We start from the raw sequence: 143,175 nt of genomic DNA, 5'->3' as shown, positions 1-143,175 counted from the left end.
GGGGACAGTGCTCTTTGGTTTTTGTCATTTTGTTTTGTTTGTCATGCTGGAAATTGAATCTTGGGTCTTTACCAAATTTTATTATCAGCCTCTTTTTTTTCCCAAGGGAAATGAAGTCTTTCTAAATTGCTAAGAAGCCCCAGCTGGGCTTAAACTTACAGTCTTCCTGCTTCAGCCTCTCAGGGTGCTGGGTCTTTGCTCATTTCCAATTGAGTTATTACTGAGCTATGAGAATCCTTTATGTTCTACACTGAAATAAGATTTTCAGAATATTTCCTCCCAAGTTTCAGTTTATCTTTTCACTTTCTTGATGGTGTCCTTTGAAGCATAAGAGGTTTTTTCCTGTTTTGTTTTTAAATGAATTTCGACTCAATTCATCTATTTTTAAACGTAACTCTTGAGTCTGTGTATGGCGTATTTATCTTCTTGTCCCAAGCACATTGATGAGGAGGATTCACGAGCTAACGTTCTTCATATTAAAAGACAAAATCAAAAGAAAGCCAATGACCTAATGAAATGAGAATTAAAGAAGGCAGCATTGCCTGCAGAGAATAGGAAGGCAGATCTGGGTTCGGGTCCCCACTTTCCTGCTCACTACCAAATGTGTGACTTCAGGCGAGTTACTTATCTTCTCTAAACGTCAATATTATAACAGATAAATAGTAAAATGGGTGTAATGGGTGGATGGTAATATAATAATACCTCCTTTAAACTATTGTTTGGGTGAGAATAAAGCAGGTTATGCAGAGAGGCTTAGCACTTAGCAATAATTAAAATGATCAGAGTTGGTAGTTTTTGGGTTTTTTGTTATTGTTGTTGTTTTGATTTGTTTTTGGTTTTTGTTTGTTTGTTTGTTTGTTGGAGTTTTTTTGGCCTTAACTGGACACCAAATATCTCATGACTTATGGCCAAGAGAGTTTCTCATTTTAAAGATTTGTAATATAGAGCACAACCCTTCCAGATTCTAACTGCAAATATCCCACAACATAGATTCCACTTAATATATCATTAGCTCATTGGTCACGAAACAGAGGAAACTAACTGACCTTCGATTACTCCCCCTCTTCACTTTTTCAAAGTGGAAGGAGGAGAAACAACTGCCAAAGTCCCCAAAGACTGGTAAGGGGGCATCCAGGGTAGAGTGACTGAGATAGGCATTTTGTCTGATACATTTTAATGGCGCAAGAATATTGCCCTGAATCGATTACAAATCTGACCAAATTTGGAAATCCACAAGTCGTTTGGGCTTGAGAGGGATGTTTTTCTTTCTAATTTGATATTAAGTGAAACAGCCAGGTAATACAGCGTCCGGTCTGCCCTGCCCCACCTCCCTCCTCCATCACAGTCAGAAGGCGTTTATTAACAGGCAAGTACACCTGACTCCGCTCTGGGTTCTGCACCGAGACGCCTCGCCTCGAGCCCGGGGACGACGGGCTGGGGCGAAGTCTGGTTGAGTGACCTCTAGGCAGCCAGGAGGACGCGGCGCCAGAAGGGGAAAGAGGGGCGAGGGCGAGGGCTGGGCAGCGTGGGCTACCTGGGAAAGGTGGGTCCCCCAGACCGCACAGAGCTGGAGACAAGGCTGTAACTCAGCAAGGCCCATGGCGGGTTGCCATCTCTTTTAATGCTAATCATTTGTTGATTTAAATGCAGCTTGGCATCTACATCAAAAGTGTTCCAAGCTGAGTTCCGGTGAAGCCGGACTTCCTGGGGAGAAAACCTAAAATTTTCCAATCTCTCCATTGATTCTTAGGCCCAGTAAGGCCGAACTTTGTGAGTGCATTAGCTTTCCCTGGAGTTGCTTAAAAGAAAGGACACCCCGTCGTTCCCATCCACCCCAGCCCCGGATCTGCAAACTGTACTTGTCTGCTATGGACAGCATCACTGAGAGGCCCAGGGTGGATCCACTGCGAGCTGAGAACAAATACAAATTCAGGTCCCTGTCAGGAGCGCCGGGAGGCCTTCCTGTAGGAGGCGTCAGTTTGCCAGGCGTCCTTTCTCAGCAGGGAAAACAGCCTCCCCGGGGTCCTACGATGATTAGGGCTGCGAATCCTCTTTCCTCGTCTGTTTTTCTCTTCTATCCCTCACACGGTTCCTAGATTTATAGTTCTTCTCTGGCCAGGGTGACTCGGCTCCCATTCCCGCTGCCCCGGCCTTCCTAGGAGCAGCCCTGCAGAACGCGAGCGCACCCAGACCCCAGGCAGCCCCCCTCCCCGCCCCCCGGGGAGGCGCCTCTCCCGGCGGCCCCCAGCCGCGCTGGCCACTGCCCGGGCGCTAGAACAAACAGCTGTCCAAACAGTCCCCACCTGTGCTGGGCGGCCTCCCTGCCCACCCTGGCTGCCCCGCTTCCCTCGCTCCTTTCTTTCCTGTCCTCTTTGTTGCTCATTTTCAAAAGGGCGCAGTGGACAGCTCTGGCCTTGAGCAGAGCCGAGCCGGGAGCCGCGTGCTGCTGACCAGGAGTGCCTGCGTCCCTCCCGCCCTGACCGGCTCCGGACCCGGCTGCACGTGCTGGGTCTGGCCCGGGGGACAAGGAGAGAGGAGGGCACGGGGAGCCACCCGCCGGCCCCCCCGGGCTGCGCCCCGGCAGCCCGCTGCCCCGCAGGGACGTGTGAGGGGAAGGGCAGGCCAGGGGGAGCCGAGCCGCACAGAGGAGGCGCCCCCCGCCCCTGGGGCCCCACAAACTAACGCGAGGCGCAAAAATAACTTCTTGGCATTGGAGGAAACAATCCTCTGCCCATATGCAAAACCGAGGCAAAACAATGTCTCCAATGTGGGCAGGTTAAGCTAGAGACCTTCCCCCTGCACTACTTGAGGTCTTTTACACCGCCCTCACCGCGCAAAACCGGCTCGCCCAGTCCTTTGCTGGCGTGCAGAGTCAGCAGCCTGGGTTTGTTGTTTGTTGTTGCTTTTTTTTTTTTTTTAATTACAGTTTCTATTTTGAGAAAATTGTAGATTTACATGCAATTGTTTAAAAAACAAAATAATAATAAGCAGAGATTGCCTATTGCCCATATCCTAGTTTCTCCCTTGGTGACAGCCTGATACCATCAGGTAGCCACACTGATGTCCCTCCCACCTTACCTTTCTTAGACTCTCACACCCACTAATCTGTCTCTATTTCTATAATTTTGTTATTTCAAGAATGTTGTATAGGTTGGGCATGGTAGTGCATGCCTGTGATCCCAGCAAGCCTGCAAAATGAGGGAAGAGAATCAAAATCTCAAGTCACACCCGGGGGAACTTAACAAGGCCTTGTCTCAAAATAAAAATAGATAAATAAAAATATAACGGGCTGGGGATGCAGCTGAGTGTGAAGGCCCTGGGTTTAATTCCCAGTACTGCCCCCTCCCATCCCATTGGCACCACTACCAAAAAAATATTCTGTAAGTGGAATCATGCGGTATGAAACCTTTGAAGATGGTCACTTTTCATTCAGCATAATCCTCTAGAGATTGGTCCAAATAACTGCACATTATCAATAGCTTATTCCTTTTGGTGACTAAGTGATAGTTCATCCCACATATGAATAGACCAGAGTCTGGGGGCAGCCCAACAGCTAAAGGACATCTGGGTTGTCTTGAAGACCTCTGCACACTGAACTGGACTGTTAATAATACAAATACATCCCATGGAGAACATGGAGCAGAAGCAAACCAAGTGTGGTATGCAACATAATAACACACACACACACACACACACACACACACACACACACATTCACAGAGGTGGCTACAGTGTGTCAGTTACATAGCACGGAGGAATGAAGGTAGCACATGGAATTAATGTGGCTAATCAGCCAGCCTTGGGTTGGGAGCTTTCCTGGATTATCCCACGAGGTGAGCTGTACTCATAGCCTCCTTATAAGCAGGAAAAACCAGCTATGGTAATGCATGCCTGGAATCCCAGCACTCATGAAGCTGAGACAGGATTGCCGTGAGTTTGAGGCCAGCCTAAGCTACAAAGCAAGTTCAAGACCAGCCTGGACTGCACAGCAAAACTACGTCTCCAAAAAAAAAAAAAAAAAAAAAAAAAGTAGGAGACATAAGAGTCAGAAAACCATGTAACTTTAGATGGGCTGGGGATTTAGCTCAGCGGCATAAGTGCCTGCCATGCAAGCACGTGGTCGTGAGTTTGATCCCTGGTTAAAAAAAAAAAAAAAAAAAAAAAAATGTGATGTTAGAAGAAAGTTCCCAAAACATTTAGTGTCGATGGAATGCAGGCTTCTTGAAGCTGAAGAAAACAGGTTCTCCCCGGGCACCTGCAGGCAGGAGTCTAGTGTGCTATACACAGCTGTACTTGTGTCAGAAAATAAATTCATGCTTTGGTCCACTAACTTTGTCATGTTTTATGATAGCTGCAAATGGAAAACTAATACACCCAGTGGCCTTTCTGTGGGTTCCAGCCTCCCAGATGACTGCCCCTGTTCTGACAGAGCAGATTCTAAGAGCTCACCACTGTGAACCAGGGAACAGAGCACCGGGCTTTGCTAGCACACCCAGTTAGGACCCTCAGTCCTGTTGGATCAGCCACTGCTGCCATGTCCTGGGCTTCTTTGGGCCTTGCCCCAGCCCTCCCCCAGGCAGTATCCTCAGCACTGAGGACTCTAGGAGCCTCAATCCAGGAAATCCAGACCTCAGCCAGCCTCCCCATTCAAAAGCCTGACATGAAGTGTGGAGATTCAGAACGTGGCTCTCCACCTGGATTCAGTCCCTCGTTCTGAGATGGCTAAGCTTTTAGACTTTCGATGGTAACAAATAGCCCACTGTGGCATGTATGTCATAGGTTTGCTACCACCGCCCTAGTTCGTAGAAATAGATGTGCCCTCCTCTTACAGCTGGCCACTGCTCTGTAAACTGGTAGCTCTTTAGCATATCAATAAGTTAAGCTTTTTCTCCCCTCTGAAAATGACCCTAGGGAGTGGGGAGCTTCTGTGTGGGTGAAGGAGACCCAGAGAAGTAATCAACATGATGCTGTCACAAGGAAGCAAAAGTGAGATACCAATTCTGTGAATGAGGAATCTCCATGAAGAATGAATCATAACCCACTAAGAAATTCTTTCAGCACGACACTCAGCGACCACATTCTGTTCCCCCCAAGCATCCTAATTCTACGAGAACCCCCTCCTGGAGAGTTTATCTCATCCTGAGAAAAGCAATGTACTACCAAGCAATATGCCATACCCCTGAAACACTCCTGCCTAACACACATACACACTTGCAATTTGAAGCATTGTTTTACCACAAGTTAGGCTTTGGTGGACAGCTAAGACTAAGCAACTGGTCTCAGCTTCAAGACTTCAAATCAGTGGCTTCTCCCTGGTTGAACCCCTCCTATCACCTGAATGTGGCATTCCTCACCCTGATCTATTTTCTCATTTTATACATACAGCTGGGAAAGAAGAATGGATGGATTGTCACATGCCCAAGGATTTCCAGAGATACAACCAAAAAAAATTCCAGTGACCATGAGACCGCTGATACACACGAATACCTCACGTACTCATTTAACAAATATTTGTTCTGCAGAAATAGAAGAGACGTCACCCAAAGTCAGACCAAAGGTGAGTGCAATCCAGGACTCTGCTTTTCCTGCACAGGTGTTGGAGTCAGTCATCAGCCGCCCTAACAGATGACCTGCATCCCTGACCTTCGCTGGCCAGCCACCAAGCTTGAGTGCGGACTCTTTATTTTTGCACACCAGGTAGAGGCAACTCTGTCAGGTACCTTGGCGGAAAGTAAGGTCTTCCTGGGGACACAGTAAATCCAAAGACAAAAACATACTTGGCGGATCATTCCACTCACTGGAATTCAAAGAAATAAAGAGCTCTGATCATAAAATAAATTATCAAATAATAAAGAACTCTGAGCCTGATGATTGAAATTCCAACAAATCATGTGATAACGGGATGCTTTCATAGATACAAAAAGACATAAGTGACTATGTTATAGTATCCACCAATGCATTAAGCACTATATTAAGCTCCTTAATCATGTCCTGCTTCATGTCTCCAGTATGATGCCACCAGTATGGAAAGGTTGGAAACCATTAGCTTAACCATGTACCCCAACCCCACTATCTTCTCTTAAAGTTTTTCGTAACCTACCTGTACAACTTTTGGGAGGCAATACACTCTACATCTCATATAAGTGGTAAAGTGTATCTCCTTTGAAATTCTGCCCTAAAATTATCTGCTTTATGCTTCGAAGGATATTCTTTTCCTGCAGGGAAAGACTTGAAAATCACATCCAAGTTTACCCTGTTTCAACCCTCTGCAGCCTCATAAATGTGTTTCACATCATTCCTTACCCTGCCTACTCACAGGATGAGGAGTTCTCTGTAAAAGCAGAGGGTAGGTTCTCCATGAACTGGACCTTGGAGCAAACCTCTCTCTTATTTTTAGTTGAGATCCAGAACGTGTTTGCACCACGGTTGGAGGAGGAACGAAAAGGTGACTTCTGGTTTCAATATCCCTCTTGCCAAACTCACTGGCACACTGGCTGTGTCTCTGCCACAGCTGATGGCCCTATCGTCAGGGAACAGTCTGCAAAGACTCTTAGTTTCTGTTTTTAGGGCTGCAAAATTCCAATAAAACTAAAGAAATTTTGTCTGATCCTAAAAGGTCAGGGTGAAGAATTTCCCACCTCTCAAATATGTATAATGAATTTAACATATTTTTTTAATTATAAAAGCAATGCAAGTTCACTGTAGACATTTGGAAAAGAGAGATAAAGCACAAAGAAAAACAAAATATATATATATATATATATATATATATATATATATATATATATAATTCATACTATATATAATCTAACTACATCATCTAACTACATCATATATATGATATATATATGATGTAGTTAGATATAGTATAGATATATTTTATATATTTATATAAATATATTTTATATATATTTATATATTATATATATATTATATATATTTTTTATATATTTATATAAATACATTTTATATATTTATATATATAATAAAACATGAACATTTTGACAAATACATTCTCCTTTACCAATCTTTAGCCAGCACCCTCTAAGCCCTCAAGGTCTCAACCTTGACATTTATCCTTTCAGGCTTGTATCACCAGTTGCATCAAGAATCTTGCAAAATAGGGTTAGAAAGAAACTTCACTGTTGATGTCTTTATCGTGCCCTGTCTTGATACCTGCATGTGGGCCTGCCATCAACAAGAATCTAAGCAAGCCTCTGCAATTGGGTTGCAGAGAATCCCCCTTCCTCAGCTATTTACCCTGGTAATTTTCCATCCTCTGACCCCCATCCTATTCCTGAACCTTAAATCCCCACCATCAATGTTGAAGAACAGAACCATTGCTATACTCCTCTCATTTCCCCTGTTGCTATCAATTTGAATAAAATCTGTTTTTACCCTGTCACTCCTGTCCAGATCTGGATACCTCTTACAACTGTCTCTTGTCTTTTGTGTGAACCTTCTCCAACATAATTTTGCATGGCAGGTAGCATTCTATCCTATGTGTGTATCCAGATTTATTAAACTTTGCTTTATTGTTGAATGTTTAGTCCATTTAAAATTTTTCCTTACCAAGCTAACCTCTCAAAAGTATTGCATAATGAGTCATAACTTGAAGTTCACCATAGACAGAAAAAATCATCAAATATAAAAAGAGTCAATGCTAATTTTGCAATTGTGTGGCACATAACAAATGACATCTATTTAAATGGATTATTCTGACAGGAGCAATGTTAGAAACAATGATAAAGTATGCAGAGAAATTCATATGAAAACCTAAAGATGGTATTGCTTCAGTGTGTTTGGAAAAGTAAGTCCATCAACCACCTCAAAGTGGTTCACTGAATCAAATCAGCAATGCATTCATTACAACATCCACCATTTTATCGCTGTCCCACTAAAAAAGAAAACCAGCTGCAAATAATCACGTGATGTTGCTATCTGTAAACAATATTCTATAGAATTCTGTATTTGTGATAGGTAACTAGGATGCCATGGAAATCTGTATCTGTGATGAGTAAACAGCATTCCATAGACCAAAACCCAATAAAGAACGTCTTGCAAAAGAGATGCAGACCAGGAATAGAATCTGGGTTGGAACAGAATCAGCGAGCGGCCAAGTGTAAGGCAGTCTCACCCTAAACCCAAGCCTATGTTTAGAACGTTGAGAACAAATATCCCATGACTATGATGAAAATCGAGTGGCCTCCCTGGGGAAAATGAGCCGGGGACTGCCACAGCACGGCTGTTTTATTAGGCGCCTGTTATCTTGAAATGGTAAAACCAGCCTTTGGGCTGAGCACGCTGTGCTTGGACTGTCTCAGCTACTTCCAGCTCCCTGACTTTACCAGACTGCTTCATTCACCTACCTGTGCACTTTCAGAAGTGAATGTCTGCCTGAAACACCTCAGTTCATCCAGAAAATATAACTCAGGCTTTCCCACCTGGGGAGATCCTCCCTGGACCCCGATGCCCACAAAGGAGCTAGAGCTACCAGCCTCAAAGAAGCAGACACTCCATCCCCAGACCCACGGGGCACACTGGGACAAGAGCTTTAGAGGACGGAATTCCAAAAGAGGGTTCTCGGCTCAAGGGTGCTGCCTTAAAGAGTCAGAATCCTGCTGATGGTTAGCCAAGGCTCTCAGATCCTAACAACAGTAACCTCAGCCTTTGATTCTGAACTCTGAACTTTTTGAAGGTGATAAAAGAGTTTAATGAGAAAGGCAAGGGTTCTGCTTTATTTTCTAAAATGTTAGCCGGATTAATGTAACCGTGAGGCTTGGGGCAGTGGGTGTTCTGCTGCCGGCAGTCAGCTTTCTCTCTCCCTGGCAGCGAAACCCTCAGCTTCAGGGCTGTGGCTTCCCCGGAGGTGCACACTACTGCCCATCTTTGCCTGTGCATCTTAAATCTCCAGCTCTTAGAGTTTGGTTTTTAAACTTGCACTAAAGTAATAATGGATAAGTGAAGCCTGTCATACTAAGAAACCATGCAAATAGCTTGGCTCTGTTTGCGCAGCCCAACGGCTTTTTCTCTAATCTGGGCATTAAAATTACAGACTACCAGTGTTCTCTGCAGCCTAGTTAGGGGGATCATTTCAAATTCCTTTTGGCGGGAAAGGGAAGTTCCTAATTGGAGACTTGGCTAGAAACGGGATCGATTGTTCATTCCTCAGGACCTGTGGCAACCCAGGAGCCTTACTGCTTAACCGTTTCACGTCCACTCCCTTGCGGGTACTTGAAGTCCTAATCACACTGCTGTTTAATGAAAAACATTCCTATATGTTCAGAAGTTCTTAAAGGCTTGGGGAAACTCCAAGTGTCATCTAACTCACAGCAATGCACACAGTTACTGCAAACCTCAACAGTACAGGTTTAGATGAAGATATGTGTGCATGTGTTGCTACAAACGGGCTGTACTTCATAGAGTCATGTGGGGTACTGAAGGCTGGCTTCATCATGGTCCTGTACTCCTCCTCCCACTGTCCTCCGTCCTCATGCTATCACTTGTCACTGCAAGTCACTTCCCTTTATCTTTTGGTTTCCTTCTCAGTTCCCCTGTCTCAGTGTCCCTCTTCTACCCTCTTCCCGGCCCCCTCAATGTATATAAGGTTTAAATGATCCAACCAGGCATCTAGATAAAGTTTGTTCCTCAGATGGCCTCCACAGTGGGAAAGATAGACTGTGCAGACAGTGCAGAAATTCAGACATAAACAATGCAGAAGACAGCGAAGGTCTGTGCAGGACAGTGTATCTTCAGCTGCCTCGCCTCCTCATTTCCTTGGATGGCAGCTTCCAGAGTACATGGGTCACACATCAGACATCCTTCTCTGTTGGGGAGCAGGGTGGCCTCTCACCATTACCCCCCTAGTGATCTTTCCTGTCAAAATCATCTCACAACGCACAGAATTCAAGGATTCACTCTCCAAGGCTGATGACTTCTACTGTGGATGCCACCAAGCTAACTACCAGGCAAATCTATCACAATAGACAGGAGGTTATGCTATTTAACCAACAGCCCTCATACTCCAGAGGCTCAAAAGAGGTTTGCTTTATACACCCTGAGCTTGGCAGATCTGCTGCAAAGCATTTGTCCTCCCTCAGGACCTAGGCTGATAGAAGACACCTCAGACACTCCAGTGACACAGGGCAAAAGGAAACCAGCGTAGCAAGTCCCACACCAGTTCCTCAAGCCTCTGCCAGCCCTCCTATTCTAACGTCCTTTATTTCCACTCCATTCCACTGGCCAAAGCCAACCCTTGTCACATCTGAATTCATGTGGATAGAGAAAACTGGCTCTATCCCCACCCAAGCACAGCCCTGATGATCCTGTGTCTTCTATGGGAACTCAATTAGTCAATGTTTGACAGGGAAGAAAAAAACTCCACTTACCTCTGAGGGAAAGGGTAAAGAGAAGATGATGGTTCTACAGACAAGGAAGGCAAATAAGTATTGGGTTGCTCTACCTAAAAGAAAGATGGGCCCAGAGAAAGGTCTAGGAGTCCCAAATAGGCAGAGGAGGCTTAGAGTCCATCAAAGAACAGGGAAATAGTAACCAAAGGAGTGGATTATAGAAAGAAAGAGGAAAAAAAGCATGGCTGGAGGTGGCATCCCTGGACAGAATGGAGATGGCAAAAGAGGATCTTTGTAAAACTTTACGGTGTGGGTTAGCTATACCCTCTCCTGGCAGCTCTTCCTGATTTAGAAGCATGACTTGTAGGTTTTGAAAATGACAACATGCTGAGGCTGGTTTTGGGGCGAGCACAAGGTAAAGCCAGAGGCTGCCAAGAAGACCCAATTACTGTCTTCAGGCCAAAGTCAAGTTTCGCTTTGTTTTGTTTTCCTGATCTGACTCCAGCTAATCTCTCTTTATTCTCAACTCTATCCCAGCCATACCAGGTGTGTGTGCTGGGCTCTGGCCCACCGTCCATCCCATGGGAGCTGCTTACCCTTGCCCCCTATGCACTGGTGCTTACCGTCTTACCCGTCTCCAAAGTCCCAACCAGAGTGATCCATTTCCCACCTGCTCACCTCAAAGTCCTGCCGTCCCATACAGCTACATCCCAGAGACCACCAGGTCCCTTGACTTACCCTCCAGACCCAGCCATCTCATTCATGAAAGAATGCCACCACAGTTACATCACTTGTTGACAGACTGTGACTCCTAAAATACAGTGAGTGAGACTCTTCAGGGCAGGGGACCGCTTCAGCTGAGCTTAACTTCTTAACCTTGGCTCTCGTGACAGGATTGAGCATAAAGTAATAACCCAGCAAGATTAAGTAGTAATAACCGTGACAGATGACATCTACCTAGCACTTATGCATGAAGCACTTAGGTGCATCACTATTTAATCTGGACAACCAACCACCCCACTGAGTATTATCAGCCTCATTTTACAGATTAAAAACTGGAAGACCAAGGAGAAAGTAACCATCCTACAATGCCATAGTTCTGCAATCAGACTCACTTGTATTCGAGCATCCTATTTGTTACCTCACTGCATACTGTTAAGTCCAGTGGTCAGCTGCTTCCCTAACATTCTGATCACACAGTGCTGAGTGGCAGGACTGAGCTTGCAGCCTAAGTCTTCCTCATATGAGTGGATACTCTCTAAAATCCAGAGTGCTGGTAACCGAGCCATCTAACTGTTCACCAAACAGCTAAATGGCAAAACGTTCCCAGTTTCCTGGGTGTCTGGAGAGGACATGTGACCATAACTATCCAAGGGAATGTGATCCAGAGTTGTGGACACCACCAGAAACCCAGGCCCATCCTCAGGCCCTCTGGTATAGCCCACTCCTATTCGCCACTGCCATCAAGGGAGCACAAGGCCCTAGTGGAGGACCCAGAGCTATAGATGAAAAGTGCCACTAGACAGCTGGCAACCTCACAGAGCAGAGTCCTCCAGGCCCATCTCCACCCTGACAAATCCACACCACCAATCCACACTGGAGATGTAAGCAAGAAATAACCACTCATCATGTGGAGTCACCAAGGTTTGCATCCTAACAATGAAATCATTTAGCCTACCCTGACTAAAACAAAGAGACTTCAAGAGTTGTCCTGTCCCAGCAGGGGCAGAGAGAAGTCCTCAGAAGTGCTGAGGAGACTCGATAGTCACTCATCGTTTGATATTGCACAACTGGAAGGCAGTCTGTGTCCCAGAGGCCAAGGAAATGAGTCTGAAGAAAGGAGGGAGGGCAGCCAGGGAGAGAGGAGTCCAGGCCCTGGGAGCAGACAGAGGGGCAGGAGCACAGAGTGTGCCTTGGAGAGAGGATGATTTCTGTTCAGGAGTGCACACCAGAGTCGCCGAGGGTCATTCCAAAGAGCAAAGGAGCTCAGGCTCCTCACCAGGGTCCTGGCCTGGTGGGAGGGTCGCCCTGGACAGCCTGAGGCTTCATTTGCAGTCTCTCCTCAGGCAGCCCTCCAGAGCATGAGCCAGCATTGTGTTCCAGCAGCTGGCCTCCACAGCTGCCTCTCTCTCTTTCTGCTCCTTTCTCTGAGCTCTCTCTGTCTCCACTGTCCTACTCTTAAGTCATTGCTTATGGAGAGATTGACAGTGCCCCCAGGGGATGCCCTAAACCTGCAAGCCACCATCCTTCTGCTCACCCACACACATTGTGCCCTTTGTATTTGCATGTCAATACCCAGAATGCCCTGCTTGTCCATGCCAGAGACACTATACTGGCTTGCCAGCATCTGCAGTGGGGTTGGCAGAGCCAGGTGTGCCTGCAAGGACAATGTGCTTGCTCTCCTGCCAGATGAAATTGGGAATGAGCCGCTTAGCCTGCAGCCATGGTCCCCTCGACAGAGTCCTGCTCTCATGGCTCAAGTTGGCACAAGGCAAAAAGAAACCCAGGTGCACTAAGAATCCACTTGATTGGCCATTCAACTGGTTTTCAATTTCCCCACACTGCTCACCAAGTCCATCTACCAACACAGCCCTCCGCATCCTGCTCGGCCCAGCCTGCTACCCAAAGGATAACTTCTCCGTACAATCTCAGCTGCAAGAGAACCTTCCCAAAACCCACGTTGGGGGAGTTTTAAGTCCCTCCCTCTATAATTCCAGAGTGCAACAGCTTCCTCTTTAAGTTCAGAGAGCAAGCAACTTGCAAACACCTCACAGGCATCAGGGGACCCCCAGTGTCTTGGTGTTCCACCAAAGGACAGCTTGAGAAGTACAGTTCATAGTTCCAGAGAATGACTTGGGGACAGCCAAGTACTTCAGGTCAGAGAGAAAGAAAGAGTCAACATTAGGTAGAAATAAGCACCAGGAAAACATGCAAGACAATAAACAAGGACTGGTGGTGCATGTGTATGGGGATAGAGTGGACATAAGGAAGGGAATGAGGAGCAAACAGAATACCACGTTCAGCATCATCTAAAGGTAGCTCCTTAGTGCAGAGAAATTGGGCACATCTGCTCCCACCCCTGCAGGATATCAAGCACTGTCCTTGACCCAGGCAAATGTTTAATACCTCAACTATCATTCACTCGGTTAAACCTATCCTGCTGTGTGTCCGGCACTGTGGTGGTATCTGTAGACACATAAATGAGACGTAATGCCAGTGCAGCCAGCAAGCACCTTTCCTCCGTGCCACAGACAGAGGGCTGCTTTGCAGAGGCTGGAGTATACGCTCATGGCTCTTCCTTGCTCGCTCATCAGGGCAGCAATAGGCCTGAGAGAATGAGGTAAAAATGGATTGCTGGTGCACTGCTTGCTTTCAGAGGTAGGCTCTGCTCCTTCTAGCTTAGGGACTATGGGGAAGTTCCTTATCTCTGGGCCTCTTCATCTGCAAAGTATATACAGACATGATCCATGCTCCAGCTTCTTCATCTGCAAGATGGAGCTAATGAGAGAACTCCCTTTGCAGAGTTGAGATGAAGGCTGCCAGAGTTAGCATATGTACTGCTCTGCCACACCTGATGTGGATCAAATATTCAACAAACATTAGCTATTGTTATCACTGCATCTGACCACACATATTAACAAAAAACCCAGCCAAGCCTAAGGCTACGGCAGCCAATGACCACAGACTTGAGCAAACTAAATGGTTCTCACAGGAAACTAGACCATGCCTTTGGCCTCCTTGCACAGACTCTATCCAGATAAATACATGGAATCACACATTGAAAACATTACTATAAGCTAGGGTAAAATTTGGTTACTGGAACGGTGATTGGCTGCAGAGTTGGGAGAGATTCAGATGTAAACATACATGTGAAAGCCAGTGCCTGCTCTCAGGCTCTCAGCCATTCCTTTGTTGGAAGACAGAGAAGTAGTGATGTGGGGCAGAGTCACAGAAAGATCTGGGGAGTGCTCATTCCAGAACTAGGAAAGGCCTGGGTCCTGCCATTAGATCAGTGGAACTCTAGCTTCTGGGAAGGGTGATGAGTGGCCACGGCTGGATGTTTTCACAATCTTGATACCACTTTCTCCTTGATGTCTTCCCACCTGCTCTCCCCAATCCCCAACCCTCAGGGTGGGGTCAAAGACAGAAGGATTTGGAGCACTGAGTCCCAAGTCCCAGGAAAACTACTTTCTCTGTTCCCCCGGATTAGAAGATTAGGAGGAGAACAAAGGAGCAATTCACCAGTGGATTCTGCAATTCTCCCACGTCCAACTCAGCAACTGCTGAGTTCCCACCATCTCAAGTGGCTAGGGAGACGGTTGAGACCAGCTGGCCAGGCTTAAACAGTGTAATTGTCCATACTCCTCCCCCACAGGGGCACCACTCAGCAGCTTGGTGCAGAAAGGCGTGCATGTATACATGCAAACGCGTGTCTGCACGTGTGCAGGTTGCTCAGGGAAAAATCAGAGATAAAGGAAGTAAGCACGGACTCAGAAAAATCTGCCATTGATTTTTTATTTTGAAAACAAAAGCATGATTCTCATCAAGTTTTCTTAAAACAGACAATGACCAGGAAGGATGACAGGTTGTTTGAGGGGTGCAACCCAATCCCACTTCCAAGAGAAACACACTCTGCAAAAGAGATGCATTTGGAAACTTCTGGTAAATTAAGGGATGAGTCAGGATCATATTATTATTGGTAAAATTTGGGGTATATGACCTCCAATTTTCTTTACCTATTACCTTTTGTAAAATGGACAATTATTATCACACTCCCCTGGGTGCTGAGATGTTCTTTTTCGTGGATATCACATAACAAAGATCTTTCCATGTCCTAGACATTATTCCCATCCAAGCTTCTTGTGAGACACAGGCTGATTTGAGAAAATCCAACACGATTCAGAGTGAAAGGGAAGACTGAAGTCACAGAGTTACAGTCCTATAAGACCACTTCCAAATACAATATGGAAAGCAGTCTTTTCAGCTGCTTTATGGTCCAAACAAAATAAGGAGAAAGCAGTGAAAACTGAAGCTTTAAGAAAAATTTCGCTGACTATAAAGATAATTACAAACGATAAAAGTTCCCTGGATCTTTCTGTCTAGGGTGAATTATGGTCAGTTCCTCCTGAATGCCAAGAGACACACAGAATGTGGCTCCCCTTACCGACAGCGTTTAGTCTTTGACAATTCTTAATGGGTCTTTTTTTAAATTCCTGATTTCCTCTGTAAACTAAATCCACAAATGCACACACACATTCCCATTTTTCAGAACCACTCTCTTCCCCAGCCCCAAGCATTCACAGTTTGTTTTTTTCATCTTCTCCAGCCTGGGAATGTTCCAAGTAGGTAGCATTGAGGGGGCCCTAAAAATAGTCTCTTTCTGCTTTAATTGGGAGTTTGCTGGAAAATGTAACTTTTAGCAAATGCTAGCATCTTCTGTTTCTGTCAGAAGTTATTTCCTACCTTCCTATTCTCTTCAGAGTCAGAATAGACCTCGACACAACACCTAAAGCAGAAGAATGTTTGCTACCCAGAGACGAGGTGATTTTCAGATGGGCTGACACAGTTTTACTGAAGGAATAAGCCCTGAAGAGATGAGGGCCAACATAGGGCAGAAGGTCCATGCAGAGCAGACTCTCCCAGACCTAGGTTGGCAGCTTAGCCCATCTTGCCACTCAGCTCTCTTCTCTGCTCTGCTCTGCTCTGCTCTGTGGATCAGGCAAGGAGTTACTAAGACTAACAAGGAGAAGAGTCCAGCCTTTCTCCCTCTCCATCCTCCTTAGAGGCATCAACTTTCACCAGACTGGTCTAAAATGACAGAAGACTTTGTCTGTGGGGTCTCTGTGAAACACCAGTTGCTGTGGCACTGTCTTACCAGTGCCTACAGAACACAGATGAGGATAAGAATATTTTCATGGTTGTACGATTATAATTTGAATTGAGAAATCAAATGGTACTATTAATAATTGGTGCCCTGCCCCATCATCTTTGGGGCGCTCTTCCTAACTCTGCTTTGTCTTGTAGTATCTGAATTCTCAGGGCCTTTACCCATCCACCCACGGCAAAACAACCTCCTGACTAGAGATTGGCAGCTTGTGTGGAGTGGGGGAGGGGTGAGAAGAAAGGAATCATGACAAATCTCATAAAATTAAAGAGAAAAACCAGTGTTGTTTCTTGCTCACAGACCAACTAGGATCACAGTTTGGAAAAATATGGTGTTCTAAGCCCTCACTGGTTAACAAGGAAGACATGGTAGCTATGCAGAGGAATTGATGTTTTCAGCTAATTTTTTAAAACCATAACATATTGCTATGATTTGTTTCCAAGAAGTTCATACACTGGAAGCTTGGTCTTCAATATGGTGGTGTTGAGATGTTAGAAATTTTAAGAATGGGTCTACCAAGAGGAGGTTTCAGGTCTGCCTGGGCCCGCCCAGTGACCTTCTTTCAATCCGGGAGCTTTGCTGCCAGAGGAGGTGGGTCCCTGCACACCATCTAAGCCCTAGGAGTGTTGGAGATCCTTGTTCCCAGTGGTCAGGGACCCTCCCAGCTTGCAGCCATGTTGAACTGGACTCTGCAGGTTTCTGGCCTACCTGGGCCATGCCCAGCAGCCTTCTTTCAATCCCAGGAGCTTTGCTGCTGGAGGAGGGAGCTGTGCTGCCAGAGGAGATTTTGGGCCTGCCTGGACCACGCCTTGTAACCTTCTTTCAATTTGGGGAGCTGCACTGCCAGAGGAGTCCCAGGAGCCCAGGACATAGGAGACAATTTCCAACATGCCCAGGAGAAGCTTTGGAACAACACTTGAAACACAAAAATATAGGAAAATGACAAAATGAAAGACCAAAATGCAATCTCAAACCTCCAGCCCATCCCAAGAAAGCCTAGGAGCCATGTACATAGAAGAAAATATATGCCATACACCTGAAATAATAGTAACTGAAATAAAGAAACAAATCCAGGAAGCTTTAAAGGAATTCAAACTAGAAATGATCTCCCAGGTAAAAGAATAAATGATAAAAGTAATGAAAGAGATGCTGTACACATCTAAAGAAGACACAGTTTAAAAATTAGAGGAACAAAACAAAAAGATAGAATCCCTGGATGAACAATATAAGAAACAGACAGAATACATAAAGCAGATTCAAAGAGATATACAGGAAATAAAAAATTCTATTGAAAGTTGTCAAAACGACCTCAACAAAAGTGAAGATAGAATTTCAGACCTCTAAGACAAGATTGTAGCTAGTGAATAGGAAAGGAAAGATCTCTTTAAAATAACAAGGAATCGGGGCTGGGGAATTAGCTCAGCAGCATAAGCACCTGCCTTGCAAGTGTGCGGTTGTGAGTTCGATCCCTGGTATTGATAAAAATGAAAAAGACAAAAAAAATTTTTTAAAACAACAAGGAATTAGGAAATAACAATTCAACAGCTGCAAGATGATGCAAAGAAAAACAACATAATAATGATAGACATAAATGAAAAAGAAAGGGACAATATAAATAATATCAAGAGGCTATTTACAGAGTTAATAGCTGAAAATTTCCCAAACATGAGAATGGAAACTGACATTAGGATTAGTGAAGCATATAGAACTCCAAATAGTCATAACCAAAATAAAACTACACCCAGACATGTAATAATCACCATTCTAGAAATCCAACATAAAAATAGAATATTAAAAGCTCTCAGAGAGAAAAGACAGATCATCTATAAAGGAAAACCTATCAGTATCATAGCAGACTTCTCAGCACAAACAATGAAGTCAAGAAGAGCACAGAGTGAAGTATTTCAGATCCTAAAGGGAAATGATGTCCAACCTAGACTGATGTACCCTACAAAACTGTCCTTCAAAATGGATGGAGAAATAAGATACTTCCATGACAAAGAACAGCTGAAGAACTTCATGATCACAAAACCAACCCTGCAAAGAATATTGAAAGACAGTTTAGATATAATAGGAAAAAACCACTAAGCAAAGCAGACAGTTAAACAGAATGGAAAGATAAAGATGCAACAACAGAAAGATAACATGTCAACAATGAACTAATATATAACAGTTATAATCATTAATGTAAATGGTCTCAATACACCAATTAAAAGAAACAGAATGGCAGAATGGATCAAGAAACAACATCCAACCATATGCTGTCTACAAGAAACCCATCTAAGCTAAAAGGAAAGTCACAGACTGAAAGTCAAAGGATGGAAAACAATACTTCATGCAGCAGGAACTGAAAAAAAGTGTGGGTAGCTATTCTGTTTGCAGACAATGTGAACTTCAAACCAAGAATGATCCTAAGAGATAAAGAAGGTTACTACATATTGGTTAGGGGAAAACTTGAAGAAGAAGAGATAACAATCTTAAATATATATGCACCAAATTCCAGAGCACCCAGTTATACAAAGAAAGTATTAATAGAAATGAAACATCAAATTAGCAATAACACAATTATAACAGGAGACCTTAACACACCATTGACACCAAGGGACAGATCAACCAGACAGAAAATCAGCAAAGAAATAACAGAATTGAAACACACGTGTGAACAAATGGACTTGATAGACATATACAGAGTGCTCCATCCAAAAACATCAGAATATACATTCTTCTCAGCAATACATGGGACATTTTCTAAAATAGACCATATACTAGCCCACAAAACATATTTAAATAAATGCAAAAGAGTTGAAATTATCCCAAGCATTTTATCAGATCATAGCACCATAAAGCTAGAAATTAATGATAAAAGAAACCGCAAAAACCCCACTAACACATGGAAATTGAATAATACACTCTTGAGCAATTAGTGGATCACAGGGGAAATTAAAGAAGAAATTAAACAATACCTAAAAGCAAATGAAAATACAAATACAACTTACCGGAATCTGTGGGATGCAATGAAAGCAGTCTTGAGGCAAATTTATTGCACTGAGTTCCCACATCAGGAAAACAGAGTGAATACAAATAAACAACCTGATGCTACACCTCAAACATCTAGAAAAAGAAGAGCAAGTCAAGCCCAAAGCTAAAAGAAGGGTGGAAATTATAAAAATCAGAGCAGAAAGCAATGCAATAGAGACTAAGAAAATAATCCAAAGAATCAATGAATCAAAGAGTTGTTTCTTTGACAGAATAAATAAAATTGATATGCCCCTAGCCAACCTAATTTTAAAAAGGAAAGAAAAAGCTCAAATTCAATGCAATAAGGAATGAAAAAGGTGAAATCACTACAGACTCTGTGGAAATATAGACGATCGTTAACCCGTATTTCAAAAACCTCTACTTTCATAGGTTCAATAACACAGAAGAAATGGACAGATTCCTAGAAACATACGAAGTACCAAAGCTGGGTCAAGAAGATGTAAAACTGCTGAATAACCTAATTTCTATTAATGAAATTGAAAATGTAATTAAGGCCTTATCTACAAAGAAGAGCCCAGGCCCAGATGGATTCTCTGCAGGATTCTACAAGAAATACAAAGAAGACTTAATGCCAACCCTCTTCAAACTCTTCAATGAAATCGAAAGGAAAGCAATTCTTCCTAAGTCATTCCTGGAAGCAAATATTACTCTAGTACCAAAACCTGAGAAAGACCCAATTAAAAAAGAGAACTACAGGCCAATCTCCCTAATGAACACAGATGCAAAAATCCTCAATAAAATATTGGCAAATAGGATGCAGCAAATCATCAAGAAGATTATACACCATGACCAAGTGGGATTCATCCCAGGCATGAAGGGATAGTTCAACATACATAAGTCAATAAATGTAATCCATCATATCAATAAAGCCAAAAGTAAGAATCACAAGATCATTTCTATAGATGCAGAAAAAGCTTTTGATAAGGTCCAACACTCATTCATGATAAGAACCTTACAGATAATTGGAATAGATGGTCTTTACCTCAATATGAAAAAGGCCATCTATGACAAACCAACAGCCAGCATCATATTAAATGGCCAAAAACTGAAGGCCTTTACCTTAAAATCAGGCACAAGACAAGAATGTACCTTATCACCACTCCTATTTAACATAGTACTGGAAATACTAGCCAGAGCAATTAGACAAGAGAGAAAAATAAAAGGGGTAAAGATAGGAAAAGAGGAAGTTAAATTATCATTGTTTGCAGATGACATGATACTCTACATAGCAAACCCCCAAAACTCCATTGAAAGACTCCTAGATACAATAAATAAATTCAGCAATGTAGCTGGATACAAAATCAATACTCAAAAAATCAATAGCATTTCTATACACTAACAACAAAATCACTGAGAGAGAAATAAGAGAAGAGAAGCCACAACCTTCACACTATCATCCAAAAAAGTAAATACTTAGGAATTAATCTCATGAAAGAAGTAAAAGATCTATACAGGGAAAATTATAATACCCTGAAAAAGGAAATTGAAGACGATCTCAGAAAATGGAAAGACATCCCTTGTTCAAGAATAGGAAGAATAAATATTGTGAAAATGGCCATTCTCCCAAACTGTTATACATATTCAATGCAATCCCAATGAAAATACCATCAACATACTTCAGATCTAGAGAAATCACCACTAAAACTCATCTGGAACCAGAAGAGACCTAGAATAGCAAAGGCAGTTCTAAGCAGCAAAGACAAGGCAGGAGGCATCACAATCCCTGACTTGAAGTTATACTACAAAGATACTGCAATAAAATCAACATGGTACTGGAATAAATAAAAATAGATCTGAAGATCAATGGAATGGATTAGAAGATACAACCACAACTACCAACACACTCAACCACCTTATCTTTGATAAAGGGGCCAGACATGCTCACTGGAAGAATGACAGCCTCTTAATAAACGGTGCTGGAAAAACTGGCTCTCCATTTGCCGAAAACTAAAACTAGACTCATGCCTATCACCATATACTAAACTAAAATCTAAATGGATCAAAGATCTGAATATTAAAACACAAAAAATCTGTTGGAAGACAAAGTAGGTAAAAATCTTGAAGACATAGGAGTAGGTAGAGAATTCATGAACAAGAATCAAACCACATGGGAAGTACTTCCCAGAATCAATAACTAGGATCACCTCTTATTAAAAAGTTCCTGCATGTCAAAAGAAATCTCCAGCATAGTGAAAAGAAAACCCACAAACTGGGAGAAAATCTTAGTGAACTGTCTCTCAGACAAAGGGCTTCTTTCTTTATATATATATATTTCTTTATATATATATATATATTTCTTTATATATATATATTTATATATATATATATATATATAATTTAAAAAATCAGACCCCCAAAATTCAAGGACCCAATCCAAAAATGGGCATCTGAGATGAATACACAGTTCTCAGATGAAGAAATACAAATGGCAAATAAATACATGAAAAAAATGTTTATCGTCATTACTCATTAGAGAAATTCAAATTAAAACAACACTGAGATTCCATCTCATTCCAGAAAGAATGGCCAGGATCAAGAAAACTACCAACAACAAATGCTGGAGAGGCTGTGGGGAAAATGGAACTCTCCTGCATTGTTGGTGGGAGTGTAGACTGATGCAACCATTGTGGAGGTCGGTCTGGAGATTCCTCAAAAAGCTGGATTGGAAGTCCCATTCGACCAAGCTATTCCACTTTTAGGCATATTCCCAGAAGTACTGAAAACATCATAACACAGTGATATATGTGCACCCATGTTTATAGTAGCACAATTTGTAATAGCCAGATCTTGGAAACAACCTAATTGTCCATCAACTGAGGAATGGATTTAAAAAGTTGTGGCATTTTTATACAATGGAGTACTAGTCAGCTATAAAGAAGGATCACATTGAGATATTTATAAATAAATGGGCACAACTTGAGGTCATACTCGTAAGAGAAATAAATCAAACCAGTATAAATACCATATAGTCTCCCTAGTTTAAGAAATGGTAAGAGTACATAAGAGTCCATGGTAACCATGATTCCCTATTACATTGCTTTGAAGCCTTATAATGATTGTATTCATTAATTGGAATGGGTTTATCTTGGTCTGTTTGATTTTATTATCTGTGATTGTATGAACAGCTATTTTGAAGAAAATAAGACATTATAATAGCCAGTGATGATTTAATATCATCTTACTCTGAAGTCCTGCCATGCTTCTGTCCTTGTTTCCATTGGCTCTGTCATGTTGTATCTTAGTGGATTGTATTACGTATGATAGTAAAAACAAATTTTCTATGGAAAATGAGATAATAGAGTAAGCATTGTTCATTTTCTGTTATTTGGTTCTGAATGCCCTGTAATACTTTCATTCTCTTGAATGGTTTTATATTATTTTGTTATGTTTGATATGTTGTATTCCAAGTTATGCTCAACTATTTCAAAGAAAGAGACATTATAGTAGTTAATTACGGGCTATCTTCTGGTGAAATACTGTGTTGCTTACATTGTTCTGCTCTAATCTGCTTTGTTATGTCCTGTTTTGTCTTAATCTCTTTAAAATTTAAAAAACAAGGAAAAATAGAATGGGTCTACCTTTGCAGATGGAAAGGGCATCTAGGGATAAAAGAAGAGAGGAGAAGGGGAAATAAAAAGATGTGGCCTGATATGTGTATTACCAACTCCCCATAATGAATGTATTCATTATATATTGCAACCATATACTAATTTGAAAATACAGATGAAAAGAAGCAGGGTCTAGTACACATGATTAGATCATTACGAGTGCCACTTTTAGAAGGCATTAATGTAGTTCTTGTGGGAACTAGGTTAGTTCCCATTCAAGCGGACTATTATACGAAGAGCAAGACCAGCCCTGTCTCTGCCCTCTTCTCTCACCTATAATCTCACCTTCTCACACATGCTCCTACCAGGAGGCCATCAGCCATCTAGAAGGGCCTCAGAGGAACTGAGTGAATGTTCTTGGATCCCTAGAACTGTGAGGTAAATAAATATATTTGCTTTATAAAGTGTCCAGTCCTAGGTATTTTATTATAACAACAGAAAACTCACTGGTGCATATATTAGTGGTTGAAAAGTAGAACTTCAAAGACTGGATGACATGCAGGCCGTCAGCCTGGATGGGCGGCCCAAGGTAGTGCGATCAGTCAGGACCGGAGCGGGGGCTGCAGGCACTGTCTTCTGAATCCAAGTCTAGAATTATTTGCATTGTTCTAGCCTCACATTCACACTACCTGTAAGGCCCACAAGCCTCACCAGGACGTGGTCACCTCTCACTCCTGTCCCACGTGGAGTGAGGACTGTGTCCCATCAAGGTTGCCCGGACTCTAAAAGTAGAGCCTGATGCCCCATGACAGGTGGAGAAACATTTATAAGGGCAGACAGAGCCTCTGTGGAGAGTCTTAGGAAGTGAGCACATGCCTAGGAAATAAATAAACAGCAAAGAGCTCCAAACATTACAATAGGACAGTCTAGAAGCTGATGGTGTTAATGGAGGGAAAGTTTTCCAACACTCTGGGGTCAGCAGAGCCATAAAATGGAAATGTTTGTGCTCTGTACTCAAGGTCTTTCTTCTCTACCTTTTCCTCTTCCAAATACCAAACTCCTCTCCTTCATTAACATTTTATTTAAAGAAAAATCAAGTGAGCGCATCCAGACTACGGCAGAGGTGATGGAAAAGTCCCTCAGGCGGATTCTGTAGGATGTCAGAACCAGAAGGTATCAGAACATAATATGGGGCCTTAATCCGGGGAAATTAGAGAAAGAAATTCTTACACAGCTAGAAGCTGAGGATTAGATGTCACCATCATCTTCATCATCATCTACTACTACTACACTGTGCGCCAAGCATGTAAACGTCAACACTTAGCCTACCTGGTGAAATGGAACCCTTCACCAAATAAGACCGTAATACAGTGTCACTGCAGCCTCCGCATCCCTTCCCAGGAGAGCTTGGCCTAGAGAAGTGTCTGCAGGTTTGAAAGTGCCATTTCTCATATATGTCCTTTCTGTAAGCTTCTCCTAGGGCCCCCCTCCAGTCACCCCAGTACTTGGAGCTCTCTCCCTCCCAGGAGGCCACTGGAACTGAGGAAGAGTCATAGTGTGGCAAAATTCCTTTGCCTTTTCTTTGCCTGCCACGAGACTAACACATCAGATATTTACAAATTGCTTTATGGAAGAATTAGGGAACACTGAAAAGGGAAGGTTTAGACTGGACTAATTCACAGTGAGCTGCGCAGGGTGGATTCTCCCAGCTCCAAGGGAAGGCAGCTGAGGCTGATGTTTTCACAGGAGGTGAAAATGCAAGACCTCTCTATGCATAGCACCCAGGACCACAGTCCACACTGTCTGTTAAGGCTCTCCAAGCACCGTGGCAGCCACAAGGGCCACCTGACCTCACCCCTAAGCTGACCCACCTACAGTCCCAAGCCTCAAAGACCACCCCATCAAGTCACTGTCTTAAATGCTTCTCTCCTTCAGAAACTTCCTGTCCTCATAGGAAGAAGTCTCTGATCCTGTTCACCTACCCCAGGAAGAGCTATTCATGTGGGCTTGCAGTCAACATCAGCAAATTTAGTCACAATTTAGCTCCAAAAACACCTGCAGAAGGCAATGAATAAGAGTGGCTGATTCTCCTAACAATGAGAGCCATCCTAAAACAAAAAGTAACTGTGAATGGCAGGGAAAATGTACAGTTCAAAGCACATGTGTAGGGGCTCTTGTCTTCTGTAGGGTTAGTGAGTGCTCACTGCTACACAGATTTTCCACATCTTTGGAGCTGTCTCCTGTGCACAGCTAGTCCCACAGAAGTGCTACTCCAGGGTTTACTTGGTATTCATTTAACCAAAACGCTAGCAGTGTCTTGAGAGATTTCCCAGGTAGCAGAGCCTCTCTCTAACAGGTGCATTTTCAGCAAGGATGATATTGCTGAGAAAGTGGATCATGGTGGGATAAAAATATGCAGTTATTACAATGATCTGTGATCTCTAAAGCATCATAATACAGAGTAGATATGGTACACATGGAGGAGGAGGGGGAATGGAAGGAAATCAGTGCCTACAATGGTTTCTTAGGGAAATGGCAATGGCACAGTTGGGTAATATTGCTTTAATGTATGAGTGAAATGGGGATGAAAGTTTCTAATTTTTATTTCTACAATGGTTATTATTGCTGTTATTATCCACATCTCCAGCATAGTATTAATTAAAAACATATTATATCCATGTCCTAAGTTAACCTTCTTAGCAATCTTAAGAGATACACACTATCATACTCAATTAAAATGATGACACCAAGTCTTGGAGGTATTTCCTTGGCCACATAACTAGTAGCTAGGTCCCACCCAATTCTGCCTGACTTCAAAGTCCATGATCTCAAACCTTGGTATCATCAGCAAAGTAAAGAAAGATGGAGAAGACAGTAGTCCATCTCTAAATCTCACCATCTACTCTACCAGCCCACATCCAGCTTGAAGATGATGGAGAACAGACAGGTCCTAAGAAAGGAAACAGACGAGAACTGGGAAAGTCTAGTTTGGGGTGAGGATAGGAAGGGAGGGAGGAGCACAGCCCTTCATTTGGCTGAGTTTGCCTCTCCCTCCTGGCCTAGGAGGTACTAAGACATTGAGGCCAGGAGCCTGGAACATGAAGTGGATGAGAGAGGGATGCACACGAGAGAGAGGGAGGGAGTGGTGGCACCTGCTCGGCACAGGCTTCAGCCAAGTTCATGAGATGGGGCGAGGGCTTCGCAAACACAGCTTCCCCGGGCTGCACTTCTGCAAACATAAACACCAGCTCATCACATGGGGAGTTCAGCTAGTTCATGTAAACACCAGAGGGAGAAAAAAAATTGAGCAACCAGATATGCTCCTCCTGGATAGAGCAGGGCATGGAGTTTCATAACTCATAGAAAGGAAAAGCAAGAATCAAGGCTAAGAACCCACTGGGCCTGCTATAAAGTCACAGGGCCTCTCTCAAACCTGCTAATAGGTGGTCTTGACCTCATAGTGTGGGAAATCCTTTGTCAGAGGGAATAGATCCACACGTGTTTGGCCTCCCCGCTATATCACAGGCACACTGGGCTACACATCCATAGCCCTGAAACAGGAGGGCCAGGCAGTTAGATGTCAGAAGGGCTTCCTCACTGCCAGGTGCCTTGTTGGATGGAAGGTACTCAAAAGGTCCAAGCCTGTCCAAGCCTAGGAAGAGCAGCACTGCTTGGAGGCAAGGGGGTGGGTGAAGAACAGCACACCCCTCCTCGCTGCTCCTGCTTTACTGCCCTGTTGTTTGTGCTGGCAGAGAGGATGCTTTCTCCTGCAGCCCTGCATTATCTATGAGAATACAAGCAACCCATGCTGAGAGTGTAAAAGGAGCCAGCTCTCCAGAGCACTTGCAAATGCCATGCCTTCCTAGAACAGAGAGTTCGGGCAGAGCCCTCTCTCTGGCTTTCCAAGACACACAGTGCCCTAAAACAAACCCTCCTAACAGAAGGTTGGCCGCTGGGCCTAGGGGGCCATGACTGGAGGCTGGATGCTCTGTATTGGTGCATAGTCTTCCCAGCATCTCCAGAAGAAATCACCAAGCTCTGGGAAGCTACAGCAGTCACAAGTCTCTACCTCTGACCTACGCCAAGAAGACCATGGACGACCCCTGCCCTGGAGTTCATCCAGGCTGCACAGGTTTCCAACTGAGACGGGTGAGGGACAAAAGGAAAGGTGGATGGTAGGCATGGCCTACAGGAGACTGGAAGAGGCCAGGAGGTTGTATAAAGAAGGGATAAGGATACATATATTTCAGTGTCATAGCCAAAACAGATGCAATGATCTTATGATACTCATTTGTCCTCATAATGTCACCCATCTGCATTTGGGATGCTCCCTAAGGGCCAAATCAGTGATAGCTAAATTCCAGAACAGCAGAAGGTATTTGGGGCAGTCCAATGCAGTGGACGGCTAGCTCTACAACTTCTTATGCAAGTGACCTTGGGAAGCTGTATGACTTTTCTCTACCTGAGTCTTAAAATAGGGTTAATTGTGCATGTCTCATAGAGAAGTTATGGGAATTAAAAGAGTTAATATTTGAGAGTCCTAGTGCCTGGCAGATAGCAAGTGTTATTAGCATTTGTTAAACAAACACAGGCTCAAATGAATTTGCCCAGTGTTTAATGACAAAGAGCTCCTCTCTCCATTCTTCTTCCATTCATTCATTTATTCACTTAATAAATATTTATTGAATGCTTACTATATATCAAGCTCATGCTAACACAGCAGATACAAAAACAAGTGAAGACAACCACATCTGCCCGCTCTTGGAGTTCAGCGTCTGAATCTTATCTGTTTTGATTAAGTTCCTGCAAACATCTGTCAGGTTAAACCAGCCCAGCTTCAGATCAAATCTTACCTAGGGGAACACACCCCTGAATGCAGGATCTGAAAGGGAAAATTGCTTGTGGTTTTTGAACTGTCCCAATGTTCATGCACAGAAGAGCCCCGGAGCTCAGAATGCAGGTGACATAAATCTCGCTCATGTGGGGCAGGTGAGCTGAGCAGAATGCCTCACTCAGCGCCCATCCAGGCTCCAGCAGGCTTTCCCCTGTGCATAAGTTAGAACCTCCAAATCTGTGTTGCTCAGATGCTCACACAGTTAAGATTCAGTGTGTGAAAAAAAAAAAAAAAGATTCAGTGTGTGCTTTGGTACCTACTAATCAGATATACTCATTCGAGACTCATTTGGAGTCAAGTTATGAGGAAGGAGAGGCCCCAGGTGGGACAGATTGGAGCAGTGGCAGGTGGACCTGGAGCAGCCAGCGTGGCCATGGCCTCCTGCAGCAGCTGCTCCGGGCTGCAGTGTGTTCTGAGGGGTCTTTCCTGGGAGCTCAGCCCAGAGTCTTTTTCTTCAGTACCCCCAGTAGGTTCATAATATATCTGTCCACTTTGTAAATTTCCTCCAGTCTATGCTAATTGGAATGGTTTGCCTTTGGGCAACTAGAAGTGGGTGAGTCCCAAGAAGAGCTGACCGGTGAGTCCCAAGAAAGAGCTGACCGCCCCGGTAAGGTGATTATGATTGAACTAAGCCCTAACACTAGTGGGCAAGCTACATTCCCTAAGGTACTGGGAAGGAAGCAACATTAGTTTTCTCATTTGGCCAGAACCAACTGCAGAACCAGGCATGAAAATCCAACAAACCCCTCTTTGGCATTATTCTTTACAGTATGCATCCCTGATCATCAGGCAGAGAAAAACATGGAAGGTTTTGGCAGCAGAGGCCACACTGAGAAGTAAAGGAACAAGGGATGAGGCCCACCCAGTTCTTCCCCACACTGGCCTTGGCCGCGGAGGACTTCTCTCAAACACTTCAATATACCCACGCACGAGGGCGTTTGCCCTCGCTGTCCTACCTGTGGGAAATGACTGTGTCACATCTCCCTGTCTGTCTTCTCTGCAGCTCTGACCAGTGATTTTATTCACCAGTTTGTTCTGTGTTTATTATTTGTTCTACTGCATCAGAACGTAAGCTTAGGGAAGCCAGGAGCTCTGGTTTGTCCACATGGGATTGTCCCACCGTAAAATAGTCCTAGGAAACAGAAAAGGCTTAATAAAAGCATGCTGACTAACTTGGGCTCTAAGTTTTTCGAGCTCCTGAAAGGCAAATCAGCCCAAAAAGCCCAGAAGGTAGCCAGGAATGGATGAAATCCCAAGTACATCTTGAGGACGGAAGGGCTTCGTGGGTTAAACATGGAGGTCAGTGGCAGTGACTTCCTTCTCCCCTGAGAAATTAATAAGTTAAATCAGATGGAAATAAATTTAATCTTCCCCTCTCTCCTTATTATCTTAATTGGTTTAATTTTGTGGCAACATCTCAGCATTCTCACAATGAAAAGCAACTCGTGTTGCATTTGGAAGTCCAGAAAGTAATTATCTTGTGGTTTTATTCTAATTGACTAACAGACACTCTTTGGCCATAAAGACTCCTGAGAGTAAAGAAGTAAATAATGAAGATTAGAAAATGCTTTCTCCACTCCTTATGCCTGTCAAAAATTTCAAATGATGATTGAAATGATTAGTCATGGCAATCATTTTTGAAATTAAAAAAAAATACACAAAGTACAATGTCAAAAACAAACCAACAGAACTGCAAATACCTAAGTGCAACTGGCATTTCCTTTGCTGACCTTTAGTTAGCTTCAAATATTGCTGTGTTCAGCCTCAGTTGTATTCCAGAACTGAGGAAATTAAACTCTTTTTGATTATCCTAACTTGGACAAAAATTCTCTCCAGAGCTTGTCCCAAGTCAAGTATATTTTGTGTCTTTGTGGTAGTTTTATTTTTTAAAACAAGTGCAAGGAGCTTCTGTCCAGTTGTGCTCCCTTCCTAGCAAGCAAGACCTTTCGTTTCCTACTCACCATTTATTAGAGAAAAGTCTAATTTATCTATTTAAGCCCATCACTCATTTCCTGCCGCCTCTCTCACCTTACTTCCCACCAGGAAGAAAGTCAAAATCCGGCCAAAATCTTTCAGCCTCTTGAGATTTTTAGGCCTTTAGATCCAAGAGATCTGTAAATGCTCACACAGTCACCCCAGCACTCCCAGAAGTGTCTGCCCTGGAAACCAAGCGTCTTATTAAGACAGGCAGCATGATGACCCGTTGACTCGAACTTAACTTTAAACAGGCAAGGACATTATGCTGGCCAGAATTCCGTTTTCCAAAGATAGGCAGAGTGATTTTCTACCATGCTGGCCTTCGCAGCAGTATACCCAAATTTGCTTTCATAATCCTTTAACAGTCCTGAGCAAAATAGCAAAACAGAGTAGGATCACCATCAGAAGGAGACAGGAACAGTTCCCAAGATGTCCTCTCCATTCTCAACTTGGTGACGTGTGTCTTGGGGTACTGAAGTTGAATCCACCCCATGCTAAGCATTGACCAAGATTTTCATGAGTCTATCCGTCCAAATGGATGTGGACAGCCTGGTTTACAAGGAAGAGAATTGGAAACTGGAGGGATGAGGGCTGGAGGAGTTGGAAGAGTAAAGGATGCCGCTGATGGAGCCCTGTTCTCAAAGACATACCAGGCCTGCATACTGTAGCATCACGTTTTCAAATCTGTCTCTCACAATACATTTGTCTGCATAATACATGTATATGCAGTGGGCCTCCTTCTGGCCACCTATGTGCCCTCTCCTTCTTGGCCCCTCTATTCTTTCATGGTGGTCTAGTGTGGTGGCTTCCAGATTACACAGAAGAGTAAAATATCTACCAAAGTTTGGGGCCAATGTGGCACACTGATACCTCATTTTCCAAGTGCTACAGCAGTTAGGGGAACTCTTGGGAGAAGCCAAGGAAAACGCAACTCAAACTGGTTGAAACAATTAGGAGAGTCATCTTCTCATGTCCCCGGAAAAGCAGAAGTAGGGTGACCTTAGACAGTGGCATGTCAGCAGACACCTCAGGGTGTCGGGCAGCTCTCTCTTTCTCTCACGCTTCCTATCCATGGCTTCCATTTCATCCTTCATGGCTGCAAGAGGCTCCATGTGGGAGGAGAGACCAAAAGCTTTCACATCCAACAAGCAAAGCAGGAAATCCCTGCCTCTGACCTAGAATGTAAATCCTTCCATAATCTAACCCAGTAGGGTTAATTTGGGTACATGACAAATAGCTGTCACCAGACTAAAGCAGTGGTTTTCAAACTTGAGATCCTTTTAAAATTCAAAAAATTATTGTAAACTCCAGAGAGATTTTTGTTCAGATGGGTTATATTTATTGATATGTATTTATTAGAAAATAATATTGGGAATTTTCAATGTCAATTCAGTTAAAAGTAATAACCTCCTACATTTTAACACATAAAAATGTATTTGTTGTTTTTAAAACTATGTCTTTTAAGAATTTAATGAGAAATGTGGCATTGTTCCACATTTTTGCAAGTCTCTTTTACTTCCAATCTAACAGAAGACAGCTGAGTTCCCATGTCTGTTTCTGTGTTCAATCTCTTGCAATATTACATGACAGTGAGCCTCTGGAAGACTCTTGTATGTCCTCAGAAAGACAGATAGTGATGAACAATGCCTCTATATGGAAGCAGTTCTGACCTCCTAGTCCCTCAAGAAGAGAGTGATGGCCTCATCTTGGAGATTGCTGGTGTAGACTAGGGTGACCCTCTGGGGTTGGGGATGGGCAGACATCTGAACAACCTGGAACCTGGTGGCAGTGAGATGGGGTACAGGAACTGGGTAGCAACCAGCCGTTTCCTACATGGATACTGAAAACAAGCAAATAGAAAAAATAAGTGCCATCTACTTACTACCTTCTACATTGCACTTAAAAGGGGCAGTTTGGTATTAAAAATACAGGATGGACCCAATTTCACAATGGAAGATAGTAGTTGAAAATGAATCACTTCATGAAAAACTAACCCTAATGGGCATGGAGGGAGAGAGAGAAAAAAGCATATGTATAGCTCAATAGAGAACTAGAGGGACAGAGACAGCATTTAGCAGAACAGAGAGCCAGGTGGGATGGAGACTTGGGTCGGAATGGCAGTGCCACTATGGGCAGAGTCATCTTGACTTGGCCCTGGGAGATACACGTGGAGAGGTCAGGCCACTGAGTGTAGAGACTTGGAGCTCGGGGGAAGGTCTTAGAGACAGGAAGAGCTCTGCAAGTCTTTCAACCCTAGCTAAAGCTCAGGAGCAGAGGAGGTGGCCCAAGGGAACATTATAGGCAGAAATCTAGAGATGGACCAGAGACGATCCCTGAAGGGTGAGTAGAAGAAGAAAGGCAGGATTTTTGATGATCAGGATTACTTTTATAATAGTTTGAAAATATGATGAAAGTTAGAAAAAGATCCAATATCATCAATTACATAAATAGGAAGACTCTGGGAAAGAGTAAGTAGTCAACTCCTTGATGGAGTTAGTAGTCAACTAATATGGAAAGAGAGATTTCTTCCCACAAGTAGGTTGGAAATCATTGGTAGACACAGGGCTTTTATGTCACCCAATACCCACCAATGCCTGGACATAACTGCTGAGTTTCTGTTATGGCTTGAATCTTAAATGTCCTCCAAAAACGCACATGGCTGGGTGTGGTGGTACATGCCTGTAATCTCAGCACTCAAGATGCTGAGGTAGGAGAATCACCATGAGTTTGAGGACAGTTTGAGCTACACAATGAGACCCTATCAAAAGAGAGAGAGAGACAGAGAGAGAAACAAAGAGAGAAAGAAAGAAACAAACATACAAACCTTGGTCAGTGGCACTTTTTGGAGGTGCTAGATAACCTTTAGGAGACAATCCTGATAGAAGGAGGTTAGGTCACTGGAGGCATGGTCTCAAAAGGTTGTTGAAACCCCAAGTCCTTCTTCTCACTCACTCTGCTTCCTGGCTGTCATGAGGTGGACAGCTTTGCTCCATCCACACTCGATCCATGAGGGTCAACTTCACTTCAGGCCTATACACAATGGAGCCAAGTGCCCATGGACTGACACTTCTGAATCCATGAGTCAAAATCTAGTTTTCCTCTCTTTAAACTGTCTCAGGTATTTGTCACAAAGACAAAACCTGACTAACACAGTTCCCCAGAGGAGCTCCCTGCCCCCTCTATTCAGTGTCTTCTAGCTTAGTACAATCTCATGGTAGATGTTCAGTCAGTGTTTCATTAATTGATTAATGATTTTCATGTCCTCTGATGACGTCAGAGAAGGAAGATGTTTGTGAGGACATTCTAACTCCAAAGCCTGTGACGTCAAAGCAAGGCTCCCAGAGACTGACCCTGGCTCCCTTGAGATGTTTCCCGACATCACAGACTTCTGTCAGCTTCAGTGGGTGAAGAAGAAAAGGGTATCCATGATGACTCTAATGACTCAAATGATATGGTGGAGACAGTGTGCTCTTGTACACACGAGAAACATGAAGAAGCCCCTCTAGGCCTGGGCTTGTGTACCAGCTTACAGAGGTTTTCAGAATCTGACAGTACCATGAAATTCTGGGGATTCCTGTTTTCCTCCCCAGCTCACCTGCCAACCTTGCCACAGTGTCACCAACAGGAAACCCAATCTCCAACCTCCATCTGACCCCACTGAGGACTAGAAGTTCCCATTAGTTCCCCGCAGAACCCATCCTGTTAACAGATACTTAGTAAGATTTTAAGCAGATCTCTCTGTAATGTCATTCACATAAAGGACAGGTGCCCTGGATTATGCTGGGATAACAGAACTTGGTTGATGGCCAAGGAATAATGTTTACAAAACTGAACCAATTCCTGTGTCTTTTCCACTGGTGCTACAGACTTTCATCGGAATAACCAAAGCCCATTTCATGGGTGCTTCAGAATTCTGAATTCATTTCTGCAAGCAGCTGTAGCTCCAAATAAGACCAATCTTCCCCAGCTCTGTCAACTCAGTTAAGTCTCTAGTCTTTCTTAGGCCCCCATTTCCTCATCTGATGAGTGAGAAAATTAGATTAGAAAATCTCTTACTGAAACCCAATCTAAGACCAACACTAGGACCCCGTGCCGACTCCTGCTGGTAGAGTGGCAGGTAGAGAGAAAGCAGAGACTCAGGATTTCCGTGGGAGTCAAACCTGAGCTCCAGGTAGTAAGAGCTTTCGCAATTAGCAAAGGCCGGATGTGTGAAAAGTGGGAGTGTCTTCACTTGGGAGCTGGATGGCTGCCCAAGGATCCAGGTACACAGAGTGAGGCCACTGGCTCACTTCGCTTACCTGGGGGAGGGCCCTACCTGCCAGCGGCTGTCAGGGTTAAGAACAAGGATGCTCAGAGCTCTTGATTAAACCAGAGCTTCGGAAATCACACCACCCCATACAGCTCTGAGTCTGCAGGAGCTTGGGGAAGCAGCAGACTATTTGGGGAAATTTTTCCAGGTCTTCCCTAAGTAAGATTTCTAAGCCATTGCACATACCGTAACCACAGAGAGAATAAAGAAGAAGTCAGCCAAAGGCAGAACTTTATGGATAGAATGAGAATGGCCCACATCTTGCTGAGATTGTCTGGCTTCTAGTCCCACCCAATCTCCTGATTCACAGCTGTGTTACTAGGATACAATAATTAACCTTTCTAAGTTCATTTCCCTAATCTGCATAATGGGTATAATAATAGTACCCCCCTCAAACAGCTCTTATGAGATTACATGAGGTGATTTTTTAAAAGCACTCAGCAAACCTAAGATGTACCTAGTATTAAGAGCTGTGGGAGCAAGAATAGCAGTCATTGTTGTCTTCCTGGGCCTCCCTTATCCAGCCCTATCCCAGCAAGGCAGTCACTGATCATCCCCAAAATAACAGAGTCTGGAGGAGTTGATGGAAGACGTGAGGCAGAATGGGAAAATGACCCCCAGTGATAGATCCAGAGATAGGACCTTTTACTTCAGTGCTCCTCACACTGGGCTGTGACTCTTACAGCTCCTGTAGAGGGGCATCCAGTGAACTACAGTCCTGTGGACCCCATTCAAGGCTGCTGGAGTGGCCGAGCAACTGACCTCATGGACGTCAGAGTGACAGCCTGTGTGACAGTGGTGAATAGATGGGTGACAAGCTCAGGAGAGTTGCTTCATGGTGATGGGGAAAGGAGAACAGTGGTTAAAACACAGTGCAAAGCAGGGTTATCAGATAAAAAGCAGGGAACCGAATTAAATATGTATTTTGGATGGACAAAAAAAATCACTCGGCAATACAAGTATTTCCAGATAGTGCCTAAGATACACTGATACCAAAAACTTTGTTGTTCAACTGAAATTCAGCTTGAACCAGACAGATGTCCTGTACTGGTGATTGCTAAATCCAGTAGCCTTGGCAGGAAGCAGGGTGGCAGCAGGCTGAGGCAAGTCCTCTGCGGGCAGGCAGAGAGCTGCAGAGCTAGCCCTGCGGTGGGGAGGAGGGAAAGGCAGGGCGGTGTGTGCAACGGGGCCTGGCGGTGGAAGAGTAATACCTAGAGCGGGTACGGAGTTCAAACCCTGAACATCACAAGAATCCAGTGAAAAACAAGCTAAACATCTGAACACAGACGTCTCAAAAGAAAACAGACAAATGGTCAAATGGTATGAAAAAGTGCTCAGTATTACTAGTCATCAAGGAAATTGGATCAAAATCACAAGGGGACCTCATCCCCCTGTGTCAAAATGGCTAGCAACAAAAAGATGAAAGCTAACAAATCCTAGAGAGGGTGAGAGAAGGAGGAAGTCATCCACACTGTTGGTAGAAATGTGACTTATTACTGCCAGTAGGGAGATTCCTTTAAAAACTAGAACTAGAACTGACATCTGACCCACAATCCCCGTATAGATCCATATCCAAAGGACACTTGCAGTCCATGTTTATTGCAGGTCTACTCACAATAGGTAAAATACGCAATTCACCAACAGATTAATAGACCAGGAGAATAGGGTACATGTGCACAGTGAAATATTTTTCTACCATAACAAAAAATGCATTCTCGCTATTTGCAGCAACATGGATAGAACTGGAGGTCATTGTGTTAGTGAAATAAGCCAGACGCTGAGAGTTAAATACTACATGTTCTCGTTTGTGGAAACAAAATGTTGATCTTTAGGAAGAACAGAGTAGAATAGTGGTCACAAGAGATTGGGAAGGAGAGAGGGCAGAAAGACAGAAAGTGCTGGATAACGAACCATAAAACGCAGTCAGTTCTGGTTTACTATAGTACAATAGAGTTACTATTGGTTAAAACAATCTAAACTAAAAAAAGAGAAGTATGAAACTTTGAGTGCAAAAAAAGTGGTTACTATTTGAAGAGGTGGAAGTGCTTATTACCTGATTTGATCATTACACATGATATAAGCATGCCAAATTACCGTATGGTATCCCAGGAAGATGTACAAATGTTTTAAGAAAAAAGAGTCAGCTGAGCATGGTAGGGAACAGCTGTAAGCCCAGCACTCTGGTGGCTGAGACAGGAGGATTGCAAATTCAATCTCAGGTTGGGCAAGTTAGGGAGCTGCTATCTCAAAAATTAAAAAGGGGCTAGGAATATGGTTTAGTGCCAAGGTCCTGGGTTCAATCTCCATTACCACAAATAGAAAGATGATAGATAGATAGATAGATAGATAGATAGATAGATAAATAGATAGACAGACAAGTATGAGACCTTGAGGTAGAAACCATGAAAGATGCCCAGCCTGACTGCAGAGGCAGGAAGCGAGCCCTGCAGGCCTGGAGTGCGAGGAATCACAGCATGCTGAGAACAACAGACATCTGAGCAGGTGGAGCAGAGGGCAAGAGTGGGGTCCAGAGGGCCTGCAGATGGCAGGTCCCTTCAGGAATGTTCTGGCTAAGGTGAGCCATATTTGGAACATTTGTGCAGAATTTTCTCAACATCTACATTGTGGGACCAAGGAAGGCAAGGTTGCTGCTCTCACAGTGTGGTTCCAACCTAGGAGAAAGTGAAAGCTGTCAGACAATAAACAAGGACACAGGGTCATAAGACCCAGAGATGGCCAGAACTCAGCTCCACACCAGGAGTCAGCTGGCTGATCTGGTTTCGCCCTCAGATTCTTCTGTGGCTTATCTCCTGGAGCAAGCCTTTCCTGAACCCTGTGCTGGCCTCAGGTGCTCTGGAATTCCATACAGAACACGTAACATCTTGTTGGAATGCAGGATTGACTTGTCCGTGTAGCACACTAGAATAGAGCTGGAGGGGAAGGCCCTACTCTTCAAGTTTTAACAGTGTGGGGATTGATACTCAATTCATGCTTTTAAAACAATCTGTAGGATTGTATGGGCTTTGGATCATGAGATGTGTCTATGCTCATCATGGTAGAGAAGGCTTCTTCTGTTGAATCTGCAAATGGGCTTAAAACTATATTAATTCCAATATATGGGTAGCTTACCGAAGCCTCCATTGGGAATATTCTTATACAAGGACACCATAAACATCATAAAGTGACCCAAGTTTCTTTGGTTAGAAGTAGAAAGAATTAACACTGGGACATTCAGAGTGTGCAAAGGTTAGATGCAGAGGAGTTCAGGGTATCTGTGGAGCAGGGAAGGAATCCTCTGTGCGCAGGAGCCCATGCATTCTGCACGTCCACTTCAGCTAAGTCCCAGCAGATAAAATCCAGCTGGCACAGCTTGCACATGCAGCATCTTCTGCTTGTAAAAGGCAGGTCACCTTTACCAACACCAAGACTACCCTCATGGGTAATTCTGCCACATGATATTGGGGCAGTGTTATCAGAAAAAGGAAGAAAACAAATGCTGAATGGCCCAACGTCCTTTACAGTTATGGAGCTCACCGAACCATCAGAATGTGGACTCTTACCTTGAGCAAAGGATACTATAGAGCTCCCTTTGATGGTTTCTAAGAAAAATTATGTACTTACAACTGGGGTTGTGGCACAGTGTTTACTTGTACTGAATACCAATAAGAACAACAAGAAGAATTCACAAATCTTTCCTGGAATTATTTGAATAGAAAATTAATGGGAAATGGAACAGAATGAGCCAAGTAATATCAGTAGTTCTTTCTAGATCTACAAGAATCAGTATTTCAAAAGAACAAAGGATTTGAAGTCATCTGTTGAGTGGCTTCTCCACATGACAGTGGCAACCTGCTGATCCATTTTGGGGGATGATGCTGAGAAGGGCCGGCAGAGTGGGGAGTGCTGTTGGAATTGGATATAGTGGGCTCTGCCAAGATTCTGCGCTGCTGTGTGTTCAGCGCATGTGTCACGATAAACACACATGGGGTGCTGTGCCGCAGGCCAGTTATCCTCCTGCCAGAGCACCTGGAACCTACCCATATGGAAAAGGCCTCCCCATGCAAGCAGCTGTCAAGGGTGATAGATGCTGAGCTCTCAGGTCGGAAGCAGGCAGGAAGGGAGGCCCAAGCTCTGGGAACTTGTTGGAACTTAATTCTATTCCCTTCATCCTTAAGGCATGGTGATTGGTAATGCTTTCCAGAAAGCCTAGAGGACACTTAGAGCAAGACACCAGAGAAGTATTTGAAGAGGTTAGGAATTATTTGGGGGAGAGGAGAGATAAGGACCAGGCTGATTAAGGGGAAAGAGATAATGAGGCAGAGACTCAATAGGGGAGACTGAAAGGTAATTTTGCATGTCAGAAAAGAACTAGAATGATTTTCTTTAACTATTGTTTGGATGAGAAGTTCAATCCTCCATCGTAATACCAATTACCTCCTCCTAATGTTCAAAGCTTCCCAAATTCCTTTACCCAAGTAATCTTTCCTTTCACTTCCCACTCCTTTGATTCCCACTTAAACCTAAAGGGGACTGGCAAATAAGCATTCAAAACATTAAAGCCCACAGACATGATGTCGCCAAGTTTTAAAATAAATAGTAGCAATTCTTTTCAGTCCTCAGACTGAAAAGCGTTTGTGCAGTTCCACCTGACTGTCACATCCGCCTGTGAAATAGGACAGGCATCAATTTTCTTCATTGGTAAGAAAATACTAACAGAGAAATAAAGACATGTATTCCAAACGATGGAAGAGCAAGAAGCAAAGCGTGGAGATGTGAATCCTAACCTTCCTGATGCAAATTCAAGTTCTTTCCGGAATGCCACACTTACTGTCTGAGACTTACACTCTTTATTGCTCAAACAAGGCAAGCAGGGTTTACTCTGGACAAAGGGAAGGAGACAGAAACAGCCAGGCTGCGGCTCAGTGTGAAAGCCCAGTTCAAACGCTCTCCTGGGTGAGAGACCCTGGCGGACTCATCCGTCCGAAACCGCTCACAGAGCCGCTGATATCAACTGTGCTAGGCAGTGACTGCCTCTCTTCCTCATCTGTGGTGGCTTGGGTGGAGTGTGACCATTCCCAGCTCTAAAGACAGGCTCTGTGGGTCTAAAAGAGTCAGATAACCCCATCACTTCACCAGCAGGATTGGTCCAGGGATGAATGACAACCCAATCCCTTGTGACTAACAGTGATGGGTTCAAGTCAGCCCAGTGAGAGTGAGAAACAGGACGGGGCAAACTTCCGAGGCTCCCGACTGTTGGAGTCACACATGTCCCTGTACTCACTAGCACACCATAATTGTTTCCATACTCAGTTTTGCCTTCTTGAAATTCTTCATAATTTTTAAATAGGGCCTCAAACTTTTCTTTTGCACATTTCACAAATAACACAGCACAGGACTTTGCTGGTTAGGGTAAACTAGAACAAGGAAACGTAGCCGGGGCTGCTATGAACCGCCATGTTGCAACCGTGAGAAAAGTGAACCCTGAGGACAATAGAGTCACGTGAGCTGGAGTCCTGGCAAGGGCATGTCTAAAGTCCACCACTCATTTGAGAATCTCTTGATTTTACAAGGTAAATCATCTTGATTTTGGCTTACGTGTACTTCAGGGAAATGTTCTGTTACTTGCAACCGAATGTATTCTAATTGATACAATGATACAGTGAACAAGCAATGCTCTCAATACGACTTGATCCTTTGAGCGACATCTCCAAGGCAGGAAGGAGTGGTCTAGCCGCCCAGGTTCATTTTGGAATGGAATTTTTCCTGCCTTCTCTCTCAGCACCTGGGAGGGGTCCTATCCTCAGTGGCAATTCAAACGCATTGACACCCTTTTTGTCATCATTTTGGCATTAGCTTAGCACTGAGCTAGGCTGAATCATTCATGTACCTTATAATATCAACAACCAAGGGCATGAACACTGTAGTGTTTGAAGTTGGACAGAGTTTTAAAGTTCTGTATAACTCCCTGCAATGCCTACGGTAACGTGACTTGTCCCCACCTCCAGCCCTCTCCACCACACTCTGACTCAGGAGCCATCTGGTTATTTCTGCATATAAACTAAAAGACTCAATGTGAAGCCATACTAATGTTCAACAAGGCATAGTAGCCCCGCTGGTTGTAAAAAGTCTGATATGAGGGGCTGGAGATTTAGCTCAGCGGCATAAGCACCTGCCTTGCAAGCAGGCGGTCGTGAGTTCAATCCCTGGTCCCGGAAAAAAAAAGAAAAAAAAAGTCTGATATGCAAAACCCTGTCTCCCTTCTCCAAGACTTAGGCTCCCTGGACATTTACAAATGGCAGAATCTGTCAGATGGCCTGTTGAGGTCAGAATTGCTTTTTCTTCCTGTTGGAATTTAATCATTCATATTCTGGTATTAATTATCTGGGTCCACATCCTGAATTCTTTCACATACTAAAGTTACCCACTGATATATTCTGTAAAGCAGTGTTGCCCATGGGTTAACTAGGATATTGCTCATGATTACTAAGTTGATGATTATCATTTTGTAAATGTATACTTTGCCCTGTCCCAATAATCTTTTATGACAGGGACCATGTCATAATCAATTTATATCCTTATCAACACCTAGAATGAGGCTCTGAACTCACTGAGTACTCAACAAAGAATTGTGGATTCACTGACCCACTTCCTTTTCCTCTACCAATGAAGGCACAAGACTTTCCTTTCCAGCTATTTTAGAAAAGCCTCGCATTCTGGTTTGAATGATGCATATTTCAACCAATTAATTAGCCAATTAATGACATGATAGAGCACCTGCCTAGCGTGTTCAGGGCCATTGGTTCAATCCCAGAACTGCAAAAAAGGGGGCTCCAAGATACCTTGTTCTTTGTGCCAATTGCTTATAGAAAAATGAAGAACCGAGATCTACTCAGAGAAGTGATCTGAATTAGCTGTGTATATCAAGAACACTTCACTGCATCGGGAAAAACTTTCAGAGAGTCATGGTGTTTTCTGGAGATTTTCAGAAAAAGTGGCAACTTCCTACTAAGGTTGACCTGGGATCCTCAGTGCGGTCAAGCACGCAGACAGGTGCCTGATGCTCTTGTACAAGCCTGGCATTAAAGTAGAGTAAGACGCAGAACCCTGGGACCTGAGTCCCTGTGGAAGTCAGCGTCTTACACTGCGCAGTCTCCTGGAGCACCCCTCTAGGTCACTGCAGCTATGTAGCTCTCTCCTTCTCTCCAAGGTGAGAGAGGAGAGAAGGGTTTAAGGATAAGGGAGGCAAGGATGAAGTTGTGCGGGAGTAATTAATGACATCACTTCCCTACAGCAATCTGAGCTCCTTGGGAGAAAGGTGTGGTATAAATACTGGGTATTATGGTGATGAATCAGAATTTCTTCCTTTTAAATCCCTTTACACATTAATACTCTCTGCAAGCAACCATTTCTAGGAAAAGAGAATACGAGCTGTGAGGGGTGGTTTTCCAACTGAGTGGAGTGTTTCAGGGCTTTTCAGGCTTCCCAAACTTTTTTGTCTCACAGATCAAATGTCTCCCAGTGGCCAGACATCATTCTGTCTGAAAAGGAAATTTCGTGTCCCTAACCCCAACCTTCACCCCCTCTTCCTCCCTCATTTTATTAACCCTTTGACCTGAACATAATATAAATACTTAATCTTGTTTATTACCTGAAAATTTTCTGCATTTATTCCACTTATTTAGTGGAAATTACTTAAAAACAAAACAAACTACAGAATGGGGTCAACCAATGTGCCTGATTCTTTCCACTTGAGGTAATCCTTTTTAGCACTTAACATAGATAACTGGCTAGTTGTTCCCCAAGTACACCACAGATTTTCCCCGCCCTCATGCTTTGGTCCTTCCTTCCCATGGTATCTCTTTTTTCCCTGGCAAAATCCTATTCCCCTATCGAAACCTGTTTGAACTGCCCCTTCTCTGTGAAGACTTCCCCGAGAACCCCTCCCGTCCTTTGCAGGCAGCACCAGCCCCCTTCCCTGTGCCCCCAGTGTGCTCCGCATGGATCTTGCATGGGTCTTCTCATCTCACATGGTTCTCTGAAATCCCCAGGGAGGTAATTACTGAGGTGCCCACATAGAAATCTAGAATTACACTATCTGCTTCAGGTACAGACTCTATAATTTTCTAGTTTTGAGACCTTAGGCAACTTACCTAGCTTGCCTCTAGGTTAAAGATCCTATCTTGTTGATATTTGTTGGTGGAGCTTCTGGTTTTGAGGAGATACCATGCAGTGCCCGGGGGATGGATAGATAAAGAAGAAAGGTGACCAAAACAGAATAATAAAGATGGAGCAGGGGAAAATGAGAAGAGAGAGAGAAAAAAAAAAAAAAGATGAAGAATTTTTAAAAGAAAAGAATCCACTACATGAGAATGGTTGGAACATCAAGCATCTACTCCCCAAGTTAGTCTCCCACACTCCAGCTTAACAACTGCTATGGGCTCTGGTTTAACTTGTCAGCTAACTCTATTCCTACACCCCACAAGGTCTTGCTTGAGCCGGGGCTCCCAAGCAGTGACAGGAAGAGGCATGAGCAGACAGGTTCCGTCATTCAGCCCTGGCACGGTGTATAAAGTCTACCTGTCAGGCAGGACCTGGCTTGGGGACTGGCCTGCCCTCTCCTCTGCTAAGTCAGGCCAGCTTAGCCTCTGGCTAGAAGAAGCCTATAGTGTGGAACGTGGGGATCAGCTTATCCTTCTGAAACACAAGTCAGACCATGCCATTTCCTGGCTGTTGGGGCTCCTCTGGCTTCCCCAGTCACCCGGAGTCCGATCCAAGGGCTTTATGGGGCCCTAGCTCCTGGCATCTTCTCTGTAATCTTCTCCTGCCTGGCCTCCTTACCATTCTCAAATGCATATACCATAGCTTGTCCTCTGATGACCTCACACTTGCCATTCCTCCTCTGGGACACCTCCACCCCCAGACAGATGCAGTGTCCTGCCTCTTCTCACACACGTCTCTGCTCACTTGTTGCCACTTGGGAGACATCTTCGATGATCACCTCACTCTACTTGTCCTGCTGGATGTACCTTTATCACAAGTATCTAACCTGACATCACATCTTTATTAGTGTGCTCATTGTTCTGCTGGGTTTTGTAGGCTTCCGCTCCTGCTGTGTTCTGTGACTGCAGAATCAGAATTTCATTCACCAAAATGGATGGCACCAAAGTGTCTGGCACATGGTAGGCACTCAGAAAAGAACTGTTAAGTGGAAAGAAGAATCCAGGAATCTAAGTGCTTCATTCGCAGGGAGGATCCTGAGGCCCAGATCAGAAAGAAATTGTTCAAGGTCATACCTGCCAACTCACATTTGGCAGAATCTGAATTCAGTCATAGCCCTGGGTCCTAGATGGAGGATTCAGTGCCAGTCCATGTTGACCATAAACTGGCCCATGTCCATCCTCATCATTTACCCCCACACCCCACAAAGGGTGTGGAATCACAAAGAATCTCAACCATAGAAAGCCCAGCTCCCAGGTCCCCAGGTTGTTTCCTATGCTGTACCCTAAGCTCTTCTTACCTTTGACTCCTACTCACCTCTGACTCATTTGGAATTTGAAGGAAATGTGCTTTGAGACACTGGGTCAAGCCAGAGGGTGACCAGTCATGGGCTGCATCCACAGGGTACAGCACAAGAGTCCACTTGATTTAGCTACAGTGTGGCAAAGGAGAAGAGGACACCCCTGACAAAACAGAACAGTCAGATTAGAATGGATCCCCACAGTGGTGAAGTCTTCAAGAAATCCTGCAGAGAGGAGAGAGTCGCAGCTCTCTCCCCTGATGTGATGTCCATGCATTCAGTAGATATGTATTGAGTGCCTGATGGAGTATTTGGTGCTAGTCTGAGGGCAAGTATATGGGTAGAATGACCTGAGAGACTTCTCACAAGCCCTGGCTTGAATCTAAGCTTCAAAGGACCTCTTTCCAACGCGGCTTCTTCATCGGCAAACATGCAGAGCTTCAGAGACACAAACTCCCTGCACCTCACTGCTCTCTCTTCCAGCAACTTGGATAACAATGGTGGATCCAGCATCAAGACTGGGCACTGGGCTCTTGGGCCCTCCATGGTTCATTTTATCCATTCGCATTTACCCAATGAATTAAGCAGCCTTGCTTTGTCCTGGGCAAGTGTGGATTATTCTTAGAGATTTCCCAGCACAGTGTTCAGTGGTAAGTGATGGATGACAAGCAGCCCTTTCCACCATCAGGTTTCCTCTACAGTCTGCCTTCTTCCTTTCCTGCTGACTTTTTAAAGTTTTTAAAAGTTAATCTCATTTAGTCATCACTGACAATTCCTTAGACACTTGACCATTTTTGCACCCTTTGTTGAAGAATATATTTAAAAAGTAATCAAACAATGTGCATTGGGCACCAATCATATGCAAAACTCTATGATTGCTTTTAGAGAAGACTGAAGAGAAAGCAGGTGGGTGACTGGTGGGCCTGGAAAGAGAGACCTAGGTTACAAGTCCCACTTGGATCCCTAATGATAAATCCTCTCCTCGTCTCTGGTGTATTATCTGCAAAATGAGATGAACAATTTATGTCTTATCTATCTTTTTGGATTGCTTTAAAGCTCAACAAAAATTAGGCAGAGTCTTTGTACCCTGTAAAATTCCACAGAAACATGAGTCTGATGCACTATGGTGTAGTGGAAAAATACTGAACTCAAAGCCACAGTGTTGAGCAGGTCCCAAGGACTGATTGCATCACTTACTTCCCATGGATTTTGATAAATCCATGTAACCTAACTTCTCTAGTCTAAAAATGATTCACGAAAATGGAGGTTCCACACCTATAATCATCAGTTATCAGCTCCTGGTATCACAGAGATCCACAGTCTATATCTGTTCATTCATTTGCAATCAATGAAAGGAGAGCCACACAAGCAAAACCAAGAAGACCAAGAAGACATTACAGTAGTCGCACCTTGACCTGACCAGGCATAAAGGGTCATCCCAAAGAGCAATGAGAAATTCCACTGGAGGGGCTGGGAAGTGTGTGGGGTAAACAGAATGCTCAAGCAAGTACTGCAATACCAAATATTGAGTTCAATCATTAAAGCATTGTAATCCTCTTTCTAGTTTTCCTCACAGTACAAAAGGTTATATTTGTAATCCCATTGAGACGTTATTGGAATCCCAGGAAGTTAATTCCGATCTACCACCACCAATTCTACCCACAGGGAGAGTAAAGACACCAAGACATATTCCAAGTTAAGGGCAGCCAAGGGGTCCTAAGACCAATCCTCTTGAGGACATGTGGACAAAGGTCTTGATCCGAGGCCTCTCCCAGAATTTATTATCATGTGAAGAAGAGGGGTGGCTCAGGGATGAGTGACAGTGAAGATGGCAGGAATTGCTTAACTTGAGCTGGCTAGACAGGTACAAGAATGGCATCTCTGTAAATTGCAGAGATAAAGATACGCAGAAGGCAGGGCTGGGGCTTTAGCTCAGCAGCATAAACACCTGCCTTGTAAGCAGGCGGTCATGAGTTCGATCCCTGGTACCGATAAAAAAAAAAAAGGGGGGGGGGCTGGGGATTTAGCTCAGCGGCATAAGCGCCTGCCTTGCAAGCAGGCAGTCGTGAGTTCGATCCCTGGTACCAATGAAAAGGAAAAAGACAAAAAAAAAAAAAAAAAACCAAACAAACAAAAAAAAAAAAAAAAGATACACAGAAGGATCAATTTACAGCATCTAATTAAGGTAGCAGGAAGGAATTGTTTTGAGAGGCCATCTGGTTTCTGATAGGTAAACTCTTGTGCACCAGGGAGTCATCGCCTCTTTCTCCTGAGGCTGTACCCAGTTGACATTCCCAGAACTATTGGCTCTAACATCCCACGTGCTCATATCCTGTATATATTCTGTATGGAGAACACTATGCAAGGAAACAGGACTGTCTGTTGGCTCTGGAGATTACATACTAACACCTTGCTAGCCTTATTTGCAAAGCTTAGAGCCAATTGAAGAGAGAAGGAAATACCCTAGCCAGCTTTTTACATATCAGTATAAGGAAATGAGTTTCCAAATAATCAAAATCACAGTAATTCTATTGCATTCAAAAGGAGTCACTGGAGTTGTCTCCCACAGTAAGGTGTTTGGGCTCCAGAAAGTCATTAAGGGCCTAAGGAGCCACTGATGGTTTTAGAGCAGGAAAAATAACAGATGAAATGTCCTCTGTGGGAAGCAGCTCAGAAATGAGAATGCTCTGCAGTTGTTGGCTTTTCTCTTCTCGGACCAGAAGGCTGACCTGCTAAGAGTGAGCCTATGTGCCAGAAGAGCAACACCTGACAGCCAGAGCTCAGAACGATAGCTATTCAGAGTTCTGTTTTTGTTTTGCTTTGCTTTGGTTTCTGAAACTGGGTCTCTCCAGGTAGCCCAAGTTGGCCGGAAAAATGAGACCTTCCCACCTCAACTTATGTGTGCTGGGATTACAGCCGTGTGCCACCATGGCCAGCTACCTGTCCAGATCCCTGGAGTGAGGACTTTGTATTAGTTATCTACAGGTGTGTAAAAAATTCCTTCAAGAATCAATGGAGAAACCAAAAATTAACACAGTTTCTGCAGAACAAAACCCTGGAAGGTAATTTGGACTCTGTGTCTCTCAGGAAGTTCCAGTCAAGATGCTGACTCTAGTTGCAGGCATCTGAGGGCCTGATTGGAGCTGAGAGCTTTGCTTCCACAGGGGACCACTCACGTGACTGGTATGTTGGTGCTGGAGCTCAACAGGGGGGTTCAGCTCCTTGCTATGTGAACCTCTCCACTGGGCTGCCCAAGGTCCTCTTGACATGGGTGCACTAGGAGAGACAGTGTGGGAAGGGGAGACACAAGAGAGTGATCAGGGATCATTCAGAGCTTTCTTAGAAGATGTCTATCATGCAGGAAGAGTGTGATCTTGAATAGAATGACCTTGAAACCAAATAGACCTGGCTTTGGATCTCAGATTCTTGACTTGCACTTTGTGGGATCTTATTTCTTGTAAAATGAAAACAAAGTTATTATAGCCAGCTTCACAAGAGTGTTGTGAAAAGCAGCAGGGTGATGAGCACAGAAGACTTAGACCAGCTCCAGGTAGAGCCCCATGTAAATGCAGCTTTGCTTACTGATATAAGAGACAGTAAGTGGAAGCAGTTCTTCAAGTACAAACCATCTCTGTGGTTAACTAAAAAGTACGTCCTCCTTAGCCAAGGAAGCCACATCTTAATCCTTAAAAACTGGAAGAATGTCATCGTATAGGCACAAGGGACTCTACAGAAGTAATCCTATGATTTTAAGATGGGAAGATTGTCCAAGATTATCCAAATGGGCCTAAAGTGGTAGAAATGGAAGAGAGAGAGTGGTGACAGGAGCAGAGGTCCCCATGCAGCCCCAAGCCAGGAAGCCACAAGAAGCCAGCAGCTTGAAACTGAAAGGAATGAGGAACAGATTCTCCCTGGGAATCTCAGAAAGAATCATTTCTGTGCACACCTTGATTTTAGGCTCACTTGTGACTCCCAGAACAGGAAGAAAATAAAGTGGTTCTACTTCCTCGATTAAGCAGTGATTTGTTACAGCACCAAATGGAAATTAATTCAATTTTTGAGGGCCCCTGTTCCCTGGAGCCTGAGAAGAACAGAGAAAGGAAGGACAAAGGAGGAAAAAGAGGAAGGGAAAAGACACGACCCAACAGCCTCAGGAATAGCTCCCCAGGCTTTCAGCCTCTGAGTGAGAGGAATGGGAGCATGATCCAAATCCAGACAAGGAGAGAAAGCAAAAGTAACAGAGCCATTTGAAGGCCTGTGGACTTGACGGGAAGGACAATCATGCTGGCTGGTGCCTGATGACCCTGGTAACCCTACTCCAATGTGGAAGTTCTGCAAACTTTTTCCTCCCCTCAGAAAAAGGACAGCGAAAAGGGACTGGGGAGTACAAAACATCACTAGGGGTGGCTGAGAGGAGAGGGAAAGAGGGAGGCTCTGGGAAGAGGCTTGCTACCAACAACCTGTAAAAGGGACAAGGCCCGAGGTGTGGAGGAAGATACTGTTCTTCTGTTCAAAGCTCTGTCACTTGCTGTTTGTAACACCAAGAAAGTCAGTTTCATCTCCCCAGCCTCAGTCTCACCATCTGTCAGATGAGCTTGTTATAGGGACACACTGCTAAGGTATAGGGTGTATTCTATACAACAGGCACACAAAAAGCAACTGATAAGCATTCGCTATTATGATGACCAGTTTCATTTAGAAAATATTTATTAAATGTCTACTTGCATAAAGCAGTGTAAGTGTAGAAAAATAAGACACAGTCTCAGTTCGTATGGAGTTTATGGCCTACTATGGACCACAGGCAGGTTCATGCATGGCACTAACAACAAGCTGCAGAATCCAGTGGATATTGAGTTCTCTCACAGGTAAACAAAGGGCTACTGTGGGAACAAGATGGATTTCACCCACATAGCCACTTGGGGAGTCCAACCAGGTCTCAGAAAGGCAATCAGAGTGTGACCTTCTCCACCACACAATATTCTGTTATTAAGTCACTGTTCTTGGTTGGTGTTAGGATTTCAGCAAAATAATTCACCTAGCAATGGCTGCATTCATGTCGATTCTTATTATTATTATGGTGAACCCAAACCTTGGAATCATACTATTCCAACCCTGATGCAATTAAAAGCTGTCTGATCATGAAACTATGGCTCAGGTTTACTATGGATTGGTTGCTTATCCATGAAATGGGAATAATTATCCTTGCTAAGAAGCCCTCTTAGGGAAATAATACTGCCATTATACTCATTTTCCAGATCAGTAAACAAAGACATGGAGAAATGAGATCACTTCCTCCAGAAAATCAAGTTTCAAATCTAGTCCTCTGATTTTAGAATCCCTGCTCCCCTCACCAGCCATGCCAATACATTGCTTTGGGGACACCTCTTCCCCCCTGCAAGGAAGTTGACCTCTCAATAATCAAGCCCTCTGCAAAGTGAGAGGCACCCGCTGTCTACAGCACAATCCTGGGGCTGTAGACGGCTCCCTGCCTTGGTGGGGTCCACCCAGATTGCACTTGCCTGGCAGGATTTTAACACCCTCCTTCCTCCCTCTGTGTCTTCTCCCTTCAAGACCTTTGAGGAGCTGAGTCCTGAGTCACCAGTGCAGAGCGATCTGCTTCCACCAAGCCCTTTCCAGCATCTCCATTGCAGCCCCAGTGAGAGGGTTTCTTGGCTGAGGATACTAAACCGTTTTAAACCTTTCACAAGCGCCTCCCATTAAAACAAGACAGGGAGGGGAATGGGGCCATCAGAAATGAGGTTCCCCCTAACCTGAGCCAGTCAAACATGTCCTGAGGATGCTGCCCAACAAGTTGCAACTCCCCACGAGCCCTTTCCCTCCAGCTGCAGCAACTAATTACAAGGGAAAGTTGAAAGGAAGGTTTTAAACTTTTCACGACAGTGCGGTTTTCTCTTTCACTCTCCCTTCTTGCTCCTCCTCCATTCTCCCTTCCCTGTTCCTTCTGCTTTCTTTCTCCTGCTCTGATTCCTGGCATCCCACTCCAGGAGACAGACAGTGGTGAGCTGTGTGCATTGAACACAGAATCTCACACTTCTGAGACCTTCAGAGCCCGGAACTTCCGGCTCCTTCCACAAAACCATTGCCTTTCTGAGAAAGCGGTGCAGGGATGGCATGGACCTCTCCCTCTCACCACAGAAGGTTGATGGTTAAAGGTGGTGTCAGTTCCTCAGTGTTCCAAGGATGTGATGTCTAAAAGCACAAAGAAGTTATTGAAAACCACTTACTAGCCCCTACATAATATATTGTCAATAACTTCTTGTCCTGTAAAATCAACATTCTCAAAGATTTTAAGATCTATAGGAATCTCAAATTTAAGAAAATGAAAATACCAGATTTCACAAACAATTTCTTCATGCGAAGTCTAACCGGCCCCAACACAGGCTTGAAGAAAGGATGTCCTAGTTAGGATTGGAGAGGTTAATGAGGTGCCATCCATTTTGCAGATGAGGAAACTGGGGCCAAAACCACATACTGCCTTGTCTGCAGCTCCTAGCAAAACAGGAGTTAAAGGTGTGGCAGAGACAAGAGAAAGCCTCAGCAGAATCAGCATAGAACTGGTGGATCACTGAGTGTGCCAGCTCTGCAGACACAGGGAAGCCAGCAGAACTCCTACCCTTCCCACCTGAGTCCTCCAGCACCACCAACCCTACATTTTTCAGGACCTACAAACAGCTGTTGCTAGGTCTGAGTCAGGGGAATGAGACACTGGTAGGCTGAACGACTTCCCCCAACCCATAAGGGCTCCTCACCTAAGAAAGGAGTGTGCTCCAGGAATCATAGCTGAAACCCAAGCGTCCCCAGATGAGGTAGCCAAGAAAAGTAGATGCTTGCCTGGGCACCGCAGGAACACTTGGTTCCACAATACGAGTCTAACCATGCAAACAAGGAGTGCTTGCCAGGCCTGGAAAGCTGTACCCAGCCCATTTCCTCCCCTGTCCCACACACAATCTTGGTCAAGTCCTCTGACAATCAGCATCAAACCCTGGCAAACCTGCCTTGAACAGAAAGATTCAGACACTACCCTTCCAGGGCAAGCAAAGAGTTCTGGGCACTCTGTTGGTGTGCGTTGTAACCTACCATGCTGCCATGTCCCCTCCCACCTCCAGGACTTAGCCCAGGGCTAAAAGCCCTCCCTCCCTCTGTCCCTGGCCACTCCTTGAGCACAGCCCAGAGCCGGCTGCAGATAACCTTTGCAGATAACCTGGAGAGCTGCACACCCTGCTAAAACCCTTCCTTCCTCAGACCTGCAGGACTGTCTGGACGACCACTGGGCTTCCCAAGTCCCAGCCCAGAGCCTCTGTACACTGCACCCACAAAACCATTGCTGGCTCCCTTCGTGTCCCACATAACTTCTTAGATTTGATTTATTTTTCTCCAACCACGCCTAAGGTCCTACAGCTTCTGTCTTCATATTTTATCTACTCAGTAGCTCATCAAAGAGGAGAAAAAGGAGTGTAATGAGAACAGTCCTAAATAATGACAGAAAAAAAGGAGGAAATATCAACATACTACTCTAAGAGTCCCAGCTAGCACATTCTCCAAAATGACCTTTGAAATTCTCCAACAATCGCCAAGGTCTTGAGAAATATTTGGAAATAGAAAGTTAATAATTGTGGAGTCATTCAAGGCACAAAAATTAAAAACACTGAAACAACCTCTGACGCAGATAGTGCTTCCTCTGAAAATACAGATACTTGTTGACATACACGCTCTGTTTGCTTAGGTACTGGTCTTGTTCTGTGCAAACCCGAAGATACCAGGCACAATGACTAGCCCAAGCAGAGTTGCCAGAGCCACAAATAAAAATACAGCCAATTAAATTTGAACAACAGATAATTTTAATGTAAGTATGTCTTAAGTATTGAATGACACTTACATATATCAAAATGTTATTTACTGAAATGCCAATTTAACTAAACTCCCTAGGTTTTTATCTGGTTTCCCTAGCATCAAAGCATCTACCTTGAGTTTCCTGACAGTTTCTGTCATCTAGACCCACATAGACGCTCTCCCATGAACACAAACCTTGATCCCTTGTGAATCTTCCTATTTTCATATAGTTACCTGACAATTCAGGATTGAAGATCTAAGAATTGGAAGGCTCTTTTCAGGTCTTTCACCACCTGCCTGGCTTCCCTTCTCACTCAGGAATTTGGTCTCTGATTCAAAGGACAAGGAGAAAGGGCTGCACAAAACTCACAAAATATCCAAGAGCTTTGGCAGGTCAGGTTATAATCTTACTCATTCCAAATCATTCCTCCATTGAAACCCTGGCACAGGAAATTTGAATTAAGAAATTACTGAAAGTATTGGTCTGTACAAAAAGTTTCCTTCCCAGGTATTAGAAGATTCAAATAAGTGGCTTAAATTGCTCTTTCTGGCTTCTAAGGTAACATCTCAGAGCTATCCCAATGTTGGATGTCATAGCGGATCTGGTGCTAAAGATTTAGAGGAATGTTTTGTCCCATTCTGAAGGTAACCAAACCTGTGCTCTGTAGACACTGGTGATGGCCATGTAAAAAAGGTCTCAGAAAATCTGAGAATCCTTTCCTCTGCAGATAACCTGGAGAACTGCACACTCTGCTCGTTGGTGACCTCTTTTTCCTTGTAGAGAGGAGAAAAGAGCTCCCAAGTCCCTGATAGGGCCCATGGAGCACCTCCCTTTGACACATGTGAACAATACTCCCTCATGTTTCTGACTCATGGTGAAATGAGCTTTACCCAGGCTCAGGTCTCTAGCAGCAGCATGGCAGTAAGCCTAGCAGGGTGTGAAAAGTGACATTCTTCCCAGATTTCCAAAGCTGACTTGCCTCTGACACTCACTGCCAGCCAACCTTTCTCTGCGCTTCTGTTTTCAGGGAGTAGAGTGACTCGCTTCACCAGATGATACTGTGCTGTGTACCAGGAGATGATGTCTGTGACTGACCAGTAAATTCTCAAAAGACTAGGGGAGAAACCCAACATGGTGGTCATCTCAGAAACACAAGATATGGTTTTAAAGTTCTCTAATCAGGTTTTGGGGGTCTCTGGGGTCTTAGGCTTGAGACAGTCAGTAGTTAAGAGCAGAAAAGATCTATGGTGTCCCCAGAACCCAAGCAACTTAGAGAAAGGAGATTTCCTGAGGAAGCAAAAAGGACAGTGGAAAGAGTTCAAACGGAGCAAAAGGAGAAAAATGTCTGATGCCACAAGAGTTTTCTAAGCATGAAAAATATCTAGCATGAAACTTGACAAGAGAATGAATTCTTGTCAGGTAGCAGCCTGCAGAGTCAACATTCTGTGAAGATTTTGTGTCCTAATATGCTTCAAGGTGGGAGATGAAGAAGCTTCACATGATAGCCCAGTAGTGCTCAAAATCAGAAGGTCCATGAAGATGTTCCAGTAAAGGCCTTTAAGGTGCAAAGAACAGAAGCAATCTCTAGCTAATTCAAGTGCAGGAGGGGTTGTTGAAAGTGTGACAGGATTGTCACGGAATCAGGAGCAAGGTGCTGTGGGTCCCTCTAACAGAAAAAACAAAGCTTTTCTGACACAGAATCACTCACTTGACTCTAGCTTATCAGTCCCATCCTCCTTAACTGCTACTTAATATTTGTTCATCTTATTCTTATCTCAATATTCCAGCTTCCTAAGCCTTCTCTCAACACCAACAACCATCCCAAGCTGTTCTTTCTCCTGTGCTTTTTATTCCCACTGTGAAAAAGAGAATCTAATCGGCCCAGCCTCACCCATGGGTGGACCCTCACAGAATGAGGTGTCCAACACTGAACCATCTCTGCAAGGGGCAAGGAGAGTTCAAAGCTCAAAGACACACAACCTGTAAACAGTGGTAGGGCAGGCAATCATTAACAAGTCTGATACAGAATGCAGGGAATGCATTAAGTGAAGAAGCCAAGGCTATGTTTAAAAGAGAGAATGCTCTCTGGTCTCCATGATACATAGGAAGAATTGGAAATCTGGATCAGAAGCCCATATCCATTTATTAGCAGCATGACAAGAATCTGATTTATATTGTTTTCTTTCCTAATCCCTCCAACCCTCTACAGGAGGCTTAGATCTAAAACGTGACCACAAAGTCTCACATGCTGGAAAGGTAATTGGATCATAGGAGCCCTATGCTTATCAGTGGATTTATCTCTTGATGCTTTCAGGAGCTGTGCTATGAGGTAGGGTATGGTTGTAGGTGGATTGCAAAAAGTGTGACTTAGAAGAATGGATTCTTGTCCCTGGCTCCTCCTTTCTTCCTCTGCTTCCTGGTTGCCACAGGTAGAGCAGCTGTCCTCCTCCAGGCTACCATGTTGGTTCTTCCTTGAAGCCAACTGACTTCAGACTGAACCCACTGGAATTTACTCTCCAAAGAGACTTCTCCTCCTTTAACTTTCAGGTATCTGGTATTCTGTCCCAGCGATGAGAAAGTAACTGTGGTAGTAGATTAAAGTTATTTCCATTTGACACATAAAGGAAACTGAGGCTCGAAACAGTAACTCATCAAGGTTACTAAGCCAGTTGGTGAAGACACTGATTCAAGGCCAATCTGTATGACTCTGGTCCAATACATTTTTAGGAAGAGCTCATCATTGACTGAGGTGCTTCCACTGATAATTGAATCAAGAGAAATGTACCTCAAACAAAGAAGGAAAGGCAATGGAAGATCACAAAAGGGAGGAAATGAACCTTTCTTTTTTCCTGAGTTAATAGGAAGGATGCAATGTTTTAAAAAAAAAATGGTAGAACTTTGGCTGAGAACCCTGGGGGGAAAGGGAAAAGACAGGAAAAAATAGAACCCAAGACCATAGAAAAGTACTCACTTTAAAGGAGTGATTTTTTTGTTTTGTTCTTTGTTCCTGTACCAAAAGTACCTATTTAAAAAATCCCTGCTGTTGCTCCAGCAACAGACAGAACCAGAGCCCTGCAAAGCCTTTGCCAGGTCAAGAGCATTTCTTATTCTTTCCAATCCCCACTTTTTTGTTGTCAAGAGAGAGGGGTAGAGGCCCACCCAGATGCATCCCTCAGAACAGGGCAAAAACCCAGATTTAACTTCAACTAAAAAGAAAGGTAAAAGACAGCCATGCTCTGCCCAGCTGGACCTGACCACAGTGACAATGGCAGAGACCAAACATAGGCATACACAGAGAAAGGGGCCTGAGAGAAAGCAGGGAGGCTTCCTTGTTTATGCTCTTGAAGGACATCTGGATTTTTAGTGAGATCCTGACTTGGGTCTTCTCCTCATATTCTAGCTGGACTGTGTGGTGAGACGCTGGCATAAGACGTGTTATGAGTCAGCCACAGACACTCAGGCTCAGTCCTTCTTCCACTCTGCCAGACCACACAGCCTCCCCACCTGTCCTGCCAGGCACAGCTTAGCTCACCATCCAGGTAACACACTTCAAAGGACCTGGGTGAGCTGGGCCAGGCTGGGCCAGGCTGGGGCCTGGAGCAGATTCCAAAAGGCTGCAGCCCAAATGCTCCCCATCAGTTCCACCTCCCCCTTGCATCTCTCACACTTCGAATAACCCCTGGAAGTTAGAAATGAAAAACCCAATTTTTCATTGAGACTGTCAGCTGCTTCTGCGCTGCAAGCCTGTGTGGCTTTATTATTGTGAGGTTGACCAGATGTCAGCCAAAGTCAAAGCATGGTCCTGCAACCATAGTCTGTCTGTCCTTTCCTAGCACTGTTCACATTGTCTAGGACAGCTCAAAGGATCAAAGGGTGATTAAATGACATTGATGTGTGTATTGTAGGGACACTGCTGGTTGGGGATTTAAGGCCCCTGGGATGTTTGCTTGAATGTCTCTTAGGATATCACTTTGTGCTTCTTTGTAATAATTGTATGTGCCCAATTTCCCCTATAGCTCTCTGGAGACACACATCACTGTGTGCCTGGTAACACAAAGTGAAACAGAGTGCCTGGTGCTAATGTGATCTCATTAAGTGTCTCCTGACTTGAGGTCATTGCTGGTGGCTGTCTCTACTTATTTAAAATGCTTCAGAACTTGAGAATTATGGAAATAACTTAGTGCTTCTTCCTCTCTTAAATTCTTCCTCTCTTGACAACTGGGTTCATGCATGAGATTTAGCACTAGTCCAAGAATTCAGGCTGAGAATCATGTATGATCCACATGTAATCTTGGATATACTACTGAACCTCTAGAACAATGTTGCTTCTTAGAATTTCCTGCTTGACTGAGGAACAAAAGTTTTAATTTAATGTGACCATAATTTAAATAGTCATATGTGCCTAGTAACTACCCTGTTGGACAGTATAGATATAGAAAACCTCATTTTTCAAATGAAATTAGGATAAGAATATACATTCTAACTCTTGAACTACTTTGAGGATGAAACGAGACAATTCCTGGAAAATGCACAGAGCATTGCGTGGCATATATTAGGAACACTCTACAGAAATCAGTTAGTGTGTTGTTTTTATTGGCATTAATATAAATTAGCAATAATAATATTAGTATTATCATCATTATCATCTAGCTTAGAGTCAAAAAAGAATTTAGAAATCTTCCAGTTCAGCTTATTATTTTATAAATGGAGAGTCTGATAACAAAAATGGAATTATAAGTATAAGATGACCCCCCACCCCTTGCTCTTGTACAATTCCTCCTGCTTGAGCTTTGGGAGGAGCTTCTAAACACTAGACTATGACAAAGGTAGTGAGTGAACTATCATACATGAGATTCTATTACCTTACATGGCAAAGACAAAGAGATTTGGCAGATTAATTAAGGTCCTTAAGCCATTAACTTAGTTACTTGAAAGGGTAACCTGTATTCTTGAGAAAATTTTTTCTTTTTTTTTTTTTTTTTTTAATTTTTTTTTAATTTTATTTAAGGAGAAAAGAAAAAAAAAGCAGAGAAAGGGTACAAGTTATACAGATTTGCAGAAAAAAAAATGAACAGTAGGAAATTACTAGTTAATGGATTACATATTGTCATCTTAGAAATAATTGTTCAAGTCACAAAATTAAAGCTTGTAAAGTGGACATTCCATCAATGATACTGCAAACAGTTCTGTTCAATGATCCAATAAAACTCTGTGATATCATATTCTATCTTATACACTTAAATATACATGCAGTTATATAGTTTAGAGCACTTTCTTTTCCTCTCTTTTGTACAATGACTATTACACATTTTGGGTTTCATTGCTCTCACGGTTCTTATTACTTTTTTGGAAGAGAGTAAAACCAAATGTGACATAACAGAACAGAATCGGTCAAGTCAAAAGGGTGGACATAATAGATAATGTGAAAACATAATACAAGGTGATCAACAATGGTTACCATAATGCCTCCCGCTATCTCTAATAGAATTGCCTATATCATTAGTTATAATACAATTGAACAAAACAGTAAAGAACAAAACCGACAAAACCAAACCATTGGAGACATTGTAGGTCTTCAAAAGTAGATAAAAGTCAACGAGAATGGACGTTATAATGAATCTCATTATCTTCTCAGCTGATGCCTAAACTTTCGAACCTGATACTATCCAGCAAAACAGAATAGGGGAACATCAGTTAAAAACCAGATGGTGAGAGTAATACAGGGCTTTAAATCGAGGTAATGGAAAGTCAAAGTGGGTTACTATAATATATCCTGTTATTTTTTTCCTTTAATTAAAAGGATAAAAATTTTTTAAAAAGTATTAAAAAAGTAAATAATGGAGTGGAGATTGAGATAAAAGAGGGCATAACAACGAAACAGCACAGATCAAAACATAACCATTTAAGCAGAATAGTGTTTCACCACCAGATAATCCTGACCTAAAAGTAGTTACCATATTGTCTCTTTCCTTGAAATCCTTGAGTACAACTTCGTATACTGTAGCATTAAGTATATCAAAAACAATGTAAAACCATTTAAGGGAATGACAGCATTACAGAGTATTTAGAATCGACTAACAGAAAATGAATAATGGTTTCTGTATAATCTCCTTGTCTTTACAAGGTTTTTGCTTATACTATCGTACATAATAAAATCCAGTAAGATACAACCTATTTAGACCATTGGAGACAGAAGGACAAAAGCTAGATGAGACTTCAAAACTAGATGATCTGAATCAGTATTACCTATTAAGATGTCATTTTCTCCAAAATAGCTGTTCCTATCATCCAATCTTCTCTGCCTCATTTCTGTTGAGCTCTTATTCTGTCAGTAGCTGTCAGTTTGTCTTCTTCACTTTGTTCTCTGCTCCATTAGTTGTGGCCTCCACTATTTCTGGATTCTTTGTATTTTTCTTTTTTTAGAATATCCTGCAATACTCTCTGTAGAGTTGAATTGGTGGTTGCAAATTCCCCCAGTTCCTCTTTATCCTGGAAGCACCTTGTTTTTCCATCAATTTCCAGGGACAGTTGTGCAGGATATCTCAATCTTGGCTGGAGATTATTATCTTTCAAAGCTTGAATTATTTCCCCCCACGCTCTTCGTGATTTGATGGTTTGTGCAGAGAAATCTGCTGTAATTCTGATGGGTGTTCCCTTGTAAGTGATCTGTTTCTTGTCTCTGACAGCTTTTAATATTCTGTTCTTGTATTGAATTTCTGGAATTTTTATTATTATATGCCTGGGTGTTGCTCTGTTAGGGTTGTAGGTAGCTGGGGTCCTGTATGCCTCATACATCTGAGTATCTTTACCTTTTGCTAAATTAGGAAAATTCTCCTGGATTATTTCTGTGAGTAGCTTTTGCAGTTCATTTGTTTGTGTCCCTACTTCTTCTTTTATGTTCTTAATCCTTAAGTTATGGATCCTCTTATCATCTTCTTGTCTTTGTATTATTGCTGTTTGTTTCTTTGTTATTTTTAAGAAGTTTTTCATTTCATTCTCCCATATTACAATTCTGCCCTCCAGTTCAGATAGTCTGTCCTTAGTTTCTTTCAAGCTGTTATGCCAGTCTTCGATAGACTTCTTAGTTTCTTGGTAGTCCCTTTGAACCTGCTTCACGTATTCTATGCTTTCCCTGTTTTCTCCATCAAACAATTCTCCCCTCTTTTTCTGTTCTTCCATTCCACCATCTGTTTTTTCTTGGGTGGGGCTTAGCATTTCTCTAACTATTTTGCATACTTCTAGCTTCAGGTCGTTGATAACTTCATTCCTGAATTGGTCTATGAGGCTCTCTATATGGCGCCTTATGTGTAATGGTGCGGTGTCTGCTATTGCCTGTTTCTCAGAATTGGGGGCCGAGGAGCCTTTCTTGTTGCTGCCTCTTCCCATATTCTCTGTTCCTTATATATGCAAGCTTATATGAGAGGCCCAGCTTCTCTCCCTGTCAGCCACAGCCTGATCGAATTGTGCCGGTTAGGTGTTCCCACTCACCGCTGCGCACCAGGCAGCCTACGTGGGGGCCCGCCCCTCCGGGCCTCCGTCAGGCTCTGGGATCTGGGTTGGGCCAGCCTACGGGGTCCGCCAGCAGCGTCACGCAGGCCAGACACTTTTCACCAATCCCGCCCGAGAGGGGAATGTGTGGCTGGAGTCTCCACCGCGCCCTGCTCCCGCAGGACTGCTCGGGCCCAGAAAGTCCGCTGGAGTCAAACTGTGGTGGAGTGTCAGTTTCTGTCACTCACCTCGCCACAAGTCAGAACATGCCTCCCTGCCCGTCCCTCGACTCCGTTCGCAGACTCCCGTTCTCAGAGTTTCCGTGCGTCTCTCTCCTTGCTGAGCCGCTGTAGAGGCAGCCAGCCACCGCGCGGCGGGAAACCCAAATCGCGGCTTCCAATGGCGCAGGGTCCAGCCTCAGCAGCGAGACTTTTCTGTTCCTGTTTTAGCACCAGGACTGCATTCCAAGTTGGTTTCTCTCAGCCGAGTTCGTTCCTGAGTCAGCAGAGCATAACACCACCTGCTTATGTCTCTTTAGTCCGCACCATACCTGGCTTCTGAGCCTAGTTTTTCAGAGAGCCTCCGGTAGTTGCTGTTATCTGTCTGCCATGTTCTCCCGGAAGAGAAAATTTTTTCAAAAGTGGACCCCAGCTGTTCCCTGAAGTCCAAAACTCAGGCCAGCAAAAACTGGTTTCAGCCTTTTGCTCAGCAAAAGATTCAGCTGAGGCATGCCATACTCCCAACCTACAGAAACAGGCAAAATACGAGTGTTGTTTTGAGTTTCTACATTTGTGACTATCACACAGCATAGTAATGCAAGCATACATTTGAAAATGGTATACTATCACATATATATATATATGGATTTACAAGGCAGACTAAAAGTGGCCATCCACAGAGTCAGGTGCCAAACAGTGCAAAAGAGCCGTCACGGGTTAAATGCCTGGAGTTCACTTCAGAGTCCCACGCAAGTCCATGCCAGGAGTCCAGAGCCTGCACTGCAAGGCTGAAGAGTGTGCTGGAAGCTCGGAGACAGTGTCCAAGGCAAAGGCAGAGACTGGAGGTCCCCCAAGAAACAGAAGTGAGCCTGCCTCCGTCTCTCTTTTTATTCCATTCCGGTACAAGCCTGCTGGTTGGTGCTGCTCATGTCTGGGGTCAGCCTTTCCTCTTCAGTAAATCCATTCAGTCACACTCAGAACTGTGCTAAGCCAATCAGTCAGGCATTTTTTACTCAAGTTAGCATAACAGTTAGTTATCATACCGATATAACCCACCATGTGGCTGAACCTTAAAAATATTACGCTAAGTGAAAGAAGACAGACCAGAAAAATCACATATCATATGATTTCACTTAGTGAAAGGTCCAATATAAGCAAACTTAAAGTGACAGAAAGTAGGTATTCATAACTTAGGGTTGGAGCCAGAGGAACATTCTAAAGTGGTAGCTAAATGGCTCTGAATTTCTTATTGAAGGAGCAAAATGTCTTAAAATTGGTTATGGTACAACTGCACAATCTATGAATATACTGAAAATCATCAAATTATACTCTTTAAACAGCTGAATTTATGGTGACTTGGAACTGAGCTGGAGGCCCAGGATGCAACCCCCTACCTCTTTCTGCCAAACTCCCTGTCCTCCGTCCTGGGCTCCAGGGACCAAAGGAATAGATCTGATATGATTCCCTGGCCTCCACCTGCTCTGGCCACCTCCCTACTCTTCATGGCCAAGCTGAGCCACTATGGAGAATGCTCAGGAAGTAGAACTGCACCCTTTTGGGTCCCAGGCTATGCCTCTCATAGGCAAGGCCAGGAGTCTTCCCTCCCACCTGGTCTCTCCCAGCAGTTTCAAATGCTCTTTTCTCCTCAACAGGTCACCATTTCTTCCCACTGTAACATGATGATCAGCTCTTGGCTTCTTTGGCCACGAGCAAATCAAATATGTGCCCTTCACGTCCCGCGACCCTGACCCCCAGCACCGTCTTTCTGCCTCCCCAGGAACCACGCCCCTCCATCCATGCCAGAAAGGGTCATCCCAACCGTCTTCCAAGTCACCCTCTGTCATCACTTCTCTCTGTTGTTCTCTTCTCTCTGGTTTTTCTTTCTCCTCTATGTCACAGAAAACCAGTTTCCTTATAATCATTCTATTAGCCAAGGTTTTCCAGAGAAGTAGAACCAGTGGGATAAATACATTCATACATAAGAAGAGATTTATTACAAGAATTGTCTCATGTAATTACAGAGGCCAGGAAAATCTGTGGGGTGATTCAGTCCAAGGCAAAGGCTGAGAAGCTAGGCAGGGGTGTGCTGTCATGATCCTCAAAGTCAGACAGTCTGCGAACTGGGGGTTCTGATGTTCAAGGGCCAGAGAAGACAGATGTCCCTGCTTAAGAAGTGACAGAGCCAAACGTCCGTTCTTCATCTAAGTTGATTAACACTGAGCAGATTGGATAACATCATCCACATTGATAAAGACAGCAGTTGCTTCTCCTGCTCTTTTTCCTTCTCCTTCTCCTCCTATTTCTCCTCTTCCTTCTCTTCCTCCTCCTCTTCCTCATCCTCTCTCTTCCTCCTTTTCATCTCCTCCTCCTCCTCCTTCTCCTCCATTTGTCTTTTTGAGACAGGGTTTAACTATGAAGTCCAGAATGGCCTTGAACTCACTTTGTAGCCCAGGCTGGCCTCAAACTCACAGTGATCCACATGCCTTAGCCTCCTGTGTGCTAGGATTACAGATGTGCCTCACCGTACCCAGCCAGCACAGTTCATCTTTATTCAGTTCACTGACTTACACACTGATCTCCTGCAGAAACTCCCTCATAGATCTACCAGAAATGATGCTTTACCAGCTGAAAATTAACGTCACAATCATCAATTTGTACAAATCTCTTCTCTTTCAGGACAATCTCTGAGACTTGTTGGTCTCTCTTATGGTTTGCATGGTGGCTCTTGTGACTTCTGCTCTTGACAACCTATCTTTTGCTCCTCCTCAGCATTGGGGACTGTCCTTCACATGGGAAACCAGTGAGTGGCTTTTCCAGGCAGGCTGGCAGATTCGAGTTGGGGTTAAACTTGTAGATTGTCAACTGCAGCTGCCTAAACTTATGGACCAACACTGCTTCTCACTGAACTTGAGCTTGTTTAAACCAGCCAGTACCTCAGTTTGCTCAATTACAAAGTGAAGCTGATAAATGATCTCCCTTACAAGGCTGTAGAGGCAATTAGGTGAAATAATAGATGTCATGAGGCTAGCGTGTAATAAGCATTCAACACAAGTTGCCAAATAGTGTTATTATTATCATCATTTTCTTTTTTTCTCCTAAAGAGTCCAAGCTTTAGATGGCAAGTACTTAGATCCCGACTGCTCCCTTCATTCTCCAGGTGCTTCTTCGTGCATCTTGGTGACTCCTCCTTTCCTCCCCACAACACCTGGGATCTCTTCCTATACTCAGAGCTGGGGGCCTTTCTCTGCATGCTGTGTTTCCTCTGGGAGTTTGCGTTGGCATTGCCACATGTTTATGGAATGTTCCCAGGTCTGTACCACAAACCCCATTCCTTCCAGGCTGCCTTCTCCTCTGTGCTCAGGGTGTGTCACCTGCATGTAACCTGTTCACCTATTTCCCTACCAATCGTCCTCTGCCAGCATCCTCTGCCACCCACCCATCCTCCTAGATGTCCAAACACTGGAGCCTCCGAATCACAGGAGCCTCCGAACCGCTGAGCTCCTCTCCTAAATCCTCACTTTTGTGAGTCACCAAACTCTTCTGTAGAAGAGAGAGAAATCACCTGTCTCACTAGTTACTACTCAGAAATGCTTAAGTCAGTGTTTAGGGCACAAAGAGAAAGATGCTCCACAAATACACTGTACCTGAAGCTGAAGAGTGGTGTTTCAGGTATGCAATCCCTTAGGAATGGGATATAGTCTAAAAATATGGGTTCCTAGGTCATCTCACCATTTTGCAAGCATTATAGAGTGTATTCACACAAACCTAGATAGCACAGCCTCCTCCACACCCAAGCTGTGTATATCACACATATTATACCATGACAGAGCCCATCATTCATAGGGCCACACTGGGTTAAAAAATTAAGGTTAAATCAGAGGACGAGGAAGTGATGTAATGAGACATGGTAAATATGAAATGTTCAAAGCTGCTGTGGACATGAAATGGCATGCTGTTTTACAGTACATTTTTAAAATACAAACAGAGTGAGTACACTCTAACAACAAAAATATAGTATAGATAATATGATACATATATGAGTAACATAGACCTTTATTATTAGTACCAACATTCTGTGCATCCTTGTATGTATGCTGTACTCTCGTACAATTGGCAGCGGTGTAGTAGGTTCATTTACACCAGCAGCCCACGTGCACGTGAGCCATGTGTCAGCCTACCATGTCAGAATGGCTACAATGTCACTAGGCAATAGGAATTTTTCAGCTTCTCTATCAGCTGATGAGCTCTCCATCAAATATGTAGCGCCTCACTGATGGAAATATTGTCACGCAGCATGTGACTGAGTTTTAAAGGACAGTCAGTGGAGGTGAAAGGCAAAGATGTGCAGACTGCGTGGTGTGGAGGCGTTTCCTCAAGCCGAAGGCTGGCCTCGTGGGGTGCACCATCCTAGTCTGTCTACATTTATATCTTTGGAAAATCTTATGTAACTTTTTAAAAATAAAATTAAATAACCAGTCAAATCTTTAAAGGAGAAGATACGGGGGAGGCTGAGTCAGTGCTGTCTTCGTAGTTTTAAATGGTAAACAGGGAAGAGGTGACCGGCATCCTACCTCATAGTACACCTGGGTCTTCTGTTTCCCGCCACACCTGCATCCTTCCTGCTTCTAGCCAGGTTCTGTCTGCATTGCAGACTTTTCTGTGTCATCAAGGAAACGGGAAGCTGGGTAGATAAATGCATATGTACACAGATGCTGCCAGTCAGTCAGTATTAGTGTGGTTTCAATCATTACATTTTTGATGAGGTGGGAGACTGGATCCCCAAGACCACCATGGATCTATTTAACATAGCTTATGGTTTAAGTATAATGTGGCCCCAAGACTCATGGATTGAAGGCTTGATCCCCAGTATAGCAATAGTCAGAGGCGAAGCCTAGACAGGTGATTGGATCATGAGGGCACTGACCTTAGCAATGGATTCATCCACTGATGACTTCGTTAGCTGATGGACTTTCGGGTGTGAGGTCTCCTTGGAGAAAGTAGGGCACTAGGGGCCTGACTTCGAAGGATGTAAGGATATATCTCTTCTCAGGATCCTTGCATCTCTCTCCCTTTCTCTCTCTCTCTCTCTCTCTCTCTCTCTCTCTCTCTCTCTCTCTCTGTCTCCTTCCTAGCTACCATGAGGTAAGCAGATATCTTCCTCCAGGCCCAATCACCATCTTTCTGCCACAGAACCAGCAAAATACAAACTGAACCCTCAGAACCCATGAGTGAAACTGAGCCTTTTCTCCTTCAAGTTGTATATATCAGGTATTTTGTCAGCAAACAAAAGGTAATTGCTACAGCATATAATAGTTTATTCTGAATCTCGTGGACAGAACATTAGCTTCTTATGTTTCACATTCCAGTTCCTGTTAGAGTCCAATACTTATGCAATTCCAGATCCATTTTCTGACCAGAAACCATCTGACTCAGGAGGTCGAGTCTTTTCTGCTCACATGGTAGCTTTATGAGCCAGGAAATCAGGGCATCACCCCTTTCCGAGGACCACATAAAGGCCCTTTACCTATCCAGGTCTGTAATTTTGACTTTCATCCAATACTGACCTCATTGAGCTCTTCCCATTCATTCCAAACTCTCAGCCCAAGCCAATAACCAAACTCCAAGAAATGTACGGAGTGGACACCAGTCCTGTCTAACACAGGCAACCACCCTCCTTCTACCATTTCATGTCCACATCCCAGCTGTCCTTCCCCTTTTTGTCGGGTTTCTAACTCCCATCAGAGAGAAAGTGATTATGGAGAGTTTCATAATCATCCACAGAGGAAATTAAAATTTGTTTGGTTTCATTTGTTTTGCCTTTAATACTTTGGCAACCTAGAAAAGATAATAGGAGAGAGAGAGAGAGACTGGCTACTAAGGAATCGAAAAAAAGGAGAGAGAAAGGAAAAAAGGAAAACAGACTTAAATCACTTATCTATATAGATGATCATCTATAAGGCCTCAGTGTTGTCCTAGGTGGTAGGAACACTATGGTGACCAGCAATGCAACCCTCTCCTCTACAGGGGCTTTCATACTAGGAATAAGCAAGGATTAGAGAGAACCTGAGTACGTAGATACAGATCTGAAAATTCTGGCCACAATGATACCCATGCAAAGGTGATTGAAGAGGGCATTGTTATTAGTATTAACAATGACTATTTGAGTGGTTGCTATGCACCATAAATTGCCCCCTGCTAGGATTCATATGTCAAAAGAACTTCAGGACACAATCTTATCTATCTGGGAATAGGAGAGCTGCAGATGTAAGTAGCTGAGATGACACCATAATGAAGTAGAGTAGACACATTATCCTATATGACTAACATGGTTTTTTTAAAAAAAGGAAAAGTTTGTAAACTGACACATATTCAGGGAGAATCCCACAAGGAGACTGGACTCGTGCTGCCATAAACACAGAGTTACCAGAAGCCGAGAGACAGCTTAGAGGAGATCTTTCTAGATTCAGAAGCAGCATAGCCCTGCTAACATCTTAATCTTGGGCTTCAGGCCTCCAAAACTGAGAGACCATGCTTATCTGTTGTTTAAGGTACTTTGTTACATCACCTTTAGTAAACTAATGCAATATACAAGATAGATGCAGTGTTAATTTATATAGATTATTGGCTTGAGCCTTCACAGCAGCCACTTAATAGAAGAATCCACTTTCCAGAAGAATAAATTGAACAAGAAGGTTAAGGAACTTGCTCAAGATTGAGCTACTCTGATCAACAACAACAGCAACAAAAAAGGTGCAAAGCTTGGGATTCAGGAAAACCCACCTTCCAATTCCACCTACTCCAACTGTGTGAATACCACATCTTTCTGCTCTCAGATTTCAGTCCTTACACCATATGTATATTGTCTCTTGTTGGCTTGTTGCAAATGCTTTGAGTCTCTGCCAGATAGTTAAATTTGTGCCTTTACCTGTTGAAAATCAACACAAGCAAAAGGACCTGGTAAGGCATGATGTTCATGCCATAAATAGTATCTCCTGCCTTCTCATTTAGTAATAAACTTGTAGTCAACTGTCCTGGCCCTGAGTCTTCTCTATGTGCAGCCTCTGCTATGGAACACATGCACACACACACACACACTCAGCAGCCACAAGAGTGCAGACTGCTCATGTTATTTACACTTGTGTGGCTTGTGTTTTGTCCGAATGTGTCAGTCAATTATGGAGGACTCCATATCTCAGTCTGTGGGTGTGTCCAGCCCAGAGGACAGGTCCTGAGTCTACTGAGAAGTCATTAATCATCCAGTTGCATCGAATAAACTCATAATCCTGCCAGCAGGCCAGGGGTTGGAACAGAATCTCTGCAGATAAGCTTCCAGGGTCCTAAACAATTCAAGGCTCAGAAAGCGGCAAGCCTGACTTTAGGTTCATAGATTCATGGTCAAACGGGTGTATTCTTTACATTATTAAAGAGGGAGTCATCTATGAGCCTGAACCAAATATTATGCACACTGTCCATGAGCACAGAGTCATCCTGGAGATGAAAACAACAGTGAAGGATTAAACCACTGTTTCTTGAACTAGAATGGTCTACAGGTTCATTAGTAATCATGAGAATTAAGGCACTTTAGATCATCTGATGACCATCATCTAATGTAGCACCAGCAAGCGCTTCCCATTTTCAGAGGCATCAAAGCCAAGTCAGACCACGACCACCATCATTTGCTAGTGGGCTACAAGCTGAAGCAGCCTTGATCGTGAAATACTGTGGGAGAGGGAAGAAGTGGTGTGTCGCCATGTAACAAAAGTAAAGATTTTGCGGTACTGTTTTGTCTTGCAAGTGATTTAAGGAATTTTCATGGGGAATTTTGATTATACCCAATTTTTGAATTGTAGGCTGACTTTAAAACTAACCACTGTGTAAGACATGATTCCACTGCAGTTTAAAAAGTAGTGGAAGAATTAAATCACTGAACGAGACATCAACTGTGTACATGCCAAGTTCAAAAGCCTTGTATTATAACAGTTAAACCATAATCACAACAGAAATGTTGATATATTTTCAGTAAAACATCAACCCTAACAGCAACCAGCACATTAAACTAATGCTGTCACTGTGCACTTCGTCGGGCTGGTAGCTTTGGTTGACTTTATTTACATTTGTGCTGGATTTTACAGTGACATAAGCATATGGAATTTAGACCTTAGTATGTTTGTACAACTTTAGGTTACCTTACAATTAACATATTTTAAGCCCAGCAGTAAGAGTCTATTGGAACTTATTTTTAAGAATCCAAAATCTGTATCTTATAACCATTTTCTGATGACTGGTAGGAAAGTACCTCGAGGAAGGGCAGCTTTTTCTAATTCACACAAATATGCCCTATGTGCTCGTGGTGGAGAGCTGGTTTTCACCACCTCCCCTGCTGAACTGGGATGAAATGTAGATTCTACCTTGCACTGTGATTTTATTTGACCTTTTCCCAGCTCTAGACCTCCCATTAAACCTGTTTCAAGCAGTTAACACTCTTTCCATCCCCTCTTACTGTATTTCTCTACCTACCTCTTCTCTCTCTGTGTCTCTCTCTGTCTCTCTGTCTCTCTCTCTCTGTCTCTCTCTGTCTCTCTGTCTCTCTCTCTCTGTCTCTCTGTCTCTCTCTCTCTCTGTGTCTCTCTCTGTCTCTCTCTCTCTCTCTCTCTCTCTCTCTCTCTCTCTCTCTCTCTCTGTCTCTCTGTCTCTCTCTCTCTCCCCTAGGTCCAAACCCTGGACCTACCAACATTGTCTTCCAAATCACAGCAGATCACTTTTCCACTTTTCCTGGTTAATCTCACTTTCCAAAATTAACACGGCTTCTGAGCTGTCCGATGCAGGGATATGCCAGATCCCATGATCCAAGAAGACAGGAGGGCTCCAGTCCAAAACTGTATTTATGAAGCGCTCTCTGCTCTGCCTTATCTGTCTGGATCTGCTCCAGAGCCTCCTAAAAACCAATTCATGAAACTATTAACTTATATACTGCTCACGCAGGGGTACAGCTCACTCTGACTCACACTTGGCTGCTCTTCCTTTTGCAGTCAGCCTTAGCATCGATTTAGAGGAGTCACATTGCGGTTGCAGCTGGTCCCGCTGCACAAACTTTACAGCACACATAGTTCGACCCTCAAAATCATCCTAACTCTACTGTAATTTTTAAAAATTCATATATGACCCAGAAAAGCATTGTGTAAAAAAGACACAGAACTATGTCAAGAGAGTGGCCAATTCTACCAAGAGGATGGAATGGGATGAACCAGGCAAGGTATGACCTATCACCATGAATTAATTACTTCTTAATAAAAGTTCCAACCATAATGGCAAAATGTTCTCAGGTATGAAATAGTGTGGTGGGTACAAAATAACTTGTGTTATCTTCTGTTCTTGATTATGTGAAATATGCTACAGTTCATATTTAATTGTTTTAAAATTATGTAGTTTGAAGATCACATTCTAGTTGCTCACCAGGAAGCTGCAGGACATCCTTTGACGAATCCTGTGTTCCCCAAGTCCTGAGCCAACTAAGTGTACCTGGTCTGCAAGGGAAGGTAATCACGAATGCAGGGAACCAAGGGAAGGTAATCATGAATGCAGCTGCTGAGACAATTTTGCAGTTCAGGATGGTGTCATGGTCCCCAGGCTGGGTAGCATATAAGTGAACCACGGGTTGTTGAAATACAGTATGTCCCACCATCCAACCATTTGCTTCCCTGCAACCCTACCTCCACTGTTAAACTCTTCTCCCGGTCAGCTTGCTGCCCTTCAGGAAAGGAGGCGTGTTTCACTGGTGTATCTATCCTGCCACCTAGCCTTCAGTGACATGATTGCAACAAAGCTGCCTTCAGTGGCTGCTCTGCACAATGCCTGAGGCCTGCTGACCTTCCCTTGCTTAGAGAAGGACCTGAAGGCGAGCTGCTCTTTCTTGAAGCTTCCTTACTTTAGGAGCCTGATGAGACAGCAGCATGGGGACGTGTGATGTGCACCAGTTTCTCTGCAAAGGACTGAAGTCAATGTCCTGAGCTCTTAAAAACGGAATCAATGGTATAAATAAGCCTGTCTGAGAGAGAATCAAAACAAGCCCCTTAACTGGTGTTATTCCTTTCCAACCAGAATCCATGCCACTTTGTGTCCTATTAAAAAGTCGAACTTATCCAACCCATATTATCAGGCTAATAATTATTTTTAATCAGTACAGACAGCTCCTCCTCCTCATGACTGCCTTAGAAACCACTTGGAAACTTACAGAAAATGACCGCAGGGACAGGCATACCAGCAGGATTTATAAGATATAAGCATGTTGCCCACCTTTTGAAAAGTCCAGATAGCACAAATCTTTCTCTTGGTGACATGTCTTGAAACTTAGTTTTAAATAGGCCGTTAATCTTTTAAAGGAAAAGGGAGGTGTGATCTCTGGGGAAACAGGGCACAGGTGATACTTAACTTCCTATTTCTCCCAGAAAAATGGGCTTAAAAGCGATGAAGCTCATCTATGCCAAGAGAGCAATAAAAATATGGCTCTTTGTGTCTGGCAGGAATAAAAGAGCCCTTCCTGATGAAACTCTTGAGGGAAGATTCTTTTCCCCATGATCAGTTTTCTAAAGATGGTAGAGAAGTGATCTGCACCTTCAGAACGGAGGAAAGGAGGAATGGAATAAAGAGGGGTGCCCCTTCCATTGTCAGGTATTAATCACGCACTCTCAAACTCAAAACTCACACTGTTCATCCCCTATCTTGGGACAAAATCACTCTAAACAAGCCAGGATGCCAAGAATTCTTCTTTCTGTGCTGCCTTCTTGAGGAGCCTACCCCAGGGCCCTGGGACAGCAGCTCCAGGCCCCGAATTCCTCTGGCCTAAGCCCAGGTGCAGGTAGAAGCAGAGATAAAGAAGGGCTACGTGACCAGATAGTCCTTCTTACAGAAGGACAGACTGCTCCCCTTGTCCTCCAGCAACCTCCCCAGAGACTCACTCCCACCGTGTTCCCGTCCTCCTGCTTTCTACCTTCTTCATCTTCCCTATGAATCATCCCCTCTTGCTTTTTCCTACCCTCACACTTCATGTTATCCAACCAGACAACAAGAAGTATCACTGGCGGCCACCCTCTGGAGATACGGGACAGCTAGGTTGCTCCTGCTCTTTGGAAGGATCACCCCACTTTCCCTACTCAGCACAGATGCTCTTGGGGTGGCGGCAGCGAGCTAAGCAGCTGAGGCAGCGCAGACAGGGCTCACACTCCACACAATCGGGGCCACTCTTCGAGTCTGGACTTGATGCAAAGGAGAAAATAACACATGATCTCCCTCTCTTTTAAAATATTCCAACCAAATTGTTGAATATTAATTTGCTCCCTGTTTTACCAAGCCTCCAGAAAGAGAGGGGAAGCAATTTTGATCATTACACACAGCTCCTCCTCCCTCTCCCAGTCAACACCTAAACCCCTTTGGCAATAGAGGCAAAAGCACAACTTTAAACTTTGGGCTTATTTTTAAATGTGCCTTTCGGCAAATAGATAAGTGAGAAGAGAGATCAGGATCTGGGGGTGTGAATAGCATCAAATGAAATGCTTCCAAATCGAACTAGCTAGAGAAATACTTTTTTGAAAGCAGTCCTCCAGAAAGAATTCTTATCATAGATAAGGGTGCAGTCTAGTGGCAAACTTTATGAAATGCAGCCCCTTCTCTAAAAGAAAGCTACAGCACTTCACAGGGAGGAGAGAATATGTAAAAGGGGCAACAGCAGCCCAGTGGCAAGTACTCCAAGGGCCAGTGCCAACTGGTCATTTCTTTGGGAGCTGCCGAAGCCATCCATAACTCACTTATCATGTCAATTCAGAAAGAAATGGAGAAGTGCCACTCTTCTTTCAAAGCTTTAGTTTTCTTCCATTTGACTAAAGCAAGAAGAGGTTAGTACTGCCCCAGCAGCCTGTCTGAGGTTTCAGGTGGCCTGATAAGAAGTCCCAGTGAGAATCTGTTCAGAACAGGCTTGTGGGCCTGTCATCTCATATGCCCGAGACGTGCCTGCTGGCACCCATTAACCTCAGGACAAGGTCCCCCCCGGTCTGGCACCTATTCCCTCCAGGAGCAGCCCTGCCAGGAGCAGCTCTTTTAAAACAAAGTGGTGCTCCGAACCGCAGAGCATCTAAAACTCAACACGAGGACACCCTGGGATACCAGGCAGCTTCCAGACTGAGCATTTCCTTCAGAATGGGGGTCTCTTCTTCAACTGACTGCTCCCATCAATGCTGATGGATGAATGTCCCTTCCTGAAGTACACACACACACACACACACACACACACACACACACACACACGAGAAGAAGGAGGGGTGCATCCCTGGCCAACAACGTGGCCACTTCTTGGCCATATGACCAAAGCTCACCCACCAGCAACAAAAATGCTTTTAATTAAATTCCCTTTCTGAGACTCTTTTAGGGCAGGGCAGTTTTCCTTCTTTTTCAGTTTCTTTTTACTTCACTATCCCTCATCGGCTATGGTAGACTGCCACCCTCCCAGATACACACACACACACACACACACACACACACACACACACACACCTTAGATGGTAACTTAGGTATTCGCAGACTGTCCTCTTGGAAGCTTGGAGAGAGTTTCTCGGGCATAGTATATATCCAGTTGTCTAATAAGAAAATGTGTCCCCCACTCCACCCCAGCCTGTGTCTCGGCTAGTTCAGGGCCAGAGGGAGGGAGGCCTAGGCAGTCGGGTTCACCCAGCGAGGAGGAATTCTCTGCTGCTTGCCCCTCCACCTCCTCCCCCTCTCGCAGCAGCCCCCAGCCTGTCCTCCAGCCCCTCTTTACATTCCAGGAGGAGGAGGGCGCTGTTCCGAGAGCGACGGGAGCCCCCGTGTGTCTCGAAGGCCTCTCCCCGCCCCCATCCCGTGTGAGTCTGTGCTGCAAAGCTCCTTGGCATCCTCGCCTGGGTTGGGTGTTGGGGAGCTCAAATTGCAGCTACAAACTGGCCTGCGGCCAGGGGCCGTCTATTTAAAAGCGCCTGCTCGACCGGAGCCCGCAGTCTCTTTGGAAACTTCTGCCGAGGGAAAAGAGCTAGGAAAGAGCCGCAAAGCCCTGTGGGCTTTTTCCTCTTTTGCTCCTTTGCTTACTCCCTTCTCGCTGCACCCTTCTCCGGACTTCACGCGAATTTCGAAGAAGTGGTGGCAGAGGGGGAGAAAAAGGGGTGTTAGAGTTTGGGGTGTGGGGGGCCTTTTTCTTTTCTCTTCTTTTTTTTTTTTTTTTTTATTTCACTATTTCAACGTTTTCTGCCACCCTCTCGGCTGCAGTGAACGCCTCTTACCTGGTCCGCGGCAGCCTAGCGCCGCTGGCAGCTGAGGGTTAGAAAACAGCGGGGTGTCTTAGATTTTAAGCAAAATTTTTGAAGACAAACCCATTTTTGCCCACCCCACCCCCGCCACTCCGTTCTCCACGGCCTCCGAGCTCATTATTTCGGTGGTTGCTTTGGGGTGAACAATTTTGTGGCTTCCTCCTCTTGCAGCTCTGACCAGATCCCTTGGGGAGGTTCTCCGCCCTCGGCTCACTCCGCGTGCACCTGGCGCGCCTCTTTTTTCCCCCAACCTGTTGCAAGTCTTTAATCCTTGTAATAGGGACTTGCTAGCAGGCACCTGAATCCTCCTCTCCCTACATTTTGCAGTTGTCTAGGGGAGGGCACCTGCTCTACCTGCCGGAGATTTAAAAAGCAAAAAAAAAAAAAAATCTCCAGGCGCCCTCTCGGCTCGTTTCTTCCCGCATTCTCGCTCTCCTGCCCCGCCCCAAGGTAAACGGAGACTCGGAGAAGATGGTGCTCACCACGGTCCTCCTGCTGCTGGCCGCCTATGCGGGGCCGGCCCAGGGCCTGGGCTCCTTAGTGCACTGCGAGCCCTGCGACGAGAAAGCTCTCTCCATGTGTCCCCCCAGCCCTCTGGGCTGCGAGCTGGTCAAGGAACCCGGCTGCGGCTGCTGCATGACTTGCGCTCTGGCCGAGGGGCAGACTTGCGGCGTCTACACAGAGCGCTGCGCCCTGGGGTTGCGCTGCCTCCCTCGGCAGGGCGAGGAGAAGCCACTGCACGCCCTGCTGCACGGCCGCGGGGTTTGCCTCAACGAAAAGAACTACCGCGAGCAAGCCAAGATCGGTGAGCGCGCTCAGTGTGCCAGCGACACGGCGCACGGGCGGGGGACACGGGACGGGTTGGCCCCGCGCGCTTTGCGCAGCAAGTGGCTCGAGCCTGGTGTATCCTGGGAGTAGTCGGGTGGGTCGTTGCCCCTCGGACTTGGAGCCCTGGCAGATCCTGCTTCCCTGGGCTGCTGTCTAGCCCTGACTATCCCAGTTTTTGCTCCATCTCCTCACCCCTGTCTCCACCGGACCCTCCCCCACCGGAATACTGGAGCTGAGCTCCGATTTGGTCTCAAGGTCCGAATGCCCTGGTACCCGGTGTCCAGGCGGAAAGAGTGTATGTTGCATTATCAATTAACTCCCTCCTCCCCCTACCCACCCTCATGCGCTTTATTTCTGAACTTGAAAAATACCTCTTTTGTTAAAATACTGCTTTAATTAAGGCCTGAAGAGAGAGGCGTTACCCATCTTCTGGGTTAATTCCATCTTTGTCCCTCCCAGTCCCCCAGCCGCCCCTCCCCCACCCCAACCTCGGGACCTGTCCACCTCACTATCTCGCGCGCGAGCGCGCGCGTGCGCGCATATACACACACACTTCTTTGGTAGGTGACGCCTGTGGGGTGGGGGCCTTTAGGCCCCTCTCACATGCACACGCGTTGCTTTTGACTGTATATGGTTGATTGCGGTAGATCATAAAACATGTTAAACTGCAAAATGCCATTTCTCCTGCTTAGGAAGGAAAAGAATACAGTCCTTAGGGAGCGCGGGAGCAGGGGGGGGAATGAACAGGAAGGAAGGTTTCAGTGTTCTGTGCCGGGTGGCTCCTCCTTGAATCTAATGCTTTTTTCTGTCCTCGATCCAAATTTTACCTAGGATGAAGGGTAGACGTAGGGTGGGCAGCGAGGAGGGATGTAGATATGGACATCTGCGACTTCCCGGCCAATGCTGATGGCCCGCATCCCTGCACACGTCCCCCACTCCACTCCAAACCACCCTGGCCTCCAACCCCACCCTCGGCCCATCTCAAACCAGATCGTGAGTGGGTGTGGCTCAAATGCAAGAGGGGCCCTAGAAACACGGAATGTAAAATTCAAGGGCAGAGACAGAAAAGCCACGCACCCGGAGCCTCCTCCCACTTGCCCCGCCCCCGCTTGCCCCGCCCCCGCTTCGGGCGCCAGGCGTCTAGAGTTTAAATGATTGACAGAACTCCTTGTTCAATCAGAACAGTTCTGCCTGCTTATGCGGGTTTTCTTTTTGGAGTTCTCTGAAAAAAAAAAAAATTCTGTGTGTCTACGTGTGTGCGTGTGTGTGTGTGTGTGTGTGCGTGTGCGCATAAAATTCTTTGAAGTTTACAAGCGATACACAAAAATCTGAATTACCGATTCTCTCCTAAGGTGTTAAAACTTAGCTATTGTTTGTTTGGTGTAGGTTCTTACTGGAACAAGGCCCTTTCCCCCCAACACTCTCAATTGCTCACGAGCACCCCAATTTGAGTTTTATTAAATGCAAGCTGCACACACAGTCGCCTAACTTTGCGTGTTTGCCAGTCTGCAGAAGAGCACACCAGGGTGCAGCCCCTGGCCCGCGAACAGCAGCTTTTGACCGTCACAGGCTCTGGCCCCTCGGCCTTCCCACAGGTAGTCCTCCAACCGGTTGCAGCCTGAAAAGGAGGAGAGGGGGGGAGAACTTGGCGAGCTCCGAAAGCCGCCGCGACCGAATGGCAGGGTCATTTTTTAAGATCTTGCCTGTGGAAAGGTACGGGTTTATTACCCGTTCTGGAAGCTAGAGCTCCGGTAACAATCCACTCGCATCAAAAATATGCAAGTGTGGGGCCGGGGATTTAGCTCAGCGACATAAACACCTGCCTTGCAAGTGTGTGGTTGTGGGTTCGATCCCCGGTACCAAAAAAAAAAAAAAAAAAAAAAAAAAAAATGTGCAAGTGACTGAGCCGCAGCACCCAGCCTCACATTTATTTTCCTGATGGCGAGCTGTAGTAGTCACTGGCAGTGTGCGCGCAGCGCGCACACACACACACAGGCTGGGACAGTAAAACGGAGTGCACACTCCTTATTCAACCTGTCGCCGTGTGCACGCGCACACACTTTTGTCCCTTTAGAATTCTCTACAGTCCCCTTCCCGACCCCCACCTTCGAGGTGCCTTTGGGCGGGCCAGAAGCACCTCCTCTCTGGCCCCGCCCCAGCCCCAGCCCTGCACGCCTACCCTACTCCGCCTAAGGCAGGTGCCCGGCGGGCTGCAGTTGCGGGTTGGCGGCTCTCCATCGCGGCCCAGGCTGACGCCTTCCTGCTGGCCAGACTGGGTGGGAGACAGTCCCTAAAAAGTTGGAGGTGGCACAGAAAGTTTTTAAGTAGGAAATGCACAGCGAGAGAGAACAGTGTCCTTTTTCTGGCCCTGTAGACAAAATTCCTGTGCCCCAGCCCACCTCCCCCACCACCCCAATCAGAGCACTCTGTGTGTGTTTCTCCCTCTCTAACGGTTGCAAGAGAGATGTTTGTGTATGTGCGTGTGATATATTAATGTATTACATGATTATGTATAACACAACCAAAAGTATATATTATATAGGTCTATATTATGTATATTTTTAAAACCCCTTCCCCCCCAAAGAGTGCATTTTGGGAATCAGCGGCAGGGAATGCAGGAGTGAGGTAGGTGGCTGGCAGCCAGAGCTTCCAGGAGCGAGGAGCTGGGAGGCAGAGACTGCTGTTTTGCTGGCATGTTGCTGAGCAACTGGAAGGAGGGTTGCAGAGGAAGCCAGTGCTGCGAGCGCAACTGGCCCTGCGTTTTTTTCTGCCAGGTTCAGAGATAGATCTAGAAACAGAAGGTGGTAAGTGGAGGTGTGGAGAGACCGGAGCTCTTCACGGGGTCAGGTTCAGTAATACGGGGCTGGCTGAGCCACTGGGGTCCAGGAAGGTCCAGACTTGACTGTGAGGCTGCTGGGCAGGGGTCCTGTAGCTTCATGGGCTGGAACCTGGCACACTTGGCGGGGCCTGTGACACCGCGGGGGGGGGGGCAGTTGGTTCTGTGTTTCAGTTCTTTCACTGAGAAAGAAGAGGCAAAACGAGTCAGAAAATATTCTTTTGGGAAAGAAAGAAGAAAAAACACATTACCTACATGAAAATGAATTCAGCCTTTGCTGTTTTGAGTGCTTGGCCTCCATTACCTTGGCTCCAGCGCCAAGCCTGTTTCAAATGCCATGCTGAAGTCCAGTTCCAAGTTAGGTTTATTGGCCATATTTATGTCTGGGTTGAACAAGATCATGGAAAACTGAGGGGCCAGATTCCTTTCCCACCCGCACTCCCTCCCTTTGAAATGAGTCTTTGAGAGGCTGGCTGTGCCCAAGCCAACCAAAACGGGGTGGGAAGACAAGTGAGGGTGCTCTGGCTTGGCTCCTCTTACCTTTGCCCCCATCTTTCCCCTCTTTCTGCTGTGTCAGCTCAGACGGGAAGAGTAAGCACAGCTGGCCCTGCGAGAGAGCTCATGTTCTTTCCATTTCTCTTTTTTCTCTTCGGTCTCTCCCTCCTCCCTTTCCCCTCCCCTTCCCTCCCTCCTCCCCTTTCCCCTCCTCTTCCCTCCCTCCTCCCCTTTCCCCTCCTCTTCCCTCCCTCCTCTCCTTGCCCTACTCTAAGGCATTCCCCCAGGGCTTGAGTTTTAAATCTGAACAGCTGTGAGTTAGTCCTGGGGCTTGAGCTGGCTTTGAGTAGGCAGGTGGGCCTGCAGCTGCAGAGGGAGGGCCGGGCTGACCCTGGAGCCAGAGGTCACTGAGAGGGTTAGAGCAAAGGGCATGGGAGCAGGGATCTCTGCAGAAGCCCTGGTCCCTTCCAGTATGAGGAGGAAGCTGAAGCCATTAGGAAGCCAGGGAAGATTTGTTAGGAGTTTTTACTTTGTAGCTGAATCACACTTATGAAGCTTTGAGATGTTTAACGTGTGTACCAAAATTTTGGGGAAGGCACCCCCTTCTCCAGAGCCACTGAATTCAAGACACAAGAACTCTGTCAACAAGATGGTCCTGACAAGGACCAGATGGAACAGAAGGAAGAGACCAGAAAAGGGTTGCCAGGAGAGAGAAATAGGCCAGTGGGAGGGGTTTTATTTAGTTTTAGCTTTGTGCCTTTACCATAGTTGGTCCAAAAGTTGCAATTCTTGGGGCTGGGGGTTTAGCTCAGCGGCATAAGCACCTGCCTTGCAAGCAGGCGGTCGTGAGTTTGATCCCCTGTACCGATAAAAATGAAAAAGACAAAAAAAAAAAAAAAAGTTGCAATTCTCAGAGGCCATCCTCAAATTCTATTCAAAGCAACAAGATAGTATTTTTGGAGAAATAAATAGGCAGATAAGCAAGGAAACCAGTATGTGTTTCTGCCTTGCACAACATCCGAAGAAGCCCTCTCTTGTTTCTGGTTCCATTCCTTCCCATGATTTCTGTTATGATAGCATTTCTTTCTTCTTCAGTTTTTAAAATATAAATCCAGGGAAGTAACTAGAAATTTCTGTGAGAGTGGCCTTTCCTGCTTGGCCAAACAGCTTAGCACTCCCTAACATCTCTCCAGGAATTCTCTGGATATTAGCCAAAGAATGTTGCAGCTAGGACGCTGCATGAGGACGCTGGCATCCAGGGTAGGAAGTGCCTTGCCTAAAATAAGGGGTACAGGGCAGGATTAGTGGCAGAGACGGGACTCAAGTTCAGCTGTCCTCTGGGAGTCCTAGGGTTCCCCCATTATTCCTGGTCACTAGTCACTCCCTGGGACTCTCACCTGGCCTGATCTAACTAGCAAACAGGCTGTTGGCCAATTTCTATCTGCCTTTGGTGAGGGTGGTAAAGTCAAAATAAGAGTCCCCCTCCACTTGGGGGTTTCTCTGTTTTAGAGGCAGGAGAAAGAGCAAGACCAAAACTGGACCTGCAGTGCCATCTTAGCCTCACACTTGCTCTGTCCTTGGCCCTGCACAGTCTCACAGACAGAGCTGGCCTGGACCATTAGTTTGTAAGAGAACTGAGGCTGGGAATGGGTGAGAAACAGAGTTTAGCCAAGGCAGGGGGGGTCTCCTTCTCAGTTCTTTGGAACAGTGCACCCAACTGAAATATAATTTTTAAGTGAGCAATTCACATTTTTTTAAAAAGATAAGAAACAGGTAAAATTAATTTTTTAAATATTTAACTCAAAATATCCAAAAATATTATCTTTCAACATGTACTCAAACAATTATGATGAGACGCTTTTCTTTCTTTCTTTCTCTCTTTCTCATTAAGCCCTTGGAATCAGTCCAGTATGTATTTTACACTTGTAACACATCTCAATTTGGACACTAAAGTTCCACTGGAAATGCTTGATCTAATTTGAGTTTCATAAGATTTGCAGGAGAGAAGATAGATTCACATACTTTAGTTGTTCCGAAGGTCTTTAAAAGTTTGCAAATAACCAATTCAAGTATTTTTTTAAATTGAGTTTTCAGTTGAACTGAATATATTTCACATGTCCAGTAGTCACAGAAGCTAGTGGCCACCTAACTGGACACCTAACTGGACAGCAAAGATGGCACCAACAAGCTTCTCCCCCCACCTGAGAAGGGAATCTTTGTCCCCACTCTCACCAGTGGTCCCTAGATCAATAAAACTGAGTTTCCTCTGTCTCTGACCTCCAAGACTCCCTTTGTTTTAACCCTGGTAAAGCTGCTCTGCTTGGTGGATTCAGGAATAAGCACTATATTCTCTCTGCTGCCCCCTTCTGGTCATCTAGGACTTTCGCAATGCTCAGAATGGGTCCAGGTTGGAAACTTGGACCAGTCTGAAATGGTTGTTTGATGTGTCTATGAGAAACAGACATTTCTACTGTTTGTTCCTCCTTCCTCAACACGCAGAGAAGCCTGGCTGGACATGCTCATTTTGGAAGTCTTCCACATGTACATCTTTCCTATGTGCACGTTTATCACCAACTGCCTCTTAGGGACCAACAAATCCTCACCAGTGTCATAGCCCTGAGTCCTAGTCTGGCTTCAGACCAAAAAAAAATGGGGAGTGTTTTTATACCTCTAGCTCCTGAACAGTGGGACTTGTGGGACCTCGGGCTTCTACTATCCAGGACATCCCCCATCTTGACTTCTGCCACAAATACACTACGGGGGAAGAGGGTGTTGGGTTAGCTTTTCTTACTCCATCTTTAGGAGCAATGCAGCATGAAGGAGCAGGATGGGACAAAGGGAAAAACTGCCAGCTGAGTTCTGTAAGTAGAAACTACTGGGCGGGGGGGGGGGTGCTGTACAAAGTCCTCCTCACTTAGAATTGACAAGCAGACTCCCTGGGGACAAGAGGACAGTTGTCACTCTGTCTGGCAGCATTTTGTGCAGTCCAGGGAGCCTCAGATCTTGTGGTCTCCAAGTAGATATCTATCAGCCAGGCCCTCAAGAATCAAATTTTAGTTGACTAGAGCTAGATAGGTGAGAGACACCAGAGGCTTACAAGGCAGAGACCTGTGCTGAGTTAATTAGCATATATTGACTCATTCAATCCTCCTGATAGCCCTAGAGAGAAGGGACTTATCATCCTTCCCATAACTCTGATGAGAAAACCAAAACAAAGAGAGAGGAAGAAGACATTTGAGTTCAGGTTAATCTGCACCAGGGTACCCCAGCTCTTGACTGCAAGTGTGTATCTGTTGCATTGTATGACGCTTTTATCTCCCTGATCAGGATGAAGGGATTACAGTCCTTCCTCAGCCAACCTTGCTATTGATTTAAGAGACCTGACCACCCCCACCATCCATTTAACTTGAATGTGAGTGGGGGCTGTGAGCAGCCCTGTTGGATAGGCCTGCAGCCCCCACCATGCCACGAACAGACCCTCGGAGTCTTCTCGACTTCCTGTAGTATGGTTTTCCTGGCTCCTTATTGCAAGGGCAAGTATTCTTTGGGAGGACAGCTGTTTGGGTTTGTTTTTCTCTTGGAAGGTCAGTGCTCATTTCTTTACCATCTCATAATTCTGGATAAAAAGAGGCCAGAACTCTCCCGTTTGTTACATGAGCACGGAGGGAAAAAAAAACCAGTGTCTTTGGAGAAAGGCTGGGGCCAGGCAGATGCCGGTCAAGGCTGGGAGGGGTAGGAGGGGATGTTGCAAACCCCCCACCAAGGCTCCACAGTCCTGCATCCTTTCTCTTTATGCAAAGATAGGAACACACAGTGTAATTGAGTTAATTAGCATCTACAGCTGGGAAACAGGCTTCAGGAGACTGAGACATGGCTTACATTGTTTTAAACAGTGAGCAGCCAGTCTCCCATTCTCCCATAGCCTTCTGTTGCTGCAAAGGCAGGAGGCTGCACATTGGCTGGGAAACAGAGCAAGGCAGGGAGGGGGACTGTGGAGCATCTAGCCTGGCCTTACTATTTTCATCTGTACCCGAGTATGGGTCAGTGCCCTCGGCCAGTGCTGTCCAGTAGAACTTTCTGTGATGATGAAAGTGTTCTATATCTGCACTGTCCAGCACAGTAGCCACCACAGTAGTCTCATGTGTCTACATGAGACGATGGGGCACTTGAATGTGGCAAGACCAGCTGAGGACTCAGTTTTTCATCGTATTTGATACTCACTGACTTAAGTAGCTATGTCACAGCCTAAAGACAAAGAAAAGCCCAGCAGACCCAGAGCATCTGCCTCTTTCCCACCTTCACACTTCTCATCTGCCTGTTTCCCTGTGCCTCTCTGCAGCAGGGCAATCATGCTTCAAGGCAAGGGCACGAGTGAGGTGGCTTCTCCAGGTGTCCCCTGAGCTCTGACTTGCCCCGGCGTATTACTGTACTATAGAAATGCTTCCCTTTGCTGCTTGGGCAGATTCATGCCTCTGCTCATGAATCATGGCCAGATTCACTCGTGCATTTAAAGGTTATTGATTGAATATATCCACCGGGGAGACAAAGATAAATACCAAAGCTCTGTGCTTAAGAATGTGGCTGTTTAAATTCCAGAAAAGGAGCTAGGATGAGAGCCAGAGAAAACCCAGCTCCCCTTTTCATTCCTTATAGGGAGACTCTGGGTACCCCATCCTGTCCTCTAGCTAGAAAGAGACTAGAGAATCCCCCCCCCCACCCACCCACCCACCCACGGAGCTGGCCTGGCAGAGCCCCGTCCTCTTCCTAGGCTGTGGATTCTAAGTAAGCCTCAGTTCCTTCAGCTGCCATAAATCAAGTCGCTACATCTGGGCCACCTAGTTTTCTTTTATGTTTGATTATGAGGTCAAGGTAGAGCAGATAATAAACCCCAGCCGGGGACCAGGTTTTTCATGGCAGGACCAAGAGCCCTGTAGTGAAAGGTCAGATTCAAGGAGCACCTGGTCCCCTTCCAGACCCACTGGATTCTATGGGAAACGAAGCCAGGTTGGAATGCTTGCAGCTGCTGGTAAAGCTCTGACCCCCACCAGAGGGCAGCAGCAGCCCTAGGCAGGTTGGGGGAGGTGGACGAGCTGGGACCTGATACGGGCAGCGGTGCTGTGTGCAGGGCCGCCCACACTGGGATCCGCTGGGTGCGCAGCTGCACCTGCCCTCAGTTCGCTAGAACCTGGAAAATGACAGAGTTCTCAGGTGCTCGTGATATCATGGGGAGATGCCAGTGTGCCCGTGTGTGCCTCTGCGGGTGCTGCTGTACACTGCGAGGGGGCGCCAGCAAGTGAGACATCGGGTCGCTGGTTGGAGGGACTGTGACTAAGAATCTCAGTAGACCCAGAACCCTTGATATCCCAGTGACTGGGTAAGGTGACCGCTGCTTCCCTTGCTTAGTCATTGGATAAAATCATAGACTCAAAGGGAACCGCACAGCTTCCAGAAGAGAAGGATACTGATTACTCCACCCTTCCCATTTCCTGCGGTGCTCTCCCGTCTATAGACACAGTGACACATGAAATGTGCTTCTGGTGCCTCCTGGATAATTTTCCAGGACGTCATACACAAATGAGCTTTGTCCTGCCTTCCTCCCCCACCCGCCCGCCTCCCTTCTCCACTCTCCCCACGCGTGTGTCCGCCTTCCTTACACTTTAAATGCATGCTGTGGAGATACACAAGCTGAGGGAAAGAACTAGAGGAATAATCCGAGAAGCAGGAGAAGGAACCACTCAAATTCCGGATTTTATTTATGTATTTCCGGGTTTTAAACTTGCTAACAACCCCTAGAAATGAGCCTGGTTGTGTGGGCGTCAGTCTCCCTCGCCATCTGCTGGCTCCCGGAGGTATTGACAGGAAGTCCTCCTGTAAAGCCCCCCAGCTCCTTTCCCACACCTCACTGTCCCCAGATACCTAAGTGATAGGCCCCACCTGGGAAAGTAGAACCAACCAACAACTGGGGGCGCATCCAAACTTTCAGTTTGCCCGTCTGGAGCAACCAAAGAGCCCACAAACTCTGGGAGTGGGGAGATACCGGCCCTCAGAACCCCCACCTTGTTGAGGCCATGAACTGGCAAAAGTGTTTTAAATTCTTTACAGAATTCCTTTGCTTTCTGGTCCTTTGTTCTTTAAGAGCCAGAGAGCACACCATTGAGATAGATTGTACACTTGTTTCTGCCTGGACACAGTGGAATGAACTGTGTCCCTCAAAGGACTTCTGGGAGCTGGTTCAGTCAGCTACAGCAGGCCCCGGCTTCCAGGGCTCTCTCCTTAAAGAGAACATTCCCAGTAGCCCAGCTGAATGAGACTCCTGAACCATCTCTGGCTTTCCAAGATGGGCTAGAGCAGACCCCTGATGTTACACATGTATTTACTAAAGTTTACCCAGGGATAGTCTCAACTGGAGAAGGGACTTGGCCAAGCACCCCCAGGGTACCCTCTGGCTTTCAGTGACAGGTGTCTCCTGCCATCCCCCAGGCAACAGTTTCCCACTGCTTTTTGAGGGCTGGGATGCCTGACAGGGCCCGAAGAGTCTGAACCTACTGCCTCACAGTGAGGTGGCCCAGCCAGTCATGGTTAGCTCCCCCTCCAGGACCAAGCCCCAGGTTGGGGCCTGTTACTAGACGATGGGGCCCTAGCCTTTCCCTTTCCACAGAGTGGCCCCAAACCAACTCTGCTCCTGCCTGCATCCCTACCCCCCATCTAACCTGCACCATAAGCAAGGAAAGTTGGTTTAGTGCAAGACATGATGCTTAATTCCTAGAACCTGGGGCTGGGGATTTAGCTCAGCGGCATAAGCACCTGCCTTGCAAGCAGGCAGGCGGTTGTGAGTTCGATCCCTGGTACTGATAAAAAAACAAAAAATTCCTAGAACCTGCATTCCGCCTCCACACCTGGGAGACTCAGCCTGGGACAGGTCATCACAGGGCGCTGTGATAGCATGGAGGCATGGCACTGGGGAAAGAGCGTGTGAAGCCAAGTGCCTGGCTATCAGCATTCCTAAGTGTCCCAGGGATAATGGAATGGGATTTTACTTCACCCCATTTTCGTTACTTGGGTGTCACTCTAATCTGTCCTCTTCTCTGAGTATTTGAAAACAGGGCAGTGATGTCAGGGCCTCCTGTCCCCAGCTGCCCCTGGTCTCATCAGGGACAACCTGCCTATACCACGCCCACCCAGGAACAGCAACGTAAGGTTCCCCACTCTGGGTCTAAAGCTGGGGGTCAGGGGGCTGAGAAGAGGAAACCTATGAGAAGAGAATTGACTGAAAATCGTGAACCGAGAATGGCCAGGCAGGTGGAATTAACTAACCAACAAATACGTGAACAAAATTCTACTTCTCTAAAGGTCGTAAGTCAGCTAAGTATAGACTGTCACCAAGTCTCTCCTATATATAACTGCTGCTACTTCGGCCAGCTGTCGGCCTCTCTTAGGCTGGAGCTGAGTAATGTCCCGGTCTCCCAGGGCCTGGAGCACAAAGCCAGCTCTGAGCTGAGGCAGGCAGCAAGGTCTCTGGATGCCATCTGGCTCCACATCATTCCCCCTCCAGGCCACAAGTCAGGCTCTTCTTGTCTCCTGTAAGGACTCTGTCTGCTGTCTCTCTGTCTCCGGTCCTTGTCTCCTGTAAGGACTGTCTGCTGCATCTCAATGCCCTACAGTTCCAAAAGCATGAAGCTCTCACCAGAGGAACAGACTTGGTCATTCTTGTCCCTGCCCAAGCTTCTTGTTTCCCCATTTGCCTGCATCTCCAGCTCTGCACATCTCAAACCACCCTCCACTGCCCCTCATACACCGCATGTGTCAGCAGGACACTGTTAAGCTTCCTCTTCTCTAGTCTAGACCCACTGAGCAGAGCCTCTTCTTGCCCTAAAATGACCCACTCTGCTGGACGCCAGGAAGGAGAGCCCCCATCTACCTCATCCTTTATTACTCCCTTCACCCCAGGCCTGGAAACTGACCCCCAACCTCGTCTCCCTGCAGAGAAAGACTCCAGTGAACATGAGGAGCCGACTACCTCCGAGGTGACCGAAGAGACCTACGCCCCAAAGATCTTCCGGCCCAAGCACACCCGCCTCTCCGAGCTGAAGGCTGAGGCCGTGAAGAAGGATCGCAGGAAGAAGCTGACCCAGTCCAAGTTCGTGGGGGGAACCGAGAACACTGCCCACCCTCGGGTCACTTCCGCTTCTGAGATGAGACAGGAATCTGAGCAGGTCAGTCTTGGGGATTGTTGGCCCCTCTCTCCCTCGGCTGCCATGCCACCATTTGACCTTTCCCTGCTTCCGTGTGGGTGTCTGGGGCTGCAGGAGATTCACAGGCCAGACCTAACAAGGCCCAGTGGCTTACTGGGGTGCTCAGTTCAGGAAGGATAATTTCTGGGACTCACATTTATCAGGACTAAGAGCTTGTCCCGGTGAGTGAGTGTGGAGGCAGGAGTCACTCGGGAGTGCCTGCCTGCCACCCATGTGACCCCCGGGGCTGTGTCCAGCCCTAGTGGAGGCTGAATATTCTCCTAGAACACCCAGAGACGGCAGACTGAGAGGAACTGCTCAGCAGGACTGAAAAGCTACAGGGAGACTCTGTGCCTGGTCCAACGCAGACTTTTAGTACACCCCAGGGACACGGAAGAGAGGAAAGGTCTTTAAAAGCAGCTGATTAGAACTAAAGATGGTGGGCCGGGGATCTAGCGCAGCGGCTCAGCACCCACCTGGCAAGCATGAGGTCATAAGTTTGATCTCAGGACCAAAAAAAAAAAAAAAAAAAAAACTAACCTAACTAGTACAGTGACTTTAGACCCCACACCTGGATCATACATCTGTACATCAGGGTGGTTCTCTCTGGGATTCTGCCATGCCTCTCATCCCTCCTGTCCACACAGGGCCCCTGCCGCAGACACGTGGAAGCTTCCCTGCAGGAGTTCAAAGCGAGCCCACGCATGGTGCCCCGTGCCGTGTACCTGCCCAACTGTGACCGCAAAGGATTCTACAAGAGAAAGCAGGTACGTTCCCCCGTGTGGCCTCCCAGGCTCAGGCACATCCTGGCACCTACCAGGAAACCGCTGTCTCCCACAAGCGGCTGAGAGTTCCACCCTCAGTGAGGTAGTGTTTCCCCAACCTCCAAGGTCCATTCGCACACTGAAATTGTCATTGTCCTTGTGTGCTCTTGTTGTAAATTTCAGCTTCTCACTAATCCCTCTTCTCTATATGAATTCATCAGAGGAAACGTTACAGTATCCCTCAGATCACGTGTTGTCTGTGTTCCTTGAATCCCTTTCTGCTACACACACACACATACACACGTGTGCACACACACAAATGCATACATGTATATGAACACACATATCCATGCACACACACATAAACATGCACACAGAGACTCTAAAGCCTCTTCCCTCTCTGTACCAGTTGAAATCAGTTCATGTCCCTTTGCAGCCAGGCTACCCTTAAAGTACCACCCCACTTTCTGACTGTTTATTGTCACATAACCAGCAGTGCTTAGGCTTTTGGCTGAGGTGGACTCTGAGGGTTTTGCATTTCTTCCAAGTTCCCAGAAGACCCTGATGTGGCCTAAAGGGAGCCCCTACCTATGTCAGCAATGAAGAGCCAGGCGACACCGAGGTCCATCTTGGTTGTGCCACGGGCTCGCTGTGTCCCCTGGGTTTAGTTGTGGAACGTATCTGTGCCTCCCACTTCTCCTGGGGAGGGGACACTGGCAGTCCCCACAGCACTTGATCAGGAGTAGGTGAGCCCACCGTGGAGCTCTAGGATAGCTCCTGCCGTGTGGGAAGGGCTAAGAGGTGCCTGGCACATGAGAAAGCTGTGACAGTCCCTCCTACCACAATAGGCTAGTGCCATTAGCACATGTAAGAGATGGGCCTCCTGCCTTGAGTATCCCTGCAGGACCCCAGGCCAGGCAACACAGCAAAGAGGTGGCCAAGGGCAGGCTGTCTAAAGCAGCTCTGTTCTCTAGGACTCCAGGACTGCCAAGGTTGGGGATAGCGGCCCCCAACCCCCTGGGGATAAGTGCTTGTCTTGGTAGGGAAGAGGCAGGGCAGACAGGCCAGGCCTCGGTGCAGCGTCCTCACTGTCCCTTGCTCCCCTACACCTCAGTGCAAGCCTTCCCGTGGCCGCAAACGTGGCATCTGCTGGTGCGTGGACAAGTACGGGATGAAGCTGCCAGGCATGGAGTACGTCGACGGGGACTTTCAGTGCCACACCTTCGACAGCAGCAACGTTGAGTGACGCGTCCCCTCCCCCCGCCCCCCCACTCCCGCCCCAATTCCAGCCATCGCCTCCCTCCACCCCAGGACGCCACTCATTTCATCTCATTTAAGGGAAAATATATATGACATATATTTGAGGAAACTGAGGACCTCGGAATCTCTAGCAAGGGCTCCACTTTGAAAATGGCAGCAACAGAGGTGCAAGCAGAGAAGGAGACACCCCTCCTCCCCTTGAAAATGGTTTTCTTTCTGAGGCAAGTTGGATGAACAGAGAAGAGAAAAGAAGATGAGCAGGAGGGAGGGAAGGGAAGAACGTGCAGAAGAAAGCGAACGATGGGCAGGATTACCAGACGGAAGGGAGGTGTGTGGGCCGAAGGACAGGGCAGGAACCAGGCCTGGGTCTGTCCCCGAAGTCCAGCCCCAGCTGAGGCTAGGGAGAGGTTGGGGCACTAGGTCCAACAGGGGGCGTTTCCATGACACCCTTGAGTTTTCTTACTTTGGATTGGTCAGGGGGAGAAAGGAAAAGATACAATGTGTCAGTGCCTCTCTCATCTGTCTCTTCCTCTGGCCACAGGGTGGACAACTTGACCCCACCCCTCCTCTCCTCTTATGCCAGTGGGGTGTCATTTCTCCCCCAAATTTATAAAGACTAAAATGCATTCCATTCCTCTGAAAATAAGCCAAATTCATAATCGAGTGAAATTAGGCAGACTTTCCTAAGAAGACCCGTAAATATTAAACTTGTATGCGTAGTGCGCTCCTCTGAGACGTGAACACACCCCACACTAGAAAGACTCATCCTTCCAGTGAGCAGAAGCGTGACATGTCATTCATCTCCCAACTAGCACAGCAGCCTTGTGGAGGAGGATAGGCTGAAAAAACAAAATAAAAAAAAAAAAAAAAATTGGGCTTGTATCTATCTGCAAGCCTCCCTATATAGGCATATCAATCTATTTTCTTTTTGTCTTTTTTTTGCTTGCTTTCTTTCAAAAGTTTGCATTACCTCTTCAAAGTAGTTCTACGGGGGCACTGAGAGCTTCCTCATTCTGGGAAAACCACATTCTCTGCTATAACTCAACACATGAGCTTTGCTGCCTCTAGTTGAGGCTTTCCCAGGAGCTGAGAACTCAGCCCTTTGCAGGCCCAGCACTGGATTTTTAATAATGTCCCGTGTGTGTTCACACAGGGCCACCAAGCTGGGCTGCCGCCAGCACTCAGTGCTGTGTGCCCGCTCGACCCAGCTCATCCCGTTTCAGAACATAACTGCTGCTGGGCACTGCACCAGGCAAGCCCCGCAGGTCTAATTTGACCACTGGTCCTGCCCCAGCCTGATGGCTTTCATCCGGACAGCTCCGCAATTCTGCAGAGCAAGAGAGAGGCTGACATGAGAGTTGGCAAAGAGGGAGATGGTGGAAAAATGGTTTCAAAAGAGGAAAGCAATCAGTGGAGCAGCGGGCCGAGGGCTGGAGGATCAGAAAAGCAACAGAGCGGAGGGGAAGCCAAGACAACTTTCTGTGGCTTCCCTCTACCACAGCCTTCTGGGGTTCAAGAGAAAGGAGAGAGGAAAATGGGGGTACAGAAAGGAGCTCAGTCCAGGCCACAGGGCCAGGCAAGGGGAATAATTTTAGACGAGTTTTAGACTGGAGAAGCCAGCAAGAACAAGAACCAGTAGACTGGCCTCAAAGGGACAAGAGGATGTGCTCACCTTCAGCCCACCATGCGGCACCAAAGCCAAAGGGTCCTAAAGTTCATTGCCTGTTCTGGCCAGTTCATGCTTCCTCCCTGGGCTGGAGGAGGAAGACAGGCCCGGGAGGACCTGGGAACAGAAGCGTCAAGGGTGCTGTCATTTGGCAGCAGGAGTCTGATTGACTCCCTCTCTGTGCTGACTTCCTCAACCCAAGGGTGACCTTGGGACTGTCCTCTAAGATTGAAGATACCCTGCTGGGAAAGGGCACTCGGGCGCTAGGCAAGAAGACCCTTTGTTGCTGTGGAAACACTACTTTCCACTCTCTTGATAGCATGACTCGGTGGAGACCAACTCCAACACCAAACTTGAGGCACGAAGAGGGACAACAGAGTGACAAGAATCAAGGAATCAAAACGCCTTGCTATGACAGCTGGGGACGCTCCCTGCTCCCCGGACAGGACAGCTGACCCGGCATGGGAGAGTTGGTTGATCTTCGTGAAACAAAAGGCCCGATGGCAATGAAGCAGGAGGACTTGCAGGATCTGCAAGCCAGCGCGCTGCAGCTCTCTGCACAAGTGTCCCCAAGCCCCCAGCTCACACTTCTCTGTGTCCTAGGCCAGTATTCTAAACCTTCCTCTGCCGTTCTTCTGTTGCATCTTGAGCAGTCAGCTAACTGGGAGCTGCCAAAAAGATACTGGGGTGCCATCCCCCTAAGAAAAGCCTGAGCCAGGAACTGCCTCCCCCCACCCCTCCAGGCATGGACCTGACCCCTGAAAGGGCTCTCTCTCTCTCCCTCACTGTTTACTGGACCTTGACCTGGCCTCAGCCCTCACCCGGGGCGTTTGCTGTCAGCCACAGGTGGAAGATGGTGGTCTGGCTTCACCTGCTGCAGGACTCTTCAGGCTGCCCCAAGTTCCTGGCTACTAACCCACACTCTCCACGCTTGCGGAAGGTGGGCGTGGGCAGCTGACCTCTCCTAGAGAAAGCTGGACCTTTGTGGATGGATGGGACTAAACCTCCCAAATGAGAGGTCTGATTGAGCCCACGGTGGGGAGATGATTGGGAGGGGCAAGAAGCCACCGTCCCCCCAGCAGCAGGCAGAAAAGTGGGCTTGCAATGGGGTGAGCAGCAGGCACGCTGGCTCCAGCCGGGCCTTCAGCTCCCCTAGAGGCCTCAGAGGCGGGGGCATCTATGGCTGTACCTGCCCCCGCCCCTCCCCTCAGGAGGCCTCCCCTCACTCCTTTGACTCATCCCTCATTCTGCAGTAGAAAAGATACCTCTGTCTTCCCTCACTACCCCAGGTAACTGCGGGAGGCCCCGCCAGGACTGAGCCTCCTCCGCAGCCCGCCCTGACCACCAGGAAAACAGGGCACCTGGACAGGAAGAGACTCAAATGTTTCTCTGACAGCCAGGCCTAGACAGACAGGCCTGGGGACACCAGCCCCACATAGGCAAGGAAGGGCGGCCCTCTATGGTCACCCCTCTTCTCCCCTGGCCCCTTCTTCTCATCACCTCCTCTGTCTCCATGGTAACCCTGCAGGGCTCCCCTCCTCCCACCACCAGGTCCTCAACAACACGGGAGCTGTCAGGGCAACTGCCATGCCTCCCCAGACCTTTGCAGGGCCACACCCCTCTCCATCTATCAACTCAGAACCCTAGAGGGCTCCAGTTCCCAATTCAGACTTGAGAGGGGAGTGGGCCAGAGAGGAGACCCTTTAGTCTCAGAGAGGAACCACTGGCTTCTGAGAAAGGAGGTGTTTGGAGACAAGGGAATGAACAGGATTTCACCAACCAGCAACCTGGGTGTTGTACTGTCTTTATTTTTAAAACCACTAAAGTGCAAGAATTATTTTGCACTGTTTCTCCACTTATTTTTGTTTTGTTTTGGGGGTTTTTGGCCTTTTTTTCTTTTAGGTTATAGTTTCTTTGTTAAAACGTACTTTCTTGGTTTTCTAATGGTTTTCTAATGGAGTAGACAGATCAGCCACTTCACAGACTCTGGCTCCTCTCCTAAATCCTTCCCGATGGAGAAAGGCAAGTCGGGGGGGACAGAGGGGAAGGGCACCCCGGCCACCCTGCTCTCCGGTCCCTGGTCACCAGCCTCAGCCCCACCTCCGCCGCCACCACCACGACACGTAGCCCACGTGGATAGTACAGTTTCCAGACAAGATTCCCTCAGATTCCGAGTTGCCTACCGGTTGTTTCTGGTGTTTTGTTTTTGTTTTTGTTTTAAAGACAGCAATAACCACCGCACATATTACTGTAGTCTTTATTAGTGTTACATAACGCCATACCATAGCTCTGTTCTCTCCTCGTTTTTGTTTTCAACTTAAAAAAAAAAAAAAGCTCATCTTTACTGGTGAAAAGGATGGAAAAATAAACCAACAAACAAAGCAGTTTGTGGAAAAAAAAAAAGCTGGGAAAAAAATCACCTGAATGCGGAAGAGCTCGCTCCTGTTTAGTATTTTGTACTTAAGGAAATAAAAAGAAAAAAAAAAAAAACCCAGAGGATCTCACGTTTTATTAAAAAGTGAAGATTGCTGTATACTATTTATTCAACTTATAATTTATGTTACTCCTTGATCTTTGTCTTTTGTCATGGCAAAGCATTTATTTAATAAAGTTATGCATCAGCCAGCCTGCGTGGGCTTCCTCCGGGGACACAGGGCAAGTAAGCCGGGGCACCCAGGACTTCCTCAGGCCACCAGGGGAAGAGGAAAGGACCCAAGTGAGGTCAGAGCCCAGCGTTTCTTCCCTCCAGAGGCAAACGGAGGTGGCCACTTCTCACAGAGAGCTGTCCACTATTCATTCAGACCGGCCACTTCCAGTCCCTGACCTGCTGGGCCACCCTTCCAGAGGGCACAGCCTGACAGGGCTGCTGAGTGAATGGAGTCAAAATCCTAGGACTGTCAAGCCCTGGACACATGTAATGACCATTACGATTACTGTCACCTCAGCTGTCATTAAATACAGTGGTCTTCACCCATCCCTTAATGATGAGGAATCTCGTCCCCTTAGAGAGGAGGTGAAGAAAGGCATTTCTAGAATGTTCCCCAGGTTCCTATTCTAGTGCCTTGGAAGCTCTTCCTTCCTGCAAACCTTCAACCAGAGTGGATTCTATTTCCAGCTCCTACCCAGCCCCCTTTGCCGTTGTGCCCAGTGAAGGGAAAGCTAATGACCCTCAGCCTGCAGTCACAGGCTCCTACCTTCTGCCTCAGTCTCCCTGTGGTGCTCCTCCTTCCTCAGCCCTTTCTTCCCCAGGCCTTTCTCTGTGTTCTTTGTGGGTTCTTCATTACAGAGCCTAGTGCAGAAATACCACCCTGTAAGCACGGCCCTGCTGGCACCACAGGCCTCCCAGGCCATCAGCATAGCCGGGGAGATGCAAACGGTGGCATCACTGCTCTGCCCAGCTCAACAATGAGGCCCCTAGGGAGCCCTGGTGTCCCGATCTCGGAGTCATGTGACAAGTGAACTCACAGGGCACCCCTGCCTGCCGGGGGCTTGGCCCTTCTCAAGACACACATTCTTCTGGGGTGGCTCAAATTCTCCAGGTTCCCTCCAGTTCACAGTAACTGGTGCAGCCCAAGAGGTGCATGTGACTCAGATGCCCAGTCACCAGCCCCTGCCTCCAGTGCCTACCAGTGAAGGTAAAGACAGAGTATGAGTGCGGCAGTGGCATGTGCAGGGAGGGGACAGAGTCAGAGAACAGGAAAAGGAACCCCCAAAAGGCTCGCCACGCTATGCCCTGGACGTCTCTCTCGTGTCTCCATTGGAGATGCTCACCCAGCCGCGGCCTATACTGTATACACACCTGGAGGGGGTGTGAAGAAGGATTCTTCTCCTAGAGACTTCTTTTCTGGGGCTGTCAACCTCCAGGCTTCACAAGCCTAGCCTACCCCACCAGTCCCCCCATTCATCTCCTGTCTCCTGCCTTCCCCACCCTCATCTCCAGCTCCTGAGCACAACCCAAAGCCATTTAGCAATCTGCCTCTGGGCACTCTATCCCCCAGACAGCACCAGGAACTCCAGGGGACAACTAGGTGGCTTAGGGACCACAGGATCTGCCTGCGGTCAGGGCCTGGGATCTGCTGGCCCCCACCCTGCTGACACTTCTCAGCTCTCTTGGCCTTTGTCTCCAACCACCTGCAGAATCCGCTGAGCCTTGGGACTCGTGGGTTCCATATCCAAAGCTCTGCCAATCCCACTCCTCTAGTATTCTACCACTACACAGAAAAATGGGGCAGACACTTCAAGTCAGATTTTAGTCAGTCTTTGGTTTCTCCTGTTTTGCTTCTCAACCCATAAGCCTTTGCAAAGCTCCACCCTCAGCCTCTGCTTCTCTGGGGCTCCCCTGCCCAGCAGCACTTTAGTCCTGTGTAAGCCTCACCTTCCAACATGCCCTCTGCTGACCAGCACTGCTGAGTCCTTCTGAGCAAAGATCCCATGTGCCGACATCACTGACGGCCCAGGCTCTGGAGTCTCCAACCTGCCCAAAGGGCAGGATCCCTCCTTCCTCCAACCCAGCCCAACTTTCTCTGCACTGCAGAGGAAAGGAGTGACAGAGGTGAAGAAAGACAGAGGGACAGAGGTCAACAGTGGCTTCTAGACAGAAGTGATGGGACTCACTCATGAGCTGAATGTCAGGAGAGGGATGAGGAGAAGCCAAAGGACATCTTCTCCACCCGCCACGCTGTGGAACTCAAAGTGTCCACCAATGAACTCATCCTGTAAGCTCAGGTACTTTGGCCTCTCTTACCATTGTATCTTACAGCTTACAAAGTTCAACCTCAACGATGGCAAAATTTCCACATGACGTCTTCCCTCAAACCATCCTTTTTTCTCTTGTCCCCCTTTTTCCTGTGTCCTCTTCCCCTTTACCCTATTTTCACTCCTGTCTCGGACAATGGCGCCATTGTTCACCAAGTTGTCCAAGTCAGGCATCAGTCCTGACTCGTCACTGAAGCCCATACCAAGAAGCCACCAAATCCTAGGATCAGAGACCTTACTGACAACCTGACCCTCCCCGACTTCAGGCCTTGCTCATGTCTCGCTGCAGAGCTGCAAATGCTCCAGCTGGGGCGCCCCACCTCACCCCTCCCTTTGTACCCTGCTCTCCATACTAGACAGGTACATAGAAGATACGTAGACAGATAGGTAGATGAGATAAGATAGATAGATAGATAGATAGATAGATAGATAGATAGATAGATGATAGACAGAGATAGATTATGTGTGAACCATAGGGTGCTGGAGATTGAGCCCAGGGCCTCACGCATGTTAAGCAAGTGCTCTACCACTGAGTTACATCCTCAATCATTTTTTAATCCTATTTTATCTTACCTTACCTTATTTTGAGATAGAATCTAGCTAAGTTACCCAGGCCAGTCTCTAATTGGCAATTCTCCTGCCTCAGCCTCTCAAGTAGGTGGCATTACGGGGGTGTGCCATAATACCCCGCCTTGTTGCAGCTCACTGTCCAAACTCAACCCAGCCGTGCTCATCCCAGGCCTAAATCCCTTCCTTGGTGCCTACCAGCTCTGGGTACACAGTTCCAATTCGTGCTAAAGAGCTCCTTTCTGGGTTCCTCTTCAGCCTGGTCCCACTTCCGGTCTTTAACCGCGTAGAGGTCGCCAGGTTTCCTGCGCACCTCAGGACTGAAGGTTTGCACACGTTCCCTGTCTGGACCCATCATCTAACCCCCACCCCACAGCACACCGAACGTTTCCCTCAGACCTGCCTGTGCTTTACACGGTCGTCTTCCAGCACCAACATGCCTTGTAATTGCTCTATGCGCCCCCTAGAGGGCGTGGTGCGCCTCACGTGCTGCTTGTCCTGGATTTTAACTGTTTTCCTTCGTGGTAGGATCAGCCTTGAAAGGCAAAGGCCACCGATCTTTCATCTTCGCATCCAAATGCCTGTCACCTGAGCCCAGGACGCTGAAAAGTTACATTTCAGCAGCATCGAGATTTCATATTCGCAAAGAACTGACCCCGATGTTTAAAAATGAGGCTAGGGGCTGGGGATTTAGCTCAGCGGCATAAGCGCCTGCCTTGCAAGCAGGCGGTCGTGAGTTCAATCCCCAGTACCGATAAGAATGAAAAAGACAAAAAAAAAAAAAAAAAAAAAAAAAAAAAAATGAGGCTAATGAGATTTACAGGGGTTATAAATGTGTTCAAAATCACAAAGCTCTCAAGTAGTAAATTTCAGACATATTTAACAGATCGAGCAACTGCAGCGGGACTCTCCACATCTGGAGGTTGGGAGACAAGGCCGAGCCTCCTGGGCCGGTACCCGCGGAGGCGCGCAGGGCCCCAGGCTTGTACTGTTTTATGTCACTGTCTCGAAATTCTCATCATTTCTGAACAAGGGGCTCCGCGTTTTCATTTTGCCCTGGCCCTTTTGTATCAAGTCACCAACCCTACAGAAGAATCACATGGTACAAGGGACACAGCTCAGGAGGACAGTGCCCGCCTGGCAAGCACAAGGTCCTGAGTTCAATTCCTAGTACCAAAAAAATAATAATCACATGGGAGAGACACTTGAGTGAAGATTCGGTCCCTCTCTTAAGAGGCAGCCCCAGGAGCCTCTCTCCAGTTGTGTGAGTTCTTGGGCCCTCTCTCAGACGCCCTGTACCAGGGTCTGCTGCTGACAACCAGACTCCAAAGTTAGTCAGTGTGTGTCCCTTGCTTATAATCTCAGCCAGTTGCGAGGCCGAAGCAGCAGGATTGTAAGTTCTAGGCTGGCCTGGAAACATTAGCAGGAGCTTGTCTCACAATAAAAAATAACAGTGCTGGCCTAGCATGGTAAGGAAGGACGGACAGAGGGACGGAGAGAAACCCAGGGTCCAAGGTAAACTCAGCTGCAGTTCCCATATGCCACCACAAGGCGGCAGTACAGCCTCAGTGTTGGAAATTGTCAGGCTTCAATTTGAGAAGCCCAGTCGGCTCCAGGTAAGGCATCTGTGGGCTGCAGAGACTCTCGCTCTATCCAGCTTTGTGCCTATGCAGGCTCAATTACAGCTCTAGATCCCACGACCCATCAGGTGGTGCGGTCCTGAAGTCAGATCCACCACGAAGGCGCCACCACACCCCAGATGCCTCTTCTTCCCACAGGCATAGCAGAGTCCATGGCATCTCAGGAGCCCAGTGTGAAATGTTCTGGAAAAGACCTGTGCCAGGTGGCAGCCTTGGCCCCATGAGACTCCAGACCACCAGGTACAGCGCCCAAGTACTCTGCAGTCTCACAGGTCCCCACCCTGTCCTTTAGGCCGGAAGCATTCCCATAGCCAGAGGAAAAACTGGCTGGGGACAGGGATGACACAGCTGGCAATGACGGTGAGAGGCAGCAGGTCCTGACCCGAAGGTCCCATCCCTGGCTCTGCGTCACAATGCCTTAGGAAAGGGAGCGTCCACCCCTGCCTGGGCTGCCCTGCACCAGTTAACCAGAGCGCAGAGGGAGCTCTGGAGCTTTAGCCACAGCTGGGCATCCTGGGCCCAGCCCATCAGCCCCTGTACAGTCGCTGAGGAAACCAGGATGATCCACTCCACATGGGGCTGTTCCTCCAGGCCCCGGTGCTTCACCCCGCCATCCCTGCTCCAGGCTGTTTCTAAGCTCCCAGATCCGCTTCTGTCCCCAGTCCTGGCCAGGGCAATTCAGGCACCTCTAGGGACGTTTTCTTCCCTGTTAGATGGAACTAATAAAAATGCTTTTTTAACAAATTCGTGATTAACTGAATTATTATATAGTATACCTCATGGCCTGGTGCAGCCTAAATTCAGCCTCCCTCTGTTCCTGCGGCTGCAGGTTTTTGCACTCCAGGTAAGCTCATCTCCTACCTACCAAGGACCCCAAGTGTTCCCCAGCCTCTGCACACCTGCTGGATAGAAAGGGGTACAGGGTGAGGCCACTGTGGCTGGAGGGAGGGGTTCAGACTGAAGACACCAAGGAGGGTAACAGAAAGTGACAAAGCTGATTTACAACTTCATTTAAGAAACCGCCTTCTGAGGGGCTGGAGATTTAGCTCAGTGGCATAAGCGCCTGCCTTGCAAGCAGGCAGTCATGAGTTCGATCCCCGGTACCGCAAAAAAAGAAAAAAACAACAACAAAAAAAGAAACCGCCCTCTGATACAGTAACTCAGTCTCCACGGTTTCAGTCTGTTTCCCTCGCGCATACATAGTTCTTTGTATCCACCTGACATTTGCTAGTCAGATGGAGCCCTTGAGGAACAGCCGCAGAATTCTCAGGGTGACACACTTGTGAATGAGACTTCAGCGACAGACCGGGCCCTGGCTTTCCAGGCTGAAGTGAAACCTCCCGCGGGGGCAGAGGGCACTTTCACCTGACGCTTCGGATGGTGGACTCCCTTCTGATGGTGGTCTCCCACTGCGTGACACAAGGACCACAGACCCTGTCTCCACCCCTCCTCCTATAAAGGACCAGCCAGGCCGTGATGGGGACTGGAACCCTCGCCTGGCCGCAGCAGGCAGCTCGTTCTCCTGTCCATCCTTCTGGTTCCCATTATGGCAGGAAATTTTGCCAGGGCAAATAGGCAGAGGACAGCTTAGCAAGTACCTTTCCCGGGACCCCAAAGACTCGAGTAAGACCACACATTTTATTTTTCCTTCCTTTAATCTTAAGCAAAAGAGACATGGGGTTCAAAAATAAAAATTTCTTTTATCCCCCCCCCAACCTTTACCCAGCTCCCCAGTGCAACTCCGTTCTTCCCCAGGGAAGCAAGAAGCAGGGGATGTGGGCATCTCCAGGCAGGGAGGGAGACGGCAGGGGTGGTGCCGAGCTCGGTGCTGGTCTCTCTCCAAATATAAATACATGTGTTGAAATTCCTAGGAAATCCTCCACACCAGCCACAAGCACTCGGGGTTTCTGCTGGCGTTTGGAGGGGTGGGGCCAGGCACCGGCCGGCTGTGGTTTACTGCACCTGCTAAACCTGCACCCCGCCAGCCTCCTGCTGCTCATTGTAGAAGAGATGGCATTCCGGGTCTCCCCGGACAGTGGGGGCTCCCTGGATCAGCTTCCCGGTGTTGGGGTTCACACACCAGCACTCCCCACGCTGCCCATTCAGTGACATCTTACACTGAGGAGAGAGAAGAGGAGAATCTGAATTGAAGGGTGCCCCACAGCCACCAGTCGTCCTCCTCCTCCGCACCAGAGCCAGCACTGTAGGGAGGCCCCTCTCGACCTCTGATTAAAAGTGCAGATTCTCATTCAGGAGTCTGAGGCAGACCTGAGTTTTATAGCTAACAAGCTCCAAAAAAGGTGCTCATGGCTGTCAGAGATACCCAAAGACAAAAAACCGTGCTCCTACCCTCGAGGAGATCCCATCAGCTAAGGGACGGGGCATACTGGAGTTTAAGTCACAGTGTGAGGAGAAAACCAAATGTCAGAATAAAGTATGTGCCAGGCACTGTGTAAGCAATATACACATCAATTATTCAGTTTATATCCAACACACACACACACACACACACACACACACACACACACAGCACACACAGTCACATAATTCTCACCTTGTGAATTAGGTTACCATTATTATCCATCCCCCAACTTTAGGGATAATGAAACTGAAGCCTGGTTAAATAACTTCTCCAAGGTCACACAGCTAGTAAGAAACCCAGGCATTCCGAGCCTAGGACTCCCTGCCCTCCCCACAGCTCATTATTACTGCAGATCGCTTTAGTTACCCCTAAGTTACGACAGGCAGCCTATTTTTGCTTTAGAAGAGATTGCCATTTCTTCCAAGCTCCAAATGAAGTCACTGGGCTTAAGCTGACAATCCTCTTGCCTCAGTTTCCCAGTGCTCTGGGTTTACAGGCCACATGACATCCAGCTTCCTAGGGAGCATTTTAAAATCCTGATACCAAGAAACAACTCCAGACCTGCAAAATCCAAACCTCAGGGGATAAACCCTGGATCAATATTTTTTTCTTTTTTCCTTTTTGTACTGAAAATCAAACTCACAACCTTGTGCTTGCCAGGCAGGAGCTTACTGGATCCATATTTTTAAAGCTCCCAGACAATCCCAGTGTGCAGCCAAGGCTGAGTGCCCTGCTTACAAATGGAATGATACCAGAAAACCACACTCCACTGCCTCTCCCTCCCATAAGAAATGGGCATAAGCTTCACCCTCTTTAAAGGACAAGGTAGAGGAAGGAAATCAATGCCTCATCATCAGTTACAATCTTAAATGGGAAAATAGTGCTTATGCACACTGATTATTAAAATGCATATGAACAGAAAAGAGGACCTCAGGACAAAGGGTTCCTAGGTTAAACTTTTCCAGAACACTTAGTTAGGATCGTGTTCTGGTACCATTTTTACAAATGTTCTCCATGGTATTTCTCCATCCCCAATTCTCACTTCCCTGAGGCATCTGAAATCCAGAGTGGCTACTTGGCCAATGGTTTCGACTGCTGATTCTCACAATGTGGCTCATGGAACTCATGAGAAATGCAAATTCCTGGTCACCACCTGGCCACACTGAATTGCGGCAGTCTGTGGGTGTGGGCTCAGGAGTCGGATTTAAATGATTCCAGTCCTCGGTAAATGCTGCGGTGCCTTGGTGAGGAACGCATGGCACGTGTGCCGCAGTTGGCTGTTTGAATCATGGAAAGCTTGGAAAGGTTCGTCACCACTGGTGTAAGGGCTTCTCTCTGGGAGGCTCCCTCCCACCCAAACTGAATACCAAGCACCAATACCAGGTGGCCAAGAGTGAACTCAGCCCTGACCTGCCTGAGGCCAAGGAGGGAAAGCCCACCCTCACTGGCCTGGCAGCTGACACCACCATCCCCATGGTTACAGAAACCTGGTCTCCCGTCAGGTCTCAGGCCTCAGGGGACCACAGGCAGGTAGAGCAGAAGCCAGGCATGCCAGAACCCAGGACTCAGGAAGCAGCTGCACTGGCCCAGGCTGGTGCCCACACTCACCTGTTTGAGGTTGTACAGGCCATGCTTGTCACAGTTGGGGATGTGCAAGGAGTACAGGTGCTCCAGAGGACCCCGGTCATCTGGGAGGCGCATAGTGGAGATCCGCTCCAGGACCTGGTCCAGTTCTTGCTGGCAGGGGGTCTGCAGGAGGGGACACTAGGGGTAAGGATCATGGGCCCACAGAACACTGGCCCTAGATGCAGCTTCAGAAAACAGCACATTCGGGGAAAGGAACTTTCCAAGGCCACACGGACCATAGTGAGTGCCCACCCCAATTGTGAGATACCCTTCCATGCCCACCTACAACCAGATCTGACCCCACTGACCCTGGCGGGTGGTGGCCGCAGCTTCTTGGGCTCCTCCAGGCCGAGGTGGTGTTTTCCACCTTTGCCCATCTGCCGGTGCTGCTCGGTGACTTTCTCCCGGAAGACAGCCAGTTCCTTCATGCCTGACTTGGTGGGCTTCCTGCCAGCAGTGCTGCCACCTCCCAGCATGTTCAGGGTCCCGTCCACATGATTCTCACCCAGGCTTCCCTCAGAGTGGTCATCACCATTGTCTGCAGAGAGAAAGGAAGAGCTCCAGGGCCTGCTTCCTGGGAGACAGGCTGCCTTGGACTCCCGATGCTGCAAAGAGTGGAGCCAACCAGTGGCTACCATGAGATGAGAAAGATCTAATGGGTACCAACACCACGCCAGGGCCAGCACTCAGCAGTTTACAGATTATCCACTTCGATTTCACAGGAACTCTCTAAGTAAGGACTGCTGGCACCCTCCCCCAATTTTTCCAGACAGAAAGGAGGCTTACAGGGGTGAACTAACAGGTCTATGATCTGAACCTGGGCTGTGTAATCCAGGAAAATAACAGAGACACCTCTATTCTGCGTCCATCCTCCATGGCTGGGCAGAACAGAGGAGCACAGTAGGCTGGCTGCCCCTGCAAGGCCCTCAACACGAGATGAGATTAGGTCCTCTCTGGTGCCCTTCAGTACCCCCCAGATTCAACCACCCTTCAGGCCAAAGTCAATTTCTTCATCATTTATGGTCTAAAAGGTATAGATTAGGTTCGGTGTGGTTTTAGTGTCATGAAGACCACTAAGCCACGGCATGCCTGTTGAGGGAAGATAAAGGGTCACACTGCCAGCCACAACTGGTCTGCAGCGCTCCACTCATTCACTCTCCACTTGCCAAAGAAGTTCCCGTGGTGCTCTGCTCCTGGACTGCTAGACACTGTAGATACAAATCCACAGTATCCATGCATGGCGCCCCGTCTCCAGCGCACTGAGCGTCCTGGATACTGCTGATCCCAGGTCATGAAGCCTCATCAAGAGGTCTGTCTGAGAAGCATCCATTAAGTGTCCTTAGACCTTCTTAAACTACTGTGTGCCCAGCCAAGGAGAGAGAACCTTGAGAGCCCCCAGATCCCACAGTCCCTTTCTGACTGAGACAAGTCCAGCCAGGGGACAGTGAGATGAATGGATCGCCCAGTCCTGCTGCAGCCAGGGAGACAGGTCCAAGCATTGTCTACAGGAGTGAGGAGTCAAACAGCCCGGCACCAGCTGTGGAGACATGCACAGTGCAGAGCAAACCGAGTCCCACACTTCACTGCGCACAACCACAAAACCACAGCAGACTCCAACAAGACCTAGATAGGTGCAAGGGGTGGTTTTTCACCAAATCAAACATCCTCTCTTCTACTTTAACGCACCTTCAAAAAGGTAACAGTCCTAGTCACAAAACAGAATGGCTCTTGAAGTATGTCTACATGCATGGGTTTGAGGCGAAGCACCCTGTACGTTGGTCTGGGGTGAAGGAACTCACCCACATTCACACTGCCCAGTTCCTGCTGCAATTCCACATCTGCTTCTCTACACCTAGGCTTGGGTGACACATCCCCTGCCTGTCCCCCATGGGAGAGGAAAATGGGTGCTAGTGAAGCCCCCAGCCACACTGAACCTTTCCAGCCAACCAGGACCACAGTAAAAAGGATAAAACAGGAACTTGGAATTGTCCTTGCCTAAGCACCTTACCCTTGGGATCTCCCTTGGCATCATCCTTCCCCTTCTCTCAAGGCCCTGTGCAGCTGGCTTCCCACCAGCAGAGGTGGGAGGAATTTCTGGAGACCTCCACACCGCTTCCAGGCTGGGGACTGTGCTCCACTCACACAGTAAAGATGAGGGCTCTGTGGAATCTGCCAGTGCAGCACACCACCACTTCTAGAACCTTCTGCACTGTAAGCAGGAAGCCTGTGACTCTCAGAAGCTGGCTCCAGCCTTTTTTGAGAAGAACCTGTCTGCCCACTCTGAGGCTTGGGTTAAGACAGCCAGGCTCTAGAATGGCTATAATTTCATGCTCACTGATAAGTAGCAAACCATGGTTAGTACCACCTTGGAGGTTCTGAAAGGTTTCATGCACCCAACCTAGTGCCTGAATCATCCTCTGGGATGAAGGTTTCTAGAGCACAGCACAACCAACAGCTGGGCCAGGTAATGCTTTGTCTTTGGGTGCTGTCCCGTGCATTTTAGGATGTCAAAACGTGTCCTTGGCCTCTACCACATAACACCAGTAGGACCCTCCCAAGGTGACAACCAAAACTGTCCTCACTGCCAAATGCACCTAAGAGGCAAAAATTAAGCCTAGCCTGAGAACCTCTGCTCTGGAGTCAGTGATTATTCAAAGGCCTGGCACTTTCAGGTCCATAGCCTAAGTGGCTCAAGACTCCACAAAAAGCTGATCTAAATGTACTACATTCTCCTGCAATGGCTAAGATGCTCCAGTATCCTCCGCCTGCCTCTACCATGGTCCAAGGCTCCTTGGGGCAGAGGGCAGGGGTCCTCCCTGGGCATGGCAGAGCACTCAGCCTGCCATCTCCACTTGCCTAAGCCCTTCCAGGTTCTTGTGCCAGACAGCAGCCAAAGAAGCATCCCCTGACTGAGTTTTCAAGGGCACCCCAACATTAAAGGCTCAGAAGACTCTCTACCCACTCTGGAAACAGCTGAGGCAAGAGAGGGGCACAGGGAACAGTAAGTGTGTGCTCACGCTCAGCCTGAGGCTGCAGGTACAGGGCTTAGGGGTCCAGAACATGTTTTCATGTATTTTAAAATTAAAAAAAAATTTAAAGTTAAGAAGTATTAATATATAATACTGATAAGACTTGCATTCATAAGACCATGTGATTTTTTAACTGTGTAATATGATTTTAAAATGCTTTTATGTAAAAGGTGTCCCAAACACAAAAATATCTGAGGCCCATGAAGAGCATAATGGGACCCTGGCTCCCCGTCCCAGGAGACAAGGAAGAAACAGGCAGTTTTCTCTTAGAAGGACAGGGTTGACTTTCTGTCCTGAGATGTCCCCAGTTTCTTTTTATCCACCCTCACAGAGGCCACCTGGATTCAAAGGTAGGTTTTGGTCCACTCCTTTTTTGATCTCACCACCACCAACAAACATGCCAATACCACGGGGAAATCAGTGGGCCTGGTGTGCTGACGCAAGCTCTTTCTGAGGCTGCACAGCATCCATTTCCATCTCTGGAACAAGCTTCGGGACCCAAGTCCAGTGGCCACCTCTGTGCACATCTAGAAGCCAAAGGCTAGGGAAGAGAAATTGCGGCTGGGTTGAGATGATAAAGAATTGTAGGCTGAGTGAATAAAGCATCCATGCCACGTTACTGTTCTCAGCTATAAAGGTTCAAGGATGCTGGTCCCAAGACTAATGGTCTAAGTCTGAATTCTAGCTTTTCTATTTCGCTTTGCAACCCTCGGTAAGTTAAGTTCTCTTTGCCTCAATTGCTCACTGTACCAAGAAGACAAATGGTATCCAGGGGGGCTGGAGATTTAGCTCAGCGGCATAAGTGCCTGTCTTGCAAGCAGGCAGTCATGAGTTCGATCCCTGGTACCAATAAAAACGAAAAAGAAAAAAAAAAAAAATGGTATCCAGGTCCAGTGGGCTTCTGGGAAGATCCCGAGATGCTGCCTGCATTGGCAGAGAATGCCTGAGACTACAGGACACCTGGGGTTATTCTCAGCTGCTTCGAGCCCCCTGCATCCCTACACGCACAGTCAGATAAGGACACCATCACATGTTACCAAGTTCCTCCCATACATTCTCAGAGAGGCAACAGGAACAGTCTTCAAAACAACATTCCAGATGTGGAACTCCAGCTAGAGATGGAATTTTCCCTCAGAGCAAAAATACCAAGCTGTACTTTTTTCTGCCTAAGAGAGCTCCAGAATAATATTTATTAAGCGACCACTTATGTATGCAGCTCTGCAGGCTACAATACGGACGTCACTATAAGAAACAGCTCTTGGCCAGGCATGGTGTCTCATGCCTATAATCCCTGCAGTTGGGAAGCTGAGGCAGAGAAATCACAAGCTTGAAGCCAACCTAGGCAAGTGACTTGTTTAGTGACTGAGCAAGAGCCTGCTTCAAGATGTGAAAAAAAAAAAAATTGTTTTTAAAGTGTTGGGGATGTAAGCCAGTGTGGAGGCTCTGGGTTCAATCCCCAGTACAAGAAATGAAGGGGAAAACATGGCAGAGGGACAGGGTTAGTTCTTAGCAACCCAGATGGCATCACTGTACTAATACCAAATAGCTTCAGGGTTAGAAGTGACTGATAGGGACCTCTGAGACCCCTGAAGAGACTTGAAGACTTCTCTTTATGGACTTCTCTTCTCCCCTGTGTAGCTGCTGAGGAAACCAGTCCATAGTGGAGCTGGGCATTCCAAGATTGCACACAGAAGCTGCCAAGAGAAGCAGCAGAGAACACAGAACTGCTGACCCCGGTGCCACCGGGTGGAGGGCTGCGGACAGCCGTCCCTGTTCCTGTTGCTACTCAGATCTACCTCCGACATCTGGCCCTGAGAAAGGCTCCATGAATAAGAAGAATAGATTCAATGTCCCACTGGAAAGATGACAAACCCGAGTCCCAGAAGGACTGCATCTGGCGCCACTGCTGCCATTATCAAAGGTACCTCTCTTCCTAAGCTAGCCAGGAGGCCAGCTGGCTGACACCATGGAGAAACAGCTTTTGTCTACGCCTGTGCGTCAATATTCTGACCCCCAAGCTTAGTTTGAATACATCCCCATCCTCCCAACGTAACCCTGCCTGGTTGGCATCAAGGTTCTCACTTTCAGTGCCTTGTTTCTCTGAGTGCCACCTCCTAATCATGCGCTCCACTGAGAAGTCTGTGATTCCCAATCTGGGAGACCTGAAAACAAATCTAAAGAAAACAGACCCTGAGAATCTAAAAGTAATCTCCTGGTCTCTTTGCTTGGTCTTGATCCAGTCCTGCTAAGAAAATACCTTTTTCCCAAAGATCATGCATCTCCCTAATAGTTCAATGTATCTCTCAGCCTTTTCTTCTATATTCTGAAGAAACTAACCATTTTCCAACCCTTCTGTAACTCATGATTATCTTGAAATCTAAGAGCTGGGGCACGTCGGAGATGATCTAATCCTGCCCTGGAACTTTTACTACCTCCAGTGGATTTATCTTCTTCAATAGATAATGTCATTCCAGGTCCCGGTGAGAACTGCTTTGTGATTGCAGGGCCAGAGGAACGGATGCTGCCTGCCTTGGCTGGTTGAACCCTGGCGAGACCCAGAGCTCAATGTCACCCTCTTTATCAATTTCTCCCAAAAATGTGCTTAACCTTGGAATATCTTGGGCAAATGAATAAATACTAACCATCATCCTCTCCTTCCCCAGACAACTTCTCCATGAATGCCACGGCAATGAATGATCCATTAACAGCCTCAAATGGGCAAAGAACACTAGCAACCAAGTGCCCTGAATTCCAACTTTGCTGTTTTTCACTCATCCGTCATTTTGGCCAAATCTTTTACTCTCTGGACTTTTAAAATTTCTCAATAGACCAACCTTGTTTAAATGATAGCTACTATTTAAACAAGTGACAATTTTATCTTAATTCAGACTCTCACTGTGAGCAAAATGCAGCGTTAGAAGAAATGAGCAAGTACTCTGTTTCTTAAGCTGCTAAATGTATGGAGGTAGAAACGCAGTGAGACCATCAAAAAATGAACCGTAAGTCAGTTCTGTAATACTGTCAGGCTAGATGTCTTCTGAAGTTTCATGTTGATTGCTTAAACTTTTTTCTTTCCGTGCTGGGAACTGAACCCAGAGCCTCACGCCTGCTAGCACTGAGCTAACACCCTCAGTCTGGTTTTTCTTGTTTGTGGTTTGAAAGGGAGCCTTGCATTAGGTGTCAGCTTTGAACAGTTTTGTGGTAGTTCACTTTGTTCTGTTTTTGCTTTCTCTCCCCTGCATCCCAGTTCTTAGGATCAAACCCAGGTCCTCACACATGCTAAGCACATGTGTGCTTAGCACTGAGCCACACCTCTAACCCAGTTGCTAAATACTAAAGCTTGCTGCCCTTTGTTGGAAGTCCTTGGACAAAATTGGACTTACCTAAATTATTTTCAAAAATTTTAGGGGAAGGTGGGGGAGGGAAGGGCATTGGCTCAAAATGCCATGCCTGTGAGGATAACCGTGCCAACACACACAGGAAATGGCTTTTTGTTGGGAAAAAAATTGAGAATTGGAAGCTAGTCCCTTTGCACAGCTGATTGTAGTCTCCAAAGTTGTCTATAAGGCTACAGTGTCCCATAATACAGCCATCCACAGGCTGGAACTAACCATGTAGGTCATGTTGCAAACAGATAGGGAGTTTAAAAAGGAGTCCTGCTTGTTATTTTGTGTAGCTAAATTTTAACCTGAAGGCCTTAGTCTCTCTGGGTGAGTGACACTGTTTGTGTCTTCTCCCACTTTTTTTTCAAAAGGTCAGAGGCAATAGTCAGCACTGGCCTCCATGCTAGAATTCTGAATGGCACATGCCAGACGGAGTCTGTCGTGGGCTGTGCTGGCCCCCAGAACACATTCCAGCTTAATGCTCTTCTCCCAGTTGGTAGACTCATCAATTCCCTGGTGACGTGCAGCTTCATGCCAAGTTCCCTTCCTATTTTTCCCACCCTCTGACCTTCCTTGGAAAGAACTGGGAGAACTCATAGGCCAGCAGACCAGGCATCCTTTGAGTCCCTCTTGTGGGAGGAAAAGGCTCTGTGAATGTTTCAGACCCACAACTCTCCCGGGCTCCTCATCCAGGAATAGTGTTGTTGCAGGCCTACCACCTCGGTGGGTGTCGAAGATCTCAAATAACTGTTCAGTGCAAAGCCAGATAAGCACCGGCGCCATCTTTGGAAAGTGCAGGGAAGCCTCCACACTCCCAAAACTGACAAGGCATGCATGAGGGGAGGGCACACACCGACCACCCAGCCATGAATTCTTGGTAGAGTGACTCCCCTTGCCACACCAACTCTTACAAAGCCTGAGTCAAATAATTCTGGCATGATGGTGAGACCAGTGTTGGCCAGAATGCCAAGGACTAAGGTCCACCCTGCACCCTGACTTTACCATCCCAGGTTTCCGAGGGATGCCAGGCAGGGTGTTGAGCTCAGTTAGGCCTCAGTGTCCTCCTTTGAGGGTTCATGGGTTAGACCAGGTCAATGGTTTCCAAACAAAACTGTCCACCAGCAATCATCTCAAGAGCTTGCTAAAAATAGTCCTGGGCTCAGCCCCTGAGATTCAGCAAGCCTAGGCAAAGGCCAAGGAACTTGTATTTTGAACAAGACTCTTCAAGCCCCAACATTTCCAGGACCTCCAATTCTTTATGAGTCTCTCTTCTGCCTGGGTTTCATAGAGAACTTGGTAAGGGGAGAATGGTGCGTATTTTTTTTTAAGATGGATGGCCTGGGGCTGGTGATGTAGCTCAGTGGTAGCAGATTTGTTTGCCCAGTGTGCAGAGGCTCTGTGTGATCTCCAGCAAGAGCATGGGTGGGGCTCACGTACATACTTCTCCTCACATGCTCATATGTATAAGCTCTTTCTACCCACTGGCTCACAGTTTGCAAACAGTGTTGGCTGTGCATAGTGGGGCCCTTGGCTGGGCATCATGCAGATTTGTAGAGCATGCCCTCATATCACCATCTCATCTTGGGCTCCCCAAGTGAGCAGAAACAGAGGAGCCTCTCCAGAGCCTCCCTGCCTGCACACACTCTAAGGGACTGCTTTATAAACATCAGGGTCATTCCTGGAATCGCAAAGACCTGGGGAGGGTCAGGGCTGAGGCAGACAGCTTGAGAAAACAAAAACATGCTCAAATTCAGCCAAGGTCCTTTGAGGCTCTTCAAGCCAAGCTGTCCTTGAAGAGCCAGGGAAACTGATATCAAGATGGCAAACAGCATGATCAGCTTTCACTCCTTCCCATGGGTCCTGAAATTTCTCCTTGGGCTCTACTCAGGCCATCCGGGAATCAGCAAGGGTGGCCTAACTGCTGAGGGTCCAGGCGAGTTGAGTGAGCACTGATGCAAAGCTGGACAGAAGTCACACAAGAAGGCCAGAGGTACCTGACCCCACAGGTACCGCCTACTCGTCTCTACGTGGGCACAAGGCCACAGGCACAGAAATATGCATTACAGCGTAGTTGCAAACGACTACCAGCCACCTGACTTGCTAGTCTTTCAACAAGTGAATGGATAAATATCAGCAGGGAAATCTCATGGGCCGATACACAGCATTTTAAAAAGATGAGCTCTTTCCTATATTTGCCAGTGAGATTTCAAAAACCTCATATTGTCAAGGGAAATGAAACATTTTATGTACACTTTCAATTTATTTTCAGAGGAAACTTGACCAAAAGGGGCCATCCATCACGCAGATGTATAAAAATTCATTTAGCTAAAAAAGATAAATGTTAAATACAGCATGCTAGCAGACAAAATATTAACCACATGCTGTTCTGAGTGACAGGCTAGTATTAGATGTTATTCTTAGTACTTTTGTACATTTTTAAATTTAAATGACTAGGCTGGTGATGCAGCTCAGTGGCAGATAGAGTGCTTACCTGGCACACTTGAGATCCTGGGTTCAGTCCTCAACAATAAATAAGTAAATAATCACTTCTCACACCACCCACCTCTCACTTTCGGTGAAGGAAGCAGGGACGTCAGAAAACCTTGAGAGTCCCAGAACTCTACTGGCTGGAAGACAATCTGCCTCCCAAAGTGACATGGAACTCTGCAGCACCACTTTCTCTGGTTTACCCAAGTAAGGTCACTTGCGCGCCATTCAGGGCCGTCTCACGAGCTCTCTGTCATTTCTCTATGCCATGAAGAACTAGGAAACAAATCAGGGGAAGACGCAAACATGAGGAAGAGGGTGTGATGAAGGAAACAGGATGGTTCAGGCCAGAGAATGGAAAGCTAAGAGACACCTCAGCTGCCAAAGCCCAAAGGGCAGGGACACAGGTGCCACTGGGTACAGCATCACGGGGGCATCCAAGGGCCAGTAACACCCAGTAGCAAGGAGGTGGCTGTCTCTCTCCCTCAGGTCAAGAAGAAACAGCGTTAAGCTAAGGAGATGTGGGTTAGAAGTCATCCAACAGTTTCATGAGAAAGAACACAAATGACAAATTGCAGAGAGGAGAAACTGCACACTTTCTCCTAAACAGATTAGGAAGAAGCTTTGGAGGAAGGAGGATGGACAATGGCCTGCAGGTGTCCTAAGGCCACTTGGTAGATTCAGCAAGACAGTGCTGAAAAACACTCTAGTATTCAGTGCCACTTCCTTCCAGCACCTCAGCCTGAGCCGCCAGCGAAGGGCAGGGAGCAGGTCTTTCTTCTCTGAAGGACAGAAGCTTACTGGTGATATCAACTTGGTCTTAGCTTCTTTTTTCCTTTCCTGCTTTGCTGGCATCAAATCCAGGGCCTCATGCATGGTAGGTAAGCACTCTGTCACTGAGCTACACTTTCAGCCCGTATTCTTAGCCTCTATTGAGCTTTAAAACATTACACTAAACTAATGGACAAGAAGAGAAAAGAAATATGTGTGTGGCCATTTGCTTTTCTGGAAGGAAGATATTGTGTTTTCCTCTTGCAAGACTGAAGCTTTATTTTATCAAATTTTATTCTCTTATTTCTAGTCCACCAGGAAAGGATCTCATTATTTAAAACATCAAGATCCTGCCAGATGTGGTGGCACAGTCTCTGCCAGCACTCAGGAGGCTGAAGCAGGAGAATAGCTACAAGTTCAAGGCCAGCTTGGGCTCAGCAGTGTGTTCAAGACCAGTCTGAACTGCACAGTGAGACCCTGTCGCAGGAGGAAAGAAGAAAAGAAATTTTGGTCAAGAAGCAAATAAGCCACTCACTTATTTGCAATATATATCTTCTGGCTTGATTTCTTCTTAGGTAACATTTAACTTAGTTTTTCTTGGCCCCTCCCTCCAGCATTAAAAGCAGGTACCCCACATAAAGTTTAAAAAGCACAGCTGACCAAATTAAGAGAATCCTACCTGTTGCCTTACAGCATGAGTGTCCAAACTTCTGGCTTGCCCGGGGCCACTCAGTGAAGAGGAATTGTCTCAGGCTACATGTGAATTATACAGAGCAGCTGAGGTATGTAAGTAACAAACTTCCTTAGGGAAGCTCCCCACGCCTAGCCCTACACAGCATTCCATTGTCACCAGCACTCAAGCACTCGACAGTCAAGTCGTGAAAAATAGCACTAAAAAAACCACATAAGGAAGTTAAGTGTACACAGTGGTCCACATCTCCAGTCCCAGACACTCAGAAGCCTGCAGCAGGAGGATCCCAAGTTTAAGCCCCAACTGGCCAACTCAGTGAGAGCAGGTCTCAAAATACAACTTTAAAATCTCTGTCTGAGGACACAGGTCAGTAGCAGACCACTTGCCTAGGGTGTCCAAGCCCTGGGTTCACTCCAGAATACCACAAATCCTCTCTTGTAGGGGGCTGCTTGGGCCATGTGTGGCCTGCGGCCTGCCTTAGGGCATCTTGTCACATTCATTCTTTGTCTCATTTTTCTGGACTCTCTCCTAGGCCTCTAGTACCAAGAACATGTAGGGGTGAAGAAAGGCAGTGGAGGAAGCATGAGGTAGGACAGGAAGGACGCTTGCTTTTCCCAAGACCCATATTCAACCCACTGCCCCTAAGCATGGCTCTGATGATGCAATCCCGGGTCATCTTGCAGAGTGATAGAGACTGAACCCCCAACTTCTCTCCCACCACCCTCCCCTTCCACCAGCCCCTTCTCCATCCCTAAATGCTGTTCCCAGATACTACAACCTGACAAGCTGTGACCCAAAGGATGCAAAAAGAAACTTGAAACCTGCTAAGATGTCCAGGATTGTCAGCCACACTCTCAAACCAGCACAAGAAGTGTCCTGAATATAAATAAGTGTCTTTAAATAGGTCACCATGCTTTTTTCTTTCTTCAACCAAAAGTTCACTGATTGTGTCTGATCTAATCCTGCATGACACTGTCGCCTTCCTTGGCTATGTCCTCTTGGTTTAGGAAGCAGCAAACCAAGCCAAAGACAGCCAGCAGAGACTCCCGAGAGAATCTTCGTCTCTAGGGTATAAATGGGCATGGTTGGCCACCAAGCTACTGGTAGAACCATAAAGGGACAATTTCAATGGCCACACTACCCACTGGAAAAACATGGACTCCACCCTTGGATCCTTTAAAGGCTTCCCAAAGCCAAAGGCAGTGTCCAGTTAGCCACACCCCCTAAGAGGACGAAGATGTCCAGTCACAACACATCTAAAGAGCACTGGCCTTTCTCCTGATCTGTGTTGAGATTAGGGGTAAAAAAAGAATCTAAACTTGTATAACATCACTTGATTATCAGGTGCCTGCACTGCATAACTTGCAGTCACAAGGTTGATAATTTCTTATCTGCTCTCAGGCTTCATAAAAGAGGCACAGAGTTGGAGACAACAACACAAAGTCATGGAGCCAGGGCCAGGGACAAAACCAAACACAGGTGGCTCAGCTCGATAGCCCTTAACCACCCAGAATGGCACAGATGACTAAACCAAGACCTCATAACCCCAGCACTTTACTTCTGCTACTCTGTAAGATCCCTGTCCCCCCAGGGACCAAGGCCAGTCATATGCCAGCTGGTTCCACCCAACCACAGAAGCCTCTGACCCAGTAAACCATCCCACCCTTCCCCCTTCATCCTGCATGGCACATCTCCCGCCACTGTTGCTATGGAAACCACCCAGCGTTATCAGACAGTCACCGGGCCTGGGGGAGGGCACAGGGGACCTGCCATTCTCATTTCTTCGTGGCCTCAGGCACTTTAGAAAGCAAGTTCACCATCCAGAGGCAACTTGGCACCTCCATCCAGAAGTGAAGACAATAGACCGAAAAGAAACTTCCTGGAGAGTTGCAAAAAGGAGCATTTTTGAGAAGTTATGCCTTAATTATTGCCTCCCACGGACAAGGAGCACTTCCAAGAAACAGTATGCAATTCATTGCCTTTGTGCGTGTAGAAGTCTGATAGAGCAGAGAGCACTGGAATGAGAGCCCAGAAACCTGAGCTTCCCGGGCACACGAACCTGAAGACAACCTTGATTTCTCTTCCTGACAAGTGGGGAAAATCCTAAGACTAAAATAGAGCTGGCAGGGCAGAGGAACCAAATAACCAACCTAGGGGCTCTTGGAAAAAGTGGAAGATGTCTAGAGCAAAGCACCTCCCATTGTTTTATCAATCACCCTTTGCTTAATGGTAATGATTCTCTGTGCCTCACAATCTAACTGGGACTCCTCCAACAAGAAGCCCCCCAGCATATCTTCCCAATTCTGCATCAAGAGGAACACACTGGGCAGGCTCCTCTTGCATCCTCAGCCACAAACAAGGCCTTCAGGGGTCCACCCCACTCTCATCCAAGACTCCCTGGCCCCACTGGCTTCCCTGACTGAGAGCAGGCTGACATACCTGCACCCTTCCACTAATTAGAAACCTCCCCAGGCTTTGCTTTGGGCCAAGTCACCAGGGCCTGCAGGCCAATTCCTCTGCCCAGCGGCTGGAGGTTTGCCAGCCCCTGCCCCCTTCTCCCCAGTCCTCACTCTGCCCTGCTTCCTAACAGCCAGGAAGAGATGTGGGGCTGGCAGCCAGAAAGTCTCCAAGGCCTCCAAGTACACCCCCCCCGGGGGGGGGGGGAATTCCTGACTCCAGCTGACTGTTTCTTTTGGGGGAGACAGCTTTCTTAGCAAGGTCTCCCTCTGAGTCTTGACTGACACCAAGGCTGAGCCAGCCCAGATCTTCCCTGGCTTTGTTAAGGAACAGGAGCAGCCAGAACAGGAGAGAGAGATGCTAGGAGTCTGAGGTGGGTGGGAGTAATGGTCCACTCTCCCCCAGGAAAAAAATCTCCTGCATCCCACAAGTCTCTTCATTGAACAAGTAGAGGTACTCCAGAAACTGAGGACCAAACTATTCCTCTGGGCCTTTCCTTTCCTTTTCCCCTTCTCTCTGGAAGACACCACTCACCCTAGATTTCTGATGATGGTTACTATGCTTTGTCTCCACTGTCCTGGGTTTCACTCTATTATAAAGTGACCCCAAAGTCTCAAGCATACATCTTCTCTGCTTCCCCAAGGTCCTACCTCCTCAGTGGTGCCTGAAAACAGTCACCCTGGTCACTGCACACACAGGCATGTGCCATGAAGAAGGCCTCCAGCACCAGGAAAGCTCTTCCCACCCAGGGCTCACCCCTCACTCACTACACAAAGCAGCTCCCCCTTCAGCAGTGAGGTCAACTCTGGAGAGGATGCAGTGAGAAAATGTCATTCTGGAAGAAACATCCAATTTCCTTGCCAGGATCATGTTCAACTTTCTGGCATCCCAGGCTCCGAGACTGCAGATCTGAAAGCCCCCCTTTACCTGGAGTAAGAAACGGGCTCCAAGGGGCTTCCCTGGCTCTGACTAGCTACCCTTCAGTGCAATTTAATTATCAGGCACATTAGGATGACCTGGCTCAAGACCTGACCTTCTACCTTCTTATCCTCAGCCTGGGTCCTCTGGAAGGAATCTATAGAAAAAGGGCCTTGTACTCCTACCCTAGATATGTCTCAGGTAATTGTCAGCCTTCTAGAAACTCAACAGATGGAAGGCCGTGTCCTCTAGGCTGGCTGGGCAGATGAAGGCCAAACTCAATCCTGTGTCACCTGCCAATAAGCAGCAAAGCTTACAAAAAACCCCGGATATCCAAGCTCTGGAGTCACCACTACAAATTCCAGTCCTTCGTTCTGTCACTATCCCAGGCACCGCAAAATGAGATGTTTCCTATAATGAATGTGGTCATTCTCTATACCTAAATTGTACCAATAAACTTACATTTAAAAGAGAGACAGACAAACAGACAGAGACAGAGAGAGAGACAGATGTGACCTAAATCCCAAGGGTCAGTTCCATAATCTAGGCCTTGGGCCCCAAAGAATATTCACTGCCTAACTCATCCATAAGAAATCCAAGCCTGCTGACCTCAAACCATTTACTTATTGTCAGCTGGATGTATGCTGTGGTTAAAGTACAATCCCATTACCCTTTTCCCAAGGTATCCCTACTGTCCTGTGAAAGTGAGTCACAGGAGGGAAGCATGTTCCTACTTTACAGGTGAAAAGATGGAAATCAGATGACTCATTACCAAAACCAACTACTTAGGCCTGATTTTTCTTTTTTTTTTTTTTTTGCCTACCTTCGTACTCTCAGTCAGAGTACCAATCCCATGCAGTGAGGACCATCAGTGTACAGCTAGGGACACTGAGACTCAGTGAAGATAAACCTCTTGCCTCTGGTGACTGCTACAGTGGCCAGCTGGGATCTGAACATGCAGGATGCGTGGCCTGTCTTGACTTGTCCAGTTTGGCCTCTGTCAGAGAAGAGGTATCACCTGCCAAGGCTAATAACCTTCCTAAGTGCCAAGCACTTTCTGTGACCACAGGTGGCCTAACATATACACCATGAAAGAAATAAAATCACCCCTATTCTAGCAAAGATGGCAATCGAGCACTGAGTTCTTCTGAGAGGGGTCTTCTTGGGAACCAGGTCAATGTGACAATTAGGTCCAGACTGCTTCCACATCAGCAGCTGCCTGCCAGCTATTCCTCTCCAGAGATTCTCTGGGACCTTTCTTCATGTCTTGTCTAACCACTGCAAGCCAGCCACTTACATTTTTGAAGTCCCCCAGTGCAAGGATTGGGCCTTGCAAAGGAGATCAAGGGAAACCAAATACAGTAACCCAAATCCAGCAGAGATGGGATGGATCACGGCCATCCCTCACCTGCACATGGCAAGTGTCCAGAACTCAACTGCTGGCCAATATGCTCAAAGGCTTCTTGCTGCCAACAGCCCAACAACCAACCCCTGCTCGGCTGCAGAGCCAAAGGGGTGCAGAGGGAAGGCGGCCAGGCTCTCAGCCCCTCACTTACTGGGCCTCTGGCCTGAGCCCACATCCACATCTGTGAGAAAGACAGCAAGGCCTCCTTCACCTCGCAGGAAGAGAGGAAGACAGGAGACCAACAGGCGAGGAGTCTGTTTCAATGGAACAAGGACAGATGGGGGGATGACCCATCTCCCGATGGCTGCCTGCCACCTCAGGAAGATGCAGGCCAGAGATAACAAGGAGAAAACAGAGGAGCCTGCGACATCTGCCAACCAGATCCCCGGCTCCCCTGGTGAAGCTCCAATGTGACCACCTCTCTTCCATGCCTTCAGTGTGGCAGACACAGCCCCTGGACTACGCTCCCCTGCCCAAGGAAGTCCCTTCCTGCAAATCCCAGCTCCTGCTCAGCCAGTCAACCAGCCTCCTCCTTCAAGGATATCAGTTTCTTTCAAGGTCCCAGTCTCCAGTCACCTGCGCGGTCTCCCTCTGATTGCATCTGAGGCAGCCTGGGGCCAGCGTATTTTCCACACTAGTTTTTGAGCCCATTATGTGTAGTCCTGGTTGGGCCAGGTGCGACAAAGGTGCAGGAAGAGAAAGGCATAATAGGGGCTGGGGATTTAGCTCAGTGGCATAAGTTCCTGCCTTGCAAGCAGGCAGTTGTGAGTTCAATTCCGGTACCGATTAAAAAAAAAAAGAGAAAGGCATGAGAAAGAAGAGAGCAGTCTAGTGGGATCAAAAGAACAGATGGAGAAGGCAGGGGAGAAAGACGACCCTGGGAAAGGAGAAGAAAAACCGAGGCAAAATACAGTCCCTGAATGTGATCCTTTAAAACAAAGCCCTCAGCTTTATTTTTCTTGGTAGTGTTGTAGTGTGGGAAGACCAACAACAAAACCAAAGGAGCATAAAGCCTGCTGATTTCTTTTTTTTTTTTTTTTTTCTTTTTTTTTTTTTTTTGTCTTTTTCATTTTTTTTATTGGTACCAGGGATCGAACTCACGACTGCCTGCTTGCAAGGCAGGCGCTTATGCCGCTGAGCTAAATCCCCAGCCCCAAGCCTGCTGATTTCTGCAGTCCTTCAATCCCCTTAGAGCTTGGCCTGGCTCTCCACGTATCCTGTCCTTACCCTTCCTCCATTCCACTGGGTGAACTGCAGGGAACAGCCTGCTGAGAACCAACTGGAAGTTCGCAGGGCACATTTGTAGCACTAAATTCCATGACTCCCTTAACTGAAAAGAAGGATTTGCCTGAAACCATCATTTAAAATGAGGCACGGAAAGCTATCTAACCCTCCTTCTTCCCTTTGCCTGACAGGAAACTCAATAGCCCAATTTGGCCAAGAATAACCACCTGACCCTCATTATCACAACAGGTGGCTTCTCCCCTTTAGGCTCCTGCACTTACTCCAAGAGTCCTTTGTGGGGGCGGGGGACTTTAAACAGAGCAGGCCCCTGGCCTACCCTAGCCACAAAAAAGAACACCCACTGCACCCTCACTGGACCCCTCTGGTCACCCTGCAGCCAGTCCTGTCTCCAAGGGGCACAGAGCTTCACCCCACTTAGTCCCTAAACCAAGGAGCTCTCTGTGTCCAAGAGAAAACCCAGGAGCTGCAGCCTCAGCCCCCACCCCCTCCTCGTAAGTCTTCCTGGGGTGACTCCGACAGGGAACTTAGCTGAGCTGGTTCAAGGAGTTCTGTCCAGAAGGGGGGAGGGGAGGCGGAAGGTAGTGGTGTTAACAATCAGTGACAGTGGGTCCCACTCATTCCCCAGTCTATTTTACGACTTTGAACTCGGTATGCAAATTTATGCAAGACGAGATGCAAAGCAGTGCTCCCGGCCAGAAGTCCCATTGCTTTCTTCCCCCTAGTTTTGAGGCTGCACTGAACCACTGTAAATCAGGCCCGCCTCTCCCCCTCGGCCTCCCCCCGCAGTGGGAGATGGAGCCTCCCTCCCTGCTCACGCGCCTTTGGGACTTTGAATGACTGCACATTTCTATAGCACCTTTATATGTGCAGAGGGCCGGCGGCCCGCCCCTCAGCATAATCCCCGGCATTGTACCCCTGTGGGGAAGAAAGCTGGGAGACACTGCGGGACCAGCCAGGCCAGAACTCTCAAAGGGCCAGGCCTGCCCCTCAACCCCACACCCCACATTTCCAGAAGCTTCGGCTTACTCCACCACCTCACCACAGACTTGCAAAGTCTCGACTTCAGGCGGATCGCAGGCTCCCTTTGCATTTTTTACCAGGCTGCCCTACCCCTATCCCCCAGTCTGACTCCTCAGTTCCGGTGGCCCAAGTCCCAGCCCATCGCCCCCTCCCCCAAGATGCAGCCTCACCATCACCCACTTCCAACCGGCCAGCCCGCTGATGTGCCCACCCCCACCCCCTGCATCCCTGCCATCCCCAGGAAGCCGGCAACACAGCCCCTGAGTCCCGGGAACAAAGACAAAAGAGCTAACAGCAAAGCCGGAACTGCTGGGGTTTGCTGCCTCGAAATAAGAGGGTATGCTTAAAATTCTCAAAAGCAACCTGCTCAAAGAGGAATGCAGCCTGGTGGGGGGCTCATTCTTGGGGCCAGGAGGAGACAGGAGAGGGATAGTAGGCCACAGCTTTCAGGGCTAAGGTCTCTGCCCTACCCTATGCAGCAGTCCCCACCCCACCCCAACTTGGACACTAGCACTCGCCGGTGGCCCCAGTGCCTGCACTGGCCCAGGACCCTCCCTCACAGGCCACCTTCTCCCCTCATCACCACCCTTCTCTGCTCTTCTGCTGGCCCAGACTTCTGCCAGGGAGTTTCCCCAGGCCGGATTCTCCCCACAGACCCCATCCCCTTCCCCGTGTGGGTCATCTCTTTCAAGAGCACCAACTCGGCTTCTAACCCTCGAGCCCTTACCTCTGCTTAATGTCCCCTCTTCCCAAAGTGGAACAGGAGACAAAGGCGGAAGGTGTGCAGGCTCTGGGAGAAGGCTGAGCAGGCAACTGGGGCAAGTTGGTGGAAAGGAGTCCCATACCCAGGCCGAAAATCCAGAGTGGCATTCTTCCTGTAAGTCACCCCATTGTCTTCAGGCTCCCCTGACAAACCCCCACACATACACTCAGGAAAAGGAAAAGTGGCTGGGAGAGTACCTCCCTCCCCCATCTGCTGCTTACCCCAGCCTGGAACCTGCCTCCGCGATCCTGGGAAGCAGGAGAGCTGGATTTCAGGCTTCCGGGGAGACCAATGAAAAATGGAAAAAACACTAAAACGGTGAGGAAGAAAATACACCACACGCTTTATTAAAACAGTCAGACTCCAAAGGGATCACACAAGGCCTTTGGAAAAGTTCACCCTGCTGAGGAAGAGGTTTAGTTTGTCCAAGTTCAGCTCAGAGACCGCACAAAACCTCCTGCGTGGCCCACGGGAAGCCAGAGGTAGAGGTGATGGCGGAGGACCTCAGGAATGGGAACAGGCACCTCACAGGAAGAGGATGCCCCGAAGTCTTTTACCTTCATTAATACTGAAGAGTAGCAGGAGGGAAGGGTTAATTGCAAAGCAGGCTGGGAGGCAGAAGAAAGGATCGGAAGGTTTCCACGGAGGAGGAAGCACTCACTACCTACCTCTCTGTACTCAAGGTCAAACCGTGCCTGAGAAATAGAAGCAAGATTTCAACTCTGACCCTTAATTCCATTCTCAAGGCGAACAGAGAACAAAACAATAGCAGGCCAGAGGAAGGGAGGGGGGCTTACAAAGCTGAGAAGCAAGCAAGAATGTCTGCACTTTTTCTTGTTTCCTCTAGTGAGAAACTTGGTCAGATTCGCTTGCTTTTCAGCTGCAAGCAATGGCCACATTTCACCACTGTCTGCAAGAGGAAAGAAATAGTTACAGCTTTCCCCTGACCAGGGAGGCAGGGGGCTTTTGTAATTTAAAAAGGGGGGTGGGGTGGGGAGAGTGAACTCCTTATAGCCTGGTTACCTTTCTGCAAAGAATGAGGGTCCCTTAACAAAGAACACGGGTTCCCCATTCTACGGGACAGGAAGCGTTCCCTGGGTTAGGAAGGGGAGGGAGGGTCACACTCAACTGCGAGTCGTCGCTTCCCCGGCCCCGGCTGCTCCTGCCTTCCGACCTGGGGCCCAGCTGCCTAACCGGATGGCCAGGCAGCCAGGGACCCGGGAATGCAGCCGGCGATCTGGCTTAAGTTACACTGATCCAACAGCCGGGGTCTCCTCTCTCCTCCCTACCTCCCGTCCCTTCCCCCGCGCGCGCTTTTATTTTACCATCCAACACTGCTTAAAGAACCTTCTCCATTCTCTATGTAAAATACTAGCGTTCGTTTTAATTGTGCTCCGAACCAACTCACCCTACAAGTAAGTGCCAGGTCCTCCTCCTCCCTTCCCAAGCGCAGTAAAAGGAAAGGTCCCACGATGTTCCTCTCCGCGCCCCCATCCCACCCGTGGCCCTCGGTGTCACCAGCGTCTGGTGGCCTCGGCCTCCGATCAGGTTCCCACTAGGACCCTCCGAGCGCAGGTCATCGACTCAAGCTACGCCCAAAGATCGGACCCTCCTCCCTAACAAATTCTCCTTCCAGAATAGAAGTGCGGACACGGCCCAACCCGGGGAGGTTACGGTAACAAGGGTGCCTTTCCTCGCCCCATTTGTCCCGACCACTTTGGGAGCCAAGGCTTCCGCGGCTCACTTCCAAGCCCGCACCCGGGGCCTGACTTTCGCGTTCTCGCTTCCAACAGTCTCCCCAGATCTGAGCAAAGCCTCTTCTTCCCTCTCTACGGCAGTCCCCGTGGTCCCGCCAAACACTTTCCCTCCACAGCGACCGCCGGCAGAGCCGCCCCGCTGCCTCCAAGTTAGTCCCAACTCGTGGTCCCTGCCCGCGTTACCTGCAACCTGCTCGCGGTTGGCGCCGTAATCGGCGTCCCCGAGCTTTTCGCAAGTGCCCTCGCCGTGGACCAGCGCGTGAAGGGGCAACTCGGAGCCGGGCTTGGGGTAGCAGCGCATTCCCTGGGCGCAGCGTGGGGTGTACACGCCGCACGCCTCGCCCTCCAGCCGGGCGCACACCGAGCAGCAACCGCAGCCCGGTTCCCGGACCAGCTCCACGCAGGGCGCGCGGGCGCCGCCGGCCCCCAGGGACCCGGCTGCGGGCGACGCGACCGGCGGGGGCCCGCAAGCGGCCAGGCGCTCGGCCGTGCAGGGCGGGCAGCGGAACAGCACCTCGGCGCGCGCCCCGCGGCCGCCGCCAGCGCCCAGCAGCAGCGGCAGCAGCAGCAGCGACGGCAGGAGCAGCGGCAGCGCGGGGCCGCCCAGTTTCGGCAGCATGTCGGCGGTGGCGGGCGCTACTGCGGCGGGAGAGCGGGCAGGTGGCGCGGCCCAGCGAGAGCGTGAGCCGCCACCTTCGCCTCTTTCTCCTCGCCAGCCGCCGCAGCAGTGTGCTAAAAAGCCTGCTTCTCCCCGCCCCCTGCCTTCTCCCCTCCCCCTCGAGGAGACCACCCCCTCCCCCCGCACTCCTGCGCGCAGGCACGTGCTTGCGCACACGCCCACTCGCACACCCCGCGGCGGTGAGCGCCCTTGGGGTGCCCCACTCCCCGTGGCCGCGTCCCTCCGCGCTCCTCCCGCCGGGGCCCTTGACGCCTGAGAATAACTCGCAGGCTTGGGTAGGACGAGGTTGGGAGCGGGGCAGAGCTGGTGCTTTTGTCTCCTCTCTTACTTCTGTTTGGACGGACTTAGTTTGCGCGCTTGCCATGTGGCGCGCGCTGGGCTAACTGCTGGGGAAGCAGAGAGGCACAGTTTGGACCTTCGGTAGATTTCAGGGTTCACAGCGACTACTGCCACCCTCGGGGTAGAGCTCACAGCTAGCGCGCTGCTCGGAACAATGACCTTGGGTGAGTTGGGAGTGGTTCAGACCCGCTACACCAGCCTCGCCCAAAACAGCCCCTTTAGTGAGCACTGCAACACAGGAGAACCGTAGTGCAATTTCTAGACCCTGAGAAATCTGCCCCTTTCCTCTCCCCCGAATCCTGTTCTCCAAATAATGCTTCAGAGACGTGGGCCACCATCCCCAAATCCAGAGGCGACTGTTGCTGGTGATAGCCCAGTACACCCCGCTGCAGGGGTGGAAAGGTAAGATCAGACCCTCAGATGAGAGAAAGACCTGAGGTAGGACTGGTTAAAGCTCTTTCCAGTAACAGGGATGACAAGCATGGTTTCCATTGTTCTGCTTGATTGACTGAGTCATCTACTCAAAAAGCCCCCAGTCCCTTCATTTCAGGCAGGACATTTCAGCCTTGGTGCTCAGCCATCCCTCTGGGTTGTGACCGCCCTTCTCAGGGAGATCCTTCTGTGAGAAACCTTTTAAACTCTCGATTCAAATTTGAATTCCCAGTACTTCCGGTGCCTTCTCCCACCATTTTCCTAACTTTGGGACTGTTTGATTCAATTCAGCAGCTGCTTCATCCTGTGGCCCCTTGAGTTAGACGTCTCTGGGAGCGCAAGTTCCTGATTTTAAGGAATACAGAGGGTAAGAGTTATAGGGGACAAAGGACTATCTGGCTGTCAGAGGCTGTGAGGAAGACAGCTGTTCTGGTGGATGAAGGATGGGAGTGCAGTTTCCCAGGTGAGTCAACCGGAAGCCTGGAAACACACCAGGGAGAAAGCACGGGGGACCTGCTGAAGCAAAGACACAGAAATGGGAAGGAAAGTGGGGGAGGGGAAAGTCTATCCACTTGGGCACCGAGGGGACTCCAGGAAGACAAGCAGGAAATCCACTTGACTCCTGTGGCAGTCAGTTTGGTGAGCACGGGGAGACTGCGGAGCAGAGCGCAACAGAGCTGCTTCTCCAGCGCTATGGAAAGTGCAGGTCTCACACACAGGGGTGCCTGTGGGCCCCACCCCTGAACTCCTGCAGAGCCGGACAGGGTCTGCCCAGTATGCCCAAAGGAAGTCTGCTGCGAACAGCAAGTGTGAGCCACATCTGTGATTTTAAAGTTTCTGGTGGCCACTTCGAAATACAGAAAGAACAAATAGGGACATTCATGTTAGTAATGTGTTCTAACACAGTGGATCCCAAGTATGTATTATTCAATGAGTAATCAGTATTAAAAATTATTATTTACTTTTTTTTTTTAGGCTAATCAAACAAAGCAGTGGGAGTGGGGAAGGAACAAAGAAATCTGTAACTGGTTGTGATCAATTAGTTGTAAACACCACTGCACTCGGACCAGCCTATTAAAAATTATTGATGAAGAGATTTAACTGTCTTTTTGTGCAGTAGATTCTCAAGCTCTGATGCGCATTTACACTTAGAGCACATTTCAATTCAAATTAGCCAAAACTCAAATGCTTGCTAACCACACACAGCTAGCAGTCATGAAACTGCACAGCACATACCTGGGTCCAAGATACAGTGCCTGGCACCTAATAGCCTGTAGATACTTCCAAAAAAATGGGCAACACTTACTTCAGGAATACTGAGGCAGGGCCCTTGGTTTTCATTCTAGCTGCATGTAAATTCCCACAGGTGGATGGAAAGTAATGAAAAATCTACTGAGAAACTAATTCATTCAGATATTTGTCTTTTGAGATTCATTGTTTTTCTACCTCCCTTTAAAAATCTTGAATTTTTTGACCGAAACTGTGGAGATTAGCAGGCAAGGTCATGCTGACTTTACAAATAAGTATGCAATGGAATTTCCCTTTCTGATGAGTCTGTGACCGGGTCCTAATTATTTTCTCTTAGTTCCAAGGTTAATGACCAGTTTTGCTTTTCTCACTCCAAATACACACATGTGCACCCCAGCAATGGCCTCTTTAAGTCCTCTCCTAGTCCCAGTGAGACTCAGAAAGACCTGCCGCCTTGAGGTTAAGACCTAGCATATGTTTTGTGAAATAAAAGGCATATAGTGAATTCCAGGGCCTTGCACTGAACTACATCCCAGTCTTTTTCATTTTTTCATTTTGAGGCAAGGTCTCAATAAATTGCCCAGGCTAGGCTGGGGCTTGAAATTCTCCTGCCTCAACTTCCCTATTATCTGGGATTACAAGTATAATCCACTATACCCAGTTTAAAAGTGCTTTTTAAGATGGAGTCGGGCAACTATTATGGAAGAAAGATTCGTGTACATTTCAAGCTGCTGCCTGGGAACGTGACCTTTCTCATCTCCACCATTAGACTGCAGGTATCTGGAAGAACAGGACATTTAAATTGTGTATGCAAGTTAAAGATGCCTATCAAGAGGATTTGTGCATTATGGGCATTTTTCCACTAAGTGTTTACCTCCATAACTTTACTGTCAGTCACGGTCTCAGTTCAGTCATGGTCATGGGTTGGTTGCACAGCTTCGCATGCATTCTTCCAGATACTGATTCAGAGATCTGAACCTCGGTCACCAGAATTTTACCCTTACAAGGTCTGCATTTTAAATGACCCACACTTGAGTCAGCTGAGACCTGGCAATGTGGGAAAGCTGGGCCACTTTGATCTTTGCTGGCTGCCCAGCATGTACAGCAGCACACAGAGACTGGCTGCATGTCTTTTGAGTGAACCCAAGATTTGTGCTGCTGGTAGCTCGCTTCACCCATTGTTTTGGTTTTAGAGGGAACAGTCCCTCTATAAGTTTCTCCTGAGTCCTCTGGGAAGGACGTGTCTTTGGGCTTGAGAGCCCATCTGTGCTCGGCAGTGTGGAGCGTGCCAGAGATGGAGGCAGGCTGAGAGGAGTCAGCTTCCTTCCCCTAATTCCTGCTCCTTTCCCTTTGAACAGTGGTGCCTGAACTCCACCCTCACGGAGTTTGCCATAATTACCACCTCCACTCTCATTTACACAAGTTTGTAATATAAGTCAACTCACTTTTTAAACTTGAGGCTATTTTTTCATACCAGGGATTGAACTCACAACCTTACACTTGCCAGGCAGGCGTTTGTGCCTCTGAGCTAAATCCACAGCCCAACTTGAGGCAATTTTAAAAGCAAACTTTATATCACTACCATAAATGGCAACTGGGTATGGATGGCTATACACAGATGACAAGCTTATAAACAAGCACAATAAGAACAAAACCGTGCTGTGCGGTTAGAGCTGGATACTGTTGCCTACTGAAGCTTCAGAGCCGGGTACAGTCCCCTCCAGTTAAAAAAGATGAGCCAAGTTGGGGAGAAGTTCCAGTGACCAACCAGACCCAAGCTCATCAGAAAGATGGTAATATTTCTTAAAACATTTTATTGGACTATTGCACACAGAAAGTACACATAGCAATTTTACAAATTGGTCTTACCATTTAAACTTGCACCCAGGTCAACAGAGAGAATATTAATAGCCTACAGAAACCAACCCCCTTCAAGTGTTTTCAGTTACTATCTCTTCTCTCAGCAAGAGTAAATATTGCCTGTGCTTGCAGTAACCTGGATGAACTGTGCCTGTTTTTACATTTTCTCTAAATGAAAACATAGAATCTGCAGTGTTTTTGTCTCTTGCCTTGTTTTTTTTCTCAGCGTAATGAATACGAGGGCCACCTATATTCTTGCACGGAGCTCGAGAAGCCTTTCAATTAAAGGGTAGCATTCAAAAATGTGACTACACCGCACTTTACTCATTCATTCTGTTGCTGGACAAGTGAATAACTTCCCATTTTTTACTGTTATAAACACAGCTGCTCCAAACTTCTCAGGACATGTCATTTGTTGAGCATGTGCAAACATTTCTGTGGGGTCTACAGCTAGATGTAGGATTTCTGGATCATAGGGTATGTGCGTGGTCAACTCTAGAACACAGTTCAAAAGTGTGTCGAATGATGTGCGGGTTTATATCCCTGTCCGCAGGATGTGGAGGCTCTGCTCGCTCACAGTAGTGACACCAATTGGCATATACTTTTCTCAGTTATACCTGTTCTGGTGGAGATGTATTTGTTTCATCTCATGGTAGTTTTATTTTATTCTCATGAAATTGGATATCTTTGTATATGATAGAATTAAGGGAAATTTCGAAAAGGAATCACATGCAGTGTCATGGATAGCATGTTGATTATCTGGTGTGCACAAGTTGCACTTTTTTATTATGGGTTTGGTTTCAGTTCTAGTTATTGTTTCAGGAAGAAGAGAAAAGGCGCAAAAAATCAGAGCATACCTTGAGCAGAGAAAGGGTCCTTCATCTCTATAAATTCTGCTGGAATCTGGTGCAGACCAGCTGTCTCTCCTTGGTGCACCCTCAAACAAAATGAACAGCGGGGAGGACTTCTGGTTTTCCTAACTCAGCTCGGGGGCTCCTTAAGTGGACCTGAGTGGACTATAGTGAGAAGCACCACTACAGAAAAGGTTAAGAATGAATTAATGAAGCAATCAAGGTGCAGGCCTGCTCGGCATGCAGTCTCCACCGGAAGGTAATGTGCAGCTGGTACCCTACGTGCACAAGAAAGGTTCGCGTGCTTTACACTGCACAGGAGCGGAGGGGGAGTTGAAGCTTCGTCAGAGTGAGGTCCAGACGGCACCACTCGTTCCTTCTAACAAAGCTGGGAAGATGTTTGCAAAGGAGAGAGGAGTGAAGAGAACTTCACACAGGGAAGCAGAGGAGAGAAGACTGGCTGGGTACACAGAACGTCCAGCAAATGTGTGAAGAGGAAAAAGAAAGTAGTCAAAACGCAGTGGCCGTCAGAGGCCTGGAAGAAGGTGTGGAAATGCCCTCTAGGACGTCCACCCTGCGGAAGTCAGGCGTGGCTGATCTGCCTGACCGTGGTGACGGGCAGTGACGCGTAATGACAATGGGAAAGCAATAAGCCTGTGCAGATGCTTTCATAGGTGTTAGCTCATCTCGTTCTCACAAGTCAGAAGAGGCCCAGGGAAATTCAGTGACCTACGCATGGTCATCGTGGAAGTGTCACACTTCTGCTACCCAAGGGGAGCCAAGAAACAACACCCCCAAGTTAACATCTGCAGCCCACTTCAGAGCATAGGCTTGAGCATGCAGTGGCACTTCACTCGGGTTTTCTAAGCATACTCAAGTTCTTCTAAGGGAAGACAGGCTTGACTAGATGTTCTTAGCCCTGGATACGGAAAGGATGAGTTTCAGAGGCAGGCTAGTGTGGCAGGGGACACAGATTGCCACGCCACCACCTGGGCTCAAGGCTTGACTCAAACTCCTATGGCAGAAGTTGTTGATGTTCACACATGCCCTGTTCTCCTCCCCTTTGTGGGACTAGTTCTGGGCATGAGCTGTGACTGTAGTGATGTATTACTTCTAGGCTGGGCCAATTAAACAAACTCTTCGTGGCTCCCTGGGTTCTGTCTTCTAAATGCTTTATTAAATCTAAGTGATGAGACTACTGTAATGGAGGCATCTCCATCAGCCTAGATCAGTGGCGAACCTTTTAGAGCGCTCAGTGATACAAACAGCCCCCTGTGGCACGTGTGCCAGAGACTCACCACCACTGGCCTAGTTCCTAAGTGACTGGATGGATTAGAGCATGGAGCCTCTTGTCTGCTGCCTTATAGGGCCGAATATGAAGTAAACCTTTCTCATAATCAATCACTGAGGTTTAGGAGGGATGTCTGGCATTGTATGGGTTTATCTATACTGCTAACGCATCAATTTACTCCTGGGTAAACTGTACCTGAGTCTCTTTATCTGTTGACTAGAAAGACTTACATACCTCATAGACTTGTTGTATGTAAATATTTTAGGCACTTTTAAAAACAGCCTTTCAGGGCTGGGGGTGTAACTCAGTGGTTCAACACCTGCCTAACTTGTATGAGCCCCTGGGTTTGATTCCAGCAGATAGATAAATAAATAAACAAATGCAAGCTTTAAACATTGTAAATACTGTGTAAGTATTTAGTCCTTATATTTCATGGCATTGTTTCTCCAGTAGCCACAGGAACTATCAGTCCCAGTGATGGTCAGAGCATGCATTAAAGGTCCCCATGTTTATGCTGACTTTGCCATTTACTGAATGGATGACACCGGTCCAACTCTTTTAAGCCTCTGTTTCCTCGTCTGTAATGTGGGCGAAATATCTTCCTTGTAGAGTAGTTAGGGATTCCTTGAGCTCAGCACATAGCACCTTGTAGGTTCAAGGAAAGAGCCCTTTTTGATTTATAGTTTGTAGTTAGGGAGTGAGTGGTGATTCTCCTCTAAAAGAGGGAATGCCAGGAATACAAAGAAAACCTCAAACTCCTGCAACCAGAGGAATCTTTTCAAAGCAATAGAACCACACTGCCCGGGATTCACCTAAGGGCCACAGCTATCCATGTCACCTCCACAGTCCACAGTGCCATTGCCATCTTCTGATCATTTCTCCCTGGGTAACCACTCCAAAATTTAAGTTTCAAAACAACCACGTAGATAATCCTGTGCATCTAGGGTTGGCTGGACCCCGCTGGGTAATGTTCATGTAGAATGGACAGCGTCTGGGGTAGGAGTTATCTGAAGACCCACAGGCTGTCACTCCCTGGGCTGCTGCCGGAGCAGAGCTGGAGAGTCAGTAACATCAGTTACATTGGCTTCTCCTGTGCCTCGGGCTTCTCAGAAGATAGTGGCTGGGTTTCAAGAGGGAACGTCCCCAGCATGAGTGCTCCAAGAGGCCAGATGAAAGTTGCAAGGCATCTTGGCATCCAGAGGTCCCACAGGGTCACTTCCTGCACATTCTACTGTTCGAATAGTCACAAGATCAGCCCACATTTGAAGAGGTAGAGAGAGAGGAGGTAGCACAGGAGGTCATATTGAGGCCATCTTTGGGGAGCATAATGAGCCCAGCCTCCGTGTACCTCTCATTGTTGAGAACATCTGCACATAAACGAGGTCTGATTCTGAGCAGGCAGGGAGCCACTCTATTCATTCACCCTGTGCTCTCAAACTGCTGGCCCTTCCCTGGGGAGCAGGTTCTGCCCCTGCCAAGCCACCATTCCTTCCCAGCATCCCAGCTCACCATCTTACAAATCACCAGAAACCAAACCTTGGGAAGAGGTGCTACTCCCTAAGTGAGTTACATCTTTCCCCTTCCCTTTTGGAAGGTTGTTGGGGATCATTAAATTTAGAAATCGTGGATGGTTTCAGCAGGACCTTGGGTCACATTGTATCGAAGGAGGAAGGTGTTGAGCACAGAGTCACCTGGCCAGATATCTCCAGGTTGGGAGTTGGCCTTCTTTTTCTATAATAAGCTTTTCAGGCTTCATATGGTCTCTGTCACAGCTATTCAAGTCTGCTGTTATCCAGTACTGCAAATGCAGCCAATGATAATATTCAAACAAATGAGCATGGCTGTGTGCCAATAAGATTTTATTTACATGAACAGATGGAAGCTTGAGTTGGCCCACCAACTCAGTGTACTGACCCCTGATCTGGGCCTCCTGAGTTTGAGAGAGCAGACTCTCAAAGGTGTCCACATCCAGTGCAGTGTACAGCCTGAAAGCCCACTTCCCAACATGCCTCCACCCAGCCATTGTAGCATCCTGGAACGGAGCCCCTGGGAACAGCAGAGTGCCTGCTGGAGAGACAGACTCCATGCCACTGGGCAGGCCCAGACAACTCCTGTCTGTTTGTTTAGGTCAGTGTTGGGCATAGGTAAGGGCACTGCACGAGACATCTTAGGGAAGGAAGGCAAGACGACTGCAGAAGGACGGAAAGCAGATGGCCGGATCGCAGCAGGAGAGCATCGGCTTCCCTGGACAGGTTTGAGCAGGCCGACCACAGATCTGAGAACAACCTGAGCCGAACCGGGCTGCTGCCACCATTAGCCGGGCCTGCCCCCCTCTTCCTGGCTGTGGCCTTTCTTTCTTTCCAGGAACAAGACTACATCTGTTTGGTGATACTCTATCTGGAATCGCTAAATAAACCTTTCAGGCCCTGGCAAACAACAGCCCATCTTATTCCGATGGGGAGGGGCTCCTGTAACACAGCGGACTTTTTAATCCTGAATCTGTCTGCCTCGCCCCCCCCTCCTGGCAAATCCCTGCCCCCCTCGCTGACCTTCATCCTGGAGAAAGCCTGCACACATGGCCCCTCCAGCCTGTCCCAGCTCACAGAGCCCGCTTGCTCTGGGACCCTACCTTCACTCTGAGTATTGTACTTGCGTTCTCTCCCCCACCCCTTTCTTCCCAGGCGGTCTCTGTCTCTCTTTTTCCTGCCTGCTCAATGTGTCTCAGCCACACAATACTGTCTGAGCAAACTTGTTCATGCCCCACCATTATGTCATCTCCCTGTCACCCCACTCTCACCCTCTGGAGGCCACCGAGAAGCAGGGAAAGCTAAACAAACAGAGGATGGGAAGCAGCCCAGCCGCCTTTCAATTTGCCTTCCTCTCCTTGCAGACTCCGGCCCAGTCCCCACCCCGCCCCCACCCCAACACACACCCCCTCAGAGGCTGAGCCCTTCCTGCAGCTGAAACCCAGGCCCACTCGGCGGGCACCCGTGCCTCTCCCCTGCCCTCAACCCAGCTCATGCTCTTTGCTCTAACTCCGCAATCTCTTGTCTCAGCAGGGAGCGGTGGAAGGCAAGAAATTGCTGTAGGCACATTTGATCTGTGACAAAACTGCTGCCGGGTGTGATGAAAAACGAGTTTGAACGGCTCGGAGAAGGACGTAGAGACTGCGTGCCGCGATCTTACAGGCTGCCCGGGCTTCGCAGTTGCTCGGTAATTAAGCCGCAGCCTCCCTCCTCCAATCAGAAGACAGCCCGTGAGCCGGCCGCGCGGCCCCGGGATGGAGGGGGAGGGAGGGGGCTTTGGGTAATGGAAGGAAATGATGAAATAATCCAGTTTTGGGAACCAGGCCACGGGGTGGGGCGGAGTGGGGGGCGACGACAAAGAATCCTTCACAAGGAAAAGTAGGACCCTCGGCTTGCTGATCCTTTGCAGGCCAGTGTGAGGATTGGGGAGGCCTTTGGAGGAAGAATGTGCTCAGGATTCCAGGCCCGTCCCTTACACAGCACAAAGCTGAGGTAAACCTCACCTGGCCCCTTGCACTGCTCCCACAGCTCCCTGAGACAAGAGTTTGTGTCCTCTGTGTTATTCTTCGTGCCTTACACCCATCTCCTCCAGTACGGCCACTCTGTGAGCTCAGGGAGGAGTGGGGCTTCTCCTGTCCTCCATCCTCCTCCCCGCAAGCCTCCTGCCTAGCTTTGCCTGCAGTGAAGAATGAATCCACGCTCCACAGAAGCGGCCTTGTACGACTTCCTTTTTGTAGCCAGGGTACCTGCAGCCTGAACAAAGGAAGCCCTTCGCTCCAGGTCATCGGACAATCCTGTGGTCACTGCCAGAGCCATAGGCTACCCACCCAGCTCTCCTACCTCCTGCTCTAGCCATGACTGGGCAACAGAACTACTCCACTCGTTCATCGACTGAGTGAGCACCCAGGTTGACACTAAACTGAATTTCCCAAACCTCAGCCCCTCAAAGAACCTCCTAACTCTTTTTTTGTTTTGTTTTTTGGTTTTTTTTTTTTTTTTTTTTTTTTTCTTTTTCATTTTTATCAGTACCAGGGATCAAACTCACAACCGCACACTTGCAAGGCAGGCGCTTATGCCGCTGAGCTAAATCCCCAGCCCCAGAACCTCCTAACTCTTAGCATATCTTCATTATTTCTTTAATGTTGTCTTTAATCCAACTCACTTGCTTTATTTAAATAAAACACTGCAGGTAATAACACCTCTGACAGTGCAGGTTTAATATACTATTTTTTTCTACTGCACATAAAAACAAAATATGTAACTTGTCATATAAAAGGTGGTCCTTGGTTTACCATCTAAATCAGCTCAGACACTGTGTGTCGGTACAAAGATACTGTACTCTTTCGGCCAGATGAAGTGATTGCATACATCTCTAGGCTCAGGACTTGCTGCTGGAAAAAGGGAATGAGCATGGCTTCTCCACTTGCACGGCGGCGTAATGAACACTTCTGAGGGGTGTGGACAGTTCAAAGGGCTTCCAGGTAAGAAGAGAATTTTTTAATAAAAGACAGGGCAAGGGGAATTGCATAAAATTTAAAAGCATGGCATTCTTAAATCTCCACATTGCTAAAGGGGGAGGAGTAAGGGGGCCTGCACATACTCAAAACAGGAGTTCCCACCAGGCACCTCCAAGGAGTTACATCAGAAGTGAAGAGGGGTATTCAACAAAGCAACACATACCATGTGAAAGACACTGATAAAAGAGTACGTAGAAAATTATAACCCTGGGGCTGGGGGTTTAGCTCAGCGGCGTAAGCGCCTGCCTTGCAAGCAGGCAGTCGTGAGTTCGATCCCTGGTACCAATAAAAACGAAAAAGGCCAAAAAAAACTTTGTTAGAAAATTATAACCCTGATTCTAATGCTACAAAATCTGGACTCTAAAGCCAGGGGACAGGGAGGCTGCAGAAGAGCCGTGGTGAGCTCCAGCCAGAGCAGTAGACCCGGAGGGCTTTCTGGAGGTGGTGTCGGAAGGCGCCTGCGCCTTGGTTGTGAGGGGTTTCTGGGCCCTGCTTTTCTCTCCTGCACTTCCCCTCACATTCCCTCTTGGCAACTTGTTAGAAACTGCCTTTGTGGAGGCTGCTCGTGGTTGGCGGGATGTTAACAGCAAGAGAGCCAGAGAGCAGCTTCTGCTCAGAGTCCTCTCCGTCTCCCACACTCAGGTGCACGCCTTCCTCTTGAGCCCTCTCCAGTCTGCCTCCGTAAAATGCTCTCTTCTCTCTGTGGCCTCACAGGGCAGCTATTTCTCCCACTGCTCTGTTGGCCCTTCCTGGCACACTGCAGCTCCTCTCGGCTTTAACGCACTCTCCCCGCCTCTCCATTCTCTACCTCTATTCAATGCCATCACTATTATCTTCAGTAAGAACATTGTTGTCCAGCTGAGTAAGTGGCACATACCTGCAATCCAACTACTTGGGAGGCTGAGGTGGGGGATCGCAAATTGGAAGCCAGTCTGGACAATTTAGAGCAACGCTGTCTCAAAAAGCAAACAGTGTTGGGGATCTAGCTAGTAACAGAGCATTCCTTGGGATCAGTCTCTACTACCACATACATACATACAGATATACATAGATGTTATTTTCATCCTCCTACCCTTCCTTCTCCCCAACCCAAATGAGGTCACATTATAATGACAATCACTGGTCAAGAGACTGTATCGTTTTCTGGGGGTTGGGCAGAAGAAAAGGTTAAGAGAGTCCTAGTGAATCTTCTGTCACTATGCCAGTAGTCACCCCCACCATCCCACACACAAACACACACACGCTGCGTGGCTGGGGAGCTGCACTGGGCGCCTTCCCAATACTTTCCAAACCCTTCCTCCTGTCCAGGAACCAGAATGGAGAATCAATAATTATTTCCACCCACATCTTTACAAAATAATAAACAACGTAGAGGCTTAGCCAAGGCAATGACCTCAGTCCCTGCTCTTTGTCCAGAATCCTGCTCTATGGACTTTCAGTGTGGAAAGAGGCATTTGAGTTGTAACTAGAAAGTCGTAACTCGTAGCTTGAAACAACCAGAACAAGAACAATGCACAGCAGAGGCAGCTGTACGGGGGTTCCGATCCAGCTGCGCCAGGGAGCCTACGGACTGACTTTCATTTTGCAGATCTCAAAACTGCTTGGAGTCTCAACTTTCTCATCTGCAAAATGGCATACGAACAATTGTCATGGTGCTTTTGACTTGTGAAGGTGTCTGGCCCAAAAAAGGGTTCACACCAATGCCTGCCAAACCAGTAGTTGTATCGTTACTATGAGGAGCTGGCCTGGGAGATCAATCCTCTGATTTAAAAATTATGATCCAGGGGCTGGGGATTTAGCTCAGCGGCATAAGCGCCTGCCTTACAAGCAGGCAGTCGTGAGTTCGATCCCTGGTACCAATAAAAACGAAAAAGACAAAAAAAAAAAAAAAAAAAAAAAAAAAATTATGATCCAGAATAGGGGTGCCTGTTTTGTTATGGTTATTGTGTTTATTTGTTCGGTTTTGGTAGTGAGGCTTGAACCCAGGGCTTTCCCACTGAGCTATATCCCAAGCCCTTTATTTTTTAAGTCAGGATATTGCTAAGTCACTAAGTTGTCCGAGCTGGGCTTGAAATTTTGATCCCTGGCTATAAAATATTGAAGGGCCCACCAAGCTAGAGTAGCACCCCTGCACGAAGACCTTCTGTCTGTGAGTCGTCTGTCACCTCCTGCCCACTCTACTGGGTGCTGCATTTTGGAACAGGATCTTCTCTCTGGGGGAAAATATTATTGTGTTCTTTTTTGGCTACTTGTTTGATCCCCTAGAGTCAATATTTGCAGAGATAAGCAGAGCATGATGGAGCCAGTGGGGCTGTTTATGACTGTGCCCCATCCTATTGGGTGCTGGTCTCTTCTGGGCCACACCATGACTTGACGTGAGTACGTGCAGTTCAGCAGTGCGTGGGCCTGGTGCTCACCTGGCTTGCCTTAGAAGGTGGTAGAAGGTGGCTTGCATCAGTGTGCTGCTGCCTCTAAGGTGTCCTCTTAGTACTGGCCCAGGCACCAAGTTAACGTGACCTCAGGAAGCTGGCAGCCTAGACCCCGTCCCAACCCATCCCAGGCCTGCCTGGGTCTTCTTTATTAGGTAGTGAGGTCCTGAAGGAGTCTGTCTAGAAAAATAAGATTTTCTACTTCTGCCTTGCATAAAAATGCCTAGAGAGATTTTCCGCCCAGTCTGGACAGTTTATTTCAAGTGAGTTGATTAAAATTCAGGCTATGAAAAATATACAAAATTCCTCTGAGGTAGTTTGCAGGAAAGGGCATCTTCAAATTCTGAGTTGACAGCCACTCTAATCAGTCACTCATAAGGGGGTACAACAAAACCCCAGTGTGACATCAGATTAGGAGGTGCACAGCACGTGCTGAGCCACGCAGGGCAGAAAACATGAACATAACTTTCCATAGGAGTCCAAAGCAAAGGTCACAGGACATGCTGTCCAGAGGTGCCACGAGTCCGCTTCCTAGGTGAGCAACTCTGTACAGCAGTTATGTTTATCATTTTTCTGTCACTCTAACAAAGACCTGAGGTAATTAGTTTTGTCTCATGGTTTTGGGAGTTTGAATCCATAAGCAGTTGACCCATTGCCTTTGGGTTTGGGTTGAGGCAGCACATCATGGTGGAGAAAAACCATTCATTTCAGGGCCAGAAAGCAAGAGAGAAAGGAGGAGGAGTCCCTCAATCCTCGTCAAGGGCACCCCCCATCTCTCCCACCCTGTCTCTCTACTGTCTGGCCTTTACAGAAGCTAAGCTCCTCCATTAGGGAGCTATGTGGCCAGTCTTTGGTCTCCAGCCTTAAGGTTCCCACCTCCTTCCCACCACAGCATTTTGAGGGGCAAAACTTTTAACATACGGGTTTTGGGGGACATTCTTTAACCGTGCTTGGTGATTTGGGGTTGTTTTGCTTTTATTTGTTTTTTAGAGAAACATGAGGAAGCTGGCTAGCTAACAAAAAGAAAGAAAGAGGTAGAAATCAGAAGTGAAGAGGAGAAGGAGGAGGCCGGATGTGGAGGTGAATCCCAGCCACTTTAGAGGCAAGGGATCACAAGTGTGAGATCAACCTGGGCAACCTAGCAAATACTCTTTTCATAAAAAACGTTTTTAAAGGACTGAGGTTGTAGCTCAATGATACAGCGCTTGCCTAGCACGTACAGTGGTCCTGGGTTTCATATTCTGTGATAGGGAAGAAAAAGGAGGATCCTCTCTCCACAGGCTCACGTATACCTGTGCCAAGTTCTTACAAAACGATTTGAAAAAGTTGTCTCACTGAATGCTGGCAAAAAGCCAACAACAGTTTCTCCCATCCCCACTCTACAGATGAAGGAAGGGGGTCCGAGAAGTTCCAGTGACAAAGCCAAGGTCATGCAGCTACTGAGAGCAGACACCAAAGAAGTCACTGCTGGTGGCCTGGATGAACGATGTTCCAACAGATCCATTTTGGGTTTTTCTTGTGTTTTGAGGTGAGGTCCCGCTACATCGCACAGCTCATGTCTAATCCCTGGCCCAAGTGATCCTGCTCCTCAGCCTCACATGTACCTGGAGCTGCAAGTGTTGCCACCACACCTGACTCCCAAAGGATTGTTCCATTTTCGGCACACCTGTCATCCTGGAGTGTAGACAGTGCATCCTCCCTGTTACTTTCTATTTAACTACTCCCTAATTTACTAGCTTTTCCCATCCTTTGTGTCCCCTACCTCAGCATGTGCTGTGCACCAGGATAGCTGGCAAAAGGAATCAGGATGCTGAGTGCCTTCCTTAGCGAAACTCGGATGCGAGGTGGACACTTGAGGGGGACACCCGAGGACATTCAGGCATTCACACACCTGCTGTGTGCCAGACACCACACTGCATGGAGATTGTGACCCAGACAACTCTCCCTGATGTGGCGGAGCTGACAAGAGCTGGGAGGGACAGGAACAATAGGCCGATGTCACTAAGAGATTCCTTCTCACTGCCCCATCGCCTCCACATTGCAGCCGGGAAGATTCTTCTCCAGATGTAAATCTGACTGACTCACACCTCATTTCAGAGCCTTCAGTAACTTCCCACAAGCTTCTGCATGCCTGACATACTGGAGAGTTTTTTGTATGTTATTGAAAATATTAATACTAACCAGGGGACCCACTAGTGAGGGAAAGTTTGACAGTTCTGGAACCTCCTTCTTAGGGCCTAAATGTCTTGAAATATGCAGATACTAAAGTCACTGAGCTGAGACTTGGGGAGAGGAATGGAGTAAGAGATGGAGTACAGGGTGGAAATATAAAAGAGCGTGCACCCACTTCTAGTGAAGACAGAAATTACATGGAGGCCTTTAAGAGGGTCCTAAGTTTACATTAGGATTTGCAAATTCAAGTGTATCTATGAACCAGGAAGGTAACATAAGTAAATCAGACAAATACAGGACCGGACTGTTAGTGCCATCAGATGAGGCCAGCTACTACTAGCTCTAACAGCTTGTGGGCTGATAGGAAAGAGGATCCAACATCGCTGAAGTGGCTGATTTTCAATGACTGTGGACTTCTACAGAAATTCTCCAAATTAGAAAAAGTTGACACCCAATTGAAACTTTAGAAAGGAAAACTATGGATGTGAGTTTAGGGCTGGGAACACAAGTCCTCTGGCGCAAAGCATTCCTTCCAGCCGCAGAGCTGTGTGAAGGAAAGACAAAGGCGGAGAGGGCCCTGATGGTGCAGCCAGGGCACCAAGGGCTGTCCAGAGGCCAGGAGGCCTGTCTGTGGCCACGGAGAGGGCAAGTGCCAATTTGAAAGGATAGATGGGTGTGGCAAGGTCTCCTTTCCACCTTTCCAAGGTCAGGATCTGCAAGGCTATCCCTTCTTGGAGTGACTCGGATAGTGAAGGTGGGGACGAGGGCCTTCAGGGAGCAGCAGTCTGCAGCCTCAAGCATCCCCAAAGCCTGAAAGAAAGCTATAAGCAGACCAGACTGCCTGCTGGGCTCCGCCACATCCTAACACACTCACTTCTGGTGGTTCCTTCTCGGCTGCCCTCCTGGGGCTCCCATTTTCGTGACTCTGAGTTTGTGACCCTTTGCAGACTCAGCTTGGCCCCCTCCTCACACACTGTGGTAGCTGACTGGCTTTCCTCCACAGCACCATGGTGGTCGCAGGTGCTGATCCACCGTGAGGGTCTGACCCTGGCAGCCTAGGTTTCATCTTGCAGGTCCTCTGGTTCCCAAAGGGTGTGAGACAGAAATAATGCCATGTGTTAAAGGACAAAATTCCAACGCATCACATTTAAAGATCAAATTGGTTTTTGTCAGTGATCCATGAATTCAGTGACATCCCACCAATTTTTAAAAAAAGAGCTAGAGAGGTATGACAGCGGTATAGCTCATAGGTCCTGTGCTTCATCGTAGTACTGAAGAAGAAAAAAACAACGTGTGTCTAAAAACTGAGCAGAGAAAGCTTGCTTTATAAGCCACAAGGGGCTAAAGAAAGCGTAACTAAGGGACAAGCAGCAGACTGGCCGTTTCAAAGTGACTTTCCTTACAAGGTTAAGACGAAAGGGAGCTACCTTATCATACTAGCTAGGCACACTGGACTCTTTTCAACTGGTTGCTGCAAATCTCCTGTTTTGAGGGAAAACCGGCTCATTTTAAAGTTCAGTATGATCACATAGCACCTAGCAACTTCTGGTCTGATCTGTTGGGGCCCAGTGCAGGGGTTCAGTTCAAAACAAGGCCTCTCATAAATTTTGTTTAACACACGAAGAGATGATCTGGTGGACTTGAGCAATCAAGCCAACACAAGAAGCAACCAAAGATGGTACCAGCTTCCACATCTGCCCCTCACTGTGTGCCAGGTACTCTGCTGTGCTTTAGTCATGAGCTCTAGAATGGGCTAGAATTCTCACAGCGATCCGTTATCATTAGGAGCCTTTATCATACTTAGTTTTATGTTTGTTTATTTGTTTTGAGACAGGGTATCATCATGTAGTGCAGGCTGGTCTTGAACTCATTTATGTAACCCAGGTTGGCCTTGAACTCACAGTGATCCTCCTGGCTCAGACTCCTGAGTACTGGTATTACAGGCATAAACCATCACATCTGGCTATCATACCCATTTTAAAGAGAAGGAATTGAGGCAGAGAGAAAGAGGCTAATTTGCCTCGGGCCATTTCTCTTTTCACACTTCTATGGCTGTCGTCTGGATGTCCCTGAAAGCCTCATGGTGGGGTGCTTTTCAGAGGTGGCTGACTCTAGAGAATGTGATTGATTCCTGGTCCAGTGCTGGGGTTAAGGGTATACTCACGCATCTTACAGTCAATAGCCTGCATCAACATAAGGGACAAAAGGAGATTTGCCTTTCTCTAGCTTTCTTGTTGCTCTTGCTGTCTTCCACCACCATGAATGGTTGCCCCTGTGCCATGTGCCACCCTGCCTTGGAGCCAGCCAATTACGGAATGAAACCTCTACAAACTGTGAGCTAAAGAAACATTTTTCCCCCTTAATTCTGCGTGTTAAGTATTTTGTCTGAGCAATGAGAAAAGTACCTAAGACACCAACACAGACTCGGGATTTTTGCTCAAGTGATTTTTGCTTCGAATGACCTCTGTACTTGGGAGGCCGAGACAGGAGGATCACCATGAGTCTGAGGCTACGCTCAGCTACATAGTGAGTTCAAGGCCAGGATGGCCTACATAGTGAAAGCCTGTCACAACACAAAAACAAAAACAACAACAAAAAATGACTTTTGGAGAAGGAACAGTGTGCCCTTGAACTCATCGCAGACCAACACTTTCCTATAATGCAGTAATGAAATGAATTCCTAGAAAAATGATCAGGCGCTCAGAAGATGCGGCGATATCGAATTGTTGTAGAAGTGGGCACATCTGAGAATTTACTCCAGTTCTATCCTTAGCTCACAGCGTCCTAACACAGCACCCAGAGGAGTGTGCGCTCCTCCACGGGGCTGGGGTGTAAGGATGTAAAAGTACCCGGTTGCCAAGCAATGAAAGGAATCTCTTGTCCAGATTCCAGCGGCTGAACTGTTACCCTCCCCAGCTCATCTTGGCCTTAAGGACTCGTGAGAGTCTCTCGCATTGTGTTTCTGGATTTGTGATTTAGGGAGAGGCCTCCGGCCTTGCATAGAAGTGAGTTGACTCCCTCCCTGAACCAAAAGGTTAAGATCCAGGCTCCTTTTACAATGTCCCAGCTCAGCAGGAATGTTTGCAGGCCCAGCTGTTTCTGTTCATGCATTCATTAATAAAAGTAGTGAATGCAGCAAAAGCCACCCTTTCTTTCCTTTGTCTTGTCTGAAATGGGGCAGGGAGGGGGGGCACAGACTTAGGGGACGTGTCAGACGTGCCACAGGAAGGGCGAAGCCAGAGGAGGAGCTGTGAGGAAGGCAGGCAGGTGGGCGGAGGGGGAGGGGACCGTGTGACCCTGGGGACAGACACGGGGAGCCAATCACCTTGGCAGGGGGCGGGGGCTGCACCTGAGCTTGAAAAGGACTCCTGACCTGCTTCGTGGAGCAGGGAGATGGCGTGCTGAGTACAGAAGGGGGCTGGGGCACCCAGTGAGACCTGCTCACCTACGCAGGGAACTTCTAATATCCAGGGTCCTGCCACTGAAGAGTAGATGTTTCTCATTGTCTGACTCCATCGTGGGCCAGCCAGGGAAAGGACAGATAGGGTGCACCCTAGGTCTTTTTTTTTTTTTCCTGGCAGTGCTGGGGATGGAACAGATTATCACACACACGCAGACCTACACACTCAGACCTACAGACACACACAGAGCAGGCAAGCACACTGCTACTGAGCCACATCCTCAGTCCTAGACCTGTTATTTGGAGACTTGAAGGAAGGAAACTGGAAGCAGAAATGCTAGAGAAACCTGTTCAGGGATCACAGAACAGGTGTTGTTCTATGAGAGCCCAGGAACAAGGGCTCCCCAGCTAGGTTGTCCCCCTCAAATATAAGACACTTGCTAAATGTGACCCTCAGGGCATTTCTAGTATAAAAACACCACAGAATGTATCACATGCCACAGAACTATATACTTTAAGATGGTTAAAATGGTAAGGTTTATGTTACACTGAATTTGTTATTTTACCACAATTTAAAAAATTTGCTGTTAAAAAATGTATTTGGTTTGTGCGCAGACTGAGTTTAACTGGTGTGCTGTCTTTTCCTCATTAAATCCGGCCACCCTCCCTCCAGCAGGATGACAGAGGCTGCCCCAGGCAGCTGGGGCCACGGAGGAGACACAGCTGCTGCCACAGAGGCAGGAAGTGGAAGGAATGGGGGAGGGACGCCCTGCCTCTCACCTCCCCAGGGAGGCCCTGGGGCTCCTGAAGTTCCCCCAAGGGGCCAATGCTACCAGCTGGACAGGGAGCAAAGGAACCCCAGAAACACAGGGCAGGCAAAGATCCAAGAGCCAGCCCACAATCATTTTGAATGACTCAAGAAGTCCAGGCCCACCCTGATTGCCGCAATTCTAACTTCGTTTTATCTGCAGGCTGATAAAACCATGAGGCCCAGTGCCTCTGAGGTTCCTAGTGTTCTGTCTACATCCACTGGTGAGCAGCTGCTGCTTGCTCCAGGAAAGCAGATCAGAACCCACCCACGTGTGGACAGACTCTGTGCACAAACTGGGGATCAGGGAGGCGTGCTGCTATCAGGAGGAGGTTTAGGATATGGCCCCCAGGCCTGTTCCTTCCTTCATTCATTGTCTGTTTATTAGAAAGAAACTATCTGCAGCAGCTAAGTGTATGGCAAAACTCCTTGGAGCCAAGTGTGATGATGCACATCTGTAATCTCAGCACTTTGGGAGGCTGAGGCAGGAAGATCACAAGTCTGAGCCCAGCCCCAGCAATGCAGCAATTTAGGAAGACATCTTAAAGTAATCATCACACAAACAAACAAGACTGAGAATGCAGCTCAGTGCAAGGGCCCTGGGTTCACCTTCCAGGGCTGCAAAAAAAGGAAGCTCCACGTTCTCAAGGTGTTCAGGATTATAGTTGGTTAAGAAATGTCAGATGCCACGAGAACTAGCTAAAATGCAAGAAGTATAAATCAAACACCAAGAAAGCTGAGCAGAGACAAAACATCTCACAATGAAGAGGAAACAGCGGTCCAGGTGATGGCCATGTTTGGCAGACTGTGTCTGGTTGCCTCCAGGTGCCAGGAGATGGCGGGATGGGATGGGGTACGTGCCCTCTCCTCCTACCAGGAGCTCGTGATGTTGCTCTCAAGAATCCCCAGAAGGCAGCCACAAATATTTGTCCAGCGTCTTGGCTTCTCGGGAGCCACAGGGAGGCCCCTGGGGAAGACAGAACAGATTTAGTTGCCCAGGGCTTTTGGGATGCTGCCAGGCTCAAGCCCTGGCCCTGCAGTTCCCGGGGCCTCAGTCCCTGTCTGTGAGGTGCAGCTGGCCTTGTGGTCTCTGCCCTGCTCAGTGACTCCTTAGTCCCTCTCTGTCCCACAGCTACTCCCTTGTCCCCATTGGCAGCCAGAGCAGCTGGAATCCATACATGGCCCTAGTGTCAGACCGCCGGAACTGCATCCTGGGTCGGCCACTTAGAGACTGCGGCAAAACTGTCAGTGTGACCATGTCTCCATAGGCAAAGCAGGAAAAAACACAACTCTGGAGACTGTAAGTGAACAAAAGAGAGCACACAGCCTGGCTGTAAATCCCCCTTTCCCGTGCAGTGCTTGGAGTGGAGCCCGATCTCTTCTCCCTTCTGAGAGACCCCCTTGCAGTGGTCCCTGTATTCTGGCCTCCCCTCTGCACACCCCTCTGCTGTGGGACACAGGGAAGGAGCACTGGGAATCACGATCTAGAAGCCCTGGCTAGCGCTGCTGCTGGTTGGAAAGGCAGAGGGGAAGCCAAGGGGAGGCTTGGTCGCTAGAGGGCGGACAGGGAAACGAAGAGAACAGGCTTCGGGTCAAGTGGCCAAGTAGGCTAAGGTTGCGGCCTGGTGTCATTTCAGAGACAAGGACATTCCTGAGAGGGAGGGGGATGGTGGGGGGTGAAACAGAGAGCAAGAACCAGCTGCAAAGAATCCTGAAAGCCAGTCCTGGAAATTCAGGTGTCTTCTCATCGACCCACTCTTTCACTAGGATACTTCATTGCTTACTCTTGAAGCAGAATTGCTTATTCTTGCAGCCCAAGTTTAAAATTTCTAGTGACACCAACTTCTAATACAAATAGAACTCACCAACATCTTTTCTGAACAGATTTACATACGAATCATAAAGCAAAGAGTACAGTCACTCTATAGTCACAGCCTATTCAGTGTGGTCTCCTCAGGACAACAGGGGTGACCTGGGGGGTGGCAGACCTGTCAGAGGAAGTGCTGGAAAGCAACCTGGCGGCTCCGTCTCTCTTGTGGGGTCCAGGAAGGGTCAGGATGATGAAAGGGCTACACTTTGAGTCTCAGAAGTGGGGGCGTGGGCACTGATTCCCAGGGGCCAAGGGGGAAGCAGGCAAGGTGTGCTGAGGGGCAGGTGGGCCTTCCTGGTATGGCCCCTGGGGAGGGAGGAAGGCTCTGAGCTCCCAGCTCTACAGACCAGGTGGTGTGACATAGTGGTGTCCTGGGCTGACATGGCTCTCGCAGCAGGTCGTACTGGGAAGGCTAGCGCAAGGCTTGTGGGGACGCACAAATGCATCTTCCTCCTCAGGGAGCTGGAGGCCACTGAGCGCATGCTTTTCAGCTCACTGGCCCCAGCCTGGGCACAAGGGAAGGGGTGATTCCATTTCTGAAGAGGCAGATGGCCTAGCCTCTGGGTTTGGCTTCCTGTTCTTGTGGTCCGGGGCCTCAAGCCAGAGTGATTCCTCTAACCTCCTCTTTCCTCTTGCGCATCGCCCAAGGGCCTTCAGCACCTTCTTGATGCAGAGGTCTGGACTCTTCTCCTATGGTGGACACTTGCAGAGGTTCCCTGTGTGCATGAGGGGTTCACTGGGACCCTCACCAGGCTCTCAAGCTGAGGTCCCTGGTGATCCACAGCCTCTGCTTCGTGTAATTGTAGTGACCATAGGAAAGTTTTGGGTTGAGGCGGGAGGTAGGGAAGGCTGCAGGGAACACATCTCCTGACCTGGGAAGCCATGGCATTGTGGACTCTAGCACTGTGTCAGTGTAGCAGAGCCCATCCTGCCTGGTAGAGGGTATCTTCATGATCTCAGGCTTGCCCAAGAAACTGATCGGGTACCTGCCCAGGTAAAGGGCCATGAGGACCTTATAGCAGTTGAGTTCCTTGGGGAGGGGATCACCCTTTGGGATCTATGGATGCTGCAGAGGTTAAATGCACAGGTGAAGTACACAGGATTCAGGTGACTGCTTGCTTCTGACACAGCCAAAGCTCCTCAGGGAGCTCACAGCCTCAGAAACCCCTGAGCCCCTTGGGCCAGGCCTGCCCTCTTGGGCTCCCAGAACATCACAGGGTGTAAGGTCTGCGAGGTGCCCTGTGCTACTCCGAGATCATGAGAAGCTCCAGCCCCCATTCTTCCCGGGGCTGGTCAGAGACACTCAGCTCTGGGCAAAAGGGCTGAGCAACAGCCTCTGCTTTTGTCCCGGACATTGCAAGGGAGCAAAGGCAAGAATTTCTGCAGAGGCTACAGACACAGGGTGTTTGCCTTCATCATTGAAAAAATGAATGTAATACACACCAACGATCTTGTAAGGAAACACTAGTAACTAATCTGCTCTTTGAAGTTAACGTGATTAGTGTTTTTCTTTCCTTTTACTGCATGTTTGTTTGTTGTTTTCTTGACGATAGCCATCCTAACTGGCATGAAATAGAATCTCGAGATTCTTTTGATTTCCATTATGCTAATGGTTATGAATGTTGAACAGTTTTTCATGTGATTATTGGAAACTTCTACTTCTTTTGAAAAGATTTTTTCAGTTGATTTGCTCATTTCTTGTTTAGAATACTTTATTTTTTAGAGACGAGTTATTTTTCCTTTTGGTTGTTTACTAATCCTTTATACTATTGCCAACAGCATAGAAACAGAGCTGGAAAGGATAGTGGTGTGCTGTTGATTCTCCTGGAGAAGTTTGTCACAGTGGTTTTCCTGACATGAATTAGCTGCTCTCATCATCAGAGGAGCTCGGATCCTC

At 47.2% G+C, this 143,175-nt stretch overlaps 2 protein-coding genes and 3 long non-coding RNA genes across 9 annotated transcripts; 2 read left to right on the top strand and 3 right to left on the bottom strand.

Annotated features, from left to right (window-relative positions):
- The first annotated feature begins 72,088 nt into the window (after positions 1–72,088).
- Igfbp5 (insulin like growth factor binding protein 5) lies at positions 72,089–91,105 on the top strand. Its single transcript, XM_003462071.4, has 4 exons — positions 72,089–73,205; positions 84,543–84,772; positions 85,438–85,557; positions 86,669–91,105. The coding sequence occupies exons 1-4, from the start codon at positions 72,872–72,874 to the stop codon at positions 86,798–86,800; spliced, it is 816 nt and encodes a 271-aa protein (XP_003462119.1). The 5' UTR covers positions 72,089–72,871; the 3' UTR covers positions 86,801–91,105.
- On the bottom strand, positions 74,660–76,733 carry LOC106029192 (uncharacterized). The gene is made up of 3 exons (XR_001202861.3): positions 76,605–76,733; positions 75,408–76,246; positions 74,660–74,846 (listed from the first exon to the last, which is right to left on the bottom strand). It is a non-coding gene; the product is annotated as an uncharacterized LOC106029192 (long non-coding RNA).
- A 5,973-nt stretch (positions 91,106–97,078) lies between the features above and the next one.
- Igfbp2 (insulin like growth factor binding protein 2) lies at positions 97,079–120,069 on the bottom strand. The gene is made up of 4 exons (XM_063237469.1): positions 119,540–120,069; positions 99,739–99,968; positions 99,413–99,553; positions 97,079–97,560 (listed from the first exon to the last, which is right to left on the bottom strand). The coding sequence occupies exons 1-4, from the start codon at positions 119,973–119,975 to the stop codon at positions 97,408–97,410; spliced, it is 960 nt and encodes a 319-aa protein (XP_063093539.1). The 5' UTR covers positions 119,976–120,069; the 3' UTR covers positions 97,079–97,407.
- On the bottom strand, positions 115,592–119,533 carry LOC134473341 (uncharacterized). Its single transcript, XR_010043583.1, has 2 exons — positions 117,821–119,533; positions 115,592–117,711 (listed from the first exon to the last, which is right to left on the bottom strand). It is a non-coding gene; the product is annotated as an uncharacterized LOC134473341 (long non-coding RNA).
- An 8,938-nt stretch (positions 120,070–129,007) lies between the features above and the next one.
- On the top strand, positions 129,008–138,341 carry LOC111753419 (uncharacterized). 5 transcript variants are annotated; one of them, XR_010043582.1, is made up of 4 exons: positions 129,008–129,269; positions 129,492–129,574; positions 129,820–130,563; positions 134,414–138,341. It is a non-coding gene; the product is annotated as an uncharacterized LOC111753419 (long non-coding RNA). The 5 variants fall into 5 exon arrangements; XR_010043579.1 differs by having other exon boundaries at positions 129,492–130,563; XR_010043581.1 differs by lacking the exon at positions 129,008–129,269 and having other exon boundaries at positions 129,436–129,989; positions 130,459–130,563.
- The last annotated feature ends 4,834 nt before the right edge of the window (positions 138,342–143,175 follow it).

This window comes from Cavia porcellus, unplaced genomic scaffold, assembly GCF_034190915.1.
Source record: "Cavia porcellus strain 051 isolate PalLab524CR breed Dunkin Hartley unplaced genomic scaffold, mCavPor4.1 scaffold_26, whole genome shotgun sequence".
NCBI classification, from domain to species: domain Eukaryota; kingdom Metazoa; phylum Chordata; class Mammalia; order Rodentia; family Caviidae; genus Cavia; species Cavia porcellus.
The sequence above is the reverse complement of the archived record's forward strand: the minus strand, read 5'-3'. Positions and strand labels throughout refer to the sequence as shown.

What these genes read in the sequence shown, in the direction of transcription:
- Igfbp5 (XM_003462071.4), top strand. Translation starts at nt 72,872, where the DNA reads ATGGTGCTCACCACGGTCCTCCTGCTGCTGGCCGCCTATGCGGGGCCG. An exon ending in CCGCGAGCAAGCCAAGATCG is followed by an intron (nt 73,206 to 84,542) that starts GTGAGCGCGCTC and finishes GTCTCCCTGCAG; the next exon opens with AGAAAGACTCCAGTGAACAT. An exon ending in TGAGACAGGAATCTGAGCAG is followed by an intron (nt 84,773 to 85,437) that starts GTCAGTCTTGGG and finishes CTGTCCACACAG; the next exon opens with GGCCCCTGCCGCAGACACGT.
- Igfbp2 (XM_063237469.1), bottom strand. Translation starts at nt 119,975, where the DNA reads ATGCTGCCGAAACTGGGCGGCCCCGCGCTGCCGCTGCTCCTGCCGTCG. An exon ending in CAACCGCGAGCAGGTTGCAG is followed by an intron (nt 99,969 to 119,539) that starts GTAACGCGGGCA and finishes TTCTCTCTGCAG; the next exon opens with ACAATGGTGATGACCACTCT. An exon ending in GCCTGTACAACCTCAAACAG is followed by an intron (nt 97,561 to 99,412) that starts GTGAGTGTGGGC and finishes CTCTCTCCTCAG; the next exon opens with TGTAAGATGTCACTGAATGG.